This window comes from Lampetra planeri, chromosome 25, assembly GCF_965212315.1.
Source record: "Lampetra planeri chromosome 25, kcLamPlan1.2.h2, whole genome shotgun sequence".
Taxonomy (NCBI): Eukaryota; Metazoa; Chordata; class Hyperoartia; order Petromyzontiformes; family Petromyzontidae; genus Lampetra; species Lampetra planeri.
The window spans coordinates 12,503,595-12,647,773 of NC_136131.1; the positions used below are offsets into that span (position 1 = coordinate 12,503,595).

General features: G+C 44.7%; 3 protein-coding genes across 4 annotated transcripts in view; 2 read left to right on the top strand and 1 right to left on the bottom strand.

The window, feature by feature from the left end:
* Window positions 1-1,001: 1,001 nt before the first annotated feature.
* Window positions 1,002-54,466, top strand: LOC144727518 (prospero homeobox protein 1-like). Its single transcript, XM_078606394.1, has 5 exons — window positions 1,002-1,167; window positions 3,698-5,334; window positions 28,872-28,973; window positions 39,042-39,236; window positions 52,825-54,466. Exons 1-5 carry the CDS (start codon window positions 1,002-1,004, stop codon window positions 53,008-53,010), a joined length of 2,286 nt encoding a protein of 761 aa, XP_078462520.1. The 3' UTR covers window positions 53,011-54,466.
* A 10,658-nt stretch (window positions 54,467-65,124) lies between these two features.
* SMYD2 (SET and MYND domain containing 2) lies at window positions 65,125-88,162 on the top strand. Its single transcript, XM_078606346.1, has 12 exons — window positions 65,125-65,509; window positions 66,255-66,318; window positions 69,822-69,932; window positions 70,962-71,022; window positions 71,799-71,923; window positions 73,082-73,149; window positions 74,170-74,272; window positions 78,824-78,934; window positions 80,230-80,350; window positions 84,946-85,120; window positions 85,941-86,049; window positions 87,253-88,162. The coding sequence occupies exons 1-12, from the start codon at window positions 65,319-65,321 to the stop codon at window positions 87,346-87,348; spliced, it is 1,335 nt and encodes a 444-aa protein (XP_078462472.1). The 5' UTR covers window positions 65,125-65,318; the 3' UTR covers window positions 87,349-88,162.
* A 4,318-nt stretch (window positions 88,163-92,480) lies between these two features.
* Window positions 92,481-144,179, bottom strand: part of PTPN14 (protein tyrosine phosphatase non-receptor type 14) — a 60,287-nt gene continuing 8,588 nt past the window's right edge. The window contains exons 2-24 of one of the 2 annotated variants that reach the window (XM_078606345.1): window positions 142,888-143,213; window positions 134,630-134,799; window positions 125,100-125,197; window positions 124,010-124,077; window positions 123,178-123,248; window positions 120,388-120,475; window positions 119,349-119,437; window positions 118,964-119,051; window positions 118,746-118,828; window positions 115,927-115,990; window positions 115,115-115,193; window positions 114,411-114,574; window positions 112,252-112,635; window positions 111,540-111,992; window positions 108,593-109,003; window positions 104,472-104,699; window positions 102,258-102,485; window positions 99,454-99,588; window positions 98,300-98,518; window positions 97,791-97,919; window positions 96,938-97,172; window positions 93,393-93,556; window positions 92,481-92,654 (exon numbers count right to left, since the gene is read on the bottom strand). In XM_078606345.1, the coding sequence (XP_078462471.1) occupies window positions 92,526-92,654; window positions 93,393-93,556; window positions 96,938-97,172; window positions 97,791-97,919; window positions 98,300-98,518; window positions 99,454-99,588; window positions 102,258-102,485; window positions 104,472-104,699; window positions 108,593-109,003; window positions 111,540-111,992; window positions 112,252-112,635; window positions 114,411-114,574; window positions 115,115-115,193; window positions 115,927-115,990; window positions 118,746-118,828; window positions 118,964-119,051; window positions 119,349-119,437; window positions 120,388-120,475; window positions 123,178-123,248; window positions 124,010-124,077; window positions 125,100-125,197; window positions 134,630-134,799; window positions 142,888-143,061 (3,951 nt within the window). In that variant the 5' untranslated portion in view covers window positions 143,062-143,213 and the 3' untranslated portion in view covers window positions 92,481-92,525. Of the gene's footprint in view, window positions 92,655-93,392; window positions 93,557-96,937; window positions 97,173-97,790; window positions 97,920-98,299; window positions 98,519-99,453; window positions 99,589-102,257; window positions 102,486-104,471; window positions 104,700-108,592; window positions 109,004-111,539; window positions 111,993-112,251; window positions 112,636-114,410; window positions 114,575-115,114; window positions 115,197-115,926; window positions 115,991-118,745; window positions 118,829-118,963; window positions 119,052-119,348; window positions 119,438-120,387; window positions 120,476-123,177; window positions 123,249-124,009; window positions 124,078-125,099; window positions 125,198-134,629; window positions 134,800-142,887; window positions 143,214-144,179 lie in introns of both variants that reach the window. The other variant, XM_078606344.1, reaches the window with a different exon arrangement.

A 144,179-nucleotide genomic window follows, 5' to 3' on the forward strand; every position in this document is an offset into this window, starting at 1 on the left:
ACTGCACGATAAACCCAGCAACCCGAGTTCAATTCCTGGCCTCGGGTACCATCCGTGGCGAGTGATGTCTGAACTAATGCCTGATACTGCTTCGCCAAACGAACCCCATGATGGACAGAGCTTGGAGAGGCCTTCATCTAACAGTACATTGGCAAAGGACTGTAAGTGATTGTTCCTTATTGTAGTACATCTATAAAGTAGTACATCTATAAAGTAGTACGTCTATAAAGTAGTACATCTATAAAGTGACCTCATTGAACAAAACATACAAAAGCAGAACTCATTCTGTCTCCACATATTGTATGCATGTAAATATGTTTTAGTCCATCAACTCATTAACTTTCAAGAACACGAATAACAAGATTATCAAATATAATCCAGCAGAAGTGTGGTCACCACATCTACGCCTCTATATAAGGAACACAGCTAGTTGTAATGACTGGCGAGACGTCGTACTCACATTGTAAATGTCGTGGCTTGGCTCTCCAACACACCGATGTGCTGTGCTAGTGACGAATTGCCATGTTCTGTTTAAGTGACAACCCTTACGAATTGGCTGTGTCGGGTGGTGGCGGGATTTAACGACACATTTATATATTTACGCGATCTAACACAAACACCCTCTACTATGGATGAAATTGGTCGCGCACGCCTACTAGGTGTTAAACTGAATAATATTGTTAGACAGATGCTGCTGGGTTAGCAGACGTTATTGATAAGATCACTCCATCGTATGGGGCCCTGTTCGACACGCACAAAAAATAATTGTAATCAAAATACTTGCAACGTGTACGGCAAAAGTGCGTGCGTTTCCAAGCTAACAAATTGCCTTTACCAACTCATCGTTGACATTGTGAAACCCATATAATTAAATCGGGCACGCGTTTGCCATACGAATCTAATGAGTGTCCACAGTAGTGGCACGCGCAGTTGCACATGCAACGATAATTACGAAGCGGGAACCAGACTGCGGTGGTAATTGCGGACAGCTCTGGGAGACGATGAGACCCATCGCAGTCGGTGCCATTGCACCTCTCCCATCGCCACCCACACGACCCGCAACCCGCGACCCTCGCGCCTTCCCACTGGCGTGGGACACGCACACGCACCTTGGGGGCATCCTGCGACCCGACTCACGCACCTTGGCCTCGGTTTGCCGGCACTGCAGTAATCCGGAGCACACAAGTCAAAGTGGTATCCTCTTCGATGTGCATTGAGGCGATTCTCATCTCCACTTTACAGTTCTGAGCTCGGAGTGGAAATTCCACATTGCTATGTCAGGGGCGAGTCGATCCATCGGGCAACTGCTGTTGACTCCCCCACACAAAGTGGTGTTTGTTTTATCAGCCCGTGGGGGGTGATCAGTTGTATCGAACCTGGACATTAACTCGCTATCGTTGCCTGTTTTTTTTCTAGAATATTATATTTCTTAACATTGCGTTTAGGAAATAACAAATTCAATCAACTAGGTTATAAATACATGGCTGTTATCCATTCAATTTTTGCGATATTTTTTCCCCCGAGTAAGTGAAGGTGCGGCGATTCAATTGCGTTATCATTTCCATAACTGTTGACTATTTGATCAGTTTTAGTGAAACTGACAACGTGTACATTAGGAAGTAAATAATTGTTCAGAGCGATGTGAATATCAGGAGACATGTATGGAGGCACACTACAAGCGTTGAAGAACTTTGAACTCATCTTTATTCATACTCGAAGTCAAGAAACACAATAATAATGTAAAATACAATTACAGGGTTATGGGAGGCTATCGTGATAACATTAACAATGTGAAACGTAATATCGTATCTTTACGGCACGATATCTCCAGAAATTATATTTCGGACACCCTAATAGCCGTCACGGCCAAACAGCTCCTGAGGCCGTTGCGGAGGGAGCAAGGCTGTATCTTCAGCAGAGCGGTTTGCCTGTGATGCAGTCGTTGCAAGGCTGTTAGGGCTCTTGTGTCTTGCTCTGTGTGACTGTGAGAGGGTGACTGTGAACTGTGGCAGCCGATAAGTAGTGGTTCAATGAGGCGGTTTGAGTGGCGGGCATTAGGAGGCTCGGCGAGTTTCCGCTGCGTTTCACCGATCTGTACCTTCAATGGGCTTGGGAAGACAAGTGTGATAGTAGGACGTACACGTGATCATTATCGATTATAATCGTGTCGATATTCCGGTCAGAGCACTGGTAGGAGACGACGTTGGGAGCTTGGCAGCGTGCGGTAATTCTGGGCTCTCAACTGGAGTGAGTTCATGGTCTCAGTCCCGTGACCAATGACTCTTAAAAAAAAGAAACTCATATAATGTTCCAACTTGTTCCACTGTTCACTTGGCGGAACTCTACCTCTTGAGAATGTATAATATTTGTTAGACGGTCATAGGCTGATCTGTCTAACAGAGCGGATGGTGAAGTGCTGCTGCTGCTAGCTATGTGGACCAGCGGTGACTCGAAGTAGGGGTTTTGTGATATTCACTTACGCTGGCCGCTCCCTAAAGCAAAGGGATTGCGCTGATCCGCGAGAGATCCGACATTATTATTCATCTCGACCGATTACAGGAATACAGTTGGGAGGAAGAGACAAAACACGTATGTAGACATTCGTATTTCCCAGGTTCATTCAATAAAAACATGTTTCTGCTTTTTTTTTCAAATCTGTCTCTTTTGTCTTTGATCCAAAGCAATATCTTTCAAATTGGTCTTAATCGTATGCATTTAGCACAATTATGATGCTTTTAGCACAATTACGTTGCTTGTTAACATAACGTGCTCTTAAACATTGTGGCAGCCTTATCTCTAAGAATGGGTAGCCTGGAGCAAGCTGATCGCATGGAGGTGGTCTCTGATGGCACGGGGATGGGATGACGAAGCTGGCACCACTGTGATCCTGGGTTTGAAGCTGGGTAGAAACCTGTAATTAAACCGGACTTAAGGGTACTGAACTGATGGTCTGAATACACAATGACTGCACAAAACATGGGATGTTTTTGTTGTTTTAAATTTAATTTGCTTTATTTCACCCTTGAAACTTAAAATGTTCGATTTCATTGACATAGGAAAACCACTTGTGTTGTTGTTGTTGGTGTCGCTGTGGGGACCGGGAGATCGATGATCGAGATGTTTAGGTTTGTCGCGTTGACGTCATTCGTGGTGATCTCTCACCGAACAGGGTGGGCAGCGTGACGGCTGCTGCCACCTTCCACTCCTACACAAACACTAATCGCAGGCGATGGAGGAGGCCTCCTGACCGCAGACACGATATGCCGAGGCCAACCTCTCACACAGGGTGATGCACTGCCAGCTGCAGACCTGCGAACCGGGATGATTTTGCGTCTCACGACAATATTATACCGATATTAAATGTAATCATATAATTGGGAGAAAAGAGGGTATAACGAAACATTTCAAAGAGGACAAGTCGATGCATAACCAAACGCTTGCCAGTCAAAGTGAACATGTACTTTTGTGAAAACAATTATGATTCGCAGTGGTGTATTTGTGAGCTGTAAATTTGTTCAAGAGTATTTTGTTTAAGCACGTGAGTAGTCAAGGAGACCAGGATAAGTCTCATTGGCAAGGGTCACCTGGGTCACCAACATGACAAACGGTCAAATATCATGTCAAGATATTTTGTAATTGACTAAAACAACGTCTCAACAATATGCGCACGCTCTCCGTCTTATTGTATAACCTGCAGGTGAAAGCTACAGGCGGAGTGATGGCCCTCTGACCGAGACAATCATGATGTCCGAGCACGTTGTGAGCGGCGGCCACATCAAGCGCCGCCGCGTGGACACGGGCGTCAAGAGGAGCGCCAGCGCGGGCCTCTCCTCCTTCCTCCACTCCAAGACCACGTTCGCCCGTGCGCTGAGCATCGCTCGCAACGTTGCGCAGCCGCCCGTCTGCAACGGGGAGGGCGGCGCCAACCCGCGCCGCCCGCACGCCGATTGCGACGAGGCGCCCTTCCCTGCGGGCGGAAACTTGGGAGCGGAGGAGCCGGCGTTCTTCGTCGAGCAAGCCAAGGAGTTCTCACGCTATGCCGCGGTGTCACAGCGCGAGCGCGCGGCGAGCTCGTTCGGCGGCGGCGGCGGCGCCCGCTCGCACGGGGACGGCCGCCCGACTCTCGAGCACTTTCTGGACGAGCACCTGAAGGCGAAGCGCGCCCGCGTGGAGACCATCGTGCGGGAGATGAGCGCCCTGCCCGCGCCGTCCGACAAGGTCGCGTGCGAGCAGGACGCCGCGTGCCAGCCGCAGGGGAGCGTCGGTCACGGCGGCCGCGGAAGCAAGCGGAAGCAGCGGCTCCCGCGGCAGCAGCGGCAGCTGCTGAGGACTGGGAGGCACCACGAACGGAGGCACCTCCGCCACCAGCTGAGGGAGATGCAGTGGCAGCTGCAGGAGCTGCAGGAGAAGTTCGTGAAGATCTTCGAGAGCAGCGACTCGGAGGTCGCCGAGGTCTCGGACGACGGCACTCGGTCTGCGAGCGGCTCGCCCGACGGGCGCGAGGCTCGAGACGTCGCAGATTCCCTGGCGTCGTCCGACGACTCCTCGTCGCCGCCGATCGAAGGTCCGGACGCGGAGCCCAAAACGAATCGGCCCTCGCGCGTCGACGAGGCGAACGAACGCCCGCCCGCCGGCGGGCCCCACAAGGAAGAGACGCAGCTCGCGGAGAAGCTGAAGCAGGAGCTGAGCACCACCATGTCCCGGGTGGTGGACACGGTCGTCAAGATCTTCTCGCCCAAAACGCAAAAGCCGTCGTCGGCGCCCAGCACCCCCGAGATGCGGGAGCCGGTCCCGGCCGTCAGCACGAGGAAAGAGAAGACGACCGCTTCCCAGCAACCGCCGCAGGGGCCGGAGAACGCACCGGCCGTCGGTCCCCTGGAATGCTTCCTGGGGCTGCCCGTCGCAGAACAGCTGGAGGCCCTGCCCCTCGTGGTTCAGAAGCTGCCGCGCGAGCCGCCGCCTCAGAGCAGCGCCCAGCTGCCTCAGCAGAGCTATCACATCCCTCCTCCTCCGACGGGGCTCGAGCCGGTGAGCTTCTGTGGCCAGGGGTACTCCCCGTGCCTCCCGCACCCATTGATGGCCTTCCCCCTGCAGCTTACTCACCACATGGGCCCCAGAGCTAGGGACGGACTGCCCCCGGAGCTGAGGAGCATCGAGCAAGACCTGGCCAGCGTCGGCCGGGCCAAGCCGAGCCGGCACGTGGGGCCTCTTCGCTACCACATGCCCTGCTCGCCGGACATCAGCCGGACCCCATCCAAAGGTCTGCTCTTCCCGCTCGTCAAGTCGGAGGGATACAGCCTGCAGGAATATCAAGATATGTGCCACTACCAGGAAGCGACCATATCCTTTTAGAGCAAGATGCTGCGCTACTGCGCAGGTTCTCACGGTTGCGCTTTCGGGTTGGTACCGCGTACAGTTCGGCACGATGTCCGACGTTTCGCTCCACGTGATGGGGAGCTCCTTTGGGAGCTGCTTTCTTTAATTTAGTTCCTGGAGAAGCTCCCGGTATGTGGAATAAAATGACAAGTGGACATCATATCGAAGAGCGAATAGCGTGGGGTGTCTGCTGGAGTGTGGTCAGTAGCTAGGAAGTGAGGAATGTGTCGGAGTTGCCGTGTGTATAGTCTTCTGTGTGATTTGGTTTCGTTTCAGAGAAAGGAACGAAAAACAAAGCGATGAATCACAGTTGAGTTATCTATCACCAAATGTCAACATTGTTGTAATGTGACATCGGAAAGCCCGTGCATTTATTTAGAGTCTGCTTAAAAATACGTATTGTAGGTACCAGATACAATATTAACTGAATACATTGTTGTGATAAACATAAACACACACTGCAAGAACAATATATCTTAATGTGTTAATAATTGCATTCAGGATATTACTTTACAATTATGTAAATACTAAAAAAACATTTGTTTATATGCATAATTTATTTACAAACGTTTATCCAAAATTGTACACGTTACTTTAGAAAATAAACATTTGTGAGATGCAGTCGAGTTTAAATGTGAACTATTGCAAACCGCTGAGATGCGACATCTAATTATAAAGCATATAACATTTACATCTGACATACAACCATATATTTTATTTAAATGATCGAAATTAGGTTGCGATGACAATATAACAGTTGGCAGAAATTGAGGCCAATTGCACACCTTGGGGTGCCAATATAAATACATTTTCTAGATGTTAAATGAAAGTATCGGCAGGAGTCACAGGAGTTACGTTCATTTTAAGCAGCGACAGGAGTTTTTGTAGCGTTAGCAGCAGTGGCCTTATCTTAGCACTGCTCATGGCAGGAGAGTTTTGACAATTAGTACTATTTATTAACTAGATTCGAAGCTTTCATGACTGCAGAAATTACTCTTTGGTTCTTTCGGTAAAGTCACGTAGAAATAAATTAAATAATAGAATACGACGTTTCGATTGCAACACAAGCAACCATCATCAGGTACAAATGAATGAGAAAACAAACAGTAAACTTGGAAATATGATGCAATACAACACAGAGAGTTGGCCAACACCACAGTCAACACCCCACCTGGTTGATTACGTTCTTCCAAAGATTGCTAAATGTGAGTCTCTCTCTGCTTGTGTGTCTGTCTGTGTGTCTTCATGTCTATGTTTCGTCTTTCTCTCAAATTTAGCAATCTTTGGAAGAACGTAATCAACCAGGCAGGGTGTTGACTTATGTTAGCCGACTCTGTGTTGTATTACATTATATTTCTAAGTTTACTAGGTTTTGTTTTCTCTTTCATTTGTACCTGATGATGGTTGCTTGTGTTGCAATCGAAACGTCGTAATCGATTATTATTTTATTTATTTCTACATGACTTTACCGAAATAACCAACGAGTTAGGACTATTTATATTTTTTATATTTCTTAATGTTCAATTCATATTTGTTTGTTGAGTGTTTCATTTTCTTAATTATTGCTATAAATAGGACTTAGTGCTAAACGTGATGATGCGTATAATTAATGTCCAGCGTTGTGAGATGCAATTAGCATGAATGGCGTTATATACAACGTGTTTGTTATCGTTAAACAGGAACTGTAGATATTCTTTGGGTCTTTCAGTAAAGTCACGTAGATAGGTTCAAAGAAAATAACAAAAAACTACGACGTTTCGATCCCAACCCAAGCGGTCGTCATCAGGAAAAGGGGGTTAACCTCTCAAGGCAAACTGCCTGTAAAGGTTTTAAATGGGCGTAGCCTAAGCGTCAGCAGCATGGGCGGGGCAGCCGAAGTGAATGTCAGTGGTGGGCGGGGCAGCCGATGTGAATGTCAGTGGTGGGCGTAGTGGGCAACGACGGCGCTGGTGGTGGGTTTCCACCAATTTAAGGGCTGCAAGTAATCAGTGCACCTCGCTTTACACACTCGCACTGTTGACGGTGGAGGTTCCTGTAGATATCTGCCCGATGCATAATTGGGTCACCACCACCTGTTGTTCGGCACGATGTCCGATGTTTCGATGTACTTGCTGAGAGATTTTTTTTCTAGAATACTTTGAGGCTTGCATTGTCTTTGTGCTGTTCGCCTTGTGGCTGTCTCTGGTGTCAGCCAATCCGTTTGAAGGACAATGCATACATCATTATTAGAGCACTTTGTTTTACCACAAGCAAATGTGGTTCATGCAGTCTGAGACATCAAGACATCGTTCGACCCCCAAATGGGATTTGAATCCGTCAACTGAATGTGGGCAGTTTAACACATAGGCGTATTATGGATGAATGTGGGCAGCTCACCCTGCCAGGTCAAAACCATCTATATATATAAAATCGCAAATCTGTCTGTCTGTGTGTGTGTCTGTGTGTCGCCGGACCATACGCAGTTTCATTGGACGGCGGTTGCCCCTGGCAACGGGTAGCGACGCATTCGCTGCGGGGTGGACGCCATTTTTAATTCCCGTTAAAAATATGCGCACGCATTAACACGCGACTCTGAGGTAAATTCATCAAAGTTTCACGTCCTCTTCACTCCCCCCCCTGCCCCAATGTGTGCAATTACTATCATAGGGTCGGTAGATAATAAAATTATAGCGATTAGACAGTATTATTGTAGCGCGGGGGGGGGGGGGGGGGGAATGGCACCCGTACCCAGCCTCAGCCGGGTGGGCAATTTAGGCGAGGCCGGAGGCTCTGCACGGTACTAGGCCTCGACACCCCACCACACTATAGGCCGTACATATTACTGCACAGCGGCCGAGGAGATCGTGGCTGGGGGGGGGGGGGGGTAGCAGCCCATCTGTGTATATATGTAAGGTTATACTGGTAGGAACGAAGTGGACTAGACCACCAATAGATTAATGTGTCCGTCCGTCCGTCCGCGTTTGTCCGTCCGTCCGTCCGCGTTTGTCCGTCCATCCGTCCGTGTATCAACATCGCCCCCTACTGCAAACACTTGGCATGACCCTGTCCGACAAGATGGCCGCCCGCTCCCCCTGCGATCTGTGAATTAAACAAGATGGCCGTCGCTTCCGGCGCATCACGGCAAAACTTTAAACTTCGCTTCAAAATTACTTTACTGAAACGCAGCACGTTTATTTAAAAAATTAATTTACTGAAACGCAGCACGTTTTTTTAACAGAGACAAGAAACATTTATTAACACAGAGACGAGATACATTTAATCGCCTTATTTGTGCACGAAAAGCACGGCGCGAGGCCTAGTGCGGCAGGCTTCGCGAGGCCTAGTGCGGCAGGCTTATTAACACAGAGATGAAACGCAGCACGTTTATTAAAAAAAAAAATTATTTTACTGAAACGCAGCACGTTTTTTTAACACAGAGACAAGAAACATTTATTAACACAGAGACGATATACATTTAATCGCCTTATTTGTGCACGAAAAGCACGGCGCGAGGCCTAGTGCGGCAGGCTTCGCGAGGCCTAGTGCGGCAGGCTTCGCGAGGCCTAGTGCGGCAGGCTTCGCGAGGCCTAGTGCGGCAGGCTTCGCGAGGCCTAGTGCAGAAGGTGGTGGTGGGGGGTGGTGGGGTGGTGGTGGGGGGTGGTGGTGGGGGGTGGGAGGCCTGGTGGGAGGGGTGGTGTTGAGGGTGGTGTTGGGGGGTCTTTAAATCTCACAGCGTTTCTTGTCAAAACAAACACTTTTAATTAACGTTACACTAGAATACAGTAATTTTTTCTTTAACTCCTCTATACCCGGTCGATATCCCTGTACCGGTACTAAGTATTATTCCTACCAGCCCACCCCGCAGGGTCCTGTTTAAGAAATATATTTTTCACCCGGGCAACGCCGGGTACTTATGCTAGTATAAATATATATGCAGCACACAGAATTTCAGCCATTCCCAATCCACCAATCGATGAATGCCTCTCCACACCATTGTCAGCCATGGGGCTGTTTGACCATACCTCACCACGCCGGTCAGCGCAGTGCGCTCGCCACTCGAAACAATAGGCCTCGTCTGAATTAACTGTGAGGAATTTTTTTAAATATAAATGAAGATATCCAAGCCACTTATTGTAGTTGATCCGATCGTAAGTTCCCACGAAATATCAAATACACTTTAAAATTAACTACAGTATTAATATAACAATTTTTTATACATTCAGTTGTATCATATCACGCACCTTTAGCAAACTGCCGACCTAAAAAAAAGATAAAGTTAACTTATTTTTAATCCTTTCATTTTTAACTTTTATGAATTGTGTTTTTTTAATCCTTTCGTCTCTTTTGACATGTAATTTTAATCAAAATGTAATAATAATGATAATGCATATATCAATTTAACACAAGTACGACTGCTTAATAACCACCGTAATTAATTCACTTTCATATGAGCACTCTAAGATCACAACCTTGAGTGGCTCTTCGTAGACTTCTTCATTCGCGTACCCTCTGTGTGTGAGCCATCCCAGCAGTACAAACGGGGGACCACAGTACAGCCAATTGGCAGTTCGGGGTCTGTACAATGTTTTATGAGTAGACTAAACAATGCTCTCCAGAGGGGGCTCGCTAGAGGCCCTTTCCCCAGCAGTGGCGTGAGCGAAGAATTGCAGGGCTGCACCTTTCCCTGTTATGGCATCGTTATGAGCACGATTCATTGAAACATTCCCCTCCGGATCACAACCTCGAGCAGCTCTTCAAAGACAACACAAATTTATCCCCATAACATCTCGATGACATATTCCCATAACCTCTTTAAGAGGTTACGGAAATGTATTTTAAAAACCCGTTTCATGATCACCGGTGTATTAGAAAAATAAAACATATACGTAGGTATACATTACTTAAGCAGATCACTTGTCAACAGGGCTTTCTGAAGCCTTAAAACTATAATGGTACCACCAATCTTGATTTGAAGCTTTCGTGACTGCAGGAATTCATACTCCTTGGTTCACAAACTTTTTTTTTCACCCCCAACATCCTCCAAACGCTTTACAAAGACAAAACCAAGACGCGTCAGCCGAGGTTCTTCCATCGCGAGCATGTAGGCACACCACGCCCGCGTCTCCTGAGAAGTCAACGCGAGAGGAGCAGCACTTCCATCACGTGACAGGGGGGTGTGTGACGTAGACTCGCAGGTGTCCGATGCTCGCCATGCGCGCCGTTGACATCAACCTTGCCGCTGCGTCACCAGACGACATTCACATCCCATGTAACCGTCTCAACAATCGGCAATCACTTGCTGTAGAGTCGGTGCTCATGTCACCTACAGAGAGCATCCATGTACATTGTAGCAAGTGCACGTGTTTCGTGCTGTGCCTGTATTGAGAGGGCGTGCATCGCAGCTCCTCTCTGGCGCTCTGCCTCCACGCCAGGACCTCGGCTGTCACCATCCTCTCACTCTGACCTCGTCTCTCTGCCCTCTGCGGTCGCCCCCTTCAGCTCCTCCAGCGGCCAGATCCTCACGGGACCTGTTTTGGACATTATCGAAATGATGAAAAAAATTTGCTTTGCCGCTTCTGGCAATTAAAGATAAAACTTCTCAAGCCGAGCTATTCATACTTGATGCTTGCATTGCCTTTCTACTGCTCGCCTTTTGGCGTCCTCTGGTCCGACACCGGTGGTGAGACAATGCCATTCAGAAGGCTCTCTCTGGTGGAGGCCATTCAGTTTGAAAGCCAACGCATATGTTAGCAGTGCATGTGTGTTAGCAGTGCATGTGTGTTAGCAGTGCATGTGTGTTAGCAGTGCATGTGTGTTAGCAGTGCATGTGTGTTAGCAGTGCATGTGTGTTAGCAGTGCATGTGTGTTAGCAGTGCATGTGTGTTAGCAGTGCATGTGTGTTAGCAGTGCATGTGTGTTCGCAGTGCATGTGTGTTCGCAGTGCATGTGTGTTAGCAGTGCATGTGTGTTCGCAGTGCATGTGTGTTAGCAGTGCATGTGTGTTAGCAGTGCATGTGTGTTCGCAGTGCATGTGTGTTAGCAGTGCATGTGTGTTAGCAGTGCATGTGTGTTAGCAGTGCATGTGTGTTCGCAGTGCATGTGTGTTAGCAGTGCATGTGTGTTAGCAGTGCATGTGTGTTAGCATGTTTTGCCACAAGTACGTGTGTTTAATGCAGACTTGACGCCTCGCAATCGGTGTGTGTCTATTTGGTGTTTCAACATCTTTACACCTCTTGTTTAAATGCCAGAAACCTATTCCTGATTGTCCACCCCGTGCAGTGCTCTCCCAATCTCCCCGTCTGGTCTTCCACCGAGAACTACCCACATCCACTGAGGCGTGCCCTCCGAGGAAGCGTCCACAACGTGCTCTCTCCTTCTGAACACTTCTTACACTTCAACTCTTGTCGTCGATGCCATTCAGCGACTCGCGATTGGCCTCCTTCTCTGTACAATTCGTTCAGAATCAGAATCTTTATTTCGACTGGAGGTCTCCCATGAGCTTTGAAGTTCTTCTTCACAGATGTCCAGTGATACATGTACTCGCGATATACATATAGCGAGTACATGCATAGCGAGTACATGCATAGCGAGTACATGCATAGCGAGTACATGCATAGCGAGTACATGCATAGCGAGTACATGCATAGCGAGTACATGCATAGCGAGTACATGCATAGCGAGTACATGCATAGCGAGTACATGCATAGCGAGTACATGCATAGCGAGTACATGCATAGCGAGTACATGCATAGCGAGTACATGCATAGCGAGTGCAAATAATGCGTGTTAGATACTGCGTACATGCAAAGTGTTTACTTATACAAAGAATACACGTGTAGTGTGTACATGTATATCGAGTGTAATTGTGTCTGTGCATAATGCGTGCACTGTGTGTGTAGTGTGTGTAGTGTGTGTGTATGTAGTGTGTGTGTGTGCTCTCTGTTCAACCAAAACGAAGTCTTTATGAGGGTGTCTCACGTCAGGCCTCAGCGCTGATGACATCGTCCCGACGCTTCAGGGAGCCTCACAGCTCCATGCCCCCCCCCCCCGCATCCCCACTGACCCCTCCCCACTGACCCCTCCCCACTGACCCCACCTCCCCACTGACCCCTCCCCACTGACCCCCCTCCCCACTGACCCCCCTCCCCTTGCCATGGCCACAAGGACACTGTTGTATTTTGACTGCTTGGTTTAACAATATTAATGCTAATGCTCGTGTTAAGTTATGCTATCTGCAGCAAACACCCATTATTATTAATAGAAGTTCACAACGTGTTAATATTACTTCGTGAAAGGGACACCGCTGAATGTGTGCTGCTCTTCCATGTCGACCCTGTGGCGGCATCACGGCCCATTCTGTGGGGAGCTCCCCTCGAAAATCGAGCCACACTGGACTTGCCACCTGCCCTGATTTTCTTATAATCATCATCATCATCTATTTGAGTTATTTGCCCTGAGAAATCTGTAATTCCTTTCAGAACGTTAAAAGCGCTCAGTTTTTGTCATTTTTCTAATAATATAATAATAATATACCACTCACGACGATGCATTTACATGCACACATGGTTATTCCCGTGTCTGCTATTGTGAGATATTCTTTTCACCGTGATGTGTCCCAGTTGTCTTGACCCTCAGACGTGTCAACCGCAATCCACACCACCCACTAAAAGCGAGCTACGCAGGCCGACTGGGGTTGTCTTGGCCCACTGAGTCTGACTTGGGAATCTGGACCAAGCCGACGATCCCTGTCCGTGAACTGGGCTGGCCTGCTTCTAAGTGGCCATGGAAACGTGGCAAAAGATGATTACAGAGCATAAAAGATAATTGTGCCAACTGTAATTGTGAGTGCAAAGAAGTGGGGACTGTCTCCCAACAAAAGATTTGACATCCCCCGTGGATCCATAATCGTACAGCGCTACCTCCAAAGTCGAAACCATTCCGTGGCTCAGCAGTCGATGTGTGTGGTGCGTGGGGAAAGCGAGGCTTGTTTTGTGAGGTATTTGGCGATGTTCGCTACAGCACACTGACCACAGCCCAAATGCTGGGCTTACTGCGGAGTGAACAAATACAATTATACATGGAGATAGTTAACATGGATATAAGTCATACAGCTGGACATGCATTTCAAGATACACGTTGACTCTGATCTATTACAACTTTAAGTGCTGTTTGTTGCGGACGCTTGAACTTTGGGTCTGTGCTCACCAACTGTGTTAATATATATGAATGCGGAATAATAGGTAGAGTTACAACGTAAGGAAAAAGATGAATAGATCGATCTATATATATATTGAGACTGACATGGTGGTGAAAGTTGTAGTTAGTTATAGAGATGATTATATAAGATGAAGAAAATGTATAATGTTACATAGTGAGACAACGCAAGGTTAAACATAGAAAACAGGAGACAGAAAACAGATAATTTTAATTTGGCAATGGAATTACGTTGAATTAGATGTGTTGGCCGTGCTACTGAATCCCACTCTGAAAGTGCATGGTAATTCACCCGGTCATCATTCACAAGTCAACTGACATGTTGTATATGGTAAGCTAATGTTTTGGGCTGTGGGTCTATTTACCGGAAATGATCCTCTAAAAAGGAACGTCCACATGTCATATATATATACACTGCCGATGAGTTTTAGATAAACACTGTTTTTTATTTTTCAGGACAATTTTTGTGATATATTTTTCTGAATTCTAAGATATTTTAATTAAACGGTAACTTAATGTGTCTTCTTGCTAATAAACATCACGTGATGCCAAGTGACACCACTTTGGGTGGGATAAGTGCGAGGTGATGTCATGGAAGTGATATCATTTCCAATGAAGCAATATTTTCTATTTATTCTGAAACTAAATATCTTCAGATAATCTAAAATGTCATATTTAGGCCAGATTACGAGATTTTTTTTAGATTAATCTGATAATCCAGAACACGTCCCGTCGTATGCAGACGGTTATATAAGTTGGATGCTCGTAATGTTTAATTGCTCGTGTTAGAAATATAAAAAAGACACAAAGCATATTTATTATTGAGATATGTATTCAGATGAAACGAAGGAATTGTGAAGAAGTATCCACGTGGTCTAATGTTATTCAGGCAATAGGCCACAGTCTCGAGGTGACCATGTAAACGTTTCTAAACATCTGAGAAATCCGCGCGATGAAATGTGACTCGGGATAAAAGTAGAATCATTGCAAAATTAAAAAAAAAACGTCCCTATGATTTTCGATATTGTCGTCCTTATCAAAGGGGGCCGAAAAACGCCGAGCGGGGCGCTGCATGGAAATGTAACCTCTGGCTCGAGATCGCGCTTTACCTTTTCGAGTCATTCCATGATAGTGCTCATTTACATCTCCGCTTATTGCACATTTCCATTTTTTTAAAAGCAGCTCACTTATTTATTTATTATACAAAAGTATTGACATGCAGACAGGGATTTCTTTGATCCAGACACATAAAAGTGTGCCTTTTTTATAGCGTAGCCCGAGGTATTTAAATAGAGTCAAAGACGGTAAAACTGAAGAATTAAAGGCTTCAAACAATTTGAAATCTTCACAAGTCAGCACCCTTTGAACATGAGGTTTTGTTTTAACCGGGAGCCCTGATCCAGTTTGAAAGGATGGTTTCATGTTGCCTTTCCATTCTGAGGTCAGGTTGTCCTCAGCCACTGTCGGGGTAAAGGCCCCATTGTCAGGGCAAATGTGACTCTTACTCGCTCCGTAGACGGACGGCATCACCTCCCTAAATTGGCTTCCTCGCTGGCAGGCGCTTCACTCTTGCATGTTATAACAGTACTGTCCCGCAATTTATAACGCAATAAAACAGAAGTCCTAAAATGCAATTCCTAGTTTTGTAGTTTAACGTTGCCAGGGGATGCTGCCCCGGTCTAACCGTGGACATGCCATCCAGGGGTCGCCAGATCGATTCGATTTCCTGGCGCGGCAGTTTGAAACATCGAGGCAAGTTTCTTAAATCCGCCCGCTTCCATCCACCAAGGGGTATAAATGGGGACATCGCAGTTGATCGGTTGTCACGTCACGTGGGCAGGGTAAGATTTGTGTACTCCCACCGCTTCCGAGACGTCTCACCAGCATGGAAGAGTAGGCCAAACACCTTCCAGAGTGGCTCTCTAGCGCTCCCTCTCGTGGAAACCCTTCCGCCAGCTGTGGCGTGAGCAAGCAGTTGCAGGGCTGCACCTTTACCTTTAACGTTCTATCAAAATGGTCTACAGGTTAAGAGCCGTGCACATCTCGTTGTGTGTGCGCCCGACAGTGCCAGCGAGCACGTGTGTACGTCTAATTGACTGTGTCAGCTGACAGAGGCAGACCTCAGTCTTGTTCTTGACTGAGATGCATGCCTGAACAGATTAGACTTGTCCCTGTGCGCGTGCGTGCGCGTGCTGATTGACAGCTTCAACTCTGATCGTGAATCAGGCTTAGCATTCCTTCGCGCTTTAGTGCCCCAAGGACGCATTTTTCTGTCTTCCACCCTGCCATTACTTCCTACAGAGAATGGCAGCATGTCCTTGCATTTGTGCACCAATAACAAGGCTATGTTGTCGAGAAAAAAGTAGGGTTTTTTTTATTTAAAGTTCACCATTAGGTTGAAATAGGAATATGTTGGCCATATGATGACAGTGATATGTCTTATGAGAGATGGTGACTTCGTGGGAAAGCTTTAGTGTGAAAAACCCATATACACATTGTTCTTGTTAATTCTGCATCTGTTTACCACATCTCAGTGATAAGATGAACGAATGAAATACGACCGATACACCATTTATAATGTATGGTAGCACGGAGCTATGCTGTATTTAAATACAAAATAGCATTTAAATCTAATCTCTAATACATATTGTACTCTCTAATTGGATGTGGTCATCTGTGCGACACTCTACCTGAGAGAGTTTATATGCATTGATTTGGTTGTTCTCTTGGAATGATGAACAATTTTTCACTCCACTTGCTGGCAGCATCTTCGGTCACACGTCCATTCCCGAAGATGCTCCCAGCACATGGGGCGAAACGTCGGACATGGTCCCGCCGAACATCACGCGGTGCAACCTGAAAACAATGGGAGAGCTACAGAGCAGCATGGAGAGCTTCAACGAAGTCGTGGGATTGCAACCCCCCACCGAGCAAGGGCAGTGTTCACTTCCTTTGGTGGCGCTCAGCCAGTGGTGGAAATCCCCCTTTCCAATGGCATTGGAAGCATCTACCAAAATAATTATCACTTTTGACTTCTCACAAAGCGGTACTGACTATATCGACCCTGAATTGATGATCGGGCTGTGTCAACCCACGACCAATATTTGTACTTCTGCTGCAGGGGGCTGGCGTGGTGTAATGGTTACAGCAGCACACTCGACTTGCCGTCCAGAGGTCGCCGCTTCTATCTCCGGGCGCGGCAGTTCCAACGATGGTGCTCGTGTCTTCACTCTCCCCCGCGCCGCGCCCGTGTCCACCCAGCGGTGTGAATGCACGCACCACAGTTAGCCAATCGACAGGTCGCGTGTGTTCGGGTCAAGTGTGGGTCCTCCCACCTCTTTCAAGCCGTCTGGCCGGTGTGGAAGAGTAGGCCAAATACCCTCTCGAGGCAGAGGGGCCCTCTAGCGCTCCCTCTAGTGGAGGCCCTTCCGCCAGCAAGCAAGTACAGGGCTGCACCTAGTCCATTGAACCCTCTGCTTCAGCACCGGTGCAGTGAAACAGTTCACAATTCGTGACTTCGTGAGGTCACTGTGGAAATATGATGAAAGATTACTCTCCTTTTTATTACTGCATGAGAAGAGCGAGAGAGAGAAAACCCCCAAGCCAGTGCGGGTAGAGGAGTGCTCACCTGTGATACACAGCTGATCAAGGGGAGGGTGTGGAGCTGCTTGATAGAGGCACCGTGTCAGGCCCTTTGCTTTGAGTGCTTAAAGCCTGTTCCAGCATGCTGGTATCCCTGAGCCGTCCATCAGCACCGGCTCAATGTTTGGGTTCGGTGTGCGTGTGTGCGCCAGCACACGTGCGCGAGTTCATTGTGCGTGCGTGCCAGATGAAGAGATCTGGATAAGAGGCAGAGACTGTGAATGGCCGTGTATTTACACACACACACTATATTCATGTATACACACACACTATATTCATGTATACACACACACTATATTCATGTATATACACACACTATATTAATGTCTATACCAAAAAAACTATGGGAAATAGACACCCACAGATTACTCATCTTTTCTTCAAATATATATTTAAAACATCTTTTTTGTAAAAAATAAATATCCCAAACCACCCTGTAAAAAGTGTAAACTGTTTGGCATGTTATGGATTCATTTCTCATCGCTCGATATTTTCCAGAAAGCTGATAGGCAGGCTTCCAGTAGGGATTATCGACATAAGGCACTACTACTAGAGTACAAGGTAAACATATCCTGCTAATCCTATATTATAGTGCCCTAAATATCCTATAATCCTATGAATACGTTAATATCATGAGAACATATACCAGGTGAGACGGATGTGGCGTGCCAAATTAATTCCCAGAACAGCATTTGGGACTGTTCCAGCTGAAGTTAAGCACTGGGTTGATTTACGACAAATGTCGTGAAAAAATATTACTCAAATGTATCCTTAAGCAAATACGAAAAAAAATCCTATCCACTGATAGCTGAAGGCTAAAGCCGGATGACATCACGTAGAGTTGTGCTGCATACCGCAATCGATTTCCTTATGATTGTACCTCTCTACCTGTTAATCTCTTGGTAGTGCTGTACGAATGTTATTTATTTATCCAGGAAATCATATCCGAGTCTCAGGACTCAATGGCGTAGCTCGGGTGGCATGCAAGCAACGAAATGGCGACCCTCTTGTCAAATTTGCCCAAATGTCCATAACCCAGAGCCTGGGCTCCTCCGGCTCGTGAGGCCTGGGGCAGTCGCATCGCCCGCACACTCGCCCAGATGCAGCACTCGCAACGCTCGTCTACAGGTGGGTCCTGCCTTGAGATGTTTGGCCAATTGCGTGTTAAAGGTGTGCTTTGCATGTAGAGCAGTACCTGCAGAAAGCCCATTTACGTGAGGGGATTACATTCAAAAGGTCAACAACACAGATGGGTTGACGGACACACTTGACTCACCTTGCAGCCCAGTGAGAGGCATGCACCACCACCCACTCCATCATGCAGCATGGCTAGCGGACAGTCTTCAACGCACATTGTTTGACGACTGCGTCTGCGAACCAAGCTTTTTATCGCCGGTCTGAGAACGACGCAGCATTCTGCAAATGATGAAGCTGCTGCTGCTGCTGCCTGACCCGGCGCAAACGCACACGCCGGGGAAACAAATACGAGCACCCGTGTCAGCGCGTGTTTGTGACTCTTCCTGGCTGCCATTCTGCAACACACGGAGCGCGTCAGCTCGTGTCCCCCCGGGCGCAGAGTCACTGATCAAGTCCGCTCGCGTTGCTCAACCATCACCGCGATGTCTAAAAAGCCACGTTCGGTATCTAATCCACGCACTGCTCCTCTGGTCTCTTCAAGGCATAGCGAGTGCACAATAACTGTCGCACGAAGTTACACATTTCTCCTAACTGTATTTCTGAGCGCATATCCATATTCTAAGCCATTCAATAGAGTTAAACGTTTCAACTGGAATTGACAGTGGCGATGTCCCTGTTTCAATATCGGATTAGCCACGAGGAATATCAGGAACTACACAGGTTGTGGGTTGTCTGGCTAATTCTGATGCACAGAAACCTGCTCCCATTAAATCTCTGCGCATGAAGACTGCATATGGAAGTTCCCAATTTGTACGAAGCGAAATTTAGGCGAATGTTTAAATATTTTATCATTGCGCTTGTTGCACCTATTTGTGATTCTTCATCACCACCGAGGACGGCAGTGGTGGTGCTGATGTATGCGATTTAGACAAGAATATTACAGTCCACGTCTAAAAACAATGAAACACCCTTTATATAGAATTGTCCTCGTGGCATTCACACACGTGGATGTCAATTCTGCCATGGTGGTGGGCAGCACGTGGCCCCTGCGAGGGTGGCCCCTTCCAATCGATATCAGCGCATAAGCTGAGAAGAATGGGGCAAGTTTCTTAAATCTCCCTCACCTCTGTCCCCCCTGGAGTATAATGTGCACACGACAAGTAGTGAATCAGAAGGTCGTTTGTGGTGGGGTAAAGTGTGAGGACTCCGACCTCTTCCAAGATATCTGCCCAGTGTGGAAGAGGAGGCCAACTGCCTCCTGGAGGTCCTGTCCAGAGCTCTCGCTACCGCAGATCCTTCCACCAGCAGTGGCTCGAGAAAGCCACTTCACGACTGCACCTTTAACTTTTACCATATGGATGCAACTTTTACAGTTAACCACGGAACACGCATTTGCAACCCATTTATAAAAGCCTCCGTGGTTAAAGATTGCACCATTCACCGTCCCTGCGCTCTCAAACTTGATGATTACCATGTATTGAGGCCAATTTTATGAGAATGGAGCATTCTTCGCCCTTAAAATCTCAAGATTGTTGCATGCAGTTGGCATCTCTTTGGCGCAGCTCTCAGAGGCTTTCACGCCTCCCGAGTCTCGCTGTCTTTAGTGTGAGTGTGCTCGCCGACCCGTGGCAATGCATTAGCGAAATCAGCTCTGTGATGTAACACCTTCTTGAGGAGGGAGTTGCCACTACTAAACATTGCAGATGACAGAAGTCGTTTAACTTAAATAGTTTTCAGTTTTTGCAGCGAGTGTTATAGAGTTATCATATAGACCATTTGTTAATGCGAGAAAACGCATTAACAAAATAATGTCAGTCGCTGGCAATCATTTTTCCGTCAATAAGTGTTTTCAGATGGATGTGCAGTAATAGAATTTATAATTTCCAACGATCTTTGTGAAGTAGAGAAGAGATGACCTGACCGCGTAGGTGTCTGCTGTTGTGCTGTTTGGCTCTCCGATGTCTTTCAAAATCGAAGACATATCAGTGAACTATAACATAAGAAATCCATACTTCTACGATTTAACGCTTCACATACTCGTGGGAATTTTAAGACATTGATAACACGTATTAGCTGACCAAGAAGTATATTCTCGCAAACGACAATTACAGTTCCTTTGACGAACGGTTGGTCAGTTCCGTCAGACATCATTGCAGCTTCATTTACACGAATGCATCAGTGGACTTAACAAATTATCCTCATCAAAATCCATAATTAAAGTATTTTTAATAACCAGAGGGGGCGGGGGTGGTGTACTTGTTAGCACACTGAACTTGCAATCCAGAGTTGGTTGGCTCGATCTCCCGGCACGGCACGTGATTAAAATGGTTCAGCTTTCTCAAACCGACCTCCGCCACTGTCCAATCGGCAGCATCAATGTGTTCTCCAAAGTTATTTGATCGGCAGATCGCCTATCATGGGGTAAAGTGTGGGTACTCCAACCACGTGCTTTGTCCAGCAGAGATCCTGTCCCTAGAGCTCTCACGAGTGGGGTGCGGGGGGGGGGGGTCCTTTCTAAAACCAAACGTCCACGACGCTTCTGCGGATTTCCACGGCAGCCAGGTGAGTGCTCAGCGCGGTGCCCTGGCGGGCTGCGTCCGTGGAGGTCTCTTTGAACCCCGGCGAGTCTGAAGGGGCATTGTTCGCAGGCACACACCTGTCGCAGCGTCTCCGGTTTCAGGCGCGCACGGTGAGTGCGTCAGGGGATCTGGGGTCAGGGCAGATGGGCCCTTATTTAACGAGGCTCTGAGGAAAGTGAGAGCACTCAAACGGGCGTCTGTCTTTGATTTGCTTTGTGTCCTCGCCACGTCATAATCCGAACCTTGTGTGGCTCGCGGCTCCATATGTCTTGATGGTGGTGGTCGTTTAATTATATTTTTTCTTTATAATTTATTGAGAAATTTTCGTCTCTCCTGCAAGGACACGTGAGATCCCTTTGGCCCAGGGACAGTCGTAAACACCGCAGAAGCTCAATAGAATTGTCGTCTGTAAAAACAACGGATTGGATTTCAACAGGCTTCAAACGGCATTCAGTAACGTTACATTTTTTGTTTGTTTCCTAAATGTTACTATTGTACCGCGTAACAAGCTTACGAAATGCAGTCGGTTTTATTTGCATTTCATACATGTGCATGTGGAACATTTCAGTTGGAAAACAAACGCAAATTCGCGAACAAAGCTGCATATGCAGATATCGTCCATCTGATATTATATTTCAGTGTCTTCACGTTCTCATCAAAACGCGTTAACAACGCGACCGCCTTCCCTTAAGTCGCGTATTTATTCTCTCCATTTATAAACTCGCGAAGCAGTTGGCCATCTGAAATGGCGATTTAATCAAGGAAGCAGGTGCTCGTCAACAATGAGGGATATAACGGGACGCAACGTTGGCAGCACTTAGTAAATACTGTACGTGCATGTCAATGGAGTTGCAAGCATTGAGGTTGCTTCATTCATCTCAGTGGAGTGGCTCAGAAATTAAAAGCAATTATTCAATCAATAAATATAACCTGTAGACAATAGAAAACCACTGTGGCTATAATGGCCAATGTCAACCCTATTAATCACCCACTCCAGCCTGTGCCACAGCTCGTTAGATTTAAAATGCAACAAATATATTGGCGAAATGAAATTACAAGTCTGACAGAATTAATATTTGTCAAAACAGGAAATACATTTCGACTCAAAATGCTACAGTATGTTTTGTTTGTAATTATTTGTATTATTAAACGATGAATACAGCGTTTAATAATATACATGGCACACATGACACTATTGTGTGTTGGCGTATGCACAGAGTACACTCCGCCTCGTATTGTCGCTTTGCTCTGCTCAAATGGAGATTAAAGTATTGTTAACGACATCGTCTCGATTTGTTAGATTTATAAATTATTATAAACGCTGTGATAACAATTATATTATTACTTTATTGTTTTTACCCGGGGTGTCCTTGCAAAAGAGGAAAAGTATTATCGCATGCCTCGGAGGGCCTCGTGTTCTATGGTTAAATAAAGAATACCAAGGCTGCTACTTGGTGCAGGTTTAATTTACAGCAATGTAAACATCTTAGGCGAAATTGCCCTCCTTTTATTTGATTTCGGACCATAATTTGTTCTGGACAACAAACTCTATACGATACCAAATCGCTGTTATGCATCGTGTAATGTGCGTATTGTGCCACATTTACACGTTGTAGGTAATTACGGCACACAATCAAAACCACATTTTCTCTTTAAAGCTCTTGTGTATAGACCTGATGGGAATATCCCGTTCCCTGCGTCTCTTTTTACACTGTAAACTAAAAATATCACGACAATATTAATGCAAAGGCTCAGGGTAATTAAAAGTATATTACATACAAAAGCTATACATTTTAAAACCTTTGAAAAGTTAAGAGAGCTGTTATTGTTGGTTGCTATTTGTCACAAGGCTTGGCCATCTCTTAAGAATGCCCTCGAATATAAAAAAAACTTAGCTACATTCTGTCCAACCACATATAGATACAAAATGTGTGTCCATCAGCCTACTGGCTTTATAGGCAACATCAAGCAGCATTCGCTTAAGCAAGGAAACTCTGGACTCGTTTTGACCTGGGTTTCAGCAGCAGAGTCAAGATTGTTAATCAAATGCTGTTGGATTACCAAATGTTATTGGCAAGTGCACTCCGTGTCACAGATGGAACCCAATTCAATGAGTGTGTGTCCTGTTGTCATCGTCTGCTTGTTGAACACATTCGTCAGTAACACTGCCCTAAAGGTAAATAAAATATGTGAATAGATGCCATTGTGGGAAAAGAACCTTCTTCATAGCGGGGGATACAAAAAAATCCCTTCCATTCCCCCCGCCTCTGTAAATGGACCTTGGTCTTTGCCCATACATAACCCAAACCCACCTAAACTCTTCACTAATAACATGAAGGTACCCATTGTCATTGTCTCAGATTTGTGCTGCTAAAGCCGTAAGCCCTAAAGCCCGCGCGGAGAGGCGTTGACCCATTTAACACTGGTTTGGCACACATGGGGTTTAGTGTGGAAAACAACGTGTGGGTCAGGGGAATCCAACGGCATAGAGGGGATCGGCAGCAGGGTACTGTTGCCGTTCGCCTGCCGTTGTTTTTGTCGGCACACGGCTCGCCTGCCGTCGTATCCGCGAGCTCCTCGACGGGGGCCACGCAAAACAGTGCGGACCTCATCGCGACATCGTCCACAGGCTGGTCCGCACTTCACCTTCATGAATTGAAAATTCAAGACAAGCCACGTTCGTGCGACTGTGGCCATGCAGCCCAAACTTTGGATCGTGATGGTAAACCACTGTCGGCTTTCGCGACCAATGTCATCCATAATAGTGGTTTTCTTTGGGTTAGATCGCATAAATATATAAACGTGTCGTTAAAACCCGCCACCACACAGCCAACTAGTAAGGGTTGTCACTAGTACAGCACACCGGTGTGTTGGAGAGCCAAGCCACACATTTACAATCTGAGTACGACGTTTCGCCAGTAATTACAACTAGCTTCATCAGTCGCCTGATCAGTCGATTTGATGAATGTCCACGATGTAGAACTTCGACATCGTTGCGGGACACCATGCGGCAACAACCCGGAGACACAACCTCGAGCTTGAATTCCGTGTTGGCGGTGCCACATTTGGAGTTGCTGGGACACATCAGATTCCATCACAAGTTGAATTCAATTCCAGTCTGATCCGATGCCCAAATTCTTGGGCCAATCAGACAGCAACAACATCTGCTCATGATCAATGGATTGAGATTTGAAGTGGAAATCACAGAGCTACATCTGAGATCTCTTTAAATGGCCTCTGTTCTACACAGTAGAGGGCAGCATGTTCCCGCCGGCCCTGCTGCAGAGTATCGTTAACCCTTTCCCAAGATGCATGGTGGGTGTCCCTTTCACCGCTGAATCTCAGAACGCACAAGCGGCTCAGCGTTGATTTTATTCAGAGAGGCGAAGTAGCGCCGCTGTTTTTAAATACATTGTACTCAGCGCAGAGAATCCTAGCGACACGACCACATTCTATGATAGCTGGCACCAAACTTTGCCACCCGCCCTCCCGCATGGCCTTGTGGGAGCCTCGGCACCGATAAAGTTACTTTATTTTCTTTCCGGCTTCACTTTTACACTGACATCATCGGAATAGAATCGGAAGAAAAACTGATGACGGACACGCACGTCATCGGTTGCATGACAGTCAACCCGATATTTTGTTATGCTTATACCTGGAATTTAGCCAAATTTACTGTATATAGCCAACCCCGCTACTACTAATCATAACACTGTTAGAATAAGCAGAATTAGAAGAAACGGAAGAGCAAGAAAATATTTTGCGTTGCATTCATTTCCCCCTCGGCCTCAACCCTATTTTTATTTGAACAAAAACATTGATTTGTTTTAATTCATCTCAGCCAGAGCCTCATCTCCAATTTAAAACTAAGCTGCTCAGCTTTTATTTACATTTTTTGGCAAGGAAGTCTAAAATAGACCTTTGAAACAATAAAGTGTCCCTTTAATCCCATGATCAATTCATTGATTTGACTCTTCACTAATATTCTGACCTTCTGCCTCCTTATTGGACAGTCGATTCACAGCACAAATATCGATCCCAGCAAAGATTCCCTTGGTTTAAAGGGGCAATGTCACATTTTGATCCATAACTATCCAGTAGGGAAGAAGTGGGGTTTGGAGACGGGGATTAACAGGGCTGGGAGCTGGCTAGGGGAAGGATGGACGTGTGCGTATGTACATGCATGTAGGGCCCTTATTTCAACTCCCGATTGAAGGTGTAATGTATAAAAGTTAGTACGTTTCTTTAATTTAGCAAGGTGATGATAAGAACTTGAGAAAATAGGCGATGGGAGGGAATGCCCCGGCCGGGCAGTGTGAGGAGAGAAGCAGAGAGAGAAGTGTTGTGTGGTCTGCAGTGCTGTGGCTGAACCACAGCGGGTGTACGCAATGTATGTACTGTATGTTGAACTTCTTTCGCACGGCACACAGCAGTCGGTTTGGTAGAATGGGTGCCCAGCGTGGTCACGGAAACAGTAAGCGAAGTAGGAGCGACACGAGGGTGGCACGGAGCGAGTGGCTGCTGCTGCTGTATCATCATCTTCATCGTCTTCATCATCTCAGCAACCCCGCCGACTGCCTTGTGTTGAATGCCACCGGGCGCGGTGAGGGGGGAACGGGCTCTTCCAGATACAACAACAGCAGCTTCCGTCAACAATGTTATTTGTACAGAAGTAACACTTACTCTCGGCCAATATACAGAATTCCACATTCGTATGGCAGGGGCCCAATACATGTCCATCAAGTGACGTGTGCTACCGCTTCTCAATCGACAACGCTTTGAAGAGATGCGCACGAGATTTATATTCGCGACTTGCAAATCAGAAACTGTGATTACTAAAACCCAATATACACTGTCTACTTCAGAGACGCATCCATGTAAAGACTCATGCCAGGCTATAAATAGGCATAAACAAAGAAGCGAAACGTCCCTTAACAGACACCTGTCACATCGTTTTGCCATGGTTTCGCATTGTTATGGTAACCTGAAATCCCCAGTTAAACAAAAACCCACCTCTCTCACCCTTACAGCTTGACCAGGGTTCATTGAAACCGGAGGCAGCAGTTGCTCCGATTGTCGTAATCAGCGCATCAGTGTCAGCCTGTCGACACAAGTCTTCCCTTACAGTGAAGTTCGTGATTGTTTCAAGGTCGTGATTGTTTCAAGGTCGTTATTGTTTCAAGTTCTTTGTTGTTTTAGGTTCGTTGTTGTTTCTAGTTCGTTATTGTCTCAACGGCATGGACATGTTTGTGCTCTTTGACCCATTTGAAAAAGGTGATCAGTGTCCAACAACATTTATTTTTTATTTTTGGTGAACTGCTTTTGAATTTAGAATCGTTTTCTTGTGTTCAGTTTGTTATCCTTCCCCCAAACCACCGATGAGCCCGGTTGGTTACGTACGGTTCGAAATAAGTTCAACATTTATACGAACGAAACAGCTTCAGGATTTGTGTTCCACACTTTGCTTGAAAATATATCCCTTACTTGGTCCTCATTAAAACGATATTCTCACAATACGAAGACAGCAGTGTTAACTTCTGATCCATCATCATGAACATCATCTTCATCAGCTATCGTCTATCACTGCTGGATCAAGGCCTCCCCATAATCTTAAGCATGAGCCGTGATCTACCCACTGCTGATCCATACATATCTGGAATCATCTCTTGTGGTCTCGTGATACATCGGCGTTATTTGGCTCACCGTAACAGAATTGGCGTTTCACGCACCCTTTGTTGTGTGTTTGTGCTCGTTATTAACAGATCCGGTGCCTACAATATTTCGAGGCTGAAAGGGGATATGCTTGAGCTGAAAACGCACTAAATTAAAACACAGCAGTGATGTGTATACTAGTATAAACGCTATACATGGCTTGTATACGATAATTAAATTGCCGCAGCTTTGCCCAAAAAGAATATATCGCTTTTACTATTTCCACTCATGATCGTGTAATATCAAAGTGCTGCAACACTAATTTTGATATAAAAGCACATTTCAGCTCTTAACAATGTGCATACATATATATAAAACAGCGTGAAATGTAAATAATTTTACATGCAAATAAAGTATTCCTATGCACATGCTGTAATTGGATAGACAATTCAGCATGCCGTAGTATAGAGGCATGCTGGAGAGACATTAAGTATTATCCGACAGTACGCACTGAAAGTGCAATTTCCTTGATGTTTAAACTCCACGTATTGTGTTCAAACATGGTCATAGATGGCTGAAGACCTGCTGTAATATTCCAACAACCACACTGACTGCTTTGCAAACACATCTTATCTATTCTGCTGTCTATATCACTAGTGTGTTTGTTACCCGTCCCGTGTATTATATGTTGAGTCGAAAATTATACGTAACCCTACTTTACCAGCGGATACATACTCTATTGGGATTACCATCGACTTTATCACAACACATCTGCATATCAATAAGCATTACGTCTACGTGACAATTATTCTATCGTGACAAATTAGTCAAGCTGAATCCGTTTTAACTCCTTATTGTGATGGTTTTTGCCAACAAGCATAAACGCATAAAAGAACTGGACTGATATCTACATTCTTCCTCAGTTACCATTTCCATTCACCTGCCAATGACTGCGCATTGCAAAGGACACGTGGCACGGTGGTTAGAACACTGCACTGGGAAGTTCAGTATGTATGTTGAACTTCTTTCGCACCATACGTAGACAAGCTTGCGAATCGGAGATGCGAGTGAAGGACAATAAACTAAACACAAAAATCTGTTCTAAAGAATTGAGTTTTCAATCTAGATTTAAAACTGCATAGCTCCAATGGCTTAATCTAGATTTGAAGTTTTCGTGACTGCAGGGATCCATGCTCTTTGGTTCTTTCGGTAAAGTCACGTAGATATAAAACTAAATAAATAAAATCACAATGGCTTCTTATAACGGAAGGAAGAGCGTTCCAGACGTCCGCAGAGGCGCATCTGAAACCGCGTGACGCGGTGACCGCCTTTGTTCGATGGCTGCAGCCACAAGCCGCCGCCGCTGCGAGGATGAGCGCAGTTCGCGTGATGATGGTTTATGCTCCTTGACGAGATCAGCGAGGTGTCGTGGTTCATGTTCGCCATGGCTAACATCATTGGCGAGTGATATCTGATGTGATCCTAGTTTACCAACCTGCACTAACCAACGTGGTGAGGTAGAGTCAAACAAATCAAAGTTACTGACATGGGGTGGGGGAGACCTTCATTCAGCCGCAGATTTGACAAAGGGTCGCTATTTCTATGATTAACAATTGTAACTCATCTCTTACCTTTTGCCATGACAGAGGCACACAATGGTATACACTTTTACCAATTATATTACATTGCTATGATGGTTCTTTCTCAGCAGGGAGCATTTTATGATATTACCCCTTCAGAATAAGTAATTTATTCTCTGTAAGTAAATTATGTTTCTGGCTTACCGTTCAACTGCGCGATGGTAGTGAGCGTTCCATAACTAGTAGTGTCTTGGGATGGGACTGTACTTCGATAAAATTTAAATTCAATTTGTAATTATAGTTTAAGATGAAACATGGGTCTTATTATACCTTTCAGTGAGCTTATCTGAGCCATTCACTTTTCCACGTTGATTTCACACGAACGGTGAAGCAGACGAAACAATCTTGTTCAACCAAACCCGTTTTATAAACATGACCGTGTCATCACTCATACTCCTAATTAGCGATTAAAATGTTTTCCTTGAAGTCACTATATTGAATGCGTTTTTTGGTAATTAACATCACATCTTCTTTACCCAAATGTTTAAAATCGTTGCGTGTTTTTGTAACGCTATCGTGGGGAATGTCTCTCTGCTGACGCGCGTGATCGCTCGCGACTCGTCAATGCTGACGTGCATGAATGACCGCGATCGCTTCCGCGCTTGCTCCGAAATCGCTGCCGTTTAACCCTTGACCTTGAGCTCACGGCCAGGAAGGTCTCACGCCGGGTCACCTCAAGAAGGCCAAGCTCATGTTCTACTACTCGCGCTACCCCAGCTCCACCATGCTCAAGATCTACTTCCCCGACGTCAAGGTACCGCTTGATGGGTGGTCGCCCTCACGCCGCCCTTTGCAGAGGTTCACTGCTCGGAATCCAGCAGGCGCCCAGATTACGAGGGTGGACATTGAAGTGTGAATGTGTGCAAATGTACTTGATCTATTGTACGTCTTTATTTTGAAGTAATTTGCTTACTTTTCCTTTCTATGTATGTTGAATTTGTATCACACCATATGTAGCCAACCGTGATAATCAGAGGTGTGGGCTAATCCGGTACTTTGCACTCCTACTGCGTGTTTGTACTGTTTGTTGTTGCAACTTTCAGACCCGCCCGTACTGGACGTAGGTGAAAAAGAGCTTTATAGGTCATCGGATTTCTCCTGCAGTTTCAATAACGATTCTGATCACGATTCTGTCAATGTAAATTGGTGTCTGAATGTGACCTGCACCTCCCTAGGTAAAGAGTGTTTAGTTTAGTGTCAAAGTAAGCGTTGTGGAGGCAAAGGCATGTGGTTGAGAATCCCGTTGTAGACCAGCATGCTTACTTGCTGACGGCCCTTGCCCAGGCAATGGATACAGTCCTAAGATGTGATCTATATGGGTGTATTCATGGAATAGAATACAGTTTGTTGCTGGAATGTATTCTCAAATGAGGAATGTAAACTAAATAAGATGGTATATATTGCCACACAACAAGGGGTTCGGGCTCTGCAGTGCTGCTTACGACAAGAGTGGAAATCTTGACTTAAAGCTTTCGTGACTGCAGGAGTTCACAAGAGTGTAGCTTTGAAACTAACTGTTTAAAAAATATTCACGCGCAATTTATTTCTGAAATATATATATATATTTTACATATACAAGACTTTTGATACAGGACTGTGTACTTTTGTTTAAAATTTGATGTTTTACAATACACAAACCATTAAAAAAAGTGTACAGAAGAAACTGCCAGTAAGTTATTAATATATCTCTATGTTAATGGAAGACAATTTAAAACTATGACATCAAAGAAAACAGACAATTAAAAAGCGACCATCATACACTGACCAAATGTAAAAAAAAATAACGAAGTTTTCAAATGGGTTTTCACATTTTATAGTTTCATCAAAGCCAGCAATGCAGTCATTTTAAACCCTGCAATTTCTGGATTTCCCTCATGAACTCCCTTCCCTTAAAGTTACAATCCTCTGCTAATTATATCAAGCAGTGCTAACATATTAAGATATATGTATCCATGACATTAGCCACTTTAATTTCGCTCAGTGAACTTTACCTGGTCAGTAAAATAATTTAGTGTTGTTTATATTTACACATTTTCTGCGTGTTAAAATAATCCAAAAGCATAATAAGGAAGGCAACGTGTTCGAGAGAACATTAACTGAGGAGATGGAGTCATGAAATCAGTTAATGCGCGAGCCGGACGATAACATCGCCGATCCTGAAAGATGGCTTGGGGAGGCCTACATTCAGCAGTGGATTGAGCATGGTTGATAATGTTTATGATTTTAGCCATGGCATATAATTGGAAACATATTTCAAAATGATATACCTACTAATGCTAAATATGTAATCCTTAAAATGGTTAAACAGCATACATGTTTGACGAACATAATTATTTTTAAAATGTAAAAAAAAAACCTTCAGTCAGGATCCATCACAAGGGTTTGTTTACAAGCACGCATTTGATTTTATCGTGTTTGTATTTTCAATTTACATTAGATTTTTCATTTTAATGAGCATGTGGGAACAAACTCGTGCGTTTCCTTAATGACCCCTTCATCTACAATCCCCATCCGCGGCAATATCCTGCCTACCCCCAACAGCACCAGCATTGCCACACATACTCCTTTATTTTTCATGTATGACCAAAAGCTATTAACCATTTCAACATTCATATTAAAGCCAACAAACATATTGGCCACATCACCAGGATAACAAAAACACAATTTCATTTTTATGTCATTATTTGGCAAGTAAATATCTAATGCTCTAATTTCAATAGTTCTTTGTTGTGCCTATTACTTTGCCTAGTAGGCCGCAGGCTTCAAGCCAATGAGTGGTAGGTAGATCATAATTACAGCAGTTTCTTTGCACACTCATAGTGTTGCCTGTTGTAGAGTTAAATGATGCCAATATGCAAATACTGACATTTCAAAAGACGAAGTAAACATGTGAACTCCTAATGTATTCTTAAGTGATTTGATTACAACTGTCTCTATCTCTGCAGCAATTAAGGGGCCCCTTTTTGTTTTGGAGCGGTAGCCCTTTGAAGAGCGTGACAATTACCGCGCACGTTAACACATCGACGGTTAAGCCGGCAAAGAACGCTCCACGCACCAAAGACCAGAGTGCCCCAAAAGCTGCAACCATACCCCCAGATACAAGTGGGTAGTCATTCACCAGGTCCCATACCTGCCGCAATGGGCAAAGTTGGCCTGTGCGCACTTACAGCTCTCCAATGCGGTTTTGGCATTGTACCGCGTGGCGCCCGGCGTGATGTCGGATGTTTCGCTCTGCATTCTGGGAGCTTCCGAAACTGAATTGAAGCTGCCAGCGCGTGGAGCGAAACGTCGGACGTTGTGCCGAACGACACCGCAGTTCAACCCGAAAACTTGTCAGAAAGCTATACAGTGCAGCACGACCGCAAAACCTACGTAGCAAATGCTGGGGAAGTTAACGTGCACGAAAAACAAAGTTATACAACTTTCTGCTGAATGTTTTAAAATACCCAGTTGTAATAGTATCATAGAGGGCCTTACATCGAAACAAGTTGCCTTGAATGTTTAAAGCCCCATTGACATAATAATTGTTGCATTGTAAGGGAAGTCATAAGAGAAGTAATAAGGGCACGGAAAACAGAGATCAGTAAAAAACCCCAAACAATTATGCCAAACAAAATAAGAAAGCATAAAAATGAATAACCTTGGTAGGCGCACGGCGTGTGACTTCATGTTGCATTTTGGTATCTCCTGCACTCTGTAGCTGTTCTATTTTGTAGGTGGATTTTATTTCTACATTTCTTACATTTAATAAAAATTATAAAATTTACACTCAAGCACCATTCACAAATTAAAGTCTCAAGGCACCACGAAATGAAGAGACGATAGATAAGAAAGAACCACATGGCAGAAAAAGAGCCAAAAAGGAACTCAAGTCATGAGGAAAAAGTTTTTTCTTCAGACGTGAATTCATGATTCAGAACACTAGGCAAAAGCCGTATCTCCACAGGTTGGGGGGGGGGGGGGCGTTCCACAACTGGGGGGGGGGGGGCACAACAGTAAACGCCCAACACCCCAAGAACGTAACCGAGGTGGAGGTATACAGAACGTAATAGGGCACAATTGGCATGCAGGAAGTCGTGGGTTCTTTCTCGACCCTGATGCCTGTTGTATATTTAGAGTTTGCGTGTCTCTCTCCCCGTGGTCGCGTAGATCTTTCTCCGAGTCCCCCGGTTTTTCCCTCCACATTTAGAATCAACATCACTCGTTTAGAGTATTTGGCCGCTATCAATCTCCACGTGATGATAAGCCACTTCGTTGACCTATCATTTATGATAGCAAGGTCGTTTCTGAAAAGGAGCTATATAGATCCTTGGGCTTTACCTGGAAAAATAAAAAAGAGTTTAGTTTTATAATTTTGTTTTACTTAGGACTCAGTTTGTAAATTTTAGATTACTTTAAATATCCAATGAACCAAACGTTCTTTCAGAGATTTCTTGTCTAGTTGCAATGGTAAGTGAAATTAATTAGTCTTTTCCAGAATCTGATTTATAAAAATGTATGCGGTCGATGTTTCAGAAACCCTTCCTATATTCTGCTTGCTCACACAATTGGAGAAGCAAATGCATAAATATGAATGGCCAAAACTTCAAGCATCGCAGATTTGCAGATGACAGTCACCATGTGTCATGAGAATGGTCTCCAGGATATGTGAAAATAACTCGGGTTCAAGATATAAATGAGTAAAACTAAAGGCTTGTACAGCAAGGTCCCTTAACAACAAGATACAATTGTTGGAAGGTTGTTGGAAGGTCCAAGTGGAAAATACAACAGGATGTGAAGCTCAAAGGTAGATACGATAGTTTTACATGTAGGCTTTCGCGACCAATATCATCCATAATAGAGGTTTTTTGGGTTAGATCGCGTAAATATATAAAAGTGTCGTTAAAACCCGCCACCACCCGACACAGCCAACTAGTAAGGGTTGACATGTAAACAGAACATGCCAATTCGTCACGAGTACAGCCCACAGGTGTGTTGGAGAGCCAAGCCACAACGAGTACGACGTTTCGCCAGTAATTACAACTCGCTTCATCAGGCGACAGCCAGATTTGTGGAGAAGTCTAACTAGGACTCTACTCACCAATCTTACATTAACATGCACATTTTTACCTGGCAGCCCTTTCATTGGTAGAAACCCCACCACCGTCACGGTCGCTGCCCACCACTGACATTAACATCGACTGCCCCGCCCATGCTGCTGACACTTGGGCTACGTCCATTTCAAACCTTTATAGACAGTTTGCCTTTAGTAGTTAACCCCCTTTTCCTGATGACGACCGCTTGTGTTGCGATCGAAACATCGTAGTTTTTTGGTATTTTCCTTGAACCTATGTACGTGACTTAACCAAAAGACCCAAAGAATATGAATTCCTGCAGTCGCGAAACCTTTAAGTCAAGAGAGAAGTCTAACTGTTTCGTTTCTTATAAAGAGGCGTAGATGTGGTGACCATTCTTCTGCGCTTTTGGCGGGGGGGGGGCTGGATTACTGAGTCAATGTACATTATGCATGTGCATTATGCGAGCCCTTTGATCTTGTCTTTCTTGTCTATTGTTTGTATTAAAATAGCCGTACCAACGGTAATCCCTATTGAAGTACGCTGCCCTTTGTAGGCATGCATTCGAATCATGTATTATTTGATGATTCGCTTTCACGCAGCACTGAGGTGGTAGCTATCCGAACGGTTAAAATTATTTTTCTTTCAATTTCTATAGATTCTCTAATTAGTCTTGGCCAGTAGTAGCTAGTTTTGCACAGAACTTCAACATGATCAAAATCACTTGAGTGTCCTTGTTGGCATGCGTGTTCTGCTACTGCTTTTGTACCAGAAATTAATATCTGGTACAAAACATGTACTACCGAAGCTATCAACAGAAGGTGTGTACAGAATTAACTGCACGTGTGGTAAATGTTATGTTGGGCAAACAGGACGAATGATCAGCACGAGACTAAAAGAACATCAGAGAAATATTAAATTATCCCAAATACAACTCAGGAGTAGCAGAACACGTGTGCGTTGACTCACTTCCTATAAATTACCCCAGAGAGCTGAGAGACGGCTCCTCAGCACGAGACAAACGAGGAATAAAAACCATGCATGTACCCAGATTCCGGACTGCTTTCATAAGTTATCTTGTCCTCGGAAGTAAGATTTTGTTGTTGTATGAATCCGTATTGCCTTGCTATGACGTACGGATCACGTGGGCATTCGCAAGAAAAATGGAAATTGTGCAAAAACTGAAAAGCACTCAGAGAAGCTTGGAGCGGTTTACGTTAGGAATTGGATGCATGGAAATGAGAGAGTATATGCAACCTGGAGACTTCGCAGTCTCACTGCCGAGAAGAGTAAAGAGAGCTGGGGCAGGGCACGTCGCCTGGCCGGACGATGGCCAATTGCCAAGAATCATGGCGGAGTTGCCACCAAGAGAGCGAACCCCCCGTGATGGGAGCTTCCCCGGAGGAGATGGAGCAACGCTCTCCGTTCGTGTGCGGGCGCTGGGTGGATTGTTACACCGATTCATGGCGAGATGCTAACTCACCAGGCTCCTGTGCGTATACAATTATCTGTACGTGAACTCACGTCGCCATTTCTTGCTCCACCTATGCTTCGTTGATGCTGTCTAGTTTGTAGCATCCTTCATAACTAATGCTGTGCCATTCAGTGTCCTCTCTAATGAACTTATTTGGAAAACATTTCCTACACAATGCCACGAACTCTGTGGGAATCACGCTTACAGCAGCAATGTGGTTGTTGTTCACTTGTCAATTATCTTTAATTGCAACAGGAACAAACTTCTGTGATTAGACAGTAAAAGGCTTCCTATTCACAGGCCTGCCTTAACACACTGACTCATGTTACCATTATCGTCGTGATGTCTGACACATTCTAAGTTACTTGTCGGTTTGTAGCATTGTATTTCCAGAGTAATCAGACTCCCGTTGTCAGTATTTTTTTCCCCAGAACTAAACACTGGACATTCTTAAGTTCTGTATTATATGACTAATGTACTTTTTTCAAACCTCTCAAATATATGGAAAAATTGCACTATGAGCATGTCGTACTTTCGCACGACTGATGTTTTGATAGGCCTGAACTCTGAAACATTTGCAAAGAGTTAATATTCATATTTGCGGAGCAGTGGCGCAGTGATTAGCAAACTAGGCTCTGAACAAGACAACCTGAGTTCAATCACCAACCACGCCCTCATGGGCGAATGTCTTTGTTGTGATCACGTTGTTGTTGTCGTTTGTGCTTTTTGTTTTGGTGCCATTTCTTCATTTGTTTATTATTTGTTTTGCTTGGGAGTAGCAGAGTTTTCATTTGCTTGGAAGTGGCTGTGTATGGGGTTTAGTTATATATATATTTAATGTACAGCGTTATGGGATGCTATTAGCATGAATGATGCTATATATAATTTACGTATTATTATTATTATGGCAAAGATCAGTGGCGAGTGATATTAGAGCTAGTCCTGGGCCTCCACCCTCACCAACTCTCACTGACCAGCACGGTGAAGTATGGTCAAACAACCCCCGTGACAGAAAGGCTCGGTGAAGCCTTCACCGAGCAAGGTATTGATAAAGGCCTGTACAGTTCAGTGTTATCATTATTATGAATATTGTTGAATATCTGTTATATTTATGCCATATATGGCCCTCTGTTGAATTTCCGGACTGCGAGGGATGCAGACGGCTTCGGGAAGCCTTCATCTAGCAGTGGATAGATAATGGCTGATGATGATTAGACACTGTAGCAACGCTGGTTTTCGAGAACATGAAACATCAAGTTATGGAGGATGAGTGGAGGGGCGGGGACTGATTAACTGATGCATGCGGGCTGATTCACTGATGTGAAGTTAACTTATATTGCAGTGTAATGTATATATTTTGTTTAGCTGGAACAAATTCCCTGCAATTACAGAACCCTTGACTGGTTCACTTTGAAGGCTCACAACAAACCTCGAGACGAGCGGGAAAGGCAGCCACACTGTGAGCCGGCACCAAATCCCCCCCCCCCCCCAATCTCTGCAGTGAAGACCATGGGCAATGAGCGTTTACATCACTGGCCATGGTCTGTCCACTGCTGGATGAAGGCTCCCTCAAGCCCATCGTCGCCGTGTCTCGTGGCCTCTTGAAGCAACCATCCATGGAGCGCACGGAGCCAAATGCTTCCTCCGTCTCGGGCGAGTTCACCCCTTTGGCTGCGACTCCGTTGTTAGTCTCGACCGCCACCGGCCGTCATCGCTTCGAGGGACACGTCCTGCCCAAGGCGATGTCCTCAACTTGTGCACCTTTTCTAATCCGTCTGCTCCTCTTTTCCTCAACTGCCCGCACGCGCTGACTTGCAAGTGAGCCAATAACATTGAACATTCGTTGATCTCCCATGAAACCGAAGCCACGGTCCACGACTGCATTAGGGAGCCACTGGAGGAGCTATGCACTACAGTATATTGAAAACATATTTCTTTTGAACAGATTTTTGTGTTTCGTTTTATGTCATTTCCCGCACCTCCGACTAGTGTGGTTGGCTACGTACGGTGTTAAAGAAGTTCAACACACGTACGGATCTAAAGAAGTTCAACACACGTACGGAGCTAAAGAAGTTCAACACACGTACGGTGTTAAAGAAGTTCAACACACGTACCTGCGTAAATACAAAATAACATTCCGGCGGCATTCGGTCGATTGGCGTTGGTCTCCATCAAAATCCTCCCGCTGAATGTCACGCACACATTTTCATTCCCCTGCCCACAAAGGTCCCCGCGAGCATGGCATGATAGTGCCGAGAGCCCCACAATGGAAAACAAACACTTTACAAAGACTGATGTGACCACAAACGGGTTAAAACTTTCAATCAAGCAGCTGTCTGATGGCCACGGGTACTTAATTAGTGTGTCACTGAATGCCTCTCTTTATCCACATCATTACGGCACATTTCAGGCCACACACAAAAAGACCTCCAACTTGCAGCCACGTAATTACGCTCCATTAAGTGATGATGTTAAGGAGAGGTTACTTAGCATGAGGAACGCAAACAGCCTAAATGCATGCTGCTACCCAAGTGAACTTCAGTTGTGAATGTGATCAGCTGGTATTGTCTGCGAAATTGCACGGGGACAGTTCTGAATGGCTTCCAGCTCCTTGTATCGTAACAGGCGATGTCTCTGCTTCTGAAAAATATGAAGTGTCTGTATAAATGTGATGTGGCAGAACGATTTTCCTTTTTAAAATTATTTGTTATTATCTTTCTTTGATGGGGGGTGGCTTTTGGTTGATTATGCTGTGACAAATGCCAAAAGCATTTTTTTTATTGCACCGCACCGCATAGATTTGCTTCAGTATGCTGCTGCTCGTTGTTGTTTTAAAAAAATGAAATATCAGATAGTTCTCGTAATGATACATCTTGCACATTCAAGTTGCACAAAATATCACTGTCCTGGTCACAAAAGCAAAGTTTGTGGGGAGTAATAGCCATTTTCAGTACTTTGAGGCATGAGCAATTAGAAAATAAAATTTACTCCCCATGAACAAAAAAAAAATTTGTTGCACAGTGTTATTAGTGGAGTGGATTATTAACTTGGCTTTTGTGTCCTGGTCACAAAAGCAAAGTTTGTTGGGGAATAGCAGCAATTTTCTGTACTTTTGAGGCATACGCAATTAGGAAATAACACTTACTACCCAGGAACAAAAAATATTTTTTTGTTACACAGTGAATTATTATCACGTTTAAAAGATAAGACTGTGGAGAAGCCGCCCGTCAATTGAATATTTAATAACGAGTGTATCCTTAATGAATGCTTCTGTAAGACTAGTTGAAGGGTCCTTTACAGGTCAATTGGCCATCCGAAGAGAATGTTTTTGTATTTATGTTATGTCTATTAAGTGTCTTGAGGATGATAGCAAAATTATTATTTGTTTAAATGTCTTTTTACGCAAAAATAAATTCCTAGTCCTAATTCTTAAAGTTATTTGGGAAACAGTGTCATGATTTCACCTTTGTATTAAATAAAACTGTTGAATGAATGCAGAAATGTAGAATTGTAACGTGCCCTAGACAAATTTAAACTATATAACATGCAGAAATCTGAGCTGAAAGCTCGAATTTGCAATAAGATTATATATTTCACAGTGACACAGAAATGCATTTAACATACCCATCAGATATATGGCAGGAATAAAGTGAGCCATTAAGGAAATTACTATTGCAAAGTGTTATTTCTAAATGTTCAACTAAATCACGCACGTAATTTTATAATGCTAACGTCATATGTTAAAACGACATAATTAATTGATACTGTTTTTTACAAGTTAATTTATTTCAATTTCAACTTGTGCATTACAATCTTGGCAAATACAATATATTGCAGTCTGGAGCAACCAGTCGTGTACAGGATTTGTTTTTAAACATACATTGCGTTTAATATGACGCAGGGTTAAAGTCAGGGCGCAGCCTCGCACTTGCTCTCTCGTGCCAATGCTGAGGAAGAGGCCTCCACTGGAGGGGCCCTCAAGAGCCTCTCCAGGTGGTGTCCCCACTCTGCCACACTGGCCAGACATCTTTGAAGAGGTTGGAGTACCCACACTTTACCCCACCACACGCGACCTAATGCTGCTGGGTGGACAGGGGGGGGGGGCGGAATTTAAGAAACTTGCACCGCCGTTTCAGCTGCCGCGCCAGGAGATAGAAGCGACGACCTTGGCTCGGCATTGCGGTCTGCCCACCGTGGCACCGGCAGCGTTGGTGTGGTAGAACAAGCGCGCTCGTTCTAAACACACAGCTACCCGCGCTTGCGCTGTTCTTGTCTCCCCGACGTCTCACGTCAGTTCAACCGCTGCATCACGTCCCAGCTCATCAAGTGGTTCAGCAACTTCCGCGAGTTCTACTACATCCAGATGGAGAAGTTCGCACGGACAGCGCTGGCGGACGGGGTGACCAGCGCCGAGGAGCTCACGGTCACACGCGACTCGGAGCTCTTCCGCGCCCTCAACGTGCACTACAACAAGGCCAACGACTTCCAGGTCAGATCCTGATTTGTTATAAGATAACTACATATATGTACGCTACAGTGTACACACGAGCAAAGCTCTTCCGTCGCAACATACGCGTAAACATTTTGTTTCAGTCCACTGGCCTCTCAGCTTCCCAACATTACCCAGCAGCATTCGTTTAAGCAAACAAACTTGACCGGTTTAGACCTTCTGGGTCTCATCAGTAGAGTAAAACAGTTATGTGTGAGTTCAGTTATTGATTAAATATTGTCTGTGTGATTGACAGACAAAAAGTGTTATCAGTTGCAAAGTTGCAATTTTCAGTACGTATTCTTTCTTTCTTCTGGAAGCAAAGCAAACCAATCAGAACAAACTATTTACAAACCTACGGGGGGAGACTGGAGTCGCGACCATCACCATGTCGTGCATCTAAAACCATGACATCATATCACGCCAACCCTACTCTTATATAGAGCAGTATAAACATTGCTATGGCGACAATGTTTTGACGAAGCTGCAAGCTGCCTCGTTCATTTTTACTTTATTGCACCGTCTGCTACTTTTGCTGGCCATGCCATCTTCAGTCCTTGGACGGCAAACATCTGATGGAGCGATTCCCTTTAATGATAAAACGCGCAAGAAGAACCTTGTGCGGCGCTCGGCTGAAAAAGCTGCCGTTGCCCGCTGCGTCACCTCGTGGCTCCCGATGCAGGCGGCAGCCTCTTCAACGAAGACAGAAACAACAGCCCGCTTTTAACACGACTGCAACTGCAAGCAATGCTCCGCGCACTCACATTAGCGCTGTTTACAACTTCAGTGGCAATGAGGCTAAGAGCTGTAAGTAAGATGGCACTGCATTGACATAACAATTTGATTTTAAAAATGAAAGACACTTCTGGCTGAAAACAATTGAAGCAATCTCCATGGAAAGGAAAATCACTACACATTTAATTACAGTAACCATACAAATAATGTGAGCATTAATAATATAATTGAACTGAACTGGTAATCAATGCAAGTCTCAAATGTTCTCTCTCTCTCTCTCATGATAACCCTGACCCTAACTTATAATCAGTGATTTTCCTAATGGACATTTTTTTTATATAGTTGTAGAGATGTCGCTGCTGTTGCTGTGTGATATACTTGATGCATATCTCTTGGAGTATAAGCGTACTCTTAGTAGGTGTGCAATGCAAACCGATTTGAAACGGGCCCGTATTGTGTGCTGCAGAGATACATTTCCATGAAATACTCTCATTACCGCGCTACATTTCAAGCGCTCATTTCAACGTTCCGTGTCATGTTTAAACGTCTCTCCAAACAATTGTTGAAACTCAGGATGTAAATTTATTTCAATGCGGTAGCTCCAAAGGTAGCGTTTGTACTTGCCCTTCTTTAAAGCGCCGATCAACCTGTTCCTGTTCCTGCGATCGTGAACCCGCGGGTTATGGTCTCTGCGAGCGACGAGGCGAGCCAATGCAGAACTCCACATTCCGAAGAGGTTCTCGAAATCTTTCAGTGCGGGCAAACAATTGGGACAATGTATATATATATAATGCTGCAGTGAAAGGGTTAAACATTTACATCCACCAACTACAAAGCTTTACCAGCGTTCCATATTCCCACAAGATGCTTTCGCAAGCTTTGTGCTCTTGCCAGCGTTTGCGCAGCCAGACGCAGTGCTCCATTTACGCAAATTAATTAAGCAATTTATTTATTTGTTAATTAATTATTATCTATAGTCATATCGACAGTTCATAAAACGCACACTGCTAAACTGTTACCACGTCCTGTCCTTAAAGATGGCTAAATAAATAATGGTACTTTTTATTTTTTCAAAGATGCAAATCGTTACTTTGTGTGTGTGTATAATTTTAAATGCGCTGTAATTTCATTGCAACCATGTTGACTAAAATTAAAAGCGTTTAGTGGATAGGTGCCACACTTTAGAAACTACAAAGTAGAGCCATGGGCGTTTTCTATTAAATGTGCAATTGGAATACAATGTTTACCAGGCATCCTGGGTTTCTTTTACCTTTCGTGCAAGACAGAGTACAAATATGTGTTTTACTGGCAAGGTCATTGGCTACAGGCTCATGGATACAGAATATCTTATTACAATTATTCACCGACAGTTAACAGTATCATCATTTATCTCAGGTGACCACGTAGTCCAAAGTGTCTTAATGTCACAGGTGACTTAAATTGTGAGTTTTTTTTAAGTCAGTGATCACCATATCACCGTGATCACTGAGGACATATTAATGTTGGAAGAGACCATACAGGGAGGTCACGTGGCCAGCACCACACGTGACCACATTTGTCTCCCTAGTCCTGATGGCATACCGTATCAGATACTATTTTTTGGCTGATCAAACCTAGCGGGGACCAAGGCCAAATTCATTTCTACATTTCCTGCCACTGATACTGTGCATGGCTAGGAATTACATCTTATTCCCCTGGGCTCATACCACAGCGAAAGCAAATACCACAACCACCTCTCCCAACACCGAATTTAAACACACACACGACACAAATACAAAGATACCCCTATACCCTGAACAAACTGTTGGGGTAAGTGCTGTTAGCGAGCACCTATGAAGGCTGGCACGGCACACGAGGGGGTGGGAGGCCAGCACAAAGCCTGGCCGCCTTTGTCTCCCCAGTGGCGATGTTTAGACATCACACCAGGTACTCATTTGAGGCTGAGTTTACCTAAGGGAGGCCCAGAACCGGTTCACACAATCGTTACTGTTGTTGGCCGTGACGGGGAATCAAACTGTGGTGACGGGGTTCGTAGTGCAGCGCACTAACCACTGGGCCAATGCACAACACACACACGCACACACGCACACACATGCACACACGCACACACACACACGCACACACGCACACACGCACACGCACACACGCACACACGCACACACATGCACACACGCACACACACACACGCACGCACACACACACACGCACACACACACACACGCACACACGCACACGCACACACGCACACGCACACACGCACACGCACACACGCACACGCGCACACGCACACACGCACACGCACACGCACACACGCACACACGCACACACACACGCGCACACGCGCACACGCACACGCACACACGCACACGCGCACACACACACACGCACACGCGCACACGCACACACGCACACACGCACACGCACACACGCACACGCGCACACGCACACACGCACACGCACACACGCACACGCGCACACGCACACACACGCACACACGCACACGCGCACACGCACACGCACACACACACGCACACACGCACACGCACACACACACGCACACACGCACACGCACACACGCACACGCACACACGCACACACACGCACACATGCACACACGCACACGCACACAATCTGTCATTGTGGGTTATCTCTGAAGTTAGATTGACAACTAAAGAGCACTTTAGAAGGTACATTTTATTATACAAAAATCTTTGAAAAATTGGTTGAATGTCGCTTTCATCCTCTTTATCAAAGGCTTGTTTAATATTCGGCAGGTGGGTGCAGGACATGTTATCGGCGACGTTGGCTTGTTCATAAGCCTGTCCAGGTGTTCGGTTATCAGGAGCTATTGACACATTTTGTTCTATCACAGAGCTCACTTTACACGCCTCTCTCAGATAATCTGGCATCTTTTATCTTCACGTTCTGTTGTTGTTGTTATTGTTATTATCAAGTGCCTGCCTTCCGCAGCCCCATTAACGGTTAACTGGTCTCTTCGTTTGCAATTGTAAATAAAACAACCTCGTGTCGATATTTTCGTTGTCAATCCATGCCGTGTAATCTTATTGCAAATGAGGCCCCGTAAGTATTTGTTACTTAAACCCCTTGGTGAATTCCAAGGCCTGTGAATATGTTTTTGTATGTTCCATCCATGGATCCTCATTGAAATTCACCGATAGAGAAAAGCTACTATTTTAACATTTTGCAATGTCATCAAAATCATTATTATCACAAGCCACGATCTATTAACGATTGGACGAAGGCTTTCCGAAGCCACCGCCATCTCACGACACAACCATCCAATGAGCTCCTGCGAATGAGCCAATGCCATCACTTCGTCTCAGTGTTGGATGACATTTCTGGGCGTGTTCCATCCTTTGGATGCCTGCCACTCCTTCATTAGTCTTGACCACATTTTGCAATGAATCATTAATCAATACATGTAGTGAAAGTTCCAATTCGATGTCAGTTTAACCGGGGGAAATCCAGATTTTTATTCTGCCTGTTTGTTGACTATTTGGTTGAAGTAATTGAAAAAAATGATTTGGAGTATTGAACATCACAACGCAACAATCTACGCTTGGTTATGCTGATACAGGATCCATAATGACTGCTTTGGAACACACAACGTTGCTCGCCAATTCCAGCAAAGGTTGCAAACAGATTTCAACAGTCGGTATCCGCGGTGGCCATTCTCTGAGGCGTGCGGAGGCTGGCACTCCACGGTTATGCTCAACTCCTGGACATCATCCATTCTGGTGACGGGTCCTGCCAAAGCCCACTTACTTTTATTAGCAGTGAAAATTTGATTTCTAACTTGCTTATGTGGCTGTTGAAAATGGATCATGGAATAATACATACACGCACACTACACACATATATACAAAGACAAATGTCGCCCGAATAGCCTGAACAGACTGTTGGGGCAAGTGCTGTTAGCGATCACCTATGAAGGCTGGCACGGCACACGAGGCGTGGGTGGCCAGCACCACGCCCGGCCACCTTTGTCTCCCCAATGGCGATATTTACACACCGCACTGGGTACTCATTTCAGGCTGAGTCGACCTAGGGGAGGCCATGAACGGGAATCGAATTCGTGTTGCGCAACGTGCTAAACGCTACACTCTAACTCCTACCACACACACACACTGCATGGCTGAGTAGAGTGCGCACTGACACATCGACTACTCCAGCCGCCAAAGCCTAAACATTGCGTCCAGTTTACACTTCAGATTGAAAAGTTCATTACCTCCCAAATGCTTGCATGGAATGTTTGAAATGCCAAGCCCAGCATGAATATTTTTTTCATAATCAAATGGGAACTTTATGATTCAAAGAAACGCAGAGGACGAACAGTGCAGGCATGATCAAAACAATATTCTCGCCTGCAAAGGCACTACCTTCATTTACAAAAAAGTCAGTTTATTAAACGTATTTAAAATATTTTCACAACTACCTTAATTTCCTTCAAAACAGTCAAAATTCTGAAAACTCACTCTGCAAAGGCAAACCAAATTAATTCCTTGAACTCACAGCAATACGACCCTCAAACACCCCAGCTCACACGTCAATGCATGGCACTTCTTCACCCGTCACGCAAGTTTACACTTCATGCAGAATTGTTTCGTCTTTGTTGATAAGTTGTCCTGTTTTGTAGGAGCAGAGCGAATGCTCATGTCTGCAGGTACATCTCTCTCTCTCTCTCGTACGCCATCCGTCCCACAGGCGTAACCGATGTCTGTATTTTTCCATTGTTTCGACGCCGGCCTGTCTTAAGCTGTCGCATGTGCGGCGTTTTAAGTGCCTCTGTCTTTCATAGATGTGACCCCTTTTATCCGTGCCCTTGATACTATTATATCTTGCACATACATCGTGCAAGTGTTCCGGGTTGTGTGTGTGTGCTTTCATTTGGAGTGGCTGTGCTTTGAAATGCCGTTTCACACTGAGCCGATATCCATACAAAGGGGGAACATCTGAGGATCTCACAATCGTGTGTCCACCTCTGTCACGGCCCTCATGGGCCGTCAGCCGTGAGACTTTTTTAATGGGCTCATTTTATCTCTGCTCACATCAGGGCCACGTGCACTTTTTGTTTTAACTTTCATGCATCGCTCACCCCCCCCCTACCAACCACCTTCATCCTTACATCCGACCCCTCATCCTCCACCAAACACGTACAGACCGACACGCACACAAAGGTTGCTCTGTGAGCACGTGCACGGGTGGTGCCGATCACGGCCACCAACACCAGTGACGAATATTTAACCGGTCCTGGGCCTCCCCCAGGTCGACTCAACCTGAAATGAGTACCTGTTTGCGGTGTGTAAAATCGCCACTGGGAGACAAAGGCGGCCGGGCGCGGTGCTGGCCACCCATTCCTTCGTGTGCCGTGCCGGCCTTCATAGGTGCTCGCTAACAGCACTTGCCCCTACAGTCTGTTAAGGCTATACGGGGGATCTTTGGTGGTGCCAACACCTTCCCCATGCCACCTCGGTCTCTTCTCCAGGCAGGTGGCTCAGCGGCAGAGCGAGCGGCTCGCGATCAGAAGGCTGCGAGCTCGCGCCCTGACTGGGCCGGTTCACTCGGCCCAAGGTTCCCGCAGGGTCCCCAGTATAGGTGCCACCACTTTGTGGGAGGGAGAGGCGACAGTGGTTGTCCTGTGGGTACGTTTGCTCCCCGCCATCAGAGTCTGGAATTGCCGCTCCTGGTGTAGGGCTGTGACAGGCAGTGAGCATCATCTCGATGTTCGTTTGAGCAGCGACTGACAACGACGTTTTGACCGCGGTGTCATCAGCTGTTTCGTCTCATCCACAATGTGCTTCTCTTGCTCTTTCTTTCTTCGCATTACTCAGCTTTAGAATATTTCACCATACTCCCTTTTTTTACACGTTCTTATAACCTTAATTGAGTCAATCTAGATGTGAAGTTTAATTGAGTCCACAAATGTATTCACTCTTGTCTGCGGTATTACAACTTGAAGTTCTGTTTGTTTGCTGGCCACTTGGCGTTTTGCACCTTTTGGCCTGTGCTCATAGACCGTGATAAAAAATAAGAGTGAGTTTTTATGCACAAACACCACCTGGGTACACAGACCAATTCAAAGTAGAAATACCATGTGGCATTAATAAGCATGACCAGGCATCAAAGACTTGATTTCTAGGATTTTAGCACAGAATACAAACCTCGCACACAACAGATCTCTCACTTAACCAGTGTGGTACACGACGATGTGGTGTGGTCAAAACCATACCAGACATTTTTCTCACCATTATTTACATATTCAAGTTAGGTGTGTATCAGGTGCGCTTTTCACGTTGAGCCAACCAATCGAGAAGCCTTTGGCCAGATTGAGATACCAACTTAGAATCGTTCTATGCATGCCCATACATTATATATAAGTGTCTGGGATCATCAACTAGGGTGCTGGCCACTTACACCAACACTCGCATTGCATACAGAAACAAAGCCAACGTTTCTCTGTGCAGCCTACACAGGGTGTTGGGGCAAGTGCTGTTCGCGAGCACCTATGAAGGCCGGCTCCCTACACAAGGGGGTGGTGTGGCCAGCACCACGCCCGGCCGTCTTTGTCGCCAAAGTGCTGATGTTTTTGACACACATTTAATGCTAAGTTGACCTAATAGAGGCCCATCCCCAGTTCACATATTTGCCACTGATGTTGGCCATCAGCAGGAATCCAACTTTGCTCGCTGGGTTTGTCGCACGGTGCCCTCACTACTCCACCACGGAGCGCGTAGAGACACACGCACAAATCACGAGAATCACTCATCTACCCCCTCGTCACCCTGATCTCACCCTCAGGATCCAAAGGCAGTGCCCGACACCATCTAACTTGGCTATTTCCAACATCAGACGTCTCTCTGCACTTGTGACAGTCCCTTTGTGTCTCGCCTGCTGTCCAAGGACATCAGAGGAACCGTCCACAGCCACCGGCGCCTCTCCCTCCTCCTCGCTCTCTCCGCAGCGCGAGCCGTCCTCTCCAGGACTTGACCTTCCCCAGAGGCTTTCTCTAATTACAGGACAATTCTGCAACCGGGTCTCAGGCGTGGGAATGCAGCATTCACTTTGTGCTGCCCTACAAGGGACGGCGCTGGCCAGACAGACAGCGCTTGTCGACAGCGCGCCGTTCCGAGCACTTAAACGGCGTGGCCGCTTTCAGGGGGCAATTTTCTTGCGGTCATCTTTCTCCAGCAGAGCGTCAATGAGAAGGGATGAAACGCAAAGGTGGACAGAGATTGTCCGCTGCGAACAATTAGCCCCCTACAAGATCAAACAATTAATGACAATTTTGTGTTGTTTTATCAAAGAGTTTATTTTTTTGAGGGGGGGGGTCTTTTGTTTGTCTATCACCATTTCTATCACAATTGTTTTATCGGGATTTATGTCACGAGCTTAAGAAACGTCCGTCCCCAGACTTTGTGAGTCAACAGAGCATCACATCTTGCCGGATAATGGCCCTTGCAAGTCGACACCACAGAGTCGCTTCTGAAGCCACTTTAACAGGCCTCACTTCTGCACGACTACAGATTGTGCTTTTCAGCCGAACTAAAGAGTGCTTGTGGACCTTCAAATACACAGTAAATAGGGTGATTAATTATATTTTATCTTCAGTATAACGTCGCATAGCTAACCATCACTTATACGCCCTTACCATTTAACCGTCATTTGCGATAGATGGTCACAAAGCACAGCAATCCATTCTTAATCTCACGTGCATTTGCTTGCTGCAAAAGAAGTCAAGCATTTCCCTTTGTTTAAATACATTTGTGCTTTCTTTTGTCTAGTAACCTATCTATGCATGCTGGACTAGAACCATGAGTGCGCAGTAACAAATGTGGAGACGTATTCTCTACAGATAATCACGTATTCAATTGATTCACATATCCGCTTATACGTGTCCCCACATTGTTGGTTATGAGTGACGTTGTACCGACACCGGCGATGTTGTTATTTGGGTTCATGTCCCGCTTGTTAATCCCGCAAAGTCTCACCAGGTCTCAAGGAGGGTGTCCTGCCAAATGCTCACAGCAGTGGGCGATGTTGTTGTCGTGTGTAGTCCCAATGAAGTCATTTGCGAGTTTGTTCAGCATTGGAATGTTTGGCCATGACAGTATTTGGAATGTTTGGCCGATTAGCGCAGTTTGGCAATGTACGGGGCAAAATAAGTTCAACAATTCTACACATATGTTTCATATTGGTTTTTTTCGCACTACCATTGCATGACACACCCATTGTGGGCCCACTGAGCCACAATGTCATTTTAAAAAAAAAGTCTCATTAAAATATGAACCAATTATGGAAACATTGCATTCCATGATGTAAAACGTATTCTTTGGGTCTTTCGGTAAAGTCACGTAGATAGGTTCAAAGGAAAAGGAAATAACAAAAAACTACGACGTTTCGATCGCAACACAAGCGGTCGTCATCAGGAAAAGGGGGTTAGCTTCCAAAGGTAAACAACTTCTGTGTCTACAATGTCAACAACTTCTACATCTACAATGTAAACAACTTCTACGTCTACAATGTCAACAACTTCTGTGTCTACAATGTCAACAACTTCTACATCTACAATGTCAACAACTTCTACATCTACAATGTCAACAACTTCTACATCTACAATGTCAACAACTTCTACATCTACAATGTCAACAACTTCTACGTCTACAATGTCAACAGCTTCTACATCTACAATGTCAACAACTTCTACATCTACAATGTCAACAACTTCTACATCTACAATGTCAACAACTTCTACATCTACAATGTCAACAACTTCTACATCTACAATGTCAACAACTTCTACGTCTACAATGTCAACTGGCATCTTGCCACCGTGGTGACTTTTGTTCCAGCCACCACCAAAATTGAAAGGCTTCATCTAGCAGTGGATTCACAAAGGGCTCTAAGTTATGATTACGACTTTACCGATTGAAAATCCATTGATATGCGTGATGTACATTGCAATGCAGACTGTAATGGGTTAATTGCACAGGGACGGTTATTAATGATACATTTTATTTTTATGGCCAATTTGTCACATTTCAATGTTGAGATATGACATCAGCACACAATGGCAGGCTCTTGCCAGTGATAAATGCTGCGCGTGTAATTTACTGCATATGAAGTACCGTTGATGACTCTTGGACACCGTTGGTGAGGCACACGTATTTATTCCGTACAAGTAGTCACAACTGTGGACATACAATACTAGAGGGGGTATCGGCCCCCTCACCCGGCTAGCTGGGAATACACTGCTAGCTATCTCTGACCTACCTCCTAGTCCTCCACTAACGGGCTAGGGGAGGCTGTCTGGCCCGACACTGGTAAGTCGGGCTACGGTACCCAGAGTCCCAGAGCACTAGCTCTGGTTCTCGGGACCACACCGCTGGCTCGGTCCTGCGCGGCCCTGACAAGGGCGGCGTCCCAGAGGAGTCCAGGGCTCTAGCTAGACGATCTTCGGTCTTCACTGGTTTAGCTTTAACATTCTGCTCCGAGCCCTCTGACACATCCCCCTTTATACTCAACCCCTGCTGAGGGGTGGGGCTCCGGGCTGCCTGGTGCGGACGTCGTTGAGAGCACCCCCCCCCCGTGCACTCACGTAGCCCCGCCCACTGTGTTTGTTTCCCATAAGCTGCCATGCATAACGGCTCTCTCTCTAACACCCCTACACATACACAGAATATAGTGCGTGCATTAATGTGTGCGCTTCACAACGTGCTTACATCACTGTAAGAAGTGGGAACATTGAAGGGCATTTACTTGTGTTTTTCTGCTTGCCGACAGAGACCCATGCCATCTACTTATTGAGTCCTTTATTAGAGGGCAGGTTTACGGTTCAAGTTTCCTCCACGCTGCCCCATCTCGTGCATTCCCCTTCATTGTCATTCACCTTTCGTTCGCGTCAACGAGCAGCACCCTCATTGTTCTACCTCTTGACCTTGTCCCCAGCATCCATCTGCAATCAAGCCTTCTGCCTGGACATGTGCCAGATCCAGAGCCTTTGCCTTCTTCTGAATTGTTCTAAAGAGGCTTCACTCCTCCGAAACCTGCTGGAGCACTTCCTTGTCACTGGTTCTCTCTGTCCAACTGATTCTCTCCACTTCATTCCGTGCCTATGGTTCAAAACTTTCAAAGCAGCTCACGATCCGAGTGATGGGAGGCCCAACCCAAAAGAGGCTTCAGGTAAATCTACATCCAATGTTGAGTTCGTTAATCGGGTAAAGCTTGACGAGGCCAAAAATGACCGGAAGATTGAGGTCAAAGCAGCTTCAGATCACTTCTGTCGTCCACTTTCGTAAAGGACGGGAGTTTGGAGAAATATGGGCTGGTACCAGCTCACAAATGAACCACAATACGCTGCTGGTCTCAAGGAGCATAAACCAGCATCACGTGAACTCCGCTCATCCTCGCGGCAGCAGCAGCGACTTGTAGCTGCTGCCATTGAACAAAGATGGTCACTGCATCACGCACTTTCAGATGCACTTTCAGATGCACTTTCAGATGCACTATCAGATGCACTTTCAGATGCACTTTCAGATGCACTATCAGATGCACTTTCAGATGCGCTTTCAGATGCACTATCAGATGCACTATCAGATGTACTTTCAGATGCACTATCAGATGCACTTTCAGATGCGCTTTCAGATGCACTATCAGATGCACTATCAGATGCGCTTTCAGATGCACTATCAGATGCACTATCAGATGCACTTTCAGATGCACTATCAGATGCACTATCAGATGCACTTTCAGATGCACTTTCAGATGCACTATCAGATGCACTATCAGATGCACTTTCAGATGCACTATCAGATGCACTATCAGATGCACTTTCAGATGCACTTTCAGATGCACTATCAGATGCACTATCAGATGCACTTTCAGATGCACTTTCAGATGCACTTTCAGATGCGCTTTCAGATGCACTATCAGATGCACTTTCAGATGCACTTTCAGATGCACTATCAGATGCACTTTCAGATGCACTATCAGATGCACTATCAGATGCACTTTCAGATGCACTTTCAGATGCACTATCAGATGTACTTTCAGATGCACTATCAGATGCACTTTCAGATGCACTATCAGATGCACTTTCAGATGTACTTTCAGATGCACTATCAGATGCACTATCAGATGCACTATCAGATGCACTATCAGATGCACTTTCAGATGCACTATCAGATGCACTATCAGATGCACTATCAGATGCACTTTCAGATGCACTATCAGATGCACTTTCAGATGCACTATCAGATGCACTTTCAGATGCACTATCAGATGCACTATCAGATGCACTTTCAGATGCACTATCAGATGCACTTTCAGATGCACTTTCAGATGCACTATCAGATGCACTTTCAGATGCACTATCAGATGCACTATCAGATGCACTATCAGATGCGCTTCTGCGGCCGTCTGGAACACTTTTCCTCGTCCTTCCCCTGCGCCTCCGTTTAGCACAGTTGTCTATGTACGGTGTGAAAGAAGTTCAACATACATAATTAATACATAAGTACAGTTCTCCGATGGTTTATTTTGGGATGTACCGCACTTCGTTCGGCATGAAGCCAGGACGCTGAGCGAAGCGTTGGACTCCGTGGCGGACAACACACGGTACAATCCGAAAAGCCATCGGAACGTCGTGCAGCAGAACCCACAACACCCCGCGCGGTAGGAGCGTCATCACAGCGTGGGGGCACGTGGCACTGTAGTGAGAATACAATGTCCTTGAAATATAAATGTGCTGAATTCACATATCAGGTATTGATTCACCCCTTAAATCCCTCCACGGTTAATAGAGACGCGTGCAACATTGGTGGGAAAGGCAGTAGTGGTTGCCTTATGGATAGACTTGCCCCAGTCATAAGAATGTTGAATTCCGACCACTGGACCAAGACTGTAAGCAGGAGGTGAGCGCTGCTGCAGGCTAATTTTAGTGGGAAATAACTTTGACATTTGACGAATGCACAACTGTATATGCACACAAGCAAAGCGTTGTTTGTGTTGCACATGCATCTCACTACTTTCCCATTTTTTTTATTTTCCCTCCTATAGATCCATTTCGTTTATTTTGAAGAGACTGTGATACTTAACACGATCGTGGGTGTGACAAGTTGCGAAATAGGAACCCCTTAGGTTAACACTCTGAAACAATTATGGACAACACTCACAAGGGCCCTCTTATAATTTGCTTTGGTCAATGACATCCCTCCAATTAACACCTCAGTGGGGGTTGTTATTAACGCCCAGTGGGGTTCCGGGGATGGATGGCTACAGCTTTAATAAGGCCACACAAAAAACGCTGCCATAGCGGCTAAAGGAACACATTACAATCACCGGGTTAAGGAGGCGTGCCTCGTGGTAGCGAGTGTGCGTTCGTGTATGTGAAGTGAAAAATGTGAGCTGTGTCGTGCGTGCCTTGTTTGACTTGGACATTGAGTAAAATTAAGTCACATTGGCTTCACTGCAAATTAATACATTTGGTTAAAACCGCATAGCAACATCGCCCCCTACTGGCAGACTGTACTCGTCTGTGAAACATGTCGTCTCCTCATAGCAACGCATGAATGCCACGTACAAAATGTACTATGTTCGCAGTATCTACGTGTTATTTAATAGCAGCTCAGACCATGCATGACGGAATTTGTAATATAATTTTCACAGTATATTCTTTAAAACGCCCAAATACAATTTTTCATCGCTTCTTCAATAATACCCCATGCAAAATCACTTGTCAGGGATTTAAATAAGTGGCTTTAAGTCGAGCGGAGGGCCCTTCCAGCAGCAACGTCTCGCACATGTTGAGCTCCCGTTTCTGCCTCCTGTGGAGCAGGTCCCAGGACGCTTCTTGGAGGTGGCGGAGCTGACGCTGCGCGAGTTCTTCTGCGCCGTCGCGGCTGCCAAGGACGTCGACCCTTCGTGGAAGAAGGCCATCTACAAGGTCATCTGCAAGCTGGACAGCGAGGTGCCCGAGTCCTTCCGCTCTCCCAGCTGCCTGTGGGAGATCACGCACCTCTAGACGTCACCGCGCTCCTTCTCCGCCCATCCTGGGGGACCTTGTTCCATAACCCGGCTGAAGAGTCACAAGCATTTCTCATCGGTGGCTTTCGACGATCTTCCTTTGAAAGCCATGGCGAGCGCATCCTTGAAGCGTCGCGACCGCGTCACTACCGAGTCGTGAAGCTAATTTGTGCCTTGTGTCCGGGCGGAAAAATAAGAGGCCCAGTAAGTCCCCGCGCTTAAACGCCGCAACAAATCCACATCACATCCCTCGGGTGTCTTTGCACCTCTCCCCTGCCAGACTGTTGGTAATTCTGTGTTCCCGTGCAAGCATCTCGCTTTCATGATCCTAACATCGGCTCCATGCGAGGACCGCTGTCCATGAATATACTGCACATCGACGAACAGGTCACGCTTGAAGCCGGTGCATGCCACGACAATGTCACTACGAACTACTTCTTTATATCGGAGTCACGACATTTATTGTCCGTAAACACTGTCAATACATTTTCTTTGCTGCAGTGAGTGCTCTTTGTGTTTTTTGTTTTAACGATCCACGCAAGTCATAGTCGGCGACAATTTGAACTATTGCAAAGTTCGTGCTCGATGTTATAAAAGGCTTAAAATATAATGTTCACTAAATGTGCTCAATATAAGTTTTACATTAATTAAACAAGTCATCGTTTGACTCAATTGTAAGACTGTACAGTCATCCTGGATTTCACCAGAATAAATAAAGATGTTGATCTACTTCTGGTTGCTTGGCCTTATGGGCTATTGGGGCACGACCATTTCGTCTTTCCGCAAACTTCATATCAATTGATACCGAGTAAATACATGACATGTACTCCTTTATCCACGAAAGTGTCACCAAGTTACCTTTTTTAGAAGGAAAGAAAATACGTCTCATTAATTTGGTAAACATGAACTATATATATATTTTTTAAATTTGGTGAATTATGTACATTAATATCCATCATTTCATAATTAGCATGTGACTGTTACGAGTTTAGTAAAGTCATGAGAATGTTCCTCACTGGGTTGATGTTTACCGTCTGTATCTGCATTGTAGTAGCTAGTGCACCAGTAATTTAAACATTATATATCACTGTGCAACTCGTTTATTAAAGCTATGGTTTGATTTCTGCATGTATGGTAGTTATAGCACAACTTTCCACCCATATCTCTCGTTAAATCACACGTTTGTACTTGGACTTAAACATTTGCCCGCACACTCCCTGAGTGCAGATGCAATGGAACTTCACTTCCCATGCACCCCCACGACTTTAAAAATAATCTGGCCATGGAACAAAGTGTGACCCAATTTAAAGAAATTAATAGAGAGGGGGGAGGGGGCACGACAGCCAATGATACACAAACTCTAAACTCGCTGAACGCAAAGCAGAACGGAGCAACGTCACGCAGACTGCTCGATATATCGCCCACTGTGTTGCAGAGTTTGCAAATTGTCCACCCCGACCAATAAACATATTTTACTTCACTCTCGGGATTTAGAGAGGGGGGGGGGGGGGTATTTGGGTTGGATATAGGGAGATGGGGGATAGGGGGCATATGAGGGGGGGGGGGTCAGCCCCCCACATCTCACCCCAACATTACAGGACTGCACTAGCGACAGAGCATGGTGCATGAAGACGCACGTCTGATTATAACTGAGAAAGAAAATAGCAAAACAATACTCTCTGTACGTGGTGAATGTGACAACTAAATATACAAACACAGAATTATGTCATTACTCACGCAAATATCTCCATAGAAGTGAATGCTCAAACTGACGACAAAAACAATTCAGGTAAAAATGTGATCGACCGTTTTTGTGAATGCTTACGCGTTCAACTGGATTCAGCAGAGCATGGCAATGCCGTTTAATTGAACCTTCGGAAAGCTGCTGGGCCACGTGTTCAAAATGAGCAGGGCCACGGTTTCTCTCGCTGCCTCTGGTGAAGCTGAAGCACTTTCCCTGGCGTGCAGTGCGAACATTTGTCATTCCTGCTCTGGGTACTGGGTGATGCCACACCTAAAACATTGCCTTTAAATGTCTTTATGTTATTTAAAATATATATATGTATTGTTGAAAAAATAAAATACAAATGACTAATTTAAGTCATTTGCTTAATCTGTTGACCATTTCAAATTTGATTTTTAAAATACTTGGAACGTGGGGCGTGAAATTTGCCCGCCCCAATTAGATGTACGTTTTAGCATTCACCAGCCGACTCTGAACCACAATGAAGTGAAAGGGCGATAACAAGAGCCTGGGATGGTCCTCAACCTGCCCACCCCAACCCACGTGGCCACCACCCAACCAAACGTTGATGACTCAGCAGTCGCTCCAGGTGAAATACATTTCTCTATAACCAAGCTCATCCAATTCACGTGGAATTGGCGAATGATGCTGTTATGAATTGATCACGACTTAAATTTCGATTTAAAGTTTTTGTGACTGCAGGGATTCATCTTCTTGGTTCTTTCGGTAAAGTCTTTACCGAAAGAACCAAGAAGATAATCACGACTTGTTCAACAATGCCCTGTGCACCGGCTTTCTAAGCGCGTTTAATATACACACCCATGTCCAACCTGTATGCTTTTATTGAAAATGGTTCATGATGTGTGTGTGTGTGCTAATATTGTATATTTTACATACACCACTAGATATATGATAGTGTACATTACTGCAGTGTTTGTGGTCGGGAGACTGGATTCAGAGGAGGTACAGCGGCAATCTAAATATTGTTGAAGAACAGTGGGGACAGTGCCGCCAGTGGGACACGGGGCCCCAGTCTTGAAGCTGTCCTTGTGTCGTCGCTCCACGTATTGATGTGGGTCCCTCGTGCAGGGTGATCCAACTGTCCTGTGACCACGCAATTAATTGACCCCGAACTTGCTTTTTTTATTTGAAAAAGAGGCGAGTTTTAGAAAATCAAATGGGGGTCACAAGACATCTGGACTACCGTCTGCATGGACAGCTACCAAGAGTGTATCGAGCAATCCATCGACCCAGTCCCACATGCTCCATGGGTTTGTCTTGCTATCACATCATGATATGAAATACAAATGATCTGTGGCTAAGTCCTACTTCTGTCGGTGCAATATTCATTAAATTGTCTAAAATAAGAATCAATATTTTATGCCGCACAAAACACAATTTTACACTGAAATGTTGGAAAAGTAACTTATCGTTTTTCCTGTTAAAATTGATCGCAAACATAAAAAAAAGTTGTGATTATAAAATTGGTAGAATCTTGTGCAATTTTTTTTGTGGTTATGGAAATGTTTGTATGTCTGTATGTATGTTGAACTTCTGTATGTATGTCTGTATGTATGCCGAACTTCTTTCGCACCGTACGTAGCCAACTGCGCTAATTCGAGGTGCAGAGGAAGGACAGCAAACTAAACACAAAAAGAAGTTCTCAAGAAATGTTTTCAATTTAGATTTAAAAGTGCATAGCTCCCTCCAGTGGCTTCCAAATAAAAATATTACATAGGCTGACGAAAACCTTTATGAATTGAATAATATAAAGGTGGAGTATTTGCTGCTGGCAAGTAAAATTATTTGCTAATGTTAATCCATTGATTTAAACGATCAGCATATTTAGTTCTCCGATGTGAGGTTTTTACTTGGCTGAAGATGCTCCCAGCACGTGGAGCGAAATGTCAGACATCGCCCCAAACAACGCTCGGTACCACCTGCAACCACATCGGTGAGATATCTTCCACAACCACATTGGTAAGTTGTCCACCACAACCACATCGGTGAGTTGTCCACCACAACCACATTGGTGAGCTGTCCACCACAACCACATTGGTGAGTTGTCCACCACACCCACAGTGGTGAGTTGTCCACCACAACCACATCGGTGAGCTGTCCACCACAACCACAGTGGTGAGCTGTCCACCACAACCACATTGGTGAGTTGTCCACCACAACCACATTGGTGAGTTGTCCACCACAACCACAGTGGTGAGCTGTCCACCACAACCACATTGGTGAGTTGTCCACCACAACCACATTGGTGAGTTGTCCACCACAACCACAGTGGTGAGTTGTCCACCACAACCACATCGGTGAACTGTCCACCACAACCACATCGGTGAGTTGTCCACCACAACCACATTGGTGAGTTGTCCACCACAACCACAGTGGTGAGTTGTCCACCACAACCACATTGGTGAGTTGTCCACCACAACCACAGTGGTGAGTTGTCCACCACAACCACATCGGTGAGCTGTCCACCACAACCACATCGGTGAGTTGTCCACCACAACCACATTGGTGAGTTGTCCACCACAACCACAGTGGTGAGTTGTCCACCACAACCACATTGGTGAGTTGTCCACCACAATCACATCGGTGAGCTATTCACCACAATCACGCAAATGTACGCAACACTGTTAATAATCGAATGAATGCTCAAACTGTGTCAGCATGTGATTGCACGTGTTCGCTTTTGCATTCCAATATACTTCAACACAAATCCCTACAAAGCCCGAAATGTATTTTGTATCGATATTATTAAAGGGGTAGCTTTCAGTTCAAGAGTGTCGTGGATTAAAATCTGAACAATATTTCAGTTTGCCGTTTACATGTCCGCACGCGCAGAAGTAGAAACTGAACATGAGTGGATGGTTTGAAAGGCTGAGAAAACAGTTTCTCATGTATTGCCCTGCAATACATTACCAAGGTTCCTTTGCAAGCTCCATCGCTGAAGGGATTGGGGAAATTAACGATGTGCGTGGCTACATCAACGCCGTTCACATGTTTCTGTAAACGTTATTTTCATAGTAACACAAACAGCTTGAATCACGAAGAAGCCCTGACACAGCTCAATGTACAATGTAGGACCGTAAAGTTGTAAAGTTTTGTAACGACTTATTGTATCAAATCTTGTGTATTTTTAAAATCTACATATTTACACAAAATGTGCTGTCTATAGCAGCCCTTTGCTTTGTTTGCAATGGATGCAGTATTTAAGTGTCAATGTATTTATGCATATTTAATGCTTATTAAGTGTGCTACACAATGTTAAAGCATTTTGTATTGATAAACAGCAATATAATCGCTATCGTGTTTGCCTTATGCTCTATGTGCTTTGATTTTCAATCGATGGACTCCGTAATGTTTTCTATGATCAGTACACTCATATAAACGGTGTAAAATAAAGAATCTTTCCAAGCGAGCGTGTTACTTCAGGCACAAACCGTGTACAGCACGTGGCTTCAGCCGGAGCTGTCCAGTCCTGAGAAGCAAAACAACATTGCCGCACCTGGCACACCGACTCCTCATCCTCCTCATCCTCTCCTACGGCAGCTGATGTCGACGCAGATCAACGACGACGACGACAATGTCACACGCAGGTGGCCGAGCCGGATAACGGCGCCATCAGCAGGAGCGGAGAGCCACTCGTGACATGCCAACTCACGCTCTACCAGCGTCTGAGAAAGTAGCATCCAGTCGTCATGAGCTGCCCGACACTGGGAATGGTTGCAGAATGAACAACGTGCAAAGGTGTGCATTGCGTGTATGCAAGCTTTCAAACATTACACAGATATACATCCGTTTCTATTCTACGTTGTCATACAATAGTGGCGAAATGTTGGCACACGCGTGCATCAAAACACAAGCCAATCGACACCACTGACACTAATCCAAAGAGCCCCAAGTTTAATTGGAACCGGAGCCCCACCCCCGCCTCGACAACGTCTTGGACATTGTCGCCGTGTTGCTGAGAGACGTCGGCCAATGACCGTCGCTGTGCAGGAACCCGGATGCAAGCTACACAGCCGGACAACGCGACAAATCGCTCACCTTAAACACCCAGCCGTTCAGAAAAGTTGAATGCAGTATAGTACTATAGCAATAGAGCAAGTGCATAATCACTGAAGCGGAATTGATAGCATATGCTACTTTTGCTACGAGGATAATCCGGCACTGCTTCTGCGATGGATGCTCCCTATCCACGTGGGGGGGGGGCTGGTCCCCAACGCGTCGCTCGGTCCGCAGTCGAAGAGCGACTCGGGCGGTGACTGGCGGATCGCCACGAGGCGGCGCCTCTCGGGCGCAGAGCCCTGCGCGCCAAAGACAAAGATCCCCCCTGTAGCCGCAGCTGGTTGTAGGGGCAAGTGCTGTCAGCGAGCACCTATGAAGGCCGGCACGGCACACGAGGGGGTGGTTGGCCAACAACACGCCCGGCCGCCTTTGTCTCCCCACTGGCGATGTTTACACATCGCACCGGGTACACATTTGTGGCTGAGCCGACCTATGAGAGGCTAAGGACCGGTTCAGATAAACGTCACCGGTGTTGGCCGTGAGCCAGGAATCGAACCAGGGTCGCCAGGTTCGTCGCGCAGCGCGCTAACCACTACACCAGCGCTCCACCGCCACCACCATCATCACCATCATCAGCTTCACCACCACCATCATCACCATCATTACCACCACCATCATCACCACCACCACAACCACCACCATCACCACCACAACCATCACCACCACCACAACCACCACCACCACAACCATCACCACCACCATGATCATCACCACCATCACCACCACAACCATCACCACCACCACAACCATCACCATCACAACCATCACCATCACCACCACAACCATCACCACCATCACAACCATCACCACCACAACTATCACCACCACCATCACCACCACAACCATCACCACCACCACCACAACCATCACCACCACCACCACAACCATCATCACCACCACAACCATCACCACCACAAGCATCATCACCACCACCACAACCATCACCACCACCACAACCACCACCACCACCACCGTCTCGCGCTGCGCTCCGGCCAGGGGCGAGCCATCACATAAACACGCGAGCACTCCTCACACATGTTTAAATAATAAAATAAAATCGTGTTATATTAGAGATGCGTGTATCTCAATAGGAGCCCGCTACGGAGCACAAAGCGCGACGCGAAGGGGCAGAAAATCCGCGAACCTCAGTGCTGAACGGCGTGCGTCTGGGTTCGCTCGCTGCTGCTGCTGCCCCACCGAACAGAGTGAGTGTGTGAGTGTGTGTGAGTTCCATTAGGGGGGACACGTTTCGCAAGCGTAGAGAAGGGAGGGAATGACTGTGGCCGAGAAGACCTGAAACTTCGTGCGGAGCGACAGACCAGGTAGCTTCCACACAGCGTTACGCAACCGATGAAAAGATAATGCCGCTCGACTGATTCGGAGTGAGACCTCTGCTGTTAAACCAGAGACAGTCATGAGCACACTGCCCAGGTATGGGAAACTCTCCACTCTCTCCACAACTGCCCCATCACCAATTGGGAGCTGTGCGGGTGGAGTGTCCGATGGTACAAAATACCCAGGCAAGTGCTTAGTTTTGGTGGGGCTCATGGTAAGGCCCCACCTCTTGGTGGCAAGCTCCAGGTTCAGCAGCAGCGCCTACCAACTCCTCCTCTGAATGAGCAGCAATTACAAAAGCATTGACATACATAACATGGTTGAGCAATAGGGAGCAATCCGTTGACCGCACCCGGGCATCGATCAGCCTCCCATTGTGTCTGTACCAGATGGAAATTCCTCCGGTACAGCTATTGAAGGCTTCACGAACTACGTGGTCAAAATAGATGTTAAATAATGTGGGAGCCAGAGGACATCCCTGTCGCACCCCAAGGTGTACAGGGAATGGCCATGACTCCCGGCCACATAGTTTTACCCGGGCCCGCTCACCATCATGAAGGTCCTTAATGATCATGAGCAGAGGGTCAGGGACTCCGAAAGCGCGAAGAACAACCCAGAGCCCAGGCCTACTGATGGTATCATAGGCATTGACCAGGTCAATAAAGCAGCGCTGTAGGTCTTGTTGGAATTCCCTACACCTCTGCTGTAGCAGACGGACAGAAAATATGGCATCTGTGCAGGACCGCCCTTTCCTGAAACCGCATTGGGGCTCCGCAAGCCTCTCTTCAGCGTGCCTAGCAAGGCTATGTTGAATAATCCTTGACAGGACCTTTCCCGGCACACTGAGGAGTGAGATGTCCCTGTAGTTGTTACAATCTGTGCGGTCCATCTTCTTAAAGAGGGGGGCCACCAGGGCATCCTTTCAATCCTGTTCAACCTGTCCAGTGGTCCAGACTGTTGTTATGATGTCATGTAGGGCAGTCTGTGCACAAACGCCACCCTCCCTCAGCATTTCGCTTGGGAGATCATCTCTGCCTGGTGCCTTTCCTAGTCTCAGGCTCTGGATCGCCTTCAGTACTTCCTCAACAGATGGGACCTCAGCTGGCCACTCATCTTCGCCGGTTAGAAACATTTAGGCTGGCTTACCTAAGATCCATCCCGGGTTTAACCAGGCTGGATTGTGTGAGGAGCTCACAAATCCTTGAAAGATCTGGACAAAGTCCCATCGGGGAGCTCCTCCGGCAAGCAAGGCTGCGTTGGCTGGGTCACGTAGCCCGCATGCCCAGCCAGCGCATGCCTTAGCAGCTTTTGTTCGACCGGATCGAGGGGGCTAAACGGGCGCGGCACAGGCTAAATAAGAGATGGAGTGATGTGGTACAGAAGGATGTGGAAGTTGAATGGACTTGTCGATGACTGGTACCAGCGGTGTCAAGATCAGCCTCTGTGGAGGAGGCTCGTGAAGGACGTTACTGGGCAGTTGGAGGCAGTCGCCCTCCAGCAACAACGGATGGCGGAGGAGCGACGCTCACAACAACGAGTGGAGCGCCGGGTGGCTAAAGCACAGCAAGTTGGCACAGTAGGGGGAACAGGTGGTGCATCAGCCAGTCATCTCAGTTGGTCGACCCGTGGCACCTGCTGGGTCTGCCCTGTGACCTCCTGCCAGCGGACGTTCGACACTTCACGTGGCCTCAAGGTGCACATAGCCTGGCACAAGTGTCGTGGTGCCGTCACCGCCACTTAGTGGCGAATGGCGGTTGTTGTTGTGTGTGAGTGTTTGTGTGTGAGTGTTTGTGTGTGAGTGAGTGTGTGAGTGTTTGTGTGTGAGTGTTTGTGTGTGAGTGAGTGTGAGTGAGTGTGTGTGAGTGTGTGTGAGTGTTTGTGTGTGAGTGTTTGTGTGTGAGTGTGTGTGAGTGTTTGTGTGTGAGTGTTTGTGTGTGAGTGAGTGTGTGAGTGTTTGTGTGTGAGTGTTTGTGTGTGAGTGAGTGTTTGTGTGTGAGTGAGTGTGTGAGTGTTTGTGTGTGAATGTTTGTGTGTGAGTGTGTGTGAGTGTTTGTGTGTGAGTGTTTGTGTGTGAGTGAGTGTGTGAGTGTTTGTGTGTGAGTGAGTGTGAGTGAGTGTGTGAGTGTTTGTGTGTGAGTGAGTGTGTGAGTGTTTGTGTGTGAGTGTTTGTGTGTGAGTGTTTGTGTGTGAGTGAGTGTGTGAGTGTTTGTGTGTGAGTGAGTGTGTGAGTGTTTGTGTGTGAGTGAGTGTGAGTGAGTGTGTGAGTGTTTGTGTGTGAGTGTTTGTGTGTGAGTGAGTGTGAGTGTTTGTGTGTGAGTGAGTGTGAGTGTTTGTGTGTGAGTGTTTGTGTGAGTGTGTGTGTGTGAGTGTTTGTGTGCGTGTTTGTGTGTGAGTGTGTGTGAGTGTTTGTGTGTGATTGTGTGTGAGTGTTTGTGTGTGAGTGTTTGTGTGTGAGTGTGTGTGTTTGTGTGTGAGTGAGTGTGAGTGTTTGTGTGTGAGTGTTTGTGTGTGAGTGTTTGTGTGTGAGTGTTTGTGTGTGAGTGAGTGTGAGTGTTTGTGTGTGAGTGTGTGTGAGTGTTTGTGTGTGAGTGTTTGTGTGTGAGTGAGTGTGTGAGTGAGTGTGAGTGTTTGTGTGTGAGTGTTTGTGTGTGAGTGTTTGTGTGTGAGTGTTTGTGTGTGAGTGAGTGTGAGTGTTTGTGTGTGAGTGTTTGTGTGTGAGTGTTTGTGTGTGAGTGTTTGTGTGTGAGTGAGTGTGTGAGTGTTTGTGTGTGAGTGAGTGTGTGAGTGTTTGTGTGTGAGTGTTTGTGTGTGAGTGAGTGTGAGTGTTTGTGTGCGTGTTTGTGTGTGAGTGTGTGTGAGTGTTTGTGTGTGAGTGTTTGTGTGTGAGTGTTTGTGTGTGAGTGTGTGTGAGTGTTTGTGTGTGAGTGTTTGTGTGTGAGTGAGTGTGAGTGTTTGTGTGTGAGTGTTTGTGTGTGAGTGTTTGTGTGTGTTTGTGTGTGAGTGAGTGTGTGAGTGTTTGTGTGTGAGTGTTTGTGTGTGAGTGTGTGTGAGTGTGTGTGAGTGTTTGTGTGTGAGTGTGTGAGTGTGAGTGTTTGTGTGCTTGTATGAGGAGGGGGGGTAACTTAAAAAAGAGAGCCAAGGGAGTGGCGGGAAGGAGGGGTGTGGGGTAGGGGGGGAGGAGGGGAAGGAGGGGTGAGGGGTAGGGGGGGAGGAGGGGGGAGGTTATTTTAACGCTTTAAAATGTAAATACACGCGACACAAATGCTTCCAAACAAATGCTAATCAGCTCTGAGTGCAACACATGCATCTTTCTGTGAGCAGCAGACCATTTATGCACAACTTATCTTCAGGCTGACAATTTAAAATTTCCAGTAATTCAAAAGCATCCAGCATTTTGCTTTTTGGATAAATATTTACAAAACGCCCACACACACAGTGCCACCTGCAGTTCAATGAGCAATTACAGTCAAACCAAATGATTCCAGTATGAAATTTTGTCAATATTTTGGCAAGTGCAGGCCCTACAATTTGTTGCCTTTAATTCCACGTTGTACATAATGTCTTTAATGAACACGCAATGTTGCACCGGGTCTCCGACAAGCCACCAATCAAATGGCCTTTTTGGCAGCATGACAATGTAAATATATATTTATTTCATTCCATTTAATTCGACCACAGCGGCCTGCCAACCAACATCTAAAGTCAGTGAAAAAAACGTGTCTACTCCAAGACAGAAGGTGAAGACGCAGCTCCGCAATAGCTGAGATCTCCACGCGACGAGCTGAGAGAGCCCCTCTCGAGGGCATTGTCGGCGGAAATCAACATTACTTTTCATTATCAAAATACACTCCATTTTGCTCTTGTGAACAACTTTATTTCCTACATATATATATTCCTGTGTTAGCCAGGCGTATCCTTCCAACAGTATTTTGTTATTTAAAGGCAGTAAAACATCATTCCTTGGTGCGGGTCCACGCACAACATGTGTCAAGGCACCGTGGTTGAAACGCCGCACAATTGTACAAGTGTGCCACAGTGGGCAAGGGTAGTCGTGCCACTTCATGGAGAACGAAGTGGCCCTTGCCTTGTAGACACACAAGTTCACTACACAGGTTCACCACCCAGGTTCACCCCCCAGGTTCACCACCCAGGTTCACCACCCAGGTTCACCGCCGGGTTCACCGCCAGGTTCTCCAGGTGCCCGAGGGCTGCTGGACTCGCGACCGACATTCACCTACGCGCACGGACACGACTCACGGCGCCACTCAGACTGCCCCAGCCACTCAGACTGCCCCAGCCACTCAGACTGACACAGCCACTCAGACTGACACAGCCACTCAGACTGCCACAGCCACTCAGACTGCCACAGCCACTCAGACTGCCACAGCCACTCAGACTGACACAGCCACTCAGACTGACACAGCCACTCAGACTGCCACAGCCACTCAGACTGCCACAGCCACTCAGACTGCCACAGCCACTCAGACTGACACAGCCACTCAGACTGCCACAGCCACTCAGACTGCCACAGCCACTCAGACTGCCACAGCCACTCAGACTGACGCGCGAGTAGCGTGCTGCTGCCCATCACCGCGAGTCTCTGTCATCAGCAGGGAGGCGGAGGGGCTTGGAGAGGCCTTCATCCAGCAGTGGATTGGCCATGGCTGATGAAGCTCCGCTATATATAGAAGAGTCATAGGCAAAATTACATTAATCTGTCGACTCCAGACCTTTAAAAGAGTTAGTACAATCCAGTACAACGCAACATTGATCCAACTTCAACGAATCCAGCAGAGACATTTCGCGACTTTTGCCATTACAGTGATAATGTCTGAGAGGCAGGCTGCGTTCATTCTGGAGGATTCTGGAGTTGTAAAGATCCCGATGCAGGCTGGACCGAGGTGCCTGTTCCTGCGAGCACAGAGTGGGGGGGTGTGGGGGGGGTCTCGTGTTACCGCAGCGGCCTCGCTCGTCAGCGAGAGGCACACGCGGCGCCGCTGCGTCTCGACGACTCGGCGCGCCCTCTCGCAGCACCGCCACGCGCGCACGTCGCAGCAGCAGCTCGGCCGGCGGATTGCGCATCTTAGACGACGCGCACATCGACACGTCCGTGTGTGTTGGGGGCTCCGTTGTGGTCGAGGCAGCAAATGGGTGAGGAGGAGGAGGAGGAGGTTGCGTGGGGCACGGTGGAGAGGTTCCCCAGCCCCGGCAAGGGGAGAGGGCTCCGTGCTGCCCGCGGCAGCTTCTCACGGGGCGACCTGCTGCTCGTTGCTCATCCGTTCAGTGCCACCGTCGCCGACGATGAACGGGGACGATTCTGCGACCATTGCTTCGCCAGGTGAGGGTTGCTGGTCGCCAGGTGAGGGTTGCTGGTCGCCAGGTGAGGGCGATCGGATGAAGTCGCCCTTCAATCGTTGCGACTCTATAGGTTAGCCAAGCCCATCAGCTCCTGATCGCTCTCGCATCGCTGCTATCATGGACACTGTGCCCATGGATGACAATTATTGATTCCTCCGCCCGTGTCGAGGACTCCAGGTCACCGACATTGACTGTTCCGTCCCAACCGTGCTGTGTTCAACCACCATCCTCTAAAATGTCTTAAATCCTCAACACTCTGCGCACCCAGCAGTCGATTGGCAGGTTCGGTGTGGTGCGGTCAAGTGGAGGTTACTCCCTACACGTTACACCTGTGGATACTCATTAGCTGAAACATCTTAATACACAGAGGACTGCTTGTCTGCGGTTTCTGAGTGATGGTGAAATGTCATTTCCGTGTACGACGCTGCGAACAGCTAAACATTACAAAACGTCTGACCGGCGGGGAAGAGTAGGCCAGCTACCCTCCAGAGGGACTCAATACAGCTACCTCTGTTGGGGGCCCTTCTGGACGCAGTGACGTGAACAGGAAATTGCAGGGCTGCACATTGACACTTGATTTGTAGGCTTACATGTTTTGCATACACAAGGCCAAGTCAGGTTGTGGAACAGGGCGAGTGCATGCAGTGTTGTATACAAATATGAACGTGAGCAGGAAAGTGAATGGTCGGTATGAATGTGATGTGTTTTGGTGTTTTTCCCCGCAGGAAGGAAAAGCTGTCTCACTGTGGGAAGTGTAAGCAGGCGTATTACTGCAATGCACAGTGCCAGGTACTACTAACAGGCAGCCGCAACTGCAATCTTGCACTGTGGTGAACAGAACTCCACAAGGAGGACTTGTAAATCTGTTCCCCATTGTTAGTGTTTGTAACTTTGTTTTCCATTGCTTGTGTTTCACGCTCATGTACCACAACCTATACATGTTTGCACGTGCTACATTTTACCTGAAATATTAAACTTCATGAGATGAAATAGTGTATGGAATTGTACACGCCACAGTCGCAACACTTGCACCTCACAGCACGAAGGGCCTGAGTTCGATTCCCAATTTAAGCGCCTTTACTACATGTGGACTTTGTACATTTCCCCCAATCTGTATGGTTTCCTTTGGATGCTCCCGGTTCTTCACAAAGCCAAATAAAACACCTTGTAACTGGTATTGGCCAGGCATCACAATGCTGAACAATCGCTTGCATATTCGTCAATTGGGATGACGGATGGCAGTCACATCGCCCACGACTGAGAAAACCTGGCAGCACCCTCCTGAGAAAGTCTTGAGATACAGAGAGGCTTTCCTAGGTAAACAAGCGTCGTCTTAATAACAATACAATAACAATCCATTACGAAGCACAGCAGTGGTATTGCCATAATTATGATCTGTCACTTGGACTGGTCGTGCAGGCCAGACATCACATCAGCAGCATCAGCTGCTGCTGCCACTGCTCTCACTCACATGGCCAGGAATGCAGCCGCCGCTATAAATACCATCAGCGCAGCGCATGTGCTCCTGCGCTTAGTTGAGGGTTATTTTAATAGTGAAGGACGCTGGTTACAAGCCACCATCTCCATCGCATGCCATTTAAACCTTCAGCTGTACTGTCATTGATACTAATAGTGATGAATGGTCTCAGACGTGCACTGGTGTTCAGCTGCGATGCCCTCTCTTCCTCTCACAAGACTTTCATGATGATACCCACACACTTGCAGTTACTTCATAACTACTCTTTAATTGCTGCATATTACCCTTCTCACCAAGAAACAGAACATACTCCCTGGAGATGTGCAGTTGCACGTGGATGATTACATCACAGGATCATGACACGGTGATGACTCGAGTAGGCCTTTGTCTAGTGATGGATTGATCATGGATGATGATGACACACCATTGGCCAAATCCACAAGATGTTGAATCAATAAGTCTACTGGCTCTTGAAACCAATATCAAGCAGAATTTGTTGAAGCAAACGAACTCTTGACCAGTGTCAAACGTATGGGTCTCATCAACAATCAGGCTTGCTACAAATCATATGGTATTGGCAAGATCACTCCATATAACATATGGGATCCTATTGAACATGATCTAGTGTTTAGGAAATAAATATTGATATTGTTTCAGTGGGATGAGAATACTTTCAAAGACGCATCTGCATTCCCTGGTGATACTAGAAAAGCCAACATGGTACTTGCATTCAAGCATTTTCTACCCATTTTGACAAATGAAATAAAAGTGTGCAAATGAGTGATGAAAAGCGTATGAACTCACATTACGAATGAACGCTGCAGAAAAGCGTCTGTGCTGTGTTCGCTATACTGTATATTTATATTTTTTATGGGATATTTTCAAAGTCTGCGTTTTCTACAGTTTGGTAATTCCGGCTTTGTGTATCACAACACGCTGCAAAACAATCCCAAAGGAGCGAGTGTCTCTGTTGTTCCCTTAAAATCCACAATGTCGCTTTTCACGCAACTCATTTAATTCCACGTGCCACTAATTGCGGCGTTACGCTGCCACCTCAAAAGAGCGTAGCTTGCATTGTTCAATAAACGGCCTGTGGAGGTCCCTCCGGATGTTATTAACTGCCTGCACTATGATCAATTTCCTACCTAGATACCTGATTTGCCATGTTGATCATGGATGATATGATTAATGTTAGTAATGGCCAGAGACCTGATTACCGCTGGTTTTGTTCTGCACAGACTCATGACGAAGCATACGTTCTGTTGACAACAGGGCGTCTTTTTCAGATTTGTTCTGATCTAAACAAATCTGGTCACAACTCGATTTTGTTTACACTCTCTAAAATAGAACAAAACTAACACGGATATATATTCTTGGTTCTTTCGGTAAAGTCACGTAGAAGGGAAATAATAAAGTAAAAAAAATTCGCACGACGTTTCGATTCAAGAATATAATCCCTGCAGTCAAGAAAAGCTTTAAATCGAAATTTGACGCAGAGATCTTCATTATTCAACTCTTTGGACGCGTACTATTCATCATCATCATCATCCATGATCAATCCACTGCTGGGCGAAGACCTCCCCAAGCTGTCGTGATTCCTCGGGATGCAGCAACAACCCATGTAGCACCTGCACGAGAGCTGTTTTTATCGCTCCATCTCCGTGCTGGATGTCCCGTGGCGCGTGTTTACTCAAGTGTCTGCTCCTCCTACGCGTGTCCTGACCCTGGTCTATCGTCTCTGCTTGGAAAGTGTCCTGCCCAAGTCCACTTTTATTTGAACAGTTTGCCAGTAACCTGCTTGTGTTTACGTTGAGTAAACAAGATGGTAATCGTTCTGTCTCTGAAGTGGGTTTCTAAGCACGCATCTCTCCACGCTTCTGTGTGCGCTTATTCGTTTTGGGTCCCCGTGTTTTTAATAATTGCCCATTGTTCGAGGTGAATTGTCAGTGCAAGTAATATGCACTGATTGACAAGTTTCTCTCTAAGCACACTGCTCTGTTTAGTAAATCACTGCTGTTAGAGTGCTCATTTGTATACCTATATGCCAACCAAAGTGAAACAAGTAACTGTTCTACACCACACCATAGTAAGATGAAATGTTAACATCCGCGACATTAATGTAACAAATAATTACAGGTATTGTAACCATTTACATAAGTGTTGCTAATGCATTGCTGCGTCCTGTAATGTGTGCTCCGTAGCCTCCTTGACCGTCTCCCGGTGTGTTTGCAGCTTGTACCACGTGGCTATTCGGCATTGTAGCTGACTCTCTCCTGACGCACGAAGAGTTATTTAATGGACTCCAGTTCCCGAAGAAGCTCACAGCGCCTGCAGTACAATTTCACGCACAATGCCAAACAGCAAGCGGTACAAACCCAAAAACAACACCACACAGAGCTATCTATAAACCTACAACCCGCTCAAGGCCTACACCAGTAGCCATTGAGTGTTTGTTTAATGCGATCTGTTACTTGACTCGTGATCAGCACCGTGTGTGTCTGTGTGTGTGTGTGTGTCTGTATGTGTGTCTCTGTGTGTGTTTCTGTATGTGTGTCTCTGTGTGTGTCTCTGTCTGTGTGTCTGTGTGCGTGCGTGTGTGTCTGTGTGTGTCTGTGTGTGTGTCTGTGTGTGTGTGTCTGTGTGTGTGTGTCTGTGTGTGTCTCTGTGTGTGTCTGTGTCTGTCTGTGTGCGTGTGTCTGTGTGTGTCTCTGTATGTGTGTCTGTGTGTGTCTGTGTGTGTCTGTGTTTCTGTGTGTGTGTGTCTGTGTGTGTCTCTGTGTGTGTCTGTGTGTGTGTGTGTGTCTGTGTGTGCCAGCGAGCCGATTGGCCATCACACAAGCTGGACTGCGACGGGCTGCGGCAGATGGGCCCACAGTGGGCACCTGGGGAGGCAGTGAGGCTGGTTGCCCGGATTCTCACCAAGCAAGTCCGTCTCGCTCATGCTCTGATTTCACACACACGGTGTGTGTGTGTGTATGTGTGTCTGTGTGTGTGTGTATGTGTGTGTGTGTATGTGTGTGTGTGTATGTGTGTCTGTGTGTGTGTGTGTATGTGTGTCTGTGTGTGTGTGTGTATGTCTGTGTGTGGGGACGACTTAGCCCATCATCTCTCTGCATCCCTGTCAACCCGTACGGTTTACCCCGTATTCTCGTACAGGGAAATTGAGTTTTCAGGTCCATACGGCGTACAGCCGTTTCAATACGGGCACAACAACATGTCTATTTGTTTGTGTTTCTACCTTGTGATGGGACTTCGTAGGATGAACGTTGATATGTATTAGGGCCAATAAGGTCTGAATTGGTCTCTAATAAGTTAGGGCACTGACAAGGGTTTGACGGCCATGCCCTATACATGGTGCACTGTGGCAGACCCCTTGGCTTACAACTGGAAGATTGAGACTTACATCTCCATTTGGGGTCAATAAATGTCGTGCCACTTTGTGGCAAGTGAAGGGTGGGTGTTCTGTGCCACGACGTGACCCCCACTAGAGGAATGTGGAATGTTGCACCGCTGGGCCAGGGCCGCCAACACCATTGAGCGCCGCCCCAATTGACATTTGACTTTGAAATTGACGTTGGTTGTTGTACGGTATCATGTTCCTAGAATTGGGGTTTGCATTTTCTGTTTTAAATTGATTTGCATTTCTCTGATAATGAGTATTGGATATATGAACGTGTAACACAGTTCCTAACTGGCCATTTGTAAAAAAAGTATGGTTATTAAATTATTAATCGATAAGATAAAATATGTGCGTTAAACATGCTCCTTATACTTTTTAAAGTCGCATATTTACAGTATAATCGGTACAATTTAAATGATTCTTACTGTTTTAACAAAATAACAGCACAAGTAATGAAGGTTAAACACAATTCCATGCAATAAACACGTTCAGTATGCCAACGTGAATGTTTAATACGACTTAGCAAAGTGTTGCCACGTGTTGTGTTTGTGACAGAAGATGACTAAAGAGAAGTGCGCTTCAGAGGAGTTGTTGCGGGTCGAGGAGATGGAGTCACGTAAGCGAGCCGCGGAGCCGACATCCCACCACGTGGCTGCATGCGCCAGCAGCCTCGTAAATAAGTGGAACACGGAATTTCAGAGTCCTGAGATTGCTGCGAACTTCCATGATGATCAATTACTTACGGTGCCACTTGTAGTGCTGGGTGGACAGTTATTAGTGTATGTATGTTATACTTCATTCACATTGTACGTAGCCAACCGTGCTGATCATTGCGATGCGTGGCTATTGTCGCGTCATCTCATTCCCTCCCACGCTGAACATGCTGATTGATGATGGATTAGCCAGAAACCCCAAAGCAGGGCCCAACAGAGAATGTCTTGAAACTCAATGAAGCTTTCTGGGGGAAAGAAAAGTCATTGGAGAGTATTAATTCTGCTGCTGTGATGCAATTGTTAACACATTGGACCTGCGATCAATAGTTTGCTGATTCATTCTTTAGGGGCTGAAGTTTAAACAATGGAACACATTTCTTAAATCTCTCCACCGTCTGTCCACTCAGCAGTCTGAATGGGGACGCCACAGTTGTGTGAGCTGCAGGTTGTCTGCGGTGGAATAAAGCATCGGTAACCCACCTCTTCCAATATGTTTTGCCAGCGTGGAAGAGTAGGCCAAACACCCTCTCGCTAGAGCTCCTTCTAGTGGAGGCTTTTCTGCTAGTAGTTGCGTGAGCCAACACTTTCAGGGCTGCACCTGTACCCCACGTGACAGTGTTATTGAACACGAGTGCAAGTGGTCGATGTTCACCCTCCGGCGTGACTGCACTCCCGGCAGACACCGAGGATCTGGATAACGAGCAGAGGGAGGCCATCGGGCAGGAGATCACGGCGCTGCACCACTACTACTCGCGACAGCTGGAAATACCCGGGAACGAGGAGATGGTGGCGATGTTTTGCAAGGTCTGCACCTCTCCTCCTCTGCATCGAGGCACCAAACACGGGCGTTGCCCCGTGGAGTGTTCATCGATGTAAATCGAAGTTCTTGATTTGCAAGGCCCGCGAGCCACTGGCTGCCCCTGGCGGTGGCCTTCAGTGCGGCCCCTGACGCAGCCCACATCACGCCGCTGTGAAGCCCACATCACGCTGCTGTGAAGCACACATCACGCCGCTGTGAAGCGCGCAGCTGTGAAGCACGCAGCTGACATTAGTGATTCCTGAACAGCATCTGGAGATGCTGCTCGTAGGAAGATGCTGTATCACTCTGAATAATTATTATTTTGTGTGAGTATCGTCAACCACAAGCTGAACACCTTACAAGATGTGAATGTGTAAATTTGCAATCTAAGCACGAGAGCTTCACTATAGTGCAATATATGTAAAAATGTAGGCGTGTGTACATGTATATTTAAACATATATTTTAATGCATATTATTATTATTTGGTGATGCTGCTTTGGTAGTGGTGCAAAATCTCAATTCGCAAAAAAAAACCTCAACACATTCAGCAAAAAAAACTACACTCCAGCCAGAAGAGCAAAATTGTAAATACGTAACGACTCAGACGACGAGGGAGTAGAAAGAGCCACTTTATTTGGACGCAGCCACAATCAGGGACCCCGGGCTCCGTGCCTAGTCTCCAGCTCGCAACCTCCTCCCAACGCCCCCACTCCTCGTGCTCTCGCCTTTCATACTCCTCAGCCCCCTCTCTCGAACCTTCTTGTCCTGGTTGTGTTTTACATTTAGCCAATCCCTGTCATTCCCCTGTAACGGATCCTCTCTGAATTTTTACTTTACCGAAAGAACCAAGAATATGGATCCTCTCTGTTTTCCGATTTCTCGTTTTGTTTCAATGCATCGATCAATATACAACAACACGGATAGTTATTTATTTATTCGACATTGATGGAGGCAGCAAACTCAATTCCTTGCGAGGGCTGCGAGCCTGCACCTGACAGAGAAAGGTCCGGCTCGGCACTGCCCACGTGCAAACGTTTCACACGACACAGTCGTGCCTTGTCTCCCGCACGGCTGGCTGCTGTGAGCCGCTTAGGAGACACTCTGGTGAGTGCTGTCATCTCGCAACGTGGGGTGTCGTGTCCCCTCTGTGACTGGTGAGCAGGTGAAATGCAACGGATTCACAGTGGAGGATGAAGAGCTCCACCACATCGGGGCCGCGCTGTACCCGAGGTGCGTGCTCACGGCACTCGGCAGGACGGGGCCGGTCTCTCTCACTTCGCAGTCGCTCTCGTTCGGGATGTAGCGACGCACAAGCAGCTCGTGTCTCCGTTTCCTCGGTGGATCACCACGTGGCAGGACTGTGAGAGGCTGCGACAGCTTGAGGAGGCTGTCATCCGCGTATGGATCGATTTTGGCTGACGATGACGATGATGAAGTGACAACGTATTGATGAATACATTTTGATTCTTAATTATACAAATACGTCAAATCACACGTGTAAGAATTAATAGTTTTCAGATTTGTGCAAATTATATGTGAGCATTACAGTTCGGCCAATGGGGTGAATGCAACTATACGAATGAGCTAAAACAATCAAGAGAGAGAAATACAGGTGAGATGGTAAAATTTGATTTGAAAAATAATCTCTTCATGAATCCAAAACACAGCCCTGAACTGCCAAATGTAATCGATTTCCCAACGGGTGAGTCCTTACACATGTATCATTATATAATGATATAAATATTTTTTATCCCCGCACGTCCGAGTAGCACGGTTGACTACGTACGGTGCAAAAGAAGTTCAACATACACAGCCAATGTGTGTGTGTGCCTACAGACATGTATATACCATATCCCGTATTGTACGTATGCAGTGCCGACCGTGACGAATTGACATCCGTGGAAAAGGCATTTAAAGCTCATCGGATTCCTCCAGTATAAGTACAGATTGTGATTCTGCATGCACGACGACGGCTGCCACCTGATGGACTTGTGCCCTGAGTGGCATTCCAGAAGGCCCTCGCCACCCCACTCGGGGCCTCGCAGGAGACGTTTTGTCTCAGCTCCCATCGAATGTCCACCACGGGCAGCAGCAGCAGCTGCCCACGTTGCTTGCCCTGCCCGCTGCCCCGGGCATGCCGACACACGCCACAGTCCCCCCACAGCTCATCGTCGTCATCGCACTCTGCAGAGGTGCGGCTCTTTGCTCTGAACCCACTTGGCTCTCCCCGCCCCCTCCCCGCCGCCACAGCCTCGCTCTGCTCAACCACAGCTGTGACCACAACTGCGTGGCGACGTTCAGAGGCAGCACCGCCCAAGTCAGAGCTCTGCGGGATATCGAGCAAGGGGAGGAGGTACGTGGTTGGGTCTCGCGTGCGGCCCCTGCGCGAACGACGTCTTGTCAAAGGGGATCAGGTGCAGGAGTTCTCGCACTGCGCAAACAACCTGGGAACCCCAGTTCGTCTTATCTTCACGGCCAACATCATCAGTGGCGAGCGGTGTCGTCTCGGCCTTCAATGACTACCTGGTGCAATGCATGAACATCAGCATTGGGGGAGCGATGCCATCGCGTTGCGAGGGGTGCCAGCCTCAATAGGCGCTTGCTGACAGCACTTGCCGCCACGGTCTACAAGGTGGCACGGGCATCTTCGTGTGTATGTGCATGTGTGTGCGCATGTGTGTGCATGCGTGTGTGTGCATGCCACCTGTAACGATGACCGTGCACGTGTACCAGTGTTGAAGACGGCGTAGTCACGTGTCCCCAGCGTGGCGCTGTCTCTCTAACCCCTCCATCACTTGGCGCGCGCGTGCGGACGGCGACGCTGCCGAGAATGACGCCGTCTTGGCTCGGAGTGGCAAAGGCCGCCGGTGCGCACTGGCAGGACGCTCCCGCACAGTCGTGCAGACTGGATGAGTATCGAGTTACATCGTTATTGAGGAGTGTCCATGCTTCCGAGATTTATCATAGGGGCCGTGCATAAATGACGTCACGCACCTAGGGGGGGGGGGGGGTCAGACATTTGTGACGGTGTGTGACGAGGGGGGGGGGGGTGAGAAATGTGACGTCACATCAAAATGCGCAACTTTAAATAAATCTAAACACGTTCTACTTAATTAAGTAGACTTTTTAATAAATGTTTTCTCCTACAACATCAGAGTGCAGCGGCACATTAAATACGCACTACAATGACAATAGTTTAAAGCGATTTGAAGCATTTTTTATTTGGGGGGGGGGGGCAGAGCTTTGTGACGTCATATTTGAGGGGGGTCTGACTTTTTGTGACGCCGTGTGACGATGGGGGGGGGGGGTAAAAAATTGTCCAAAATCGCGTGACGTCATTTATGGACGGCCCCATAGCCGGCAGCGTGCGCCGATTGAAAACGTTCCTCTCCGGCCCTCTGGCGCGCTGCGTTTCGCTGTCACCGTCAATCTGACAAACACTCGCGCCAGGCTGCTGTGCCCCACCCCTCCACCTCGCCTCATTCATCTCAATCCGCCTTCCCGAACTGGTCGACATCAACGTTCCCCGTTGTGTTTTCCCCGAAGTCTCTCCCCAACAACGAGCATCTCTCTTCCGTTTGTGTAAATCCGCCTCTCGAAAAGACGTCAGCATCCCCCCCCCCCCCCATGATCCCTGCTTCCACGCAGGATCCGAGTTGTCCCACTAACGCCACTCAGAGCCAGCAAGGTAGCTTCACTCAGCAGACCACCGCCTCTGTTTGCTCTACCAGTGGAACTGAGCAATAACGAACTGGCGGGCTGCCACGCCTGCAACCAAGGCAAGTCCCAGCAGGGGGCAGTAGCAGGCAAGGCAAGGACTGTCACAGTGGGGACATTCACCTTTGTCACCTTCCATCGCGCCTTTCGACAACAAACCTGCCACTCTGTGTGTGTATCTACTGTGTTGAACTTCTTTCGCACCGTACGTAACCAACCGTGCTAATCGGAGGTGCGTGGCGCACCCTTAACCCCTATCACTAAAACACGAATACTCACCGGGCTATACATCGTCACACGAACCCGCCTCGACAAATCTGTTCCTTAAGGCGTGGGGGGTGGGGGGGTAATCAGACTGAGGTGATCTGTGCTCTCGCATGCCAGAATCTGCAGGTGCATCCACAATTCCTGTCAATAGTTCACAGCGAACAAAGCGCGACTAATGGGAGCACTCGGAAATGATGACCCTGAGGAATGCACCACTTGGTTTACTTGGAAAACCCAAACTGGGCACGCTTCCCACGCAGATTGGCACCACACACAGCCCACACAGCACGTGTCTCACACACAGCACGTGTCACACACACAGCACGTGTCACACACACAGCACGTGTCTCACGCAGCGCGTGTCTCACACAGCACGTGTCTCACACACAGCACGTGTCACACACACAGCACGTGTCTCACACACAGCACGTGTCTCACACACAGCACGTGTCACACACACAGCACGTGTCTCACACACAGCACGTGTCTCACACACAGCGCGTGTCACACACACAGCACGTGTCTCACGCGCAGCACGTGTCTCACACACAGCACGTGTCACACACACAGCACGTGTAACACACACAGCACGTGTCTCACACACAGCACGTGTAACACACACAGCACGTGTCACACACACAGCACGTGTCTCACACACAGCACGTGTAACACACACAGCACGTGTCTCACACACAGCACGTGTCTCACACACAGCACGTGTCTCACACACAGCACGTGTAACACACACAGCACGTGTCACACACACAGCACGTGTCTCACACACAGCACGTGTCTCACACACAGCACGTGTCTCACGCGCAGCACGTGTAACACACACAGCACGTGTCTCACACACAGCACGTGTCTCACACAGCCCGTGTCTCACACACAGCACGTGTCTCACACACAGCACGTGTCTCACACGCAGCACGTGTCTCACACACAGCACGTGTAACACACACAGCACGTGTCACACACGCAGTCAGTGTCTCACACGCAGCACGTGTCTCACACACAGCACGTGTCTCACACAGCCCGTGTCTCACACACAGCACGTGTCTCACACACAGCACGTGTCTCACACACAGCACGTGTCACACACGCAGTCAGTGTCTCACACGCAGCACGTGTCTCACACACAGCACGTGTCTCACACGCAGCACGTGTCTCACACACAGCACGTGTCTCACACGCAGCAAATATCCAGGGTCCCACGCGGGGATTCGCTTGTTTATCCGCTGGCAGTGATCACGGAAACTCCGGATAACTGGAAGAGTTTTCCACACAACTCCGTCGATCTGCTGTGCTCCCGACCCTCATGAATGCCGACCCTGGATAAATACATTCACGGATAATCACCAGGTCACCGATAAACGAGTGCAAACATCCTGAAATACTGAGGCGATCAATATTGATATTGTAAAATGTATCAGTTTGATCGTTACTGTTGTAAAATATTACAATAATGTTATTGCAGATTACTCTAGAATAGTTGGGAAATAAATACATGACTAGTATATTTGTAAAATATTGCAGTATTATTATTGACTTAAAGCTTTCGTGACTGCGGGAATTCATAGTCTTTGAGTCTTTAGATGATGTCACGTAGATAGAATAAAAATAAATAAAAATATCACGACGTTTCGATCGCAGCACAAGCAATCGTCATCAGGTGGACATAGCGGGAGCGCTGATGCACCCTCCCGCTATAATTATTATTTTATTATTATTACGTGTGTAATCTACGTGGCTTTACCGAAGGACCCAAAGAATAGTCTTATTATTTTTGCCAATTATTTAGTATTTGACTCTGACAAACGATCCTAGTGGTAGTTTCCTTAACGCGCAGACGGCATATCGGCCCGTCGGGACGTGGGATACACGTGGCCTCTTTGGCAAGGGTCACGTGGGATGCTGCATCGTGACCAGGTTGGTATTTGTGTTGCTGTTGTAGACTCTGGTGAGGGAAGCCGTGTGGCCGGGCTCTCAACTCACAGCTGGGAGAATGGCACCTGAAATGTCAAGTGGGGGGGGGGGGGTTCGTTTCGCCCATCGTCCTCACGAGCTGGGGGTCAACACCCCACGAGTGCCGCCCTCCCGAGACAAGCTCGTAGTCGTCATTCTGTCGCACGTGGAAAGATGGAATTTCACCACCGGCTCAGAATTACCAACAGAGATGAGGATCACGCTTTATTTGGCTTTTGATTATTGTAGGAATGGATTGCTCTTGAAACTTACTGCCGATGAGTTGCCATGTGAAACTGCACGGTCGTATGATTCGTTTTGCCATGACATTGTCATCATTCGTCAACTCAAACGTACACGAAGGCCATTGTCAACTTTGGCACATTTATTGATGGTCAGCGAAGATGAATCTGTGACTCAGATATTGTAGGCTAAGCGCGGTTGAGCCTGGATAGGGCTTGGATGGGCGACCACGAGGCAGACAACGGTGCGTGGGCTGCTGCGGGGCTGAGCTGTCCGCAGTCAGAGTGCAGAGACGTCTCCTGCTGGACTACTGTTATACAAGCTCCGACATCCAGCACAGGAATTGTTTTCTCACTCGATATTTACCATAACAATGGTAGGCTTGCAGGAGGGATTGTCAGTGTAAGGCCCTACCACTAGATTCAAAAGTACGCGGAATAATTGTATATTGTTGTACCCTCTATTGCCATGAACAGTTTTATAACCAAAATAACAATTTCACAATAATAATCCCGCAATCATTCCAGGAACTGTGTTGGACTCTATCGGCTAGAACTAAATCACTGCCTGTGCAAGATGATGAAACACTTTAAATCGTCGAAACAGATTCATGCACATTCCATGAGGCACACTCTAATCCACAGAGATGGCCAAACCCACGTGAGCTTCCTCTGTGCTGTGCAGCGTGTCACGTGAGTGGCTGTCCCTACAGCTGTCCATCAGCTACATTGACCTGCTGTACCCGACGGAGGATCGCAACGAGCGTCTGCGGGAGATGTACTTCTTCACCTGCCACTGCTGCCACTGCCAGAGCCACCACCTGGTGAGACGCTCTGAGACAGTGGCTCTCCTTCTTCTTAGCCCACGGTGCAGCATGCATCCCCTGGGGGCGTGAGATGCCCTTTCTGGGCGTGTGAGATATGCCGGGTTTTTAAAGGTAAATAATCGAAAACACAACTACTTTGTTTCATTATTAACATTAGACATTTTTTAACGATTCAGACGCAAATGGGTGCAAGGCTGCAGTAAAGGTGAAGGACCACTGTTCTAAGAAATGACTGTACTTGAGTGTATTGGCTTTCTGGACAGCGATTAGCAAGCAGCGTTGTTTCCGTGCCGTGAGCAAGCAGCTGCAGGGCTGCCCCTCTGCAGTGGCCCTCAGCACGAGCACCCTGGAGGTCGTGGCGGCCCTCTGTGATGCTCTGCGAGGCCGCGCTGTGCCAAGCGACGAGAGTGACGCGCACACACCCAGCGGTGTCGCCACTCCGGGCTGCTCGTCAGCTGCGAGCGAGCGACGTCAACAATCTTTGACGAACAAAATAAGATCGCGCACAGAAGCTCTGGAGACAGGGAACTGCTGTTTTGCGAAATGTGTAAAAGTGTTCTCATTACAAATTCACAGACAGCTAAAAATCAAGATAACGCATACAGCGCGACTGGTAATAGACAAACACCCCCCAATGCAGAAGAATGACCTCACAGCGACTCAACTGGAATTACACTTCTCAGCATCCCCCCTCCTGCGACAGCTTGGCAGCACTCTCCTGTAAGAGAATGTTAACCAGAGTGCGGCTTTCCTGGGGACTACAAATGTATTCTTTGAAAGTCCCCTTTGTTATCAGTTGCGTAACAATGCACCACGCAAGACAATACATACGTGCGTGCTTCTCTCCCTCTTCCATCCGGTATTGCGAGATGTTCTTCTTTACCCCGAGTCGGTCAACTCCGCTCATCATCATAGCAGCAGCTGCAGCTGCAGCAGCAGCTGCAGCAGCGGCAGCAGCTGCAGCAGCAGCGGCAGCGGCTTTGCCTCGTTCACTGCACCGCGCGTTCAGATGCGCTTCTGCGGCCGTCTGGAACGCGCTTCCTTCCAATATCAGGAAGCACTTTACATCATCCTGATTGAAAACTCGTGTGTTTAGCACTGCCTGCTGTGATATGCTGTTGTCCTTCCCCCGCACCTCCGACTAGAACACTTGGCTACGTACGTGCGAAAGAGTTTAAACCTCCGCACATAAGTCCCGATGTTTTTGTTTCTACTTCAGAGGTGACGACGCTAACCCTCGCTCTGCTGTCGCTTTCCTCCTCGCTCTGCTGCCCCCCCCCCCCCCCGTCCAGGACGACGAGAAGCTGGCCATCCGCAAGCTCAGCGATCCGCCGAGCCCCGAGTCCGTGCGCGAGGCGATTAAATACTCCAAGTTCATGATGGGAGAATTCCGCGCAGCCAAGCGCTCCAAGAGTATCCTTGCACATCTGATGCGGCGAGAGCGACTTGCAGGGAGGTAACAAATGAATAGCTCGGTAGTGTAAACACGACGACGAAAGTCGTCACGTCAGGGCGTCTCGCTCCTTCAAAGGAACAATGGGATGGCACCCACCTCTATTTGTGACGGAATAACTCCCAGCTTCGCTCGCCTTTACACCGCCAGTCCTGGCTCTCCACAATAATTGTCTTCGCTCAGCTGGGAATACGCGGAGCGAGCATCGCCCCCTACTGACAGACGAATGCGCGCTTGCAGGGACAGCTGCTGCCGTGCGCTTTGAGATGCTCAGGCATCGAACCACCCTGCACTTCACGTGCACAGTTTACTCTTCATTTTGAAGCAGCTGTCCTGCGGAATCTGCAAGTTATCCTGGGGACATTACAAGTCCTATTTGTTGTCAGCTGCGTCACAAGACACCGCTATTGACAATGAATGTTCGCGTTATTATCCCTTCCCTATGGTGTTGTGAGATGTTTCCCCCCCATGACGTATCTTGGTTGACGTGGCTGAAACGTGGCCACCCTACTGCTGACTGCCTGTGAAGTGGCCATGATTGAACAGCGTCGCTGCTGGGGGGATCATTGGTTGACTTGACCCCCCAATTATGCATTTAACTCTTCCCCCTTCAAGTTGTGAGTTAATCTCCTTAGTCGTAGTACACACTTGGATGGCTAAACATAAACTATACATATTCGAATCCCCAGGTAGACCTAGAAGACACGGATTCGTGTTGTATAATGTCCAAGACGAACTTAGAGCAGAGTAAGACGGACAGAGGTCTGCTCTCAAGCCGCATTGAACGAGCGCACTGGACAGTGACCACGAATCTTCTTCCTTGCAGTGAGTTTGATGAGAATGCCAGTGAGGGGTCAGAGTTCAGGAGAGCATTGAGAATGGGACCATATTCATGAAGGAATGAGGAAGGTGGCCCACAAAATGTTAAACATTTAATTATATTTGTACATTCTTATGCATATCTATTTTTAATAAGTGCATATACAATATACAGGGGTACACTACGGTTGACGGGCATGTGACAAGTGGTGGAGGACAGTGTGGATACCCCGACCTCTACCAACACATGTGGCCAGCTAGGAGAGTAGGCCAAATTACCAGAGGGGATTCTATAGGTCTCTCTGCAATGGATACCTGCCATAAGTCGCATGGGCGAATAATTATACAATTATAATTATACAATGATATAATTATATAAATATAATTATACAGTTGTTATTATACAATGATAATTATACAGTTATAATTATACTTTTACATTTATAAAACATTCCACTCAAAAATGATGAAAATAAGAATGAAGAACGATGCTGCTCTCATCTGTAGGGATTTTTGTAGCGGGAACTTCTGGGGTGACTGGGTTCAAGGATTACAAAAAACCTCCGTTTATGAAACAAAACTCTCCGTAAACACCGCACACACACACACCTGACTGTGCACACGGGCTTCTACTGGGGCCACACGTGTGTGGAATTACTCGTGGAATGCTTGCAGTTTTTCACCTTTTAAGAAGATATATATTTTACAATTTTGTTTGATTTTTGGGGGGGGGGGAATTTCTATTTTTCTGTGTTGTTCAAGCCACCCTATAGGATGCAGACTGCTGTGGAAGGCTTTGCCATCTGTAATTTATGGCCACATTGAAATAATACTTGGCAGGTGCTAAAGTTTAGGGAATACTGAAATGGTACCCCATTGCATAAATCAAGAATAAAATGTGCGTGGTATTTGAGCAGAGGCACTGGCCACAATTTTGCCCAAAGTCTTGAAATACAAACACAGCATTTGGAAGCATATGTTCTGGCAGGTAACCCGCGTGTCAATTGGTCGTGACCGTCCGTCCGTCCTTCCCAGCCAGCCAGCAAAACTTGTTTTAATCTTGTATACAGCCCTGTATCTCTCCTCCTTTCTATTGCCTTCTCTGCACTGGAAACACTGCATCTCTATGTACTCTATGTATCGCTTTGTCTCCGTTCCTCTCTTCCTCTGGTCCATCTTCTACCTCGACCTCTGCATTCCTCTCCTGCCTCCCCAGGATCTCTCCCACTTCCCTCCCCCGTCTCTCTCCCTGCTTCTCTCTCTCTCGCCTCTCACCCTCAATCTCCTTATTCCCACCTCTCCCTTTCCCATCTCAATCTCTTTCGCCTCTCCCCAAGCCTCCCTCCCACTGCCTGTCACTTTCCTTTGCTCTCCTCTACCCGTTTGGCTCTCTCTCTCTTTCCTCTCCGTTTCATGCCCTCTCACTCTCTCCCAGCCCTCCTTCTCTCTCCCCGCTCTATCTCCCTGCCCTATCTCCCTGATCTATCTCTCTGATCTATCTCTCTGCTCCATGTGCGTGCACTCAATCCGTGGTCGGGGTGGAGGGGGCGCGATGACGTCAGTGCGGCGCACGGACGGGGCTCGATGCGGGTTGACGTCACCACCGAGCAGCCACACGAGCCCACGTGACACGCAGGCAGACAGGAATCCAACCAGAAAAACATTTTCTAATATAATATAAATGGCCATTGTGTGTGTGTCCTTGTAACACAACAGGCGGACACAGCACAACAGGCGCACACAGCACAACAGGCGAAGGCTCAATGTAGACACGGCGCTCTGCATTGATTCGCGTTTTTTTTCGTAACTTTCAGCTGCCAATGTCTGAACAGATCTTTGGTTTATGAGCACTCGTTATGGTAAGCAGGATGATGCATTGTATTGGCTAATTAAAACCCATTAGCCACAAGTGTCATAAATGAAGCACTGACAACCGGTGAAACGACACATTAACACAAAGAGAATAATTTTTGCTGTTTTTTTATTTGCTTCCTTTTTAATGGATTTCATGAATGGAATTTATAATTGCAACTCTACGAGTGGCTCTTAAATTGATGGACCGTTTTTTTGCATTACCAGCATCTCACACTATGTTGTGCATTTTATTTGTGTTTAGTGTCGGGACAGGCAACTTGGTTAGGCTATGACGAGGCTGCCCGTGCCCCCTGAGGCCCCCTGAGCATCCCCATACGCAGCTTTGCCAACCCCCGCGGTTGGCAAGGGAACGTCACGTCGGACAAGTTCACCGCGCGCGGTGCGGTCACTCCACGGGCTGGCAGTGAATTTAAGAAGGTCCCGGCACGTGAGCTAAACGTCTTCGGGAACTGAATTCAGTAAGCTTCCCGATACTTGGACTGAAACGTCGGACATCACACTGAACAACACGCAGTGCAACCCAAAAGAACACATCATAGAGCTATCTTACAATGATTTTTATTGCATTCACATCACTTGGCATGAGGGTCATACAACACTGTCACGTGGTAATATCTGACCGGCAGTGCCACTGACAACGCTATTGAGATAGGGCCTTCAGCCAACAGGGGCTCTGATGGTTTCATGGTGCGCGTCATTCAAAACCCAGACAGCACCCTCTGCTGCCGACATGAGTACATTTAAGCAAGTGTGTGCTTCCAAGCTGTTTCATCGCAGGGTTTTGTCGCCCACACGAATTACGAGCGGATTTACGGCTCCAGAAACTAAACATTGGCGAGTAACGATTTACGCCCCTCAAACGCAACAAAAAAATCACGAGTAATTTCAATTAAATAATCGATTCTCGTTTTGTGCGGGTTTACTCCGTCGTTTGTAGAGTCCAGTATGCTGCGAACTCATTCTTGTTCTGTTGGCATGAAGGAAGATACGCCTATTATCGTCAAAAGATCTCATCAATTCTCGGAAGCGGGAGAACTACATTCTTATGCATCGTCTTGAGTGGGGTATTATTACATTTCTGGCGAAAAAAAAACCGAAACCTTCATCCTGGGAAGACGTATCATTTTATTAAGACCGCTACTTCAACAACGGAAGGATCCTGGGAAAACCAGGACAAGTGGCAACCCGAGTAAGAGTCACGGTCAAGAGACTAAGCAATATAAACAAGACGTGCACTGGGTGATGTCTGAATTCAATTTTTCCACCAATTTTTTTCTTTTCATTTTACTAGGTAAGGCCCACTGAGCTATTTCGCTCTTTTTCAGAAGCGACCTGGCCACAAATGACAGCCCAATGAAGTAATAATTATTAACATTTATTTGTAAGGCACCTAACGTCTCAAGGCGCCTTGTAAGAATAAGGATAGGCCAAGAGAGACAGAGAAGCCAAATAGAATAGACCGACTTACAAAGATGTGGTTTCAAGACGAGACTTTAAAGTGTCCACATTGTCGGATAAAACACATTTACAACGGGCGGGAATTCACAACCGTGGCGCAGATACAACAAATGCCCGCTCACCCCAGGAAGTGGCTTATCATGTGGACATGTATAGCAGCCAACTACTCCAAAACGCACGTTGATTCTAAATGTGGAGGGACAAACGGAGGACATGGAGAAAAATCCACGCGACCACGGGGAAAACATGAAAACTCTAAATAGACACGCGCTTCTGGGTCGGGATCGAACCCACGACCTCCTGTCGACCTCGTGAAGTAGTTAACATCACCACCTCGCCACCGTGGCGCCAACTGTTGCCTGCCCTGTGAGTGGACTTGCACCTTGACGGGCCGGGTCCTCAGCTGGCACGGAGCTGCTCGAGATGTGTGAGCAGTGCCTGGAGAAGCAGCGGAGCGTCCTGTCGGAGGGCAACGTGTACCTGCTCCACATGGCCTACCAGGCCATGGGCGTCTGTCTCTTCGTCGAGCAGTGGGAGAGGGCACTGGACTACGGCCTGCAGGTCATCAAGCCGTACTGGTGAGCTACGGAGACACCCATATTCAATCTCGGGACAATTCGCTTACGTTAGCAGGGCTACACTTTGGGTTATTCGTTTCTTTAGAACTGCGTTTAGTTCGTTCCCCCGCACCTACCATTAGCACGGTTGGCTACGTACGGTACGAAAGAAGTTCAACATGCATACATACAAAATAGTTTGAACATACAATAAAAAGGTCAACACACTCCGTCGGCCGTCTTAAGACGCCCGCTGCAAGTCGTCTGGCCTCCAGGAGAGCGACCACGCGTTTGGCAAGCTGGCGGTGTCCGACTTGCAAATGGTTCCAACAGGTACCGGTTACATCACAGGTCCACGTGACTGGTTATTTACGAATGATATTAACTGCTGCTGCCATGCTATATCGAGTACCTTATTTAACAGGTTTCACTTTGACAAACAACATTTTGTCGGTGCACCAATGATACCCAGTGGCGATGGCTCTGTACATCACGGAGCTTGAAGGCTGGTGTGCTATTGGATAGAAAGAATGCCTTTCCCAGGTGCCTTTCGACATAGGGTGGTCATAATTAAACTATTGTCAAACATATTTTAGGTTTCTCTGTGAAGGTAGGACCGCTGTAGGTATTGCTATTTCCATGGGTTGCACAATGTGAACATTTGAAGTGAAAGGTGGCGGGTGGCGGTGTGGAATGCGAGGCGGGTGAATGACGTCGGCTGGAGTGGTGCGTAGCTCGAGTTTTATAGAGTTTGCACGTGAGTCGCACAATTAACAGATCGCCCATGTACACCTTCATTTAGCCGTGAGGAATTGTGTTACTCTCTTACCGCTCTCCACAGCAAACTGTACCCACGTCTCTCGCTGAACGTGGCCTCGTTATGGCTCAAGATTGGCCAACTTCAGGCCAACCTGGATCACACAAGTGCAGCAGCAAAGTCCTTCAGCAAGGCGAGGTTTCCACGTGCAGACACCATTCGCGACAATGTGAAACACATTGTGAAGGTGCAGCTCTGCAATTGCGTGCTCACACCACTGCTGGTGAAATGGTCTCCACTAAAGATAACTCGGAGAGTCTCTCTCGCAGATAATTGGCCTGACCTTTCACACTGGCCAGACATTCTGTAAATGGTGGGAGTACCCACACGATACAATGAGCCCGCCCACTTTGAAAAGTCTACAACTATGCTGGTTTTAAAGATATATGGCTTGGATTAAACTTGGTATTGGCCCTATAGCATTTTTCGTGCAAAAAAACTCAAATTGACTCGTGTGCTATTGCACACATTTCCTTAATCGGTGGATCTAATCCACAGATAGATTCAGTTTACACGAATGTTCATGCAAGCCCACCAAGGCCTTTATGGGATGTATCATGACATTTTTAACAGCACGTATGAAGGCAGAGCAGCTACAGTGATACGGCATAATCTACATTTGGTGTGGTTATATTTGTAAAAAAAAACATGCACAAATTTGGTCATGCATTTTCTACATTATAAAGAAAGTTTGAAATGTGAAAATAACATTATTCTAGGAATGTTTCCCCCTTTTTTTCTGGAAACAAAACAGGTGTTAAGATGTTAAAACACCTTAACACCGGATTTGGAGCTTTCGTGACTGCAGGAATTACTTTTTGGTTATTTCGGTAAAGTCGCGTAGAAAGAGAATACATGTTTTGTTGCCAGAAAAAAGGGGAAAACCTATTCTCATATTTTGGTACTGGCAAAGGATGTCCCATGATGTAACATTATTCTCTTGACCCACTCTTAGTAACGATGTGCAATTGCATGCCCTTAATGTACATAAAGCGATTGAACATATTTTGATTATTTCGGTAAAGTCACGTAGATAGAAAAATAATCAAAAATAAAGGGAAAAACATATTTTGAAAACCACTGTCGATTGTAGCCTGATTCCTAATCGGAGTGTCAATCTATAATGGAGACTGCAGCCTGGTTAAGTTAGGTGAGTGTAGTAGCAGTCTATAATGTAGACTGTAGCAATGGTTATTAAGCTGGGTGAGTGTACTGGCAGTCTATAATGTAGACTAGCCTTTGACCATGATATGTCACAAAGTTGGACAAAGTTGGCCCGAGTCTGACAACTGCTGTTAAAAACGATTGTGTCCTGTGCATATACTGTTCATCACAGGCTCTGGCGATAATGGAAGTCACCCATGGCAAAGATCATCCATACATCGAGGAGCTGAGAACAGCCGTGAAATCCAAGAAGAGCAACACTTCATAGCACTATCATCGTTGCGGAATTATCAGAGCTGGGGAGATTTTACTACCTTTTTTTGGTCGATTTCATAAAAATGGCGGCCACTCTCACATGGTGCCTCTCGAAAGCTGGAAACCCCCAACAAGCCACGCCTAGCGAGACGCGGCTGACGATGACGTCACCAGTGGAAGCCCATCATCTCCCATGCAGCAACACGCGATAACAGTTTGTCCCCCCCCCCCCCCAACTATTTCGGAGCTATTCGAGGAATCTAATAATTCTAATTCATCACACCAATATACAGTAGCATAATACATTACTCAAACAGATATCCCAAGCTCTGTTATTAATCCTAAGATAATCGCTTTACATGGCAGTTGCATGTATAGTTTCCTCATGGTATTTTGATGTAGAAGTGATCGAGTTATGCTTGGCAAATGGAAGGTAATGGACTAATCGCACCTCCCATTAGCACGGTTGGCTTCCACACGCTGCAAAATAAGTTCGACGTACATACCATTAATCTAATTTAACTCCATTGTTTTGAACTGGGTGTTTAATCGAAGCATTGCCATGCTCCTTCCGATTGAGGTCCTGCTGTGGGAAGCATTTATCTCACGTAACTGGTGCATTCCTTGTTCTTTTAAAAACACAGACATGTCCAATGTGCAACTTTCATATTTCATCAGTGCATTTATACAGAAGTGTATGGGTGCATCAATTTTGAGATTGCCCACAGGAAAACAAATGTTTTGCTCATATCACCGACTTTACAAAGGATAGTTTGTGGATTAAATTCTTGCCAGCTCGTCGAATAAACATTGCTATTTTAAAAAAAGGTCAGATTACTCTGCAGTTTTTTTCTTCTTCTTCTCCAATTCCTAACAAGTTACACACAGACGTTTATTGTTAATAATTGTATTTATAAGTTATGGAATTATTTAGGAAGGAGACACCGAGTCACAAGGGGGCAACATCCCTGTACAGATGGAAACAGCTGGCAATCGGTACACTTGCTATACTGGCTTCTCCTGGCGAGCAAGCGTTAGGCACCTCGTCGCCCACGGGAAGGGAGTTTCACAACATTTGTGCGATCCAACCCTCGCTGCCTGCACAGCGCTTTGATTAGAGGCGTGCGTATTCAAGTCCATGTCAGGCAAAAATGATGACAGAAAGTCGAGAAAATTCCGCTTATGCTGTCAAACTAAATTAGGCACACTCAAGCCATTCCACGGACGTAAGAAAGGAGGCACACATTGTTGATGAATAGTGTTTTTTTTGCAAGATGGTTAAGCTCCAAATTTAAAAACATATCATTGTACGCATAGGGAGATAACAACCAATAACAAATGCAGTAAATAAGTTATATTACAACGAAAGCAATACTCATAACACGACATGATCACGTGTAAGTGCCGTAGCTTGAATGGTAGATGCTATATCACAGCATGGCCTAAAAGTAAATGTCCATGCACAAAAAATACATTTTGTTCAACAGCAACACGTGTGGGCTATAATGAATAAAGATGCTGGCCTTCGATGAGGATGATTTGCAACACACCATATACAGTACTGATGATAAATATGTACATATGTTATAATGCGTCCCTTAAGATTGGGTGTTTAATAACATTTTTCATGTCAACCCTCTTCGAGTCAAGTTGTCCCTTGCTACCCCTGCACAAACGGAAATGAAGATCTTGGCAAGTTTCCCTCTCCTAGTACAGGACACCGATACATTGAGCATTTGGACAGTGCTTACCGATACTACCCAGTCTTAACAAGAGACGCATAGTTGCTGTTAAAGGAGAGTTCATCTCGTCAATTGTGTCTTGTAATTTACACATTTCAAATGTACCATGTGGCCTATTGTCTGTACCAGTATTGTGTGTACCTGTTTTTGATCATTCCATTTTGTGTAGCGGGGAAGGCAGGCTATGACCAAGGCAAACATGAGTGACACAAAAGCGTCTGAGTACATCCAAACATGATAAAGGAATGTGCATACAGCAACAATATACCAAGACACACGGTCAAGTTGAAAGGTAGCAGAGGGGCCCATTCCCAGACTCCGTTTAGACCCAGCAAATGATCTAAGAACACTTCATATTTCATTGCTTAAAATTCAACATCCAACCTGCCCAAGTTATTCACAAGATGCTCGATTATTCGATACGCTTTCATTACGTTCATTGGCTTCACTGGACGTGGAAGCTTTAAAAATCGAGCCGAGGAGCACTTCGCTGGGTTTACATGGAGCCGAGGTACAACAATGAGTGGCAGCATTGTAGACTGCCTTGTGGCACAACAATTAGCTAGGGGCAGTATTGTTGTGCTCTCTGAACATATATGCACCAAATTAATTTTCATTATGCGCTGACCACTTATCCATTTCCACAACATTTGGATGTTAGAACACCATCCAAAATCAGATGTCCATCTTGTAGACCATCTAATTTGACATTCGCGTCTGAAGAAGCCACCTTGAACCTGCTATTGCACTTCCCGCCACGTCGCGTCAGGCCCGTGGCATGCCCTCTGAAATGTCCTCAATTTGAAAAACTTAAACGGGCAACACATCACACATTGGAAACACACAACCACGTTTTTGCACAACCTTTTGATGTTGTCTGTGTAAGACAGTTTTTCAATGTTTACCTTGTTCAACCAGTTTAGATTTGTTTTTTACATATATTAGTTAAAACTAAAAGCATGCACAATCATTAATATGTTCACTGTTGAGTAATTATGACTGATCGGGTCTACTTAGTGTCACCTTTATGAAATCGGTTGTCCATGCCAAGCATATTCATCCATTGCTTGATGGCAGGAACATTTTGGAGGTTTTACTCAAAGCACACAGGTCCTTTACATTAACCTAAACACGTAAATTGTGTTTGTTTACTTGTTATACAGCATGGCGTGACACAAATGTATATGGGATAGACGCCCACAACTGCATGAGAAATAAACCGGTTATCCTGCAAAATGTTACGGTTGTCCAGATTGACAACCAGAATTTTAAAAAATATTATACAAAAACTACATTTATGTATAACCTGCTGGAATAAACATAAAAGGCAAGCACATAAAATGATAATTCTCGTAAAAGTGCACAAAATCTGTTAAAACATAAAATAAAGATCCTATGTACAATATTATTTCCACTGCTTTTTTACATTTGCCTAAAATCTTACCCTATGGGAATAGAGGAGTGAGGGGGGGGGGGCAACAGAGGTGAGGTACGACGATAAGACATCTTTTTTAAAGGACAACCATTTCCCAGGTTACAGATATCCAGGCGCCACTGTCCACTGGACAGGTAATCTGATATTTTAATCATTCGGTCATAACATTTATTGACATTGAGCAACAGTGTTTTATTTGCCAATACGCACTGTGGGAAAGTCGGCCATGGTCCGTACATAACATTCTGGTGAAGCAAATCAGACAAGGAACTATCTGGACAATGCATTCCATCCAGCCCACAAATTCAACTTTTCTCATGGTCACTGAACACACATTTCACAACAAATCTCTACTTCCTAAAGCTGACAATTTCTGATGAATATCATACTCATTTCAGACAATGAATGAAACCTAGACGATATCATGATGAACTGGTGTGAGGAATAACATAAAGCAATATATATGTTGGTCAACATTTTAGTTGCTTTTTTAAGTACTGCTGGACAGTGGCTAGAAATGTTTTGACACTAAATATATATATAAAATTATCGGTGAATTAAATTACGAAATATTGTACATTCACCTGAGCTGTGACCAGCCAAAATACTCTAAAATACATCGAGAATTAATGCGAGTTTGTTAAAATGTGAATTCATTTGATGTAGATCATGTGCTTGGCTTCATAAAATCGAATCGTTGCAACTTACCCACCAATTTAAATATTTCATCTGCACGCCCATGAGTTCTCTTTAACGTTATTTTGCTATAAATATGAATGCTGCAGTAAGAGTACATTGATGCAAGTTTGACAGAATGTGTTATGAGTGCACAAAGCATATTAAACCAATATTATTCAATTCCCGACACATTCTTTCGTCGCATTTTAAATACAGTAAATCCATTGTAAGAAATAAACTGTTGCTTAGCCATTAGCATGTGTTCCTTCTTTTAAGGCAGAGTGCTGAGCACATCCAGTAAGGCAGATTGGTTATGAACAAGGGTTGGCCTTTGTTAGAAAAAAACCAGGGATATTGTACAAGGGATTAAAAAAAACCGCAGCTAAGAGGAAACTCTGAAAAACTACAATAACAAAAATACATATACGCTTGGACAGGTAAACAAAGGACTGTACATATCAACACGTGTTAAAAAGGGGCGGAGGGTTTACATTTTATGTACACCAAAGAGTTTGAATGTGGTACACATACACACAAAACGACTGTATAAATACTGGGCATTCTTAAGCACATTTACTTGAAGCAGTCAATCCAGGCCAGCTGCATGAGCCGAGTTGAACAATGGTTCACAGTGTTTTGTTTCTTTTATACAACGGGCGACACACTGTTGACATCACTCAGGTTCTCAATATTCCCCTCTTACCGCCATACTTTCATATTGCTGGAAATATTGTATCCATGATGAGAGCGTTTGCATTTTCTGAGTACTTGAAAAATTGCTGCAGCACCATTGACGAGCATGTGGGATCATTTACATGTGAATGTTTTTGGGGCTTCTGGCACAATCTCCAACATGCAACAGGGCTAAATAAGCATTGAAATGGTGGAGTTTTGTTTTAAATCAGTGTAGTACTCTTCAGTACTAAGCCGTCAGGTTCTTGATCATGCTGTAATCAAGGCGCACACACGAACAAGAGTGGTGTAAAAACATTCAGATGTTTTTTAGCCGAAACCGTGAACACATTTTCTTTCGAGGCCTTCGTGAAGTGTTGTCTTTCGGAAATTGCACAGGAGGCCGAAAATGGGCCTCATCCGAAGATTTTTGGGCAATCCGTGAGCTCGTCGTCAAACGGTCTCACGGCCGCCGACGTGACGCCCGCCGCCACTGCGTGAGCGCCCAACGCGGTGCCTCTGGGCGGCCGTGGCCTTTCACGAAAACTGTTCAATGCACAAACGGAATTCCCATGCCGCACACGGCTTGGACCACCCCTCCGAGACATCGCCCCCCCCCCCCCCCCCCCCCCATTGGTCGTGCCTGAGAATCGTGGCGATGGCTCAGATGAGACGTGAGCTCCTCAGAAACTGGACGAGAGCCTGGTAGACGAACGTGTACTGGGTGATGGTCTGCACCATGAGCATCCTCTGTGTGCGCAGGATGGCCAGCACGTCAGGCACGTCCAGCTTCTGTAGACGACACGCCACAGCGCAACACCACAACCACAACCATCAGACTTTTATCTTCTACTTTAGACTTCCAACTAATTGTTGGGTGCAAACGGTTTGATTCCAAGTAGGCCCTTTTAAACCCTCTCTACTTTACAGCTTCAAGAAATATACAAGTAATTTCAGATAAAAAATTCTACCAAGATGCTGACATGCAGCAGCTTCGCTCTTGCAAGTTATAATGCAAAAGCTTTGTCGCTCACAGCTAAACAGATGAGGTACATTCGAAATGGTAAAATACATTCCGCAGCGTTCTACAGAAATATAACAGTGCAGATAAGAAAGCCGAATGAACATTTTCCCTGGCATCAATCCCACAAGACCGCCAAGCCACACCATTGATGGAGGGTTTATTTTCATTATTTAAAATCGCTGCCGATAAATCGGCTGAGCGGATGGCCACCGAGGAGAGGGAGTGATGAAAGATAAAAAAATGGAACACTTCCGATAGAACATTATTTAAGGTGATGGAGATGATGAAATCAGTTCCGGTGCAGGTGCTAGGTGGATTGTTACATTGTAAAATCATGAGAGGTGGCATTGGCTTGGGAAGACCTTCATCCAGCATTGGATTGATTGTGGATGATGACACATCTATGACCAAATCCACATGTTACTACCAAGACGCTTGAAACCATGGCTCATAATGAAGACGAGATTGTTGCAAACAATGCATCATTCTTAACAAGGCTCACATACCTCATTGTGCTCGAGGCAAGCGATCATCATCTCCGTGAGGATGACGACGCCCGTGCGGCCGACCCCAGCGCTGCAGTGCACCACCACGGGCGGGTTGGCCGGCTTGCTGGCCTCCAGCATGTTGTTCGTGTGCCGCCGCACCGACTTGATCTCCTCCAGGTAGCCTGCCAAAGCCACCAGTGGCGCACATCAATGGCATTTGTACACGCGACAGGTCTCAAGGAACAACACAACGCACTCATATTGTACCTTGTTTGTACACGCGACAGGTCTCAAGTATGATACCGGAGGGGCAGGAGCATATAGGTTAAATAGCACGATATGGGCAGAGATGCGATCTGGCACAGCAGTTAAAACAACTGCGAGTTTATCATATCCCCTCTGTCCACGCGGCAGTATAAAATGGATACCTCGCGGTCGATCGACAGGTCGTATGTGGTGGAGTAAAGTGTGGCTACTCCCACCTCTTCCAACATGTCTGGCAGCATGAGAGGGTAAGCCAAATTACCCTCTAGAGTGGCTGTCTATTGGAATGGAATGGGGATGGATAAGCACAAACAGGATGCGGGTTTGTGTATATGTGGGGAGCAGTAGGTCCGGCAAAAACAACCCCCTACCTCCTCGTGGTGCCGGACGGCAACGTTGTGGTGGGCAGTGCCGTGGGGGTACAGCCAATTTAACCCCTCCCCCTTCAATTAATTACCACCAAACCACAATTTAAAAATGTAACTAAGTTTGTGCCGGAGGCTCCGGGGGGACAGGCGTCTATGACGTTTCCTGGCCAAACCCCATTTGGCGGGGCCAGGAGACTGAATCCTTACCCTCGGGGCTCCTCCAGAAACAACAAAAAGCGACAACGGATGGCCACGTAGAATGTTCGAACGCTCACTGCAGAGGAGAGGCTGCCACTCCTCTGTCGGGAGCTGGACCGGTACCGCCTGGATCTCTGTGGTATTCAGGAGGTCCGGTGGATCGGCTCTGGCTCCTGTCACTATGAGGGGTGGACAGTCCTCTACTCGGGGTAGGAGACTGCCAAACAACAGGGAGTGGCTCTTCTTCTGAACAAAAGAATGAAGGGGGCGTGGGAGTATGGCAGTGAGGTGTGGAAAGCTGTACGCCCCAGGCTACTTTGGGCTCGCCTTCCCATCAAACAAAGGGGAGTGGTGGTCGTGGTTACTTATGCCCCCACCGAAGATGAACATCTGTGGAGGGATGCAGGCAAAGCCGATGAGTCGGATGCCTTCTATGACCTGTCACAGGTGCTGGCTAAAGTGGCCCCTCGGGATAGAGTCATATTGCTGGGTGACTTCAATGCCCGAGTTGGTCATGATGCTAGCACCTGGTCTGGAGTGATTGGAAGACATGGGAGCCAGATCAGCTCAATAACAACGGTAGGAGGCCGCTAGATTTTTGTGCAGCCCATGGGCTTGTAAATACCAACACGCTGTTCCGGCATTGGCGCATCCACACAACATCATGGATGCATGCCGGGTCCAAGCAAGAACATCTGCTGAACTACATAGTGACGGAACAGCGGATGCGGGCCCATGTCCTTAACACCAGGACCAACCGTGGAACTGATCTGCCCACTGACCATCGACTTGTCATCTGTAAGATGCGCCTGCCATTCTTCCACTCCGATGGCGGGTGTATACACAGGACTATTCAAACCCATAGTGGCATGGACTCAGCTAGCTGATGAAAGTAACAAGCGAGAATTTCCTCATCGCGTGCGGCTGGGGTTGGCATCGCCCCCCACTCCTGATGTCGAGGGGAAATAGGCGAGGTTTAGGACTGTGGCTCATGCAGCTGCAATGGCTGCTTTGGGCACATGGTCTAGACCTCCTCAGAGACCCTGGCTGACAGAGGAGGTGTTCAGGCTGGCTGATAAAAAGCGACAGGCCCACTCTCATCATCTACAGCATCCCACGTCAGACAATGAGGAGGCTTACCGCAACCTTCGCTCGGAGGTTCGCAGAGCCGTGAGGTGCTGCAAGGATGGTTAGTGGTCGCGGGTTGCTGAGGAGATGGAGTCTGCCTCAATGGCCGCAATCACAAATCGCTCTTTAATTCAATAAAAAAGTAACCTGCAGCGCCAAACTTTTTACCATCATTAGGAGAAAGAATGGCAATCCAATCTACGACCCCCAGGAACAGGTTTGCAGATTTGCTGAGCATTTCTGTGAGGTCCTGGGGGAGGGGAAATCGCTCAGCCTGGGGACAAAGTGGGGATGACCCTGCTGAGGCTGCGGTGCCTCAAATATTGGAAGAAGTCACCCCCTGTGAGTGGCTGGCTGAGGTGCCATCTGTTGAGGAAGTACTGTAGGCGATCCAGAGCCTGAGACCAGAAAAGGCACCGGGCAGAGATGATCTCCCAAGCGAAATGCTGTGGGAGGGTGGCGTTTGTGCACAGACTGCCCTACATGACATCATGATAACAGTCTGGACCACTGGACGGGTTCCGCAGAATTAGAAGGATGCTCTGGTGGTCCCCCTCTTTAAGAAAGGGGATCGTACAGAATGTAACGCTGTGTGGAAGCTACCTGGTCTGTCGCTCTGCACGAAGCTTCAGGTCTTCCTCGGCCACAGTCATTCCCTCCCTTCTCTATGATTGCGAAACGTGGACCCCCCTAATGGAACATCTTCGCCGGTTAGAAACATTCAGGCTGGCCTGTCTACGGTCCATCCTGGGTTTAACCAGGCTGGATTGTGTGAGGAGCTCACATACCCTTGAAACATCCTATCGGTGAGCTCCTCCGGCAGGCAAGGCTGCATTTTCTGGGTCATGTAGCCCGCATGCCCAGCCACGGCATGCCTAAACAGCTTTTGTTCGGCCGGATCGAGGGGGCTAAACGGGTGCGGCACGGGCTAGAGAAGAGATGGAGTGATGTGGTACAGGAGGATGTGGAGCTGAGTGGACTTGCTGATGACTGGTACCAGCGGTGTCAAGATCGGCCTCTGTGGAGGAGGCTCGTGAAGGACGCTACTGGGCAGCTGGAGGCAGTCGCCATCCAACAACAACGGAGGGCGGAGGAGCGACGCTCACAACAACGAGCAGAGCGCCGAGTGACTAAAGCACAGCAAGTTGGCATAGTAGGGGGCACAGGTGGTGCATCAGCCAGTCATCTCAGTCAGTCGACCCGTGGCATCTGGGTCTGCTCTGTGACCTCCTGCCCGCGGGCGTTCGACACTTCACGTGGCCTCAGCGTGCACATGGCCTGGCCCAAGCGTCGTGGTGACGTCACCGCCACTTAGTGGCAAATGGCGGCTGTTGTTGTTGTTGGGGAGCAATAGGGCAACGGTTAGTGTATTGCACTGCGAACCCGGCAAACCCGAGTTCATTTCATGCTCACGGCCAACACCAGTGATGATCATTTGAATCGGTCCTGGGCCTCACCAGGTCCTCAATAGAGGAAGACAAGGGCGGCCGGGTGAAGTACTGGCCACCCACCCCCTCGTGTGCCGTCCCAGCCTTCATAGGTGCTCACTAACAGCACTTACCCCAAGTCTGTTCAGGCTATATGGGGGATCTTTGTTTTACTTACCTAAGAATCCCTGCACATGGTCTGGGCAACCATGGTCAGGCCAGTCTGTGTACTGCAGGTGCCAAACGGTCCTCTCGTGCCCATCCAACAGGTGCTTGAGCTTGAGGCCTGTCGTGGCGTAGCACCCAAAGTCCGTGCGGAACTTGGTGGTCACTTTAAACTTGCCGTACGTCACCGAGCTGTGCCGCGAGCCCAGCTTGGGCCAGTAGCGGTGGCTCTTTGACTTGCCTCCCTCCTGCCGAGCGACAAGACAAATAAAACACCCGTAGAATTACTCTCGCTCCACATCAAATGTGGGATGACACACGAGGCTTATGATGTTGAACAGGAAAATTCCATTACCAGTGGCTATCAGGAAATTGCAAGCATGTGTAAGTGACTGTAGTTTGTGCTGCAATGAGAAGAAAATTGTGCATTTAAAACAAATAAACATAATACAATGTAAAAAAAAACAGTCAATGGTCTCATGTCGACAGAACAATGAACAGCACTTATCTCGTCAAGACTTTGGCACGTGAATATAGGTCGACAATCAGATAGACAAAGTGCACACAAAGATATAAGGAGTGGTTTAAGATATCTCCTAGTCATGAGCCACCAACGTAATTTGTGTAAAACTATTAGCCGACTGGGATGGAGTGGTGGTCACCTGAATTTGATTGCCAGCTCTGATAAACATCAGCGTCGAGTGATATTGGAACCAGTCCTGGGCAACTTCTTTACCAATCCACCCTGACCAGCGTGGTAACGTTTGGTCAAACAACCCCCATGACCAACACGGGACCGGGAGGGGCCTTTATGGATCAGTGCATTGACAAGGGTAAGTATAGGAATAAGCCGAGCGATTCGTTACCTCCTCTTGAGTGACCATGGCAATGACATTGACGCCTTCCTCCCACACCATCTGCCAGAAGTCCTGGCAAGTGCATGGCAGTGGTCCTTGTGTTGCAATGTAATGCCACTCCTCCCCACTCACAGTAACCTGTACACACGCACACACACAGCCATATGTAAGCTTGCAAAATAAAGCTCTAAAACCAAAATCCCACAGCATTTTTGCATTTGAAAATATATACGAAACATTCTATTACTTTTCTCAGATGCATTGAATGCAAATTTAGCCACGTGAAAAACATTTAGAATAAGTGCTTTCGTGTTGTAACAACGCGATATTCGCGTTCCTGAAGAAGCTCTGAGCATGTAGAGAAAAACATCGGACATCATGCCGAACAACAAGCAGTACAGCCCGAAAACACTCGAGAGCGATGCAGGAAAACCACAAAAAATCTACGCAGCGGCTTGAGAAAAGAAGACGATCCCTCTTATTTGATGGCTGTGAATGTTGGCGCAGGATGCACGTGCCTGTACGCGCGACGCGTTGACATAACCAGTGGGGTTGTCCTTGCTTGGCAAGAGCTCGATGCGGTTCTCCTCGTATGGAACAACGTCCTTGAAGCGGTTGCGATCGTGGTTTTCGGACAGCGTGGCGGTGCTGCAGTCGGCTTGCGCGCGCTTCTTGAGCACGCGCTCGTACTCGGTGAAGACCATGCCCTGCTCCAGACGCTCTTGCAGCATCTTGCACTGCGGAACACATGGCAGAGAAATGAAAGACGAGTTAACCAGACGCAGCAAAGCAAACACAGTGCACCGTGCAGAGAACTGGGGGTATAATTATAAACTGATCATTTACAGCAAACTTGGTCAATCCACTGCTGGATGAAGGCCTGACCAAACGGTGTCGGTCATAAAGGTTGTTTGACAAAACTTGACCAGACTGGTCTGTGTGGGTTGGTGAAGGGGGTAACCTGCACCTATTTAGATATCAATCATCACTGATACCTGTGGCCAGGATAATAAATAAGGTTGCTGGGTTAACAGTACAGTACACTAACCACTGTGCCACCAATTCACTCCCTAGGTATAATGTGGGACTACTTATTATGTATTTTGCATGTAAATTCTAATCGTGATGAGGAGCAGATTCTCAAATTGCAATATGAACCTTATGGCGGTACCCCGGCTCTCGCATAATGTCCGTGATGCATGTCATTTTTAGTCTGTTGATGGTCGGCGATGCGGCAATCGACTCATCTCGACGAGCTGTACTCACGATGCACCACCACAGTGCGTGCGAGCGTTCAGGGTTTCGGCGCAATCGTCCTCGCAGCGTTTCGACATTGCGGAGTGTGGCACCGATTTAGGATTGATTGGTACCCCAGTCGCGGAGTTAAGTACACCCCTGGAAAAAATAGTGTCCCAGAAATAAAATATTTAATTGCCACGGCCATCTTTTATAATTTTGTACCCCGGGGTACCGCCATAAGGATCATATATCTGCCCATTGTCCTAAACTAAACGATAATCTCCAGTTTGTTGAAACAGAGGCAACACCATGGCAGTACAATGAGTATACATGTGCGTCACTGCACATGTATTCTAGTTGTTTCTGCTGTTTGCAGCTTCATGGACAACCCACTGCTCACGAGGCACATGGGCACACGTCAGTTTGTTCTCACCCTTTCATCCATGGGCACCTTGGGGGGCTCCTCCTTGACCTCCTCGGGCAGGGGGATGCGGGACATGGAGAGGCCGTTCATCACAGCCATCTTGAGAGGGCCCATCTTTTTGATCTCCGCCGTGTTTCCTCGCTTCTTCTCAAAGAAGGGAACCACACAAAGAACCACGATGGTAAAGCATTCGTAGGAACACTATCTATGAGCAATAATAACACACAAGGCCTTTATTTAATAATCAGAATCTGCATATAGACCGGAGGAATCCAATGAGCTCAGAAGCTCTTCTACACAGATGCCCAGTAAGGGCAGGGAAACCTCACAGTCTCTCAGCTGCGGTTTTTAGGTTGATTCTGGATTTTGGATGTTTTATCAATTCCAGCATTTTACATGCTGTAGAAGGTACCACGAGGAAACCCATACATTTCGAGGGCGGAACACTTAAATCTCTGCACAGATGTAATCAAGAATCCACTTCTGTACTGCCATCTCCTGCCCACCCCACAGCTTCACCCTGTAAAACACTTCAAGTTCCAGGCAGTGTTCCATTCAAGTACCAACTGAGCTGAAGTCTGCTCATCTTCCAAAACCCAATGAGGTTGAAGACCTTCAGTGTGACAAACTATGCAAATGTCTGTACTAGAAAAAGGCTTTGGAGACCGTGAAGGTGACCAAAGGATGGAAATAAATGCACGTTCAACATTGTAAGAAATCTCGCACCACTGTTTTGAGATGCAAACCAATTGTTGCCTGGCGACTCAGTGAACATGTACACATTTTATGAACAGTGTACTTCATGTGAACATATGTTTGCATGCGTCCATTCATGTGAACAGTTTATAATCTTGTTTACTTTGTTCCTGTTAGGCTTCACTTCAACAAATTACATTCACTTGGGCTTTAATTACAGAAACTACCTTTCCACTGTTGTGGTGCAGATAAAAAAAATCAGCTCCCTTCACATGTCCATGGCTGTTAACCACAAAATATACAAGCCTGTGGTGTGTGACTCAGAGACTAGACATGCTGCAACAGAGCCAATAACTAAATATAGAGCAATGGAATGCAGTGTTCTGTCATTAAGCAATGTGCCAATCCTTGCTACTGAACACCCAATATCACAGACCATCATCACTTTGCACAGCATGAGTAAATATATCTTATGAAATATACTGTATATAAGCAACATGTAAGACTGTTTGAAGTGCATGTGTGTATTATTATAATACATTCTAAACCCTATGGGAACGTGTTTTTGCGAGGCTCACTGTCTGTGCGAGGCTCCTGTGTGCATACATTTACATTGAAACATTACACCTTGGGGTATATATTTACGCTGCGTGTTTGGCTGTGTTTGAATTGTGTGGGCTTCTTGAGTTTTACACACACTGTGGAACACCCCTTTGTGACAATGCTTTTTGAATTGTTATAAAAATAAGTCTTATAAAATAGCTTGTTTGCCAATGACAGAGAAGGGACTCCATGCTGGTAGCTCAAGGTTGGCACTGTACTTGAGCAGCAAGCAACAACTGCCTTGATGACGCATACGTTGGTCTCTACTAGACTTTGAATATGGACTAAGAGTCATTATAACTATTTTTTTTATTTTAGCAGGTAAGGCCCCCTGAGCTACATAGCTCTTTTTCAGCGACCTGGTCACAAATGATAACTCAATGAAGTGGCTTATCATGTGTAAATGTATAGTCAGAAAATACTCTAAGCGCATGTTTCTAAATTTAGAGGGAAAAACCGAAGGGCCCGGAGAAAAATCCAAGCGACCACGGGGAGAGAGACATGCAAACTGCAAATATACAGGCATCAGGGTCAGGATTGAACCCACGACCTACTGTACACCAGGCAATGTAGTTAACATCTCACCATCGTGGGGCGCCATGGTAGTGAGATGCCTACACTTGCATACCCGGAAAAGCCTCACTGACTTTTAACTTCATACCAACGAGAAAAATGTAACTCGAAAAATGTCCTTTCTGAAAAACACCATAATTGTTTTTTTTTCAGGTGCACTTCAATATCTACTCTGCACACCATGAGAACTTAATATCAACAAGTAACTACACGTGAATATACTGCCGTGGCCTGGATAAACAATATCAGGTGCTGAATGACATTCTGCGCACCAGGTCCAATGCCAGAAAAATACCATAACTTTACAGGAACATTTTGGATATAAAACACTGGCAGTAGTTTATATTTATATTTTTATTTCTGTTGCATAACTGGCAGCACCTGCTATGTGGATACGTGTCGACAGTGACAGAAACGGTCGGGTGGCTGTGGCTGGAGAGATCAGAGCTGAGCTGGAAACACCGAGATCTTGGGTTCTAATTCAGGCACCTTCCAGCGATTAAACAGGGTACTCAATTGTAGTGATTGTATTATCTCGGCCCAATCACAACCAAAACAAACCGTTACATTCATAATGGTTCATCAATTATTTGGCTGAAATCCAGCCCTGAGAATAAAAAAGTATTGGTTTGACTGTCTCACAATGAACATCAGCCTCATATGCAAAGCAAGGTGGGAAAGCGCTGCCCTCTACGGTACGGACCAGAGGTCACTTGAAGCGATCTCAGGAGGCAGCTCTTCCATGGGACTATTCTCTAGAATGGCGGCTTGCACTGGGCTGCGAGATTTTAAAATAAAACGTCTTCTCACGACATGGCACCGACAGCACGCGAGGGATCAAATTGGAGCCAGGGGGTGGAGAAAATTCCTCTCCCCGCCGAAAATCCATATCGCAGCACCTTACGTGTGCAAAAATGACCAGGCATATCGCGGCTCCTTACATGCAGTAAGAACTCCCTCTCTACGATGTTGTCGGTGAGAGAGAATAGCTCAGAGACGGGGCGCTCCCGCGGGGTCTCGCTGCGCACGCGCTCCTTGCCGGCGCTGCTCAGGTCCGGTTCGGAGACGGACGGGCCAAGGGAAGCGCCACCCATGCCCACCGCGGCGCCCTTACAGTCCACCAGCGGGCTCATGCCGCCCATCTGCTGCGCCATCAGCCCAGAATTGTGCTGCACACAAAGGGACGAGGAAAACGTGGGGTTAAAACAAAGACTCTCACCTAAAAAAGATAGCTTCTTTATGCAAGTCATAGCAGGTCTACGAGTTGTAAAGTTCAGAAATGTTTGCAATCTCTACATTGTTGTTTATATTGTCTGCTTATCAAATGTTTCCCCAATTCTGTCATAGTTTTACATTGCTGATAAATCCTTTGAGCCCTGATATAAAGCCACAGAGCTGCTTGCTCGTATTATGACGAGATGGGTGGACCAGTGCCGCAGAGGTTAATGCACTGTGCTGTGAACCTGGCAACCCGAGTTTGATTTCAGGCCACAGCTAAGATCAGTGGTGAATGATATCCGAACCGATCGTTGGCCCTCCCTTCACAAATCCACAAAGACCGGCATTTGGTGCGGGACCTTTCTCTAGTCGTGGACTTACAATTCACTGTTCATATATTCAGTTTAACACGTAGGCTTTCGCGACCAGTATTATCCATAAAGGTTTTTGGGTTAGATCGCGTTATTATAAATGTGTCGCAACCCTCCACCACCCGACACAGCCAATCAGTAAAAAATGTGTCACGTTAAAAAAACGCCAAATAGTTATTTCTTCAGCCCACCGGTGTGTTTGAAGAGTGAATCCACAACATTTAGAATTTGAGTTTGACGTTTCGCTGGTAATTACATCCAGCATCTTCGGGCGATTTGCCAGAATAGTGAAGCCATCCATCTGTTTCCGGTCTTAAATAGCGCAGGATGACGTCAAAATTGTTTATATACTGTTTATTATAACTAAACATTTTTGTACTGCCTTGAATTTCCCATATTCAGGGGAATTAAGTTTAAATGGAGCAAGCTTCCAAACAGTTTATGTGTCACTAATTGGTTGTAGATTAAACATAACCAACATAATAATGTAATTTGATAAAATCTGTTTTTAAAGGAACATCCTATTAAACAAAATCTTTATAGCTCATTACATAGCAAGACGAAGTTACAAATGGAATATTTTTAAATTGAAATACAAATGTACAAATACATGGCACGGCAAATACCCACCAGGAACGAAATGGACAACTGGGATTTGTGACATTCCTTCACGTCGGAAAGACGATTCAAGGGAACAAGTGTCCACTAGAAGTCCTTCTACTCATTCAGACTACACGGCCAAGGTAAACGTCTAAAACGTCTAATTAGATGGCAATTGGTCACACACATACTCCTCAATAAACATTCGTGTTCTAATAGTCAAGGAATGTATAAATGCTAGTTCTTTTTGCAACCTTGTGACTTGACAATACCTACACCACGATGTCTGAGATGACAGATCACATCATATACAAAAGCCAAGGCATAGTGAACCTCACTAAACATACTTGAAGGCAGTCAAAACATTGTGTGAATGTGATATCAAATGTAGACAAATTAGTTCATGGATGTTAAGGGTTACCAATATTATGGTAACCATGACCATCCGTGGAGGGTAGTGCTGGTGTCTTGGTTAACACGCTGAACTTCCTAACCATGACTAATCTATAACAGTTGCTCTTCACTGGCCATACAAAATCATTCCAATCAGTCGCAAGTCATATCTAAACCTGATCCCGGGCTCACCAATCCACCAACACAAACTAACTAGCGTGGCGAAGTATGGTCAAGTAACCCCTATGACCAAAGTCCTTCATCCCGCAAAAAGATTCACAAACGACTGGAAATTAGAATTGTTACGTCCCCCTGCTGCAAATTGTGAATGACACTTAAGAATCAAGCCGCTGTGTTTTATGTCATCTTCGTCAATGACCCATCATGACAGCCCTCCAAAGTGTCGCCAGTTTGTACCGCACATTGTTTGGCACAACCAGAGAACACATCGGGGGACCATGCAGTACACCCACAAAAACACCTGCGCAGATCTTGACGTCACCACCCGCTACGTCAACCCAAGCGGCAAGCGCTACATGGCAAGGGGTGAGCGGAATGCCACGGTGCCGTTACCGAGGAGGTGGTGCCCATGAGGAAGCTCAACGTATCCTGCCCATAGGCGTACGGGGGCCGCTGCGGTGCGGCCACCTGTCCGCCAGGGTACTCTGGTGGGGGCCGTTTGGGGATATTGGCGAGCACAGCCTGCAGGTGGGACTTGTATTCCTGCGGGGTCAGGACAGCCGGCGAGCGTGGCGGCATGGGCAGCACGTAGTCTTGCCTCTCCTCGATCTCCACCTCGCCCTGGTTGCCACGCATTCAGCACAAGGCAGGAGGGGGTTAAAGATGCTCACGATCTATATTTTTAAAATATAAACCGACATTGATTTGATGGGCTGGGAGAGCACAGGGTAATGCACAGAACAAATGTATTTTGTGGACAATACTGTACAATACTGTATACGGATTCAAGCAAAACATCGCACAATGGTCATCTTGCTCAATCCCACACTTACACTCAAAGTCAAATCTCAACCAAATTAGATTTGAAAAAGTTCCAACTCGGCGGTCATTGGACATTTATCTTTTTTGACTAAAATGACGACTACTGTAACACGAAACTGTTTTGTATGTATAATTGGTAATGTCGGTATCACAATAAAAGCAGTCTGTGTTAACAAAAGCGTACTTTTAAACTATAATATATTGGTTGTCATGACACCACATGTGGGAAAAAAACAGATTTTTTTTTTTGGCAGGAAAACCAAACAAGAAAAGTTTCCAGAGTGCAAACGTGTAGAAGATTATACCCCGTTACGTCATTAACAAGGTCAGCCCTATTGTGCCACACTGCAGCCATTGGCAGGAAAGGTGTACACAACGCTTAAGCCATGCCAACGAGTGCGCAATTGGCTCCTGTTAAAGTAAACCGGCGAATAGAAATGGCAGCTATGGAAGCGATTAATGCATGGGCAGTTGTTCGTCATGCTCACTGAGCTCTATCCGGCTGCTCTGTGGGACGAACGTCAGCAGGGCTTGAATTGACGTAGTGGGGTTTCTTTTGGCCATTTGATGCAATTTTCAATACGTTACAGTATAGAAAACACACTAATGAATTTTAACCAGCTGATTTAAGTGCATTCAACCCCTACGCGTCAATTTAAATTCCATTAATGCTCTTTTTAGATTATATTTGTGGCTGCACTTACAAAGCATTTTGGATTTGTGTCATTAAAATAATAGTTTTAAGTCTCCAAAAGGAAATAGGCTGCATCAGAAATGGTTCAATTGGCAGCCAGATTTCAATTTAAAAGCAATAACTTTCAGCTGAACATATAAGCAGGGCTCCTTTATGTACGACTCCCCACGTAAAAAAGTTTAAATATTTTTACACAATCCATCACCCTCACAGTCTCCTGGGAGTGCACATCAGCAACATTAATTAAAGGCAAACTTTGGACCGGTTTTGACACTAGCCAGGTTTGCTTGAATCAATGCTGGTGATCTGCCATGTTACAGTCAAGGACCCTCGATTTAAGATGTGGATTTTAACGTGTAGCTGGATCTTTTGAGAAGTACTGTTATGAACCGTATCAGCTCAAAGAAGACTCGCATAATTTAAATTATTTGATATTCCTAAGCTTCACAAAATAGAACCAACGATCATAAAACCCTGTCATTGTTTAAAGGCAGACAACACGAAACAGAAGACTGCTGCCATCTGTTTTACATTTGTCCACGTGGCCAACATAACTGCAGTTGCTTTCCAGTTGATCTTGGCACATTACAAATATGTACACAAGTCATTGGGCTTTATTACTGTTATATTTGAAGCAATACTTGTTATTCATACTATGTGGTTAAATTAACTCCTTGTATTTAGTTTCTTCCCACTTTAAAATAACTTAAACTTGATTTAATACATTTGGAAAAACAACTGCAGCTAAATGGCTATTGTGTAAAAAAACACAATAAACAGTCATTAAACTAAAACAATATTTTAAGGTACAAATGTACAAAGCAATTTGCCAAGACTTTTGACTGCAGGTTATATCCAAGAATGCAATGGATTCCTATTTCTGAAGATTACAAAATACATTTAAGAAAATATAATCCATGCAGATAAAAAGCATGTCCGTTGGTACTGTTTATCAACTACAATTTACGGGGCATCATTAAAAACTTTTTGTAAAACCAGGGATCACGTTTAAAAACTCAGGAAAGAAAAACAATTGCTCCCGAGTGTGCCTCCCTCCAATCAAAACGTACATCAATAATGCGGAAACATATGAAAGCATTTCATTTCAAACTTAAAAACAAAAAACTTTTTTTGTTCAATGTTAAATTGTTAAATCAGCAGAATAAATCACACAGGCTTATTTTATGAAGTAGATCACTTGAATATCATTAGTATATTACAAATATACACAGCACATCTGCTTGGTGCAAAACCATCTAATAACGAGTGAGAAGTCCACTCAGATTCAATGGTAAGAAGTTCACATCAAAGGAATGTAAGCACATTGGTGATTTAACTACTTTCATGTCATTAATTTATCAAACCATAAATTTTAAAAATTCAATAAAAGCGATCTTGAATAACAACACAACTCCACAATATTTAGCAAAATGTTGATTTGAAGCTTTCGTGACTGCAGGAATCCATACTCTTTGGTTCTTTCGGTAAAGTCACAGAAAGAACCAAAGAGTATTTAGCATAATGTTTAAAAGTGTACAGGAGCTCCAGCCCGGGTAGGTCTTGAACTCGGCCTTTATTACGACTTGAGCACATTGTGTCATGCACCAGGAAATTACTCCGCTCAGGCGGCCCGAACCATTTCTATCTGCTCCTTTTTAGTCACTTCTCTGTCCTTTCTGACACTTTCCTGCCTCTCCACCACTCCCTTTCGTTTCTCCCAACGGACTTCCAACCGACGCCTCATTTGCATTTGTTTGTTCCCCGGCTTCTTTTAAATTACCCCGACGTCAATCTGATGTGAATCCACCTTCCAATCAGATCGTGCGCCCCCACGTCGGCTGCCCCTGTATTAGAACACCAGTCAGGGTCGAGCGCGCTATTTGAACTCGCACGACGTTAGACCCGGTGAGAATATATATCTGTGGAGTCATTAATAGGGTTTGCCTAATATACTTTTTTGGGTTAGATCGCGTAAATATATAAATGTGGCGTTAAACCCGCCACCACCCGACACAGCCAATTAGTAAGGTTTGTCACGTAAACACAACATGCCAATTCGTTACTAGTAGTTTAACACGTAGGCTTTCGCGACCAATATTGTTCATAATCAACGATTTTTGGGTTTATAAATAACGCGATCTAAACCCAAAAATCGTTGATTATGAATCGTTACTAGTACAGCACGCCAGTGTGTTGGAAAGCAAATCCACAACATTTACAATCCGAGTACAACGTTTCGCCAGTAATTACAACTAGCATAATCAGGCGACAGCCAGATTTGTTCGCCTCTCAGAATCTCTCGCAAAAAGTAAGTTCGCACCGCAGCTATTGGCAGCTGCAGTGTCAGAGGCAAAGTGACGGGGGGCACGCATGGCGGATGACATGGCAGCGCACTTTGGTGGAGGAGGCGCCCGTGTTCCCGGGCAAGAGTTGTACCCCCAGTGATGCCGATACAGTGTATGATTTTAAAATGGGGTTTATGTCAGGTACCAATATATTTTAAATGGTACAACATATAAGCAGCATCCGGGTTGAATCGTAATTGGCCAACTTATTAGGTTGTAAGTTCAACTTCAGTTGCAGCAACAACATATCGTAAGCTTTCAAATGGCACCAAATTCATTGAAATTGGCATAGCAGTTTACTTGTCCAGACAAGCATACAACTTTCAATATTTTTATTTTTATGCAGGTTTTAAAGGGTGCTGAATCCAAATATGACAGCAGATTTTAAAAAAATGTTAATCTTCATTCTGGGGAACCAAAATTGAAAAAATTTTGGTTTTTAAAAATAGGTCTGAGAAAGTGTACATCTGGTCATCACATCATAATTTCGACGACTAAATGTTTTGGTGCTTTTTGGAACAGTGACGCTTTGCGTAGGGTATGCACGAGACAAGCGAGTCAACTGTGATGGCTGGATCGAGGTTGTATCCAACAGCAATGGGGACTTGATAACCCCAAAGGAATTTGGTTTAATGTTTCTGTGCAAAACATACCTCTCCTTCACTCTCACTGCTGTGGATGAGCACCGTGGCATCGGAAGGAGACTTCTTGTGGCTGTATGACTGTGGCCTCTGAAGTTCCAGCTCTTGCTGCTGCTGCAGGGGAGAAGCAACGACCGCTGGGGGCCTCAGCCCCTCCTCCATCTCTCGGGGCTGATCCAAAGACGCCGAAGGTGGTAGGACTTTAAGCACGGTGGTGTCGGTGCCCACAATCGGCCTCGGCCGGCCCGACGCCCGGCGCGAGATGGCCAGGGCCTCCACCTCACGGGCTAGGCCATTGGCCCCGGGCGTCAGGGCCACGGGGGGAGTGGCGCCAAGGCTGTTGCGTTTTCGCAGGCCGCGAAATCGAGTGAGCGGCTCGCTCACCTCCAGCAGGCTGCGGTGCACGACAGGAAGGCTGTCCTCCTGCACGCAGCCACACACGCCGTGGGTTCATCGAGTGCAGAGTGAAATCTTACATCACGTAAACCTCCCTCTTGACCAATTTTCAACTAATCACATGTTACACCAAAAGTAGTTCCCAGTCAGGCCTCTCTAAATATTCAGGGTGTCATTAATTCTACGGTTTTTTTAAGCTAACACTTTTATATTAACGGAAAAGTGTTTGTGTCACCATTGTGAGAACTAAATAAGGTTGAAACTTGCAATTGTACCGACTGCTTTTATAGGGATTTGTCAAACCCAGCTGCTAAGCAGCCAGACTGTAACTGGGTAAAATATTGTATTCAATGTTTACTTCCAGGTCACCTCATTGTTCAGCTTCATTTGAGATGATCATTCAATTTGTTTGAGATGTCCATGCAAGGCCGAAGAGTGGGAAGCACACCAATCAAATTTAATAATAAAATAATTTCCGGTGGCATTGCACATCAATATTTAATTCCAGAGTTGTTAAAAGTCAACCATCCTGCTTTTAACATATTTTCTCGTTGCATTTTTCCACTTTCTCTGGTGGCTCGATCAACAGAGGGGCTGTTAAGCACAAATGTAATCATCAAATTGTGATTAATTTATTTAAAACTTCCAGTGACCGAATCTGCACTGGTAAAATGAAATGGGTGGTCTTGCACAACACTTTTGTAATAATAAACGAATTTATAGTTGTGGCACCTTGAAATAATCCCATGCACATGCCATAATAAAACACACATGTAGCAACCCAACACAATCTCAAGTGTGATGAAAGGTGCTCAACTGGGAACTTTACTGGATAAATGTACACCGGTATTTTTGTAAAAAATGTTCGCTCTTTTCCCCAAATGCTTTCCCGATTGTGCTATCAGTGTCATATCATGAGATAAATTACCTATTCTGATCTCCCATGGGACAGCGCAACCCATTGCGTGAGAGAATGGCCTATGGACGTGTATACCACCATAACTGCCTCTCAGATCCCTTCAAGATACCTCTGGTTCACAAACTTTCCCACTCGCCCTGCCACTGACAGTAATGTTCGTCGCACGGCTTTCAAACTGATCTTTTAATTTTCAGCACTGGAATTTAGCCATATATTATTGAAGAACCAACTTTAATGAAATGGTATGTTTTTTGTTGCAGTGATTGGTGACTGGGATGAGACCATCAAACCACTACATTTGGGTGTGCTGTTTAATGACAGACAGCTGTCTGGAATTGAACCCAGGGTCTCAGTGGTGCCGGCTCAGTGCTTTGACCTCTGAGCTACCTCGGACACTCGTCAATTCATTTTGTCCATGGTAAAGAAGTTAACTCATCCACTAAATCTAAATCATAGGCCATTACATTTCTATTTTGCATGGTTTTATGTTGAACAAATGTTGTCATATTTTGTATAAAGTTAGCTTACATTTACACAGGCTCCATCCAATATAAATAAACCATTCCGTTTACAGCGTTTAACACGTACGAGTGTATAAACTGCACACACAAAAGGGCTGCAACAATATTACGAAAACATCATTAATATAGATTTGTTTTGGGTTAGATCGCGTAAATATAAATGTGTCGTTAAAACCCGCCACCATCCGACACAATCAATTAATAAGGTTTGTCAAGTAAACAGAAAATGCCAATTCGTTACTAGTACAGCACAGTGTGTTGGAGAGCAAATCCACAACATTTACAATCTGAGTACGATGTGTCACCATTAATTACAACTAGCTTCATCAGGTAACAGCCAGAATTTTCATAAAGTTAGCTTTACAGCATTTGTTGTACGGTTAAAAAAAATCTTAATTACAATTCGCAAACAGAAGCCATTTAGTTTTCCATTTGTTAGTCTAATAATAAAATGCTCTGTCATGTTAAATATTTTAAATTTCTCAGGTGACGCAGTTGTTTTGTTCTGATTGCTATTTGCTTCATTGCTGTACTATATTTTATTTGTTTTTCTTTTGTCATATTGGGTGACCCAGTTCACTCTTGAAAATTAGACTTTCTTGGCTTATCTCTGGAATTCTCACCCGGTTCTCAACAAAGCAAACAAATTTACAAGGTAGCAATTGAAAAGTTATCACTTATCCATCCACTGCACAAACATGTAAAGGTGGCAGATCATCACTGAAAAAACCGTGCACACTGGTAGACAGTCATGTACAGATACTGCAGTGTAAAGTTAGCATTGAAAACAGGGATTGTTTGCTGGAGAAAGAAGATACTACACACGAACTGTAGTTACTGTAAAAGAATGGCCAGGAAATTGACTCGTCAACCGATGTCACATGACACCACCTTTGTCGAAAAATAACAGAAGAGATGTAACATAAGTGACGTAATTTCTTATGACATCATACCATCAGATACATTTTAAGTAAAGCACACGATCCAACAATTCATATCTTGACCTTATTTTCACATTTTTTGTTTTAATGTCAAAAATCGGGTAAACATTGCTATGTCAAGAGCCCCGATGGAATAAATGACGCTGTTCTGCCGACTGACCGCTTCACACAGCACCGCTCACCTGGAAGGTCTGCACGGAGTGCAGCACGCGCCGGCTCACCAGGTCCGGGTTGCTGCTGCACACGCGCTGGTGGGCAACCAGGTCGGGTGTGCTGGCAGCCGGGCGCGGCCGTGGGTACGGAGGCGGTGGCCCCGATGCCGCCATAGGCGGAGGCTGCTGCGGGTGCCGCTGTGACTGAGAGGAGAGGAGACCGCGCAGCATACGGCCTGCAGGGTTCCCATAGCTCTGCTGCTGCTGCTGCAAGGTTGGCACCAGATGCTGGGTAGGGGGCCCAGAGGGAGGTAGTGCCGCCGGTGGCGGTGGCGGCGGCGGCGCGGTGGCAGGGTGGGCCTCCTGCGTCAGCTCGGGCGTGCTGACCGTGTGTGATATGGCGCTGGCTGCCGGTGTGTTGTAGGAGCACGGGTGACCGCCAGTGCCCAAGTATGTCGGCTGCATCGGGTGACTGTAATTCATCTGCGATGGTGATGGTGGGACAGAGGTAGAGGATCATACGTACACGTAAATCGACTGATAAGTTTAACCTCAACTTAAAGTAAAATAAACAAGTTCATTTTCAAAAAATATCTGACAACAATTGGCGAAATAATGTTTAAAGAATAACATTGGCATAAAGTATAGAAACTTAGGACCGTTCTGTTGCAATACTTTCAACACCTATATAACAAAGTCATACTTTCAAAAGAGCTACCGTGTTCACAGAGTTATTCTTAACCTGCAGAGGGTAGTGGTGGTGCTGCTGCTGTTGCTGCTGCTGCTGAGGGTACTGCCCGTGGTGGTCGGCACGAATCTCCGGCTGGCTGTACACCAGGCCCTCGGGCTGCGCGTACGCATGCGCGCTGCCCAGGTTGAGGCTACGCAGCGACTGGCTGTGCCGCTCCATGCGGTAGGCTGCGGAGCGCTGGAACTGCCGCATGACCGTCTCGTAGTCCGGCGTGGGTCGGTACGATGGCACGATGATGGCGCTGTGCCGGTGGCTAGGCACGTAGTCGGGCCGCATGAGCAGAACCTCGCTGCCCGGGATGCTCAGGTTGGACGAGATTGGTGATGGTTGCTGCTGTTGCTGCTGCATCTGTTGCTGTTGTTGTTGCAGAAAACCCTGCGAGTATGGATTACAACATCAGAGTAATTTAGAAATTATAAAATGGATCAAGCCTATGACTAGATCACATGGAGTCTGCCCAATAAGGCTAGATCTCAAAAGCGAAGTAATATTGAGTTTGGATGGTGCTTGGTGATTGCGGGTGTTTTAGGTTACTGCGGAGTTACATTGTTGTAGTGAACTATACTTCCCGCCTTCAACAACCTGCATTGACCAGTGTGGTAGAAGTGTTGTCAACAACAAAAAATCCCACAACCGCAGTGTGGGTGTGGGGATGCCCTCATACAGCAGTGGATAAAAGGTTGTTTCTGAATTGCCGTGTGATCAGTGCTATTGCTGTTTATTTCAGGATTTACAGGTTTTAATCCATGACCTGCCACCAAATAGCGCTACTGGGATAAACCAAACGGCAAACTTGGGCTGCTACTGTGTACCTACATGTAATAGCTAATGAAAATGTACAAGTGAGTCACCATGTGCAATGCCATGGATGTATGTGGAGCATGATTCTTGTTTACAAAATTAGAAGAGGATGGCATCATAAATACTTGCTGGAGCTAAATGACTCTGTATTAAACTGCCCAGTGTAATTCCCAGCATATGGGCAGTGGTGATGATGATGATGACGATGGTGATATAATATAAAGCATCTATAGCCATACTGAGAACATGATGGAGCTCGTTTATACTGCTTTGCAAAACACTGCAGAATGTGAATTCCTGCCGAATGGGGGGGGGGGGTTGGGCTGTGGGGTGGGTGGGGGTCAGCATACCTTAGCGATGCTGCGTATAGATGTCATCAAAGAGAAAGTTCTCCATTTTAAATTAACCAAACTTGCAGGACTGGGTTGTGCGCACAGATGTCAGGCGTGGCCAACATGATTAATCACAATTGGCTCGCAAAGCTATTTAATCATTCATTTAAATGTAGAGCAAAAGCCTGGCTATTGACACTGCAAACATAGTCAGCTGTGAGTATGGAAACTTAACTTTTAATAACCCTAAGCTTGTTCCAAGAATTATTTTGAAGTCTTAACAAGTGGTTAGTTAATTGTGACCCGAGATTGACTCCCGGCCACATTTATAGCAGTATCTGAACTATTTCTGGGCCCCCCTTCACCAAAGTGTCCTGACAAGTGAAGTGAGTCACACACCGTAGGGACGTCTTGATCCAGAAGTTGACTGACAAAAGACTAACTTATTTCTCAACAAAACCTGCCATTTAACTATATGCAGTTGTTTTCCCATCACCTGCAGAGCTGTAGACCAATATGCACTTATGCACGTATTTATCCTACCTAGCATTATACATTGCTGAACACGTCCCTTTGATTTATTTACTTAACATAAAAATTAGGGAGTCGATGACCATACAACTCAGGAAGTGGCTAATCTCATAAGGTTCAACAGCTAAGGATGGGTGAGCCTATGAAGTGCTTGGAAGAGTGACCACCACTATGCACAGCAGGTTGGCATAGGTAGTTGCAAGGCTTCGCTACTTTGTGGGTAGTAGCGGAAAGTTCGCTCCCGAGTCGCGACTGGAAATTGTTTTGCCTTTTTGTGAAAATGTACGTTATAAACTGTATTACTATTAGTGCTGTACTATACTTCTATGGTACAGCGCACGCCTATGTTCCCCGACTTCGCGGACCCACACCGACCAGCGATGAAGCATTTCAGGTGGGGAGGTCCTCACCCAATAGTGGATTGACAAAAAAGGGGCTGTACATGCATTGGGGGAAGGGGACACACAAAATAGACAGATGTCTTGCCTGTGAGTGATTGTTGAGGGAGTTGAGGCTGGGAGCACTATAGACACTGCCATTGGGAACCTTGCCGTTGGACACCTGCTGCCCTGCATATTCCAGGGGGTATCGATCCAGGCTGGTCTCGGAGCGGTAGAAGAAGTTATCTTGCTGCCCCGGGTAGATGCTGTCTGTAGTCAGAAGAGGGGAAAACCCCGGAACAGTTAGACTAAGCTGTTTAAACTCATAACACAGGTTTGCATTAGAGTGTCAAATATATTTAACTGAAGTTTGTTGTCAAATTAAAGATTTAAAAAAATGTATTCAGATCAGGGAGCACAGAAACCATTTCCAAATGTAAGACTGGGATAAGAACACACAAGTGCTCTCCAACACAAGAGTGCAAACGTGCACAGAATAGTCGGGCCATGTTAGGACGATCAAGATAAAAAAGCAAGCATGTGTGCAATACAACATTATGTTGAAATGACCATTCAATATATTTTAAAATGACAATTAATGCAAGTGGATTAAGAAGGCTTTCATTGGCAATGCTGTAGAATATAGCTTCTCGTTTACCGTGTAACATGGGTGAAAGTAAAAAAACACGACATCTGAAATTACTATGAAAATGTAATTACTAAGCATTTCTATTCCATTTAGAAAACATTTATGTTTGAATATAGTCATTGTTTTGCATAAAGTTGCACTGGAAGAAAAAATAAAAATACCTTGTGAAGACATGTGAGTTTCTGTGTATGGTTCATTGTACTGCATCTGCATGGGAGGCATGATGTACGGCTGCTGCCTCTGCTGTTGAATAAAACAGATGCCTTTAAAGCGTACCAAATTACGTCAAAGTGCAAAAAATGAATGCTTTTTTTAACCAACGCATTTTACCTGCTGCAACTTATTGAATGTAAAAATGTAGACTTACAAAGAAAAACTGAGCAAAAGCCGAAGAAAATACAAAAAGCAATACATGCTGGCAATGACACGGTGAGACAGGAAGAGGAGCACGTGGACTAGAGAACAGAGGCAAGCTAGTGATGGCATACCGATGGTGAAGTATGCGACCTGAGGCAGAGACACATAGTTAAGATGGATGATGGCCAATGGACGACACTGGTGACAAATACGCAGGCATATGAAGAAACATTCAAAAACAACCACCAGCCATGCGAATAGAGTGCTGAGATTATGAGCTCATGTACAGGAGCGAGGGGGATTATCGCACATTGCAAGTCTGTGAGCAATGGCACCAGGTTGAGCAGGCCCTTCATCCACTAGTAGAGAGTTGATGGTTGAGGATGGGATGTCATAGCAATGGAGGATACCCACATGCTTATTTGTATTACTGAATAAACAAAAATATGAAACTATCGAGATTTCAAAGAGAAGCGCACTGTTTAATAAACAAGAGTCGCGTCGATTAAAAAAAAATATCTCCATGAAGTATATCTGGCATCACATGTGAGAAACCAGAAACTTGTTTATCTTGTAGCTCACAAAAAACGTAACTTTTGCTCTCCAAGCAACGTACCATGGATGAACGCGTGAGCGTCGACCTTCTCCTGATAAGCGTAGGAGAAGTATTCTGTGTTTGCCTACAAAGATACAAAGGTCAATCAGAGAATAGGCAACATACAATAAATAGTAAATCACAACCCGTAAACATATTTAGGACAGCAACACTGAGCTTTAGGAAAGACTTTTTTTTATGAAACCGCAGTTCAACTCCACAGATTGTGCTGGGCGGGAACTTTTTTTTATTGTGGGTAAATTATGAAAACACAAACTTGTTCACTGTAAAATATCCAATCAATATAAAACAGAAAGCTAGGATTTAGAATGATAACCAAAGATACAAGAGGTATTTGATGGTAACAAACTAATAATCAATACAACCAGCAACAGGGAGCCATGAAATAAAAAAAATATATAATTTGGCTTTGACAAAGCAATGACTAATGCAAAATGAGCTTTTTTTCTGCACAAACGTAGTTTTAATTTGAGTTGCCTATGGCTAACTCTGAAAACAAAAATGTTGCCAGTTAACCACTTGGGTTGGGTTGATTACATTCGTAACCCTTGAGGCTGCAATCATAGAAATATGACCACAAATTTCAAAGAGCATGAGTGAAAATATCACGAGTAGAACCAGAACCATGAATAAAGACGTTCATTTGAGTCAACATCACTGAGTATGAATCTAATGTAGCACTAACATACTCCTTGATGGATCAGTTTGTCTTTTTATTGAGTATGGGTTTCAACTTTAAGAATGAGCCATCTGGTTTGTAATTGTCTCTGCTTATAAACAGACACAATACAATGCACCATGATTTGTGAATTGGGAATTCCAGCTGGTTTGTACAAGCACTTGGCTGAGAATGGGCGAATGCAAGTAAAGATTCACCATTCAGAGGTCCAGTAACCAATGCCTCTGTGAAACTGAGTTGGCAATGAGCCCAACTTTACACAAGGTGCTTGAGTTAAGCAAAGTGGTTAAAGTAATCAATTGAAAAACGTGCAATCATTAAGCTGTGTATTTCAGAGCTGATATTCCATCAGATATAGCAAGGTAATAAAAATAAAGCAACACAGAAAAAAATACTTTTCATTTGATTTTCATCAAATTTGTTTAAAATGCTGACGCTAAGAGGTAGATAATTTAATAAGTTGTACAAAACGCGTCCGATGCCATTGTCAAGAGGCATGCTGTAGCACGAGTACGCAACATTAAGTACAGTATTTAAAAGCAGAGAACCTGGAACCATAAAACAAGATTTAAAAAAAAAATCACCAGAATGGATAAGGGACAGAAGAAGCAGCAGTTAGCAGTCGTCAGGTTATATGCAATGTTAAGAGAAATGGAGGGATAGTAAAGCTTACATGTAGGTAGAGAACACAGCCAATTTCCGCCTCCCATCCTTTAGCAGATGATTGTTACATGACCCAGTACTGTAGGCACAGGAGGAGAGAACAGTGGAGCAGACACCAGCGAAGGATGTACAGCAAGAAGGAAAGCGGATAACAAAGAATGTGTTCCGAAGATGCAGTGGAGCAGAGTCACAGAGCCTCACAGGAGGAAAGAATGCAATTGTCGAAAATATGAACCAACATGGGTGCCAACACGAATGTAGAAAAACCACCATCAGAGGCCAACACCGACACGGACATCAACGGTTCACAGAGACGCATCATGCCCCACCAATTTTCAAAAAGTGTTGCATCATTGTAGCCAGAGGACATGATAGTATTGCTGTTGCGAACCTTCCAAAAAACACTTGTTTCCTATCTTATTATTTATACAATTCTTTATTTACTGGAGTTTCAATTGTGTTTTCATTTAGAGATTGTCTAGCACGATCCCAATACTTAACTAGCCCACTGATAGGGAAATAGCATTTGCAATAAAGAGGATTAATGATGTCTGAGCTGTGTCTGACAGAAGGTGCCTGTGCTATGTTACACAGCCACAATCTCCACATTCTCAAACAGTAACGCATACGCTGAAAGCGCGCACGTGCAGTGCACCACAATGGTTCACATTGCATTTTCAAATGTAAAGAATGTAACCTACAAAAGACAAGATTACTAACTGTCATAAAGGAGACAGACTTCCATGGTGATATTCTATCTTACACAGAAGTTATTACACCAAGAGGGGAACATTCTTGATCTATTGCTACTCTCAAAGACTGCTCCTACAACTGCTATTCATTGTAAACTTTTGAGATGAAGTGCAAGCAAAATGTATCTTAAAAACTAACTCGGCGCTAAAACATTTTACAATTAACAGTCAACAAAATAACAATAAAATTACTGACACGTAACGTACTAGTTATTGGAAATCCCAATAAGTAAATGTCATCCAATGCCATTTTAACCAAAGACAACATCAACATGTTTTAGAACACCCAAAACTATTAATGTTCATATAAGAATAGAGACGACACCTAGCCAATTTTGATTCACAAATGTTAATATTCAAAGATCAATTTCGAGAAGAAATAACTTCCATTAAACAATGCATTGCTTGTAGAGTAAAAAAACTGGCTTAAAATATACATTCTAATCAGCAAAAATTCTGGTGATGCTTCTATGTGCTTGTATGTTGAACTTCCTTCACACCGTAAGTAGCCAACAACAGGCCGTAGAGTTTGCACGTCATAAGATCATGCTCTTCATCAATAGACACAAACAACAAATTCAATGATGAGAATGAAAGAGCTTGGCATATTGCAAGTGCAGCTGATGAGATTGAAACGCGTTCAGAAATTAAGCTAAAATAATAAGATGGAAATGGAAAGCAAGAAAACATTTTGGAAGCCCAATAGTCTACAGCTGCACACTTACTCCATCAAACTCTTGTTCAGCCTGAAAAATTTGTGCTTGAGTGAAAACATTCGCCAAACGTACTTTGCCATTTCAATATCATCCTACAAAATGAAACAAACAAAAAATCAGTACAAATGAGAACATTATAAACCAAAAATGCAAAAACATAAAAAGTGATGTAAATCAATAGTGTTCATTCACAAGAAACAGTGACCGGGTATCGGTTAGCAACCCACTGTTTGAAACTGCACCGTTTCCTCCTTATTCATAAGCTCCAGTCCAACAAAGGCCTTATTGTGAGTAACGTTTGTGATATCGCTCCATCTGAAACAACATACACATGCGAGCATTACTATATGGCTCGCTTAGTTTTTAATACAAGCTCCTCAGTCACCCACATTTATACGTTCCAGATAAAAATTCTCTTGCACAGTGAAGACTAACAACATCAACGTAAATTATCGTCCGTTAAAAGTTGCATGAACAATATTCGGAACGAATAAACAATAAATGTCATTGCATGGATATTTTCACAAAACCAAAAACTGATTACAGGCATTTTGTATATTCTGAATGACGACGCACAACAAGTAATTGTGAAGAATGAGCTCAACTGCTTACTTGTATAGGGCTGGAGCTTTTTCACTTTTGTACTTCACAAATATTCCTTGGAAAGCTGTGCCTATGGTAAGGTCAGTTCCCGTACTCTCCTACACAGAAAAAAACAGCATACACAAATAAACCCATAATAGTTTGTAATCATAAGTTTAAAACAAACTCAAATTAGTCTGTGTTTTTTTTAATATACATAAGTATTTCAAATAATGCAGGGATTAGAAATGGCTTGCATTGATGATTACAGCATTTTTATGTCAACCAAACACTGAAAATGTCACAATTGCATATATTTACAATGGAATATTGTAAGAAGATATGGTGAGGAGAAATACCCATATTTCTTCCCTTGTGTGCCAGAGTTTGTAAATGATCATGTGTTTAACAAAAAATACACCTTATTACAGAAAAAGACACCACTTAAGTGTGAAACAGTAAAAACAGTTATGAAATTAACTGCTGACAGAATATTGTTTCATAAAATGGCGCAACCATGATCAATAACTGTGACTGAAATACAGACATGGCCAAACTGGTGAACCTGTATAACGTTAAAACAGAACACAGCCTCAACTGAGAGACCACGAGTTGAGGGTGACATTTAGGTGTGACAAGGAGCAAGAGGTCACGTTTCAATGAGTCAATGCGCACACTGCCACATGCTTCTACATGATACGGCACAGCAAGCTTAATTGGAGTCGTGGCAAGACCATTCCAGCGCAGGGTGTTGTGTGTGTGCATGAGTGCATTGAATGACCCATTTTCATAGGCCCATCCCCATTTTCCACACTGCACAGTTGTGCCTATAATCTTGGCACACCCTCGCTTGAAACCGCAAACCACGCCTCCGCATACCCATACAGCGCGAACAACACCACGCGGGTTTCATTGATGGTTCCCCAAACGGCCGTCGTGTGAAAGGAAGCAACGTGTGGTTTTCAAACAGCTTAATTAGCACCCTCAAACAGAATCATTTGTTCCTCTATCACAGAGAAATTGAAGTTAGCGTAGCTATACGAGTCTCAACAATGTAAAGGAGGCTCACCTTGGCGGGGAAACTCTCATGGCCAAATCCGTCAAGCTTCTCCACCTCTCGGATGTAGACAAGTTCAGCTTGTTCTGCTATCAGGCCCCTAGAAGAAGAAAAGCGCACAAATATGTTGGTGTTGAATTAAAAAACAATTCACCGATATAAACAATACTTAAATTCAAGATCAAGATGTCATCATGGCCAAGGGCCTCTGATGCCATCACACCTTGCAAACGCTTTCTCCCTTCTGCCAGATGCCACCGATGCTGCAAAATAGACAGATGACCCCCAAGGTCTGCCCTAACAGTGTCCCACAAATCTTCTCTTAGGTCCTTCCCTTCATTGCCAGATTGGTGGAGACCGCTGATGCTGCTTACCGAGACAGGCTTTAATTTCGACAATTATTATCTCCTACAAATTAAATGCTTTAATATGTTTGCAGTAGATTTTCGCAAGCCGAAGATCTTTTTCTGTAATACCAATATGCACTGCTGATATCACCAATATATAGAAACTTAATAATAACCATAAAAAACATGTATTAGCTTGCAGCATTTTGCACAGGGCATCCAGTGGATATCATACAGAGAAACATTAAAATAATGAAAAGACATTTCAATCCAAGTTCTCACAAACCAAAGGCTTTATTAAACATATAAAGGTTAAAATCACACGATTTCTGAACTCATAAAAGTGTCACACCATTAAAATAAATCGTACCTATAGATGTTTTAAAAAGGTTAAATATTTTTTTGTTATTAATTTAATGTTTTTACTTTGCCAGATATTCAATATATTTATGCATGTGACGAGTTAATGAAGGCTTTGTATATCATATGCAACTAACTGTCTCTTTATCTGAATGACCGATGAAAACACGCATTGTACATGCCGAACGATACTTTATTCATGCACTTTGCTGAAAAAACAGTGACGTAAGTATAAAGAACGCATGCATGTTGCAGAGTTGTACATGAGCAATTGATCAAACGTAACAAGAATAAGTTAATTTTTTTATAAATTATTCATAGGAAAAAATAAGCTTTTTATAATAAAGTTTATGACATATACAACAATTTTATTGATTATCTGGAGAGCGGAGGAACATGGCCCTGGGCAGGTCACGTGGGTGTATACAGCACGTGTATACAGTCTTAATTTAATGAGCAGGCACTATGTTTTATGCGTTGGTTGTGTTCCCTGAGTGCTGGGCACTGGAACGGTGTTCTCGTGTCTATGTTCGGACCATGTTGGTGACTGACCACTGTGTGAATAATTAAGCTTTCTTTATGTTAACATTTATGGTATTACAATAGTTGTATCAATTACCTGGGAATAGAGACACTTTAACTCGTGAAGATACATATGCCGAATGCGTGGGATAGATCATTATCACCTGACAAGGAACACTTTTGAAAAGTAGTATAGTGACATTATACTTGCTGCCAGGAGCTACACACACGACTCGCATAGCATGGGGAGTACTGGGCTCTAAATCCAATTAGCGTCTAAATTCCACCCTATGTAAAGCACCATTAGCCTTATTTAGATGTATTTACTAAATTTAAAACAGCATCGTAAGACAGTGCCACAGTATAAATAAACGTGGAGCAAAATAATTTCGACGCAAGTGTGAAAACCGTTACACGACGAGACGTAGAACGTGACTCACGATTCCTCTGCACCTCCGATTAGCACAGCTGGCTACGTACGGTGCAAAAGAACTTCAACATCTTTGATATGAAGGTAACTTTTAAGTGACGCTACTATAACAAGGAATAGCTTGCCATCTACTCATATTAACTGCATCTGCGACCTTGGAAATTTCCAAGCTGCACTCAGGTTTTTGGCCTTTTGCTGTAGCAAATTGAATAGAATCAACTTACATTAAAGTAAGTTTTGTAAAGACTGATGTGTATACGCTGTGAAACCTCTTTGCGAACATTAGGATGAGTAAATTGTAAAGTATTCATTACACTAAATTGAAAGGTCCATATCGTGTCCTGAGTAGATGGCCAAAACAGAGTCAGAGGTTGAAAGCAGTACGACTTGTGGGTGCGACACTGCAATGTGGACAAAAGCTTCAATAACCCACATTATGCGCACAGAACTATGCCCGTGGGCACACGCTGACTGCACGAGTAAATATTTGTTCTTCCACTCACAGGCCACATGAAAACGCTGGTTTATTGACCCTATCACAACAAGCTAAAATCCAGGGGAGGGTGCAGTGATGCAACAAGGGTTTCCATGTTTCCTGCAGCGGCAATTAACCAACGAGGCAATAAAGAAACTGGATGTTATGACGCTTGTTTACAGGGGAAAGCCTCACCAAGGTCTCATAATACAGGCCACTGAATGCTATTTATATTCCAATTGAGTGATTTGCGGGTCTATTAAATTTTTTGGCAAATTTGGTACAAGACGCCAGCACACAATGGTCTCCTCTTGTGAATGACGTCACGGGATATTTAACGTCCAGTGTCAAGAAGACGGCGCATATTCTTACGGTTAATACACCCTTAGAATTATTCAAACCGCGAAACTCTGCAACAAGCACGACAGGTGAACATGCTATCTCGAGGGGAAGTCAATCCCAAAAGGCCATGTGACTCAACTATTGTATCTATGCCTTTCACCTATTATTGGTTCCTTATCATGCACCTTGCCAAAGCAGTTAGTAATTGCACTGGCGGAATTAGGTGTTGTCCTTTCCACCCACCTCTGATTATCACGGTTGGCTACGTACGGTGCAACAAAAGTTCAACATACATATGTATCTTAGGTAGAAAGGTGCATGGTTACCTGAGGTTTTGATGCTGTATAGCCACTTTAACCGTCATCTCTTCCTGTAGGCTGTCATCCTGTGCCCACACCTGAGTAAGATACAACATGATGCAATCCAAACTGAAAGACTACAAATTTCAGCGCCTCTCCGATGTGGTTTTGGGTTGAGGCACGTGTTGTTCAGCATGTCTGCCGTTTCACTCCACGTTGTGGCAGCGTCTTAAGTATGTGCCGAACAACAAGCAGTGAAACCCGAAAACACATCGGAGAGCTATAGAGCACAACTATGATCACCTACGCAGTAGTAGAACTGCAGTGATTGCAACACTCACGTTACTTATGTGTTTTGAAACAAATTAATTTCAATCTTGATTTGAAGCTTTCGTGACTGCAGGAATCCAAACTCTTTGGTTCTTTCGGTAAAGTCACATAGGTATTGTAAATGAATTTCAAGCACAAATACTCACATTAATCAATAACACTGCATTAAAAAGAAAATATATATATAGTTGGTAAAGTTTTTTTGCAATGGCCCTACTTTGTTACTCTTATATCTTAATAAAATATAGATCTAAGCTATGAGGAATGACTACTGGAAAGGTGCCCTATTATACCTATTCCTTTTAAAGCCGTGCCATTGGCAAATGTGTTGAGTTTTTGTTCTTTGTGCTTGTGCATCAACTATACCACAGTCACTAAATAATTGGTTTAAAGTGCAGGTTGTTCATAGTTGATACATTAAAATTGTCTCTTATATCCTAAAGAAAACAGCCATTGTGCACTGCTTAACATCAGAAAATGCGAGTGTTTGTATGCATATTGAACACTGTGATTGAGGAACGATACATACCATTGGAAACAAGATGTAGTCTCTAAGAAATTCTTGGGATTGGTACTGGTCATAGTCGCCAAAATCAGCTAGGGGGAAAGGATAAATATTCACATCATGACAGGGAAATTAAAGTATTGAAGTAGTACAGCCTTACTGCAGGTGATGACAGCCTTACTGCAGGTGATGACATTCTAAAACAAGAACAGTCTTAACAATGACAAATATAACTGGAAATCAAGTGAAGAATAAAAATGCATTTACAATTGAAATACAATATTGTAAAATCATAACTCTGTTGCTGAAGATGAAACAACAATTTATAACTCATCGTCTGGTCATGAAAAAGAACGTAAGATTTGGGCCCTCATGTATACCAATTGTAAAAAAATATGTTCCACATCATCAACTCTCTATACTTCTGGCCCAGAGGCAGACTAAAGGCATATGGAAAAACATTGTGTTAAATTTCGATTTAAAGCTTTCGTGACTGCAGGGATTCATCTTCTTGGTTCTTTCGGTAAAGTCACGTAGAAGGGAAGTAATAAAATATTATTATGTTTTATTATGTTTTATTTTTATTATTTTATTACTTCCCTTCTACGTGACTTTACCGAAAGAACCAAGAAGACATTGTGTTAACTCAAGACAAAACGTTGGTGGATCGAGAGCTGTTGGATACTGGAGGCCACCTCCAATTTGCACGGTTCGCTATGTACGGTGCGAAAGAAATTAAACATACATACACGGATTAGTTGCGATGGTCATGGGGACCGCTTGACAGATTTGATAAAAGAAGCACACTGTCTCACCTCTCTCCGAGTACCTGACTGGCATCTGTGCCCATATCCAGTATAGCTATTCAGGCCTACAAATTCTTCCATGTTCATCGCCAAGTCAAGGCAGTGCCACGTTGAAGTGATACAAGATCACACTCATAATGATCGATTAACACAAGGCAACAATAATTTAATCGACCTATATTCAATTCTAAGAGCGCTGGAGTTGTTTTCAGAGCCCAAGAGAAAAACCACAAAGCTTTGGTATATAAGCAATGGCTTAAGTTAGCCTGGACTAGATTCGATTTAAATTAGATTAATTGCTGGCTTACCCTGCACGGCGAGACTGGCCAGCCGGACACTCTGTTCCACGCTGCATGGCAGCTTTCCTTCAATGATATCCTTCTTCAGCTGGAGGTAATATTGGTATCTGTGAGCAATCAATAATACAATAAGATGTTACTGCAATTTCTCCAAGATGTATCTGTGTGTGTGCATACGTTTTACGAAATACAGGGATGGTATTATTGTAATGCCTTTCTTGAAGCCAGACTCTTTCATAGTGGAAGAATACAAAAAGGGTAGAGTTTCGTTTAGAGGACCATTGGACCCAGCTCTGGAAGTTGCACTGGGCACAGAATGATTGGTAGGTCCTGGTTGGTGATACGTATGTGCCAGTCTCATGAAGAACAATATTTAAATATAATTCAAATCTACTGCAATGTAGTAATGTTGATGGATCACAAAACCCACAAATTAGGCTGTGAGATGGCCAGATGGCAAGGAAATAAAAGAATTTATGAACACTTCTGTATTAATGTGTCAATGGTATTGCCTTTAGTAATTGTTTTGTTTGGTACTATAAGTTTCATAATTTAAACTGTCCACAATACAAAATTGCCAAACATCCATACAGGGCCCTGCTGATAGTCATAAGAATCAATGCAGCTTATACGTCTAAATAAATAACATTCATATCTAATGCAGTACTCAAACACACACCTACAGGTTATAGGTTAATGACAAAAACATAAACCAAAAACTAGTTTTAAAAAGCTACATTTTCACGTCCCACAAAAAAGACTAAAATTACAGAATAATGTAAAGGCTTGTAAGATGAATAAACATTTTCACTGTGTTGATCTGTCAAACAAGTTCTGAGGAAGTGGTTGTCCTGGGAAATGCTTCACACACGCACACAGGTGGAGCTTGGACTCATTGTCATTACCATCACAACAGTGCTGTTTGCATGATCGTGAATTTTTTGTTAATGCCAGCAGTAGGCTAAGATTTTTGGCCAACATAAACCACAGTATAATGGCTCTGAGTGAACCAGTCATGCATTACAGTCAGGAAGGGTAGCATACACCAGCAATCAAGAACTCCGGAGACCGGGGATGGTGGATCACAGACTTGTGAAAATCCTAACCCTGCCGGGCTGAGGAAATAACAGGACAGGAAGTGGGTTGTTAACCCATCCGTGTAGACTTTGAAGTGAAATTCCCTCATGTGTGGATTTATGCATGTACTCCAATATCCTCTCAGATGCAAAATAGGTATTTAAAAATATTTGAAACATATCAATGCATGTCCTTTCCAGAGAGAAGTCTTAAGACTCAAAGACGCTTCCCTGGATAAATAAAGAAATGATTGTACGGCTAATTCTATACCTCAGATTTAGAACACAAACTAGGCATTCAAAAACCCCCTCCAATAACAGCGAATAATGAAACTAATGGCTTCAAGCTGCTTTCAGCTTACTGGATTTTCTCTAATCTGAAAAAGGGCATTTAAACAAAAAAGCAACCCATACTTTCATGGTTGCTTCAAAACATTTATGGCAGTCAATGTGCATGCATAGAATCCCCTGTTGCTGCCAAGAACACATCCCTCTGAGAAAAATTCTGTGAAGCTGGTGGCTTGGTCTCCATCTCCATTCCAGCATCCCAGAACTGTGACGCATTCCATTCCTTGTGTGCTTTTCCGTGTTGGTCCACAAGGTTAAGGTTTCCTGACCAGTTGCCAACTTGTAGCCTATTGACAATCTTTAGGACATGTTGTTGCAATGGTCTTGCATCCAATACAACTACATTTTTGTTACGGACAATAGTTCTCAAATTTATCAACCAGGCTAGGCACTTTCTAATGTACCCCTTGATGTTTACCAATTTCTCAACAATAACAAATCTCTTCTTGTTAACCACAGCAGGGTTTTTTTTTAAACAGATGTTGCATCTTTCTAGAATACAGAAGAGAGTCCAAGTTTAAGGCTTTCATGGTGTGAAATATTTCTCTAACAGAGGTGATTTTAGTTCCTGACATTCAACTCCATGTGCTTATGGGTCTACTTTGAGGAGCACACTGCATGCCATCCTAGGCTTATTTAAAAGTTTTATAAAGTGACTTCTCAGTATTTCTAAAGATATACTGTGAGCAAATGTATTACACTGTAATTATCACTGGCTATTACTATTAATTACCACAGCATACTGCATTCCAGATAATTATAATATAGTCTATATAAGTTCACACGGGCTGCCTTTAAAAATAAAGAGAGGGCCATTCATGTCTTATAAGGACAGATATCTTTGAAAGCATACCTTTCGTCAAGTTAATCACTTTCTTAAAACAAAGTTTACTTAACATGTGCAGCACAAATAAAGTCAGAGACAACAGATGCAGTGCAGTATTCGTTCTTTTTCAGAGTAGTATATACTGTTAGCAAGCACACATATCTGCATCCAACATGAGCATTGCTTAATTCCAACAATTTACAAGTGCAGCACTTTGTGATGGGTGCATGACAGTGGCATTCCATCTCCAATAACAGCCCTGCTCACAAGCGCTGTTCTTAGAGGAGCTGCCCCATGCGCTTCCAGCAAGCATTGTCAAACATCTAACCCCCGATTGTGATCCCAGTTCACAACCAATCCAGAGGGTCAACGTGATGCTCAGGCTTGCATTTTCTGAATCCCTTAATTTGAATGTAGCGCTATCCTCACGTAACTGGTGTAAACGCCAGGTGTGCTATGTTCATAGCAAGGCCAATGTATTTAGGACAAGGCAGACCAGCGGGCCCCACAGTACTCCCTAAGCACAGCTTAATTGGATTACACGTCATTGCAATTGCCATATTGAATTCCATTCGTGCAGAGTTGCATGAAGCCAAATACAGGCTGGGATTAAAACAAATATTATTATTAAAAACTATGCTGTGTGACGATGTGGAAAGCATTGTCTTTACACATGAAAGTATTTTCTTAAAATGAAACCAACAATGGAGGATGTGAACCCTTCACATGTAAAGTGTGGCAGTAATCGGTGATACATATTCTTATTTAACTGTCTATAAGTCCAAGTAGGGTAAATGCAATTTAGGATAGTAAGAACACTGACTTTAATAGCCCTTTTTTTCTGACAAATGGAATACAAAGTATGTACAACTGCAACTAATATATTGTTTAAGTTGGCCATAAAGGATAAGTGATTGGTATTTATATTGAGCATCTGGCCAGAATGATTCAATCTCATGGTGATCCAATGCATGGCATCAAGTGTGGCAATTAAATTGTTTATTTTTTTTACCATTATGTTGAATGGGATCGAATTACTTAACACGTAGGCTTTCGCGACCAATATCATCCATAAAAAAACACATTTTACAACTTGATTAAAGCATTAATCATAATTCTAGAAAATAAACTAATTTCACTTATATCGAGTTGAGGTGAGAATTAGCAAGTGCTTCTTCTTTGTATTCCGCCTCGTTTGCACCACCTTGTCGTGCACCGACTGGTCTGGACTAAGCCTTTTTTACTCAGTTTCCTCTTTCACACCGTATTTTTGTGTACTTTCATCTGTACTGTATTGCTTCTTTAAAGTACTGTATTTACAAACTATCTCATCTTCCCTTGTGCTGTCCTCTCTGTTATACTCTCTTTCTGTACAGTCTCATCAATAGTATATTTTATTTTCAATGACATTCGACCACATTGTATTGTCGTGTTGCATCCATCCCATTGTCTCCATCACATCGCAGGTGTGCCTGTGCTGTGTTGGTCCACCGTTCAGTATCAACATAACACTGGAGCATCATTTAACACATTCTGCATATAATTTTGATAATGGGAGAGGACAAGAAATTAATGCATGCATAATTTGGGTCTAAAATATATATTTATCCATCCATGTTCTGGTCCTTGGAGGCATGTAACAATTAACTTCCAGTAGAAATAGATTCTGATCGTGAATTCTCTCTCCCCCCTCCTCACCCTCAAACCAGCGATCGGCAATTAAAAACAAATATTACCTCTAAATATTTTGCATATTATTTGTAGTGTTTAACTCTTGTCAAATTTGTAGTTTGTTCACTCAATTATCCAGTATGTATACTTTGCATATATATGTATATTATTTTAATAATAATTTTGCAACATTTGATAGTATGCTTTTGATGTATGCATCATTACACACCTAATTATTATAGCAAAACCAAATGTAAGGCCAACTAGAGATTGGCAAAAACAAATACTAGACTCCATGAGCACAGGTTTACTCAACCACAACTTATTTAAACTTCCACAATGATATTGCGCGAGTCTTGTAAAAATGCTCATCCTAAGATTATGCATAGTTTCTTTCCCATTTTAAAATTTGGATGTAAAACTACGACGGTTCATTGTGCAGGCTTTTTATGATAACAAAAAAAGAGTCCTATTTCAAAAAGAATCTGCTATCGTAAGTCCACATTGTATAATCAAAAGGAAGCCTTGTTCCATTAGCCAGATACCTACAGCCAGGGCTTAATTTCAGCTGGGTCTGTCCAGATCGGTGACATGGGAAATATTATCTACAATCGGCACAGCACATCCAAGAAAACCCCTAGCTAGTCACGTGCCTACTCCAGTCTACCAGCCAAATGGGAAAAAAATATTGCGTTTAGAAACTAATCCCTTGCTAAAGCAGGATCGCACCCCAGAGAAAGGGTGCACTTTTAATGGGGCCTCTTCATCCATCATCACTGTATTACCTGCCGACAAAGCCTCAAATAGAATACCTTGCTCGCCAGCTTGAGAAGCCATGCACACAACACATCGTTCACATTCCCGGCCTTTCATTCGGCCCCAGGCTGCTTTTTTGTTTTAAGTAGAGTGAGCCATGAATGTTTCAGCAGATAATAGCATCCAATCATCTGATGAAAATAGGCTGACCCCTGCACAGCGCCTAAATAATAACAACCTCCACGTGCCAGTTTCAAGGGGTTTGGCGTGTGAACCATGTATCTTGCAGGAGCATGCACCAAGTTGAAGGATTATTATGCTTCGAAAATGTGGATTTGTGTTTTGCCTTCTCGTGCTTTTTTTAATAACGCGACACACTTTAAGGTGTATAGCGTAAAGGGAAAGGCTATCTGAAAGTGCGTGGAATGTCAACAACTGCAGGAGAGGCTTTGATGTTAACATCAAGATGCTCTTTGTTGATGCTGGTTGAAAGATGTGACTTTATACAACCTTCTTCAGAGCTGTTTTTAAAAAAATGCATGAAATACACATTTTTCTGTTTCATGTTTTACGATTTGAAGCCATAAAGTATCATTATGACAAGGGAAATTAACTCCATATCTTCAGGTAAAATCATGTCTTTGACTTTTTCGTACTAAAAACGATTGGCAGTAATTTCTTAACAAGTGGAACATTACTCTTCAGTAACTAAAATATTTGTCTAAATTAGTTCATTTAAACATTAGAAAATGTCTTTTATATGAACTTAAAGACAACAATCCAGTGTCACATTTTTGATGCATAGCCAATAAATTATACCATAGTGCGATTGAAAACACTATGAAAACATTCCATTATTATGAAAATGTACGGTACATTTCCGCATATGGAATGTTACTTTTTAAAGTCAGCTTCAAGTAATTTCGTTGTGGCTGCTCAGTGTTCAGGAAGTCATTGGAATGTTTAAACAATGTTTCAAGAGTAAAGACATTCCGTACGGAGCCTTTTATTATAACAGACTTATTATAATCCAGACAATTCGGTTTTCCTGTGGCTTTTATAATTTCTTTAAATATTCACAGGCAATAAAAAAAAACACTGGATGGGTAGCTGGCATGTGACAAATGTTGTGTTAAATGTCATTTACGTTTTTAAAGTTCACAGATCTGACCGAATATACATTATTTTAACAAATGAGACAGAGAATCTAGCACCTACTAATGCCAATGATTCATGACATGACTAAGTTTTAACTGCATAACAGATACCAGAGGTGTGGACTCGAGTCATGTGACTTGGACTCGAGTCAGACTCGAGTCATGAATTTGATGACTTGCGACTCGACTTGGACTTGCATAACAATGACTTTGTCCCACCTATGAGATGTGGACTCGAGTCATGTGACTTGGACTCGAGTCAGACTCGAGTCATGAATTTGATGACTTGCGACTCGACTTGGACTTGCATAACAATGACTTTGTCCCACCTCTGACAGATACTGAAAAAGTTGGTGAAAACGCACCTGGAAATACTTGTATTGTTCATCCGTTCAATCACAGTCAAAATGTCACACTCATTTGCAACTATGGGAAGGAGCGGAGGGTACCTATAAACTAAATATTTGCATGTCAAAGTTGAACAAGACAAGTTTACTCCCTGTAATATTTAGGGTTAAATGAGGTCATGCCAGCCAACCCACCAAAACGTTCTCATTGCAAACTTTCTGTACCAGTCAAAGTATTTGCTTTGTAAATGTTTGCACAATAACACACCTAAACAAAATCTGGGCAGAGCAATGTAGTAAAAATACCCTGAATAAAAATAAATATACAAGTTTGAAACATGCTGACCTCTGACCACCAACGATGAGCCTATAGAAACAGATCCTGTATTGAACTAATTACATCAACAATCAATCATGAAGTTGGATTATGACTATATCACAAGACCCAAGGTATGTGTAAACTAAATGCCTTTTTTTTTACCTGTAACAAAGACCTCTTGTCAAAAGATATTACAAACACTAAAGATATTACAAACACTAAAGATATTATAAACACTAAAGATATTACAAACACTATAGATATTACAAACACTAAAGATATTATAAACACTAAAGATATTATAAATACTAAAGATATTCCGTATAGCCTGTAACAGACTGTTGGGGCAAGTAATGTTAGCGTACACCTATGAAGGCCGGCACGGCACGCGAGGGGGTAGGTGGACAGCACCACGCTTTTGTCTCCCGAGTGGCAATGTTTACACATGGCACCAGGTACTAATTTGAGGCCGATTCCACCTAGGGGAGGCCCAGGACAGGTTCAGATAATCGTCACTGGTATTGGCAGTGACAGGCTCATAGCGCAGCACACTAACCGCTACACTATGGAACATGCATGTTATTATAAACACCTCACAAACACCTAACACACACACAAACGCCTGTCCACTTTAATTTCACACAGGTGATTGTTGCTACTTCTCTCCCTTGGAAACGGGTTCGGGGGGGGGGGGGCAGAAACTTATAAACAATAATTCTGCTGGAAGCGGATGAGTGATGGAAGAGATGGATTCGCAGCTGCTGCTGCTACTGCAGCAGGGCAGCCGCAGACATTCCAGGCGAGCGAGCACGGTGGGCTCCAGCAGGGCAGACAAGAACGTCAGGCACCCGCCGCGCAGCAGGAATAGCACGCGAGGCATGCGGGCGGCTCGCCTGACCGTGGCCATCATGCTGCTCTTTAAAAAGTGTGTGCCAAACATTCACGAAATGCACTGCGCTTACTTTATAAGGCGAACAAATATTGCAATAATAAACCCGGAGGCATCTTTAGCTCTTCGGTTTGGGTGGCTCACAGGAAGAGTAGAGTGGCTCGCAATGAGAAGGTTGCATATTCAAACCCTCTACTTGGTGGGGGGGGGGGGCGTTGACTGAGCCAATCATCCCTCCGGGGTGGACAGAATCAGTACAACTTTGTGGGAAATGCAACAGTGGTTTGGCCCCTGCTATACGAATATGGAATTTCCATCAATAAATTACTTTGACCTGACAGGACCCTTGGGTTAGAGGTGGGTAACATTAAGCATGGACGTGTTAAGCAATGCATTTTACGGTAACAAGAAGTGGGAGACATACGAATATTTTTTTCTCATACCGAACAGGCCAAGGGATGCGGCACACATCTGTTTCTAGTATGGATTATTCAATAAGCCAAAAGCAGAATACGCTAGACCACCCACAAAAATGATGAACCGTTTCATACGTTGAATATGTCACAACACAATCTGTCTTCATGGCAGACATAACTGAATCTAAAAGGAGGGATATGAGACCAATTATCCACCCCACATACAGGAAAAAATGGGGTGTGGGAGTCTGGGGTGGGAGTAAAGACCACATGAGCAAACACAGTTCACTGCACAAGCAGACTTGCACTTATGATGTAATGCATTATGGACATTACTTTTTGTACTGATGGCATGTCAAGTTATTGTTGACCACAATTTATTATGCGGATTCTCAGGATATTTAAAATCCTTTGTGGAATGATGTCTTCTTGGCTACTATGTCTTAAGCCTTCTCTGTATTTTTGGAATTAGACCCACTTTAGCACTCTGTAACTTTATTTTTTTTTATTGTTTGCATTCAACACCACACTCATATCCCAAAACATTCAATTCTTCTTCTGAATGCCCATGTCGCAGCCAAATATGATACTACACTCCAAAGTTGGATCTTTATAAGTCTCTCCTTTAATTTGTGCTCATCTGTCTTCACAGCATCAACTGGTGTTTGCTCAAATCAAGCTTTCTCCATGATAATCCTAACGCTAATCTCCTTAAATCAACTGTTATCTTCTTTCAGAGTATTTGGCAGATACTTGTCCTGTTTCTCGTACCAGCGCAGTATTTCACTTATTTTCACCTTGCTGTGTGGTTTTAAGTAATTAAATGTTCTGTACATTGATTCTCATTCCAAAATCACTTTTCATTTTTTTCACATTTACAATGAGCTCCTTCTGTAGGCCCCTCTTCAAAACTGGCCAGAAGGGCTTTGTCATCACAACGGATGGCTAACTTGACCCTTTGGCCTCCACCTTTCATTATTTTTCTCCCGCTTCATCAAATATTCCCTCCCTCATTCCCTCCACACAGATGTTAACAGTAGCAGGCATATATAGTGAGCATTCCTATGTTACTTATATTTCCACAATTCTTGGTTGTGACTCTCTGTGACTCATTACTGCTGTCTCAACACATGCGCAATGACTCGATCAGCTGTCTGCCCCATCCAGTCTGCTCCTATGCTCTTGAGCACCTCCAGTAACTTTGGTGTAGTGGAGAATGTATGTGGTGGTTTGTCTAAAAATATTACTCCCAAATATCTGAAAAGTTCATAGTATATTCACTGGGGCTACTTGTTGATACAGTTTCTTATAAACATGCATTCCTAACTATTCTAGATATCGGTCTTTTGTCCAATAGTCTAAATTGGCTATAAAAAAGTAAAATAACCACTTTACGCTAACTTGTGTTACATGCATTTTCTTATATTACTGTATTGGTATTTTTCACATAAAAAAAAATCTGGCTCAAAGTATAAGAACATACAGGTTTACATATACGATGGCTGCTCCAGTGAGATATTTCAGCGCCTTGTGACCTCCGGGTGAAAGGTGCTTTAAAAGTGCAAATTATTATTATTCCTAATCAATAACAATTCATTAGATGGACAATGGTTGAATATCGAATTAATATTTAGGTCGATGTTTTTTTTCCACCCTTTCGTGGTTGGAGACGAGCTTTCGCATACCTCTAGCCATGTGTAAAATGGCAGAAAGGACCCAAACACAAGAGCATACCTGGTGACCTCTTGCTGCAGTTGGATCTCGCTGGGTACATAGAACAGGACTCCAAAGTGCAGCAAAGCCTCCTGGGCAAACTTGTCCAGCTGCTTCCGAAGAGGCTTCTCCAAGTCGACCCATCGCAACTGCTGCTGTTTGTTGGAATACCACAAGCCAAAGTGTGCCAGCTGTGGAGAAACACACGTCATACACTTCAGCATGCAACCAACAATATAACACGGAGGCTTTCACGACCAATATCATCCGTAATACAGGTTATTTTTTGAAGATCGCGTAAATATAGATGTGTCGTAAAACCCACCACCCGACGCAACCAATGAGTAAGGTTTGTCACGTAAACAAAACATGCCACTTCGTTACTAATTCAGCACACCGACTCTTTATACACATAAAGAGTGAACCCACAACATTTACAATTCGAGTACAACATTTCAAAGGTAATTACAACCAGCCTCATCAGGTGACAGGCATAAATGTAAGACCGATACAGGAAGAGGATGTCTCCACACATCTGGCTGATGAGGCTGGTTGTAATTCCCGGCGAAACGTCGTACTCGAATTGTAAACATTGTGGGTTCACTCTCCAACACACTGGTGTGCTGACTAGTAACGAATTGGCATGTCTTTTTTACATGACAAACCTTACTAATTGGCTGTGTCGGGCAGTGGCGGGTTGAATGACACATTTATATTTAGACAATCTAAACGCAAAAAAAACTCTATTATTAAGCAAAAATATGTCTGCATCATCACATTAACACGATGGTTTTCTCAGCCACTTGTAATGTGAATGTGGTCTTTTCCGGGTTGGACCATTAGTATCTAGCAGATCGTCTTTCGAGCTTTTGCCACACACTATTACATGCATCTACTGATGCTTGAGAGAATATATGCTCAACACGTGACCTAACCTCGAAGACCACACTTGCACCATCATGTCTTTACTCAGGAGTCTTGCCATGTGTATTTTGTCTGCTTTGTAACCAAGAAAACCCCAACAATCTCTCGGGACTTCCTTACCACCCTTTCCTGTGCTTGGCCCGTGCCCGCAGACGGAATATTTTCTAAATATAATCCTAACAGTCTGAGTAAGGCGTACTCAGTGGTACACAATTACCTTAAGCGTAAACAAAGCTGTCTCATAAAACATAATAAAGTTATCACTCATTTAAAATAAAAGAAATCCAGAGTTATTTTACAAAGGTAACATGACAAAAGGGCACGTACATTTCATAGCATAGCCACGGATGCGTTCACAACCCTTGACTTTGCTAATGAACTTTGACAATACTCTTGGTACACCAATTCATGGTCTGTATATTATCCTTACTTAATTTGTTTCATATTAATTAGCTATGTTGGTTGACAATAAATAAGTAGTACATGGCAGGACAGAACAAGAGGAAATGTTGTGTGTCATTAAGGAACTCTAGCAAGAGCTATATACATTTTTGGTGATTTTCGAAAACATTTAAAGGGGAAACGCTTTGATTTCGTTCAGTATCCCAATAGTAACAATCATCTCCATGCCGATATTGTTTCCACATGAAACTATAATAAGCCAACTCCCATCAATGACCATAAATATTTAATCGGGATATAAAATGTATATTTACAGCAATGTTTCAGCAAAGAAACCAATTTGCAGGAAGACTTCCTTCAATTTTGTTTTCATGCCTGATCTTTCAAACAAAATGCACTGTCATAAACATAGATACATACACTGAAATAACCAAACCTCTGCAAAAGTGGAACGCATTACTAATACACCAAACAAGATTTGGGGTGCTGATTATATGTAAATGGCAAGTTTATTGGCAGGCCGGGAAATCCCACCACAGGAAAATATCCATTAGAGATTTCCATGGATATTTGTGAGTTTGCCGGATGCTCCGCTAGTCTGTGGGATGGGTGGGGCACATTCCCCCCCCTCCCAGCTTGCTCGCCCAGAGCTGCCCAACCTTTAGCTCGTCACGTACTCCCTACCAGATCTATTAACCCAGACCTATCAAGGTATGTGTACCCCTACCAACATATAGACCTCGATTTAATTACATTTACATGTAATTTACAGCTCAAACATTTAGTTAACACTTAATAACGTATTAACATTGAAATAAACATTAACTATTTCACATCTACAGAGGAAGGCCACACAGCATAATTACATCATGGGAGAACCAATCACACACAGAGAAAAAAAGACCCCCCATGCAGCCTACACAGTCTGTTGGGGCCAGTGCTGTAGGCTTATTCCTATGAAGGTTGGCACAACCCACGAGGGGGTGACATGGCCAGCATTAAGCCCTGCTGTTTTTGTCTCCGAGTGCTAATGTATACACACCACATTCAGAAGGAACCATCAACCAAGACCTGAAGAATGTACCTCCTGATTCCCCTTCTGGGATTGTGCTGTCACCATCCAGAATAAACACCTCATTCGAGAACCAACCATCCGCATCTCCTGGCTTTGACATTCCTCACACTTGTCTACCATCAAACGCATCAGAACATCAACAGGCCTGAAAAAATTAAAAAAGTAAAGAAAAGCCAGTGTGGCTGTAGAAATAAAACTCCAACTATGGACTACATAGTAAATAAACCACTGCAGTCTAAGCTCCTTCAATTGAGACCTGTCATGGCTAGCAGACATTGGCATTTAGCTCCTGAACATATTGCCAGATGCAAAAACATAATCTGGAGCTCATTTAAGGCTGAGTCACCCTAGGGGAGGCCAAGGACCTGGTTCACACACTCACCTTTGAAGTTAGCCATGGCTGGGAATAAAACCTCGGGAGTCATAGCACAAAGACAAAAATCCAAACCTATACATGTGTATAGGCTTTTGTGTTTGCTCGCCTATGGCTGGCTACAGGTGCTGTCTATGGGCAGCCCCGAGTCAGAAATGGAATTTACGCATCCTCATGGCGAATAAGTCTTGCCACGGCAGAGATAGGCACCAACACTGCAGTTGATGCCGATGACAAATCCATGATGAAGATGACAATGTTGAAGCTCCTTAATAGGCAGTTCAAAGAACCCACTGGCAGGCATTAGCTATTATCTGGATAAAGCTTCTGTTCAAACAGGAGATAAGCCATCATGTTTAAAAACAAGAAACTTAGCTTGACCTTCGGTACACAGAAAAGCTAAAATCCTTATTTTTAAATCATGTGACATTGTTGTCTCCCATCTACTGACATTCCTGACATTCTTTTCCATGGAAACATGCAGCCAAAGCCTGCACTGACATACCAGTCTAGATGCGAATCTCACACCTTTACCCTTTGCAATCGCACACATCTCCAGATTTCAAATTATTATCCAAAATTATTATACAAAACCTGTCTATGGAATTATTTCTGCAGTCGAGGATGGTATGCATTTTACCTGTCCTTTGTCTGAACACCAATGCCCTTTAATCTTACTGCACTATTTCCTGGTCTTCATTAATTCCAGGGTAATTAACACCAAGCTGAGAATACATACCTGTTATCCTGTTTTGGAGGGGCTGAAAATGATGGGATAGATTGAGAACTGGAACACTATTCCATTGCTAATGTATTTTCTGGTATTGCTAATTTCTCCATCACCCCATTGTTCTTTCCTTTGGTTAAAAAGGACAGCAAAGGGGAAAGAAATTCTATTTTACCATATGCTGAAGCAATACAGCAATAGATGTAGTCTCTATATTCTCCCGAAGATAAAGGCAGTAATATGATTTAATTAACTTGTGAAAAAGGGTGCCGAGTCCACGTCGTTTCAAAAGCCATCAAACAAGATAATTTGGGATAAGACATGAATTTAAAATCTCTTTAAAATAGTATGTTATGCTGTTTGGCAGGCTTCTTAGTGTGGTATTTACTTTTACATGTAATTCTGAGAAATCCCATGAAATTTAAATAAAGGAGATCCTGTGCAGCTATCATGAACCTAATCCTGATTTTAATCCTGGCACCAAGAGCAGTGATGCATTGCATGACCAGATAGTGAGATTTGCACATACTTGAAGCATGTGTGTTTAGCAAGTTGATATACATCACTAAATCTGCTAAGCCAGTTAGGTTGGAAGTCTGTCTGCATTCTTAAAGGTTGCACGAATTAAAGTAAATAACATTACAATAGTTGGTTGAATGATATACATAATGGTGCATTATCAAGTACTCTTGAGCAAAGCTTGTTTGTCATGAGTATCACTTAATTTCCCTTCCAAAACCCAAGGAGTAACTTCTGTCGTTTGTGCTTCAAATCATTGTGGATAAAATAAAGCAAGTGACAGACCTTTACATTTCCCACACTTGCAACAACATCTCATGGGATAGAGATTCTTAAAATGCTTTGGAAGCGGTTATTCTTAATTACTGACAATGCCTTCCTTCAGCCTTAACGATAACACAAAGCTGATGGCTCATTTACATTATGGGAATTTCCTGGAGTAATGAACCTCTTTAAACTACCTGATGCATATGTAGTTCAAAGTAAAAAAATAATGTAAATGATGATAATGGCCACGTTTGTGTAAAAATAGAGTTACTGTACATATTTCCATGAGTTATATCCATCAGCGATGATATTATTCATAAGCAGTCATTTAGCTTAAGAATTATAAATTTACTTACGAAACGTTTAGACGTTAAATGCACCTAATAGGTCAATATATGATATTAATTACCATATTTATTTAGGATGTTATAGCAGGTGGTACACACTGAATAAAAACTTTTTTTAATTCGGTGCATTGCTGTATTTACTTTTCATTAATGATTAAACACAAGCAAACCTGCTTCTGGTCAAATTCTTTGAGTTAAATGCCACCAAATCCAGAGCACTAAGCAGCGGCTCACCATGGCCTCACTATCTCTCAAACTACCCCTCATCGTTGGCTCTTCCATGCATCCGTCTAGCCACCAGATAATTCTGGTTGTTGCCCTTGATTCAACCCTCTCAGGGGATAATCATATACCAAACACAGGAAAGATGTGCAATCATCACCTTAACGTATTAGGGCACTTCCAAACCAATGCTGACAGCTGCAACAGCAAACACTATGGCATGCAGCATCATAGGCTCTCGTCTGGACTATTGCAACGCCATCATTTTCTAGTCATCAGGAAAAAAATATATGCAGTTAATCCAATATAACCTGTCCACGTGCCATCAAAGGCATCAGGCATCGCCACATGGACTCCATAACTGTGATAAAAAAAAACCTTGCACTGGCTTCCTTTTACATCCAGAGTCGTGTACAAGATTGTCATACTCGGTCATCATATTTCAAGGTCAACATCCATATCTCTTCACGCTCCTTAAACATTTGACCATGAAGAAGCGCCACGTTCTTCGGAGCACATCCCAAGATTTTCTGATTGGCCCCAGAACCAGAACCATCCTGGCAGAGCAGTGTTTCTCCGTGGTTGCTCAGATAATATGCAACTCTCTCCCACTACACCTACAAAGCATTTAAACTACCTCGAGTTTCCTGAGTCTGCTGAAGGCATATTTATTCAGGCCTTGCTTTTAAAATCTTGGATAACTGCATCAATTTCTACAGAATTAAATACATTTTCATAGTCGACGGAAAGCTATGCATAACTGTATTTGATATGCATTATAGATTTTTTTACAGAATCTGATTGATAGTAGGTTGTATGGTGGATACAAAGATTTTTTTCACCTAAATCCAAATTGTTAATATGGTTAGTTGGTCTAAAAATATCACATTATTCTATTCCAGTTAACTTCGTCAACAACTTATATCCATGTGAGCAAGCTAAATTGGATAAATACAAAGTTATATTATCTGCATAAATCGTACATAATCGATTTTAACATGCACTATTCAATGTCTGTATCGTGACCATATCCAATTTGAGCTGTAGACACCATAATGGGAAATTATCAATAGTTACTCAAACTGTAAATTAGAAAAACTATATAACCATATACTTTGATACCAAACATTATTCTGGTTATACTTTTCAAAATAAAAAATAAAAACTGTTAATTGTATCCACATTTTATAAGCAAAATACTTTAAGCAAAACAAATAGCATTCGTGGGAACACCCCCAAGATTACAATGTGCTACGGCTTTACTAAATGGCTTGAATTTTACTGGCACATAATAAGCATTCTTAGATTAAATGCAGGTGCACGTTTACTGTCCGACCCTTAAAAACACATGCTGGCAGCCTTTGCTTTTAAATGGTTTTCATGATGGAATGAGTGATTCAACTCTTATAGGTCTCGATGACCAAGTGTGATTACAATCCGTCTAAAAGGTTCTAATTTGTCTCATTTGGCAGTTGCCTTGGATAAACAGGTGTGTCGTGCACAGAGAAAAGTTTGAGGCTGTCATTAATCAGCGTCCTTGGCTACTATCCTCGGCAAAAAAGTCTAGCGGCAAACTCTATTACATGCTAGAACTGAAGTTAAACACCTAAGGCTTAGCATATGATATGAAGTAAAAAATTCCATTTCTGTCAGTTTCAGTATTGATGTTCCAAAGAACGGACAAGATCAGAACTTGATTCAATAAAAACCAAGATAAAAATACACAAATTTACTATATAAATATCTCACCTACTTGTAAGAAAAACTGTACTTTTTAACACGTAACAGTACAGAACCATTTATATTAGATCATATTGAGAATAAACTTATTTGCAGCAGTTTATCACAGTGTTATGCATTTTCCCAGTTGCACTGAAGTGCACAATTACATTTTGGAGAGGTACCTTAGCAACAAAAGGAATTTGGAATTGGGAAAAACAACTATCAGTTTAGCATGCCAATTGTAGGCTGTTCGGAAACCAGAGCACCTGAAGAAATTCTCTCTTGGCTTCCAGATCAAGCTAAATAAATAAGCACGACTACATGTGGCAACACCTGGAATCAATTCACAGGTGGAGCTCTGCTTCTCAACTGAGGCACATGCACTAGGCTATGCTTACTTCCCCAGTCAGCAGGCAAACAACCCCTTGAGATTCCATACAATCTTCATGTGAACGTTTGACGAGATTAATAAGAAATGAGAGATATGTTGCAGCAAGTGTAGTTGACAATGTAACAGATTCTAGAATAAAATATGTTGTCATTTCGAAAAAATGACGTTCATGAGCTGAATATTTTATGCATTGATTTTGCTACATACTTGTGTAAAACGAACTATAACAGTTTTTATGAGAGTACTCTAAAAACGAGTGAACAAAATGGACTGTGACATTTCTCCTAAAGAATGTTTGTTCTGGAGGTAGTCCTTGTTTCTACCCCAAAGTAACCAATACAGCGTGCAATAGTTTCTTGTTGAGCTCCGTGTTTTTATGAGAATCAAATGAAGAACATATCAAAGATTACTATTATGATTGGTGTGCATATGTGAAAGCATTACTTGTGAAACAACTTTCCTGATGCCAAACAGCACTGCCTTTTTTACTGGCTTAGTAGCCTGTTCATTATTTGGATCACATCGTGCTGCCACAGTTGTCCTCAATGAGAAAATTAATTGGACTTTAAGACGAAGAAACATAAGGCACACGTTTTTATTTTTTTTATTATCAGTGGCTTATTTCCAAATACTGAGGGTGCTATTCAGGCAATTCCTAAGGATGATGCAGCCCTGTACATTTTTATAAAGACAGTTCAATATCTTAATATAGTGAGGGCTCCCAGGACTTGTTCCAATATCACTCTCAGGCAGTGCCAGCCGCTAACCATGGCACCATTAGTCCACACCCACTAAACTGCACTGATTAGTGTGGTGAAATATGGTGAAAAAACCCCTCGTCACCAATACGGCATGGAGAGGCCTTCAAACAGCAGTGGATTGACAAATAAAAGGGTAATTTTTTTACTGAAGGTGGTAGGTCAAAGCAAACAAAAGCACATTAATTTATACTACAGCAAAGGACATACATTTTAAATACCTGTTCACGAAAAATAAAAGCTTGTTGGCCAAGCTTAAAATTACCATCGCTATTTGATATTTGAATAACCGACTGATTGGCCGGTACGGGTTTCCCAATAAATACACAGAGCTGCAGCTTGAAAACCGGGTGGTCTTCCGAAATGATTTCAAGCAACCAAGTGCTTGCATCGTGTTTTCAGAACTGCACGGCAATTTATTTGCCATGATGTCCAATGTTTCACTCTGCATGCTGGGGACATCGTTTCAAACACCACAGAGTACAGCCCGAAAATTGAGAACTATATGCAGGACACAAAAAAACCTCCAGTGTTCACTTGGCTTTACATTACCTCTCGTAGCTCCAGCCTCTGAGCAGCAGCTTCCAGGCACTCTTGACCCGTGCTCTCCACCGACAGCGTGCACTCAATCACACTGGTGTCCAACAGCTTGATACGAATAACGAAGCAGTTCTTGTTTGAGACATTGTAGCGCCGCGTCCGCTTGAGCCTCAGACCAAAAGGCATCGCGGAGGGCCGCGCAGCCCCACGCACCCCCACTGGGCCACTGCTGTTACCAAGAGTTCACGTCTATTCACGCGTCGTCGTCACCGCCGCCACCGCCGTTTGTTTTGCATCCGCTAATGGACAGCAGTCTGTAGAGATGGGTCTTGTGAGATCTGGAAATGAAAACATACATTGTTATTCAATTTGAAGGGCGAATCGCAAGTTAGAACAGAAAATTAGCCGTTGCAAGAGAGGCGATTGTGTTACCAAGCCTAATGCAAGACACTTGATCTGCAACTTGGCGTTATGCATTTTTTATTTCGCATTTGTCAACATTATTATTAGACGTAAAACTGCTTCTAAAATCAGCATCTCAATTGCCAATAAAAGGTGGCTTCTAAGCCAAAGACAGCAAGACATTTACAAACAGATGCTTTCAGTTTAAAAAATAATCACTGAAACACTGTTTGGTCTGACAAAGATTCAAACCATTTAGTACAACAAGTGCGGTATTTAACAGTTTGATTTTAATATTTTAAGAAAGAGGCGAAACAATTTTTGATTCCCCAGTGTCAGACCCACCAGGAGGCTACCACCATGCCTAGACAAAACAAGACCAAAGTTAACCTTAAAGGGGTTTCCCTTGCCTCCTTTTACATCCTCATACTACAATATGCATTACAGCCTTAGACTACAGTACAAGTTAAATTTGCATAGTGTCTAAACACTGTAGAACTCCAAGATGCTTAACAAGGTAACAGATGAGACCAACTGTGCAGTACTCAATGAAAAGCCCAAGTGACAGATCAGTAGACTTCATGTTTGGACTTGCTGAAAATAGCAAAAACCTCTTTTTAATTGTAAAATGTCCACTAAAAACAGAATCCAAAAAAGCGTTGCGTAAAAAAATAAAGTCTTACATTTCTGAGACCAACCAAGAATAAAAATAACACATTCGTACTAAAAAAACAACTACTGGTATTGCCATACACTTTTTAAGGCATGTGCAACGTTCCTGCAAGTTTAATTCCCAAAACAGGAAATCGGCACAGGATACCAATGTTTACACAAAAGAGGAATTAATTAAAGCATGGCATTGTGTTCACGAGGGGTGCACAAATGACAGATTCCAATCCAGA

What these genes read in the sequence shown, in the direction of transcription:
- LOC144727518 (XM_078606394.1), top strand. Translation starts at nt 1,002, where the DNA reads ATGAGACCCATCGCAGTCGGTGCCATTGCACCTCTCCCATCGCCACCC. An exon ending in ATATGTGCCACTACCAGGAA is followed by an intron (nt 5,335 to 28,871) that starts GCGACCATATCC and finishes GCTCACGGCCAG; the next exon opens with GAAGGTCTCACGCCGGGTCA. An exon ending in TCTACTTCCCCGACGTCAAG is followed by an intron (nt 28,974 to 39,041) that starts GTACCGCTTGAT and finishes GTCTCACGTCAG; the next exon opens with TTCAACCGCTGCATCACGTC.
- SMYD2 (XM_078606346.1), top strand. Translation starts at nt 65,319, where the DNA reads ATGGGTGAGGAGGAGGAGGAGGAGGTTGCGTGGGGCACGGTGGAGAGG. An exon ending in ACTGCAATGCACAGTGCCAG is followed by an intron (nt 66,319 to 69,821) that starts GTACTACTAACA and finishes TGTGTGTGCCAG; the next exon opens with CGAGCCGATTGGCCATCACA. An exon ending in GGTCGAGGAGATGGAGTCAC is followed by an intron (nt 71,023 to 71,798) that starts GTAAGCGAGCCG and finishes CACTCCCGGCAG; the next exon opens with ACACCGAGGATCTGGATAAC.